Source organism: Ostrinia furnacalis, unplaced genomic scaffold, assembly GCF_004193835.3.
Source record: "Ostrinia furnacalis isolate ACB-3 unplaced genomic scaffold, ASM419383v2 OfSCF2054, whole genome shotgun sequence".
Classification (NCBI taxonomy): Eukaryota; Metazoa; Arthropoda; class Insecta; order Lepidoptera; family Crambidae; genus Ostrinia; species Ostrinia furnacalis.
The window spans coordinates 222,755-366,933 of NW_021132293.1; the positions used below are offsets into that span (position 1 = coordinate 222,755).

A 144,179-nucleotide genomic window follows, 5' to 3' on the forward strand; every position below is an offset into this window, starting at 1 on the left:
AAAAAATAATTGGTAAAATTGGTCCAGGCGTTGTTGAGTTATGTGCTTACCAACACATTTTGATAAAGATGTAATAAGATAATAAATACCTATTTAGATAAAAAAAGTAGGAAGCTAGAGTCTTACATAAATTATGTATATAGTTTCTTTTTCATGTATGAAGTCCAGCAAGAATAAATATTTATTTTATTTCTAATTCCTTGGACAAAAAAATTTTAATGCGTAAATGAATTAGGTAGGTACCTACGAGTACAATGATTCTGTGTTTTTGTATTTAGGTATCAGTTTTTGTAGTAATGGTAATCTTACAAAGTCTAGTCCTCACTGATGTCATGTCTATGATTACATTTTGGAAATTATAGACAAGTTTTTACACAGTAAAGTTTTTTAAACAGTTGCTATGGCACTTATAACCGTATGCAAATTTTAATCTAAGTCTTGCTTTAAAACTTGTTCATAATTTCTTAATTTTTGTGAGAGTCAACAGTGATTGTAAACAGGAGACTAGTTGTTTAGAAAGTTAACTGTTGAAAATCTATTAAATATTTGTTATTTTACTCGTATCATCCTTTTTTGGTGTACTTATAGGTGCTTCCGGGAGCATATCGCCAGAAACTAAACGCAAAATCGAATCTTGCATTTTCTGTTCGAATGCACTTGTAGGCTTGGGATGCGCGCCATGTAAACGTTTATCGAGGCATTTTATCGATTTTACGTGATAAACCGAGATAAATAATATGCATCTATTTCGTCTTACAAATATTTTAATTAGATAAAAATACTATACANTATTTATTTCTGTGCACACAAGTTTAGAAATTATTATTCTAATACATTTAATCCTTTTTCATCCTTTTCCTTTCTAGCTGAGTCGTAAAATTTTCTCACGGAAAATCGCTACATATTATTATAATCCATAACTTTTTTCTACTTGTTCCCAATTGTTCTGCGGTAACAATACCAAAACAACATTGTTCGGTATAATATTGTGCGTCAGAGCCGCCGGCTAAACACACCCTAACTGCGTAATCATAGGCTTTCAAATAATAGAGGGCTGCCCATATAGAATTGCCATAAAACGGTAGTTATTACTTAAATAATTTCTAATATATTCGTACTTAATTATGGTGTGCATTTTGTGAGCAGTGATTGGAATTGAAATCGATAAGCCAGCTGTAGAAGAAATTAAATAAGAGCAATAGGTTTCGTTACAATATTTGAGCTGATGATGACAATCGCAGTCTTTCAAGACCCAGTGCTTTTAAGACATTAAAATATACATTTTTCTACGATATTTTCTCCCTTTGGTATTATAATTATTCCTAAAATAATTAATGGACAGAAAATATATGCTTAATATAAAGGATTACTTATTTAAGCTTTCATTCAACGCCACATGTTATATTTAGAAGGCAGGTACCATCAACATTGACAACAATTTACTAAGTGCAACTTTATTGTTGTAGGTGGTGGCTGTTAGCTCTTGTCTCCGTTCCAATCGAAAAAAGCTCATCGACGCCCTGGCACTTGTAAAGAGCACTTAACTTGATTACTTGGGCCGATGTGTGTGTCCGTGAAAAAATTGAGGGTGGTATACTGAGCCACGCGCCGTCGAAACCCTAGCACGTGGTTCGTAGCGTGTAGCCAACGCGTCTACAACACTAAATGGCGATGGAACGCCTCTGCTTTTAAATCCGATAAATATGGATCAAGAACAAGCACACACTCTATTTTAATACGAGTCTGTAACGATTACACTGGTAACTGTCATTTGAAACATAAACTAACAAGTAGTCGGTTCGTAAAATTCACGAAATTACCTTACCTTCCTACATAATTGGATATTTAACCCAATAAAATATGACTACTACTACTACACTTATTATTATTCTTTGCGACTACTACTGTTGGGGAGTTCGAAACTTAGAATCTCGAGTAGTAGGTAACCACAAATTGGAAGAAACAGTTTGGATAGACAGATTGTATGAAGCTGCTGGATTCTATCTAGAGCCTCTAGATTAGAGAGAATGATGATGACATAATAAACATTGTAGAGCTTGGCATTCCAAAATTCATGAATCAGTTGCGGCAAATGTAAGCCGTTGAAAATATTTTTATTGAAGAATATAAAATTACGTCTTGCTTACTTTGATTTCAATGGCAGACTAATGCACAGATTACTCAGTAACCTTACATAAACTATGTAATGTGTTTCTTTTAAAATTATACTGATTGGAAAGGAAGGTTGCATATTAAACATATAAAAAACAGTACAGAGTTATTCATTATTAAATTATCATAAGATCTTATTATGACTCAGCCTGTAGAAGTATAATATGTGCCTCGTATGGCAAATGTAGAAGATAAGTTGTAAATAAATAGGTAAATTACCTTTACCTACTTATTACAGGTTTTAATTTTTTGTACTATTTATTATAATGTTTCGCTTGATATCCCTTCACTTTTGGATTACCGGCCTTAGTGAACTATCATTAAATTATAATTGTTAGGAATCCATCAAGTTAAGTACAAAAATGTCTATTTAAATCATGTCAATGTTAAAATAGTAAAGTAAATCGTTTTACCTGTTTGTTAAACGTATTATTCAAGTTACTGTAACTATGCGGGATTATGGTTTACCCTATTCAGTAGAATACTCAAGTTAAAATACTGTATAGCATGTAAATACTTATCTACGAGTAGAACAAAACAATAATTTAATGCAGATAGAACAAAAACAATTAATTCGTTTCTTTAATCTATTTCTAAACTTGAATTTCTTACGGATTTAATGCAATGAGTAACAAAAAGTGAACTGTGAAGGCATCCGCTCTGGTTTTCAGTTATGCCTAAGATTACTCGTATGGTAGGTAATCTTTCCGAAAGTCAGAGAAAGCCGATTTGTGCAAATATACCGTGTAAAATATTTATATTACCACAAAAGGCTTAATTTATGTAAGTATAAATGGGATTGTTAAATTACTTGTTATGATCCACTTGCTCTACATGTCACAGAAATTGAAGCTAAAGCTAAACGAACTTAAAACATCATTGTATACTATTACTAGCTTTCCGCTCGCGGCTTCGCTTGGGGGTTTCCCGGAAATTATTAGAATTTTTCTCGCTGTAAAAACCATCCTTGGACTTCAAAGAACATTAAAAAAAAGAATTAGTAAAATTGGTCCAGGCGTTGTTGAGTTATGCGCTTACCAACACATTTTGATTAATTTTTATATTAAAGAAGATGTAATAAGATAAAATAATACCTATTTAGATAAAAAAGTAGCAAGCGAGATTCTTACTTATCCTGGGTAGTTTCTTTTTCAGGTATGAAGTCCAACAAGAATAGAAATATTTATTTTATCTCTAATTCCTTTGACAAAAAAACTTTAATGCGTAAATAAATTAGGTACCTACGAGTACAATGATTCTGTGTTTTTGTATTTATCAGTTTTTGTAGTAATGGTAATCTTACAAAGTCTAGTCCTCACTAATGTCATGTCTATGATTACATTTTGGAAATTCTAGACAAGTTTTTGCACAGTAACGTTTTTTAAACAGTTGCTATGGCACTTATAACCGTATGCAAATTTTAATCTAAGTCTTGGTTTAGAACTTGTTCAAAATTTCTTAATTTTTGAGACAACAGTGATTGTAAACAGGAGACTAGTTGTTTAGAAAGTTAACTGTTGAAAATCTATTAAATATTTGTTATTTTAGTATATCATCCTTTTTTGGTGTACTTATAGGTGCTTCCAGGAGCATATCGCCAGAAACTAAACGCAAAATCGAATCTTGCATTTTCTGTCCGAATACACCTGTAGGCCTAGGATGCGCGCCATGTAAACGTTTATCGAGGCATTTTATCGATTTTACGTGATACACCGTGATAAACCCGTACATTTGACGTCTTAAATCATCGACAAAATTTATCACGGCAGGATTCCTAGACCGTCTGGTGAGGAGGACCTTCATAGTCCTCCGTCACACTTACCTTCCAGAGCCTTGTTCCTTGCTAGCAGCGCGAGCAGCACATCGGGCGGCGGCGGATCAAGCGCGTGCATGCCCTCCAGCGGCGAGCCCAGGCCCTCGCGGCGCTCGCACTCCTCCTCCCCGAACCCGCCTTCCATCAATCCACTAAACCCAAGCACTGTAAACATCCACCACCGCAGCCCGCGACCGCGCAGCGCATCCCGCAGCGCACACGTAAACACAGCACCTGGCCGCCGACTAGAACGCGGGCGGCACGTGGCGGCGCCGCCCTAGCCCGCCCTCGCCGCCGCTCCTCGCACCGCCCTCCTACCTCCCATTGAGAAGTCATTTTTCACCCCCCGAATCTGATAAACCCTCGGGCGACGCGCGGGGCTCCCCCGCCCCGAACTAATTTGCCCGAGTCGCACGACACACCCCCGGTGCTTACATCCATCTACAATATTACTCCAGCACGTTATCCCGTTCGCAGGGGCACTTCGTTTCTACTCATCTGGTATCGTTGCGAAGAAAGGGAATTCTGAAATTAAAGTCGCTTTCATGCTTTCTTTCGCGGAGGATTTTGTTAATGAATTCATCTCGTGCTCGTCATTTCGTTTTTATTTTAACCTTTTTCATCTCAATATAGGTATTTTAAGTTTACCTCGTGTTTTCCGTGCTTTCAATACACTTTCTTGAACACAGTTTCATTATTGTGTAGCTTTACATAAGAACTTGTTTGGTAAAATATAATTATTTATACTTTGATGTGTTCCCATTATAAAAAACTAAAGATGTCAATTTTAATCAACATGTAATCTGTCAATTTAGCACTATTTACTGGAAATCGTTATATTTTTTATTTTTAAATAACTAGTATTTACAATGTCTACGTTTCAAAATATGTTTCTACGTCCTAAACCCGAAGAATGCGACCGATACAACCCTGATAACGTTTTCAGACGATTCAAAATGATAGAGTTTCCGACATCGTTTGTAGGCCTGTCGACTACGAAGGCTCTTGATGTCGAAGTTAATTTAACTGTGTCTGCTTACTTGAAGACCATGTATGATAGCAAACTGCTGGTAAATATTCGAGTGTTTTATCGTATCTAGATTATGTCAGTATTTCACAAAATGTTGAGTAATGTTTTTTGTACTTTGTGTAGAAATTCGAAGATGCCCGCGAAATATCAGCTGCTCATCGAGCATTCGATATGTCTCCAGTGGATAACCACACAGTATCAATCACTTTTAACCCGAAGAGCGAATGCATTTCGAAAGTGAAACATAACAAACAATTTGACAACAGATTTGTGTTCGACTTGCGGTTAATACAAGTGGATGGAACTCGATGCTGTAATAATGAATTTCACTCGGAAATCGGACGATACTATATCTGCGGAGAGTTCGAATATTGCAATATAACACACACCCCGTCTGTAGTAAACTTCGGTAATGTTATTATGAACACCAAGGTCACAAAGTATGTGCGCATCAGAAATGAATCTAATTTAATAGCTGCCAAAATGCAGTATGTTAGAGTGACGGGCTTTGAAGTAACGCCACAAAAGTTTTCGATACCACCGAATTCTTCTAGACGGCTGGCTATTGCAATAAAACCAACGTGCTTGAAAATCGGAAACAAATTAACATTTCAAATAAGAAACCCTCACGATATAGCAGACGAGATTACAGCTATTGATGACAATTATTTAATTTATGCAATCACACTTGAATCTAACGTTATATACCACAAAAGTCCGAAAATAGTGACTGTGGAATCTTTACACACGTTATGTGAAAAACATCCAAGATATACCTATTTGAACGAAGAACTTACTACGCACATGAAGAGAAAGGAAATTGCATGGAAATATCTAGAAATTTCTAAGTCGTTACACGCCAAAAAACCAGTCATAGAACGATTTAGTACTGGAAAAGATAAATGCACTTATGACATGCCTGTAGACATCAAAAAGGGAGATCCTAACTTTTGTAAACAAATAGCGGAGAAAATAAGTACCTACAGTCTTTTCGACGTTTTATTTTTGCCTTTTTCTGTTGATTTCGGTAGAGTCGGTTTATCGACTTATGGAGAAAAAGACCTTACGATAAAAAACAATAGTAAATACGATGTTGTTATTAATTTACTGAGAGACACTTGTGTATTATACACTGCAGAAAAAGTGTATACTTACCGAGTAAAATTAAAAGCTTTTGCAGAAACAAAAGTTACTATATTTTGCTGGGGTTTTGTTGAAGGAAACTACGAAGGAACATTTGAATATACGATTGACAATAAATATCTCCGAAAGCATCCTTATTGCCTTCAAGTTGGTAACCCAACCCTAATGGTATTGGAAAAGAGTTTGAAATTCGGTATGGTGACCACTGAAAGTTTTGTCACTTCCGTTTCAGTTCGAATATACAATTATTTCAATGTTAGTGTTGGTTTTTACTGGGACGAATTGCACCCAGACACCCCATTTGAAATAATTCCTTCTTCAGGCTTGATACCAAAACATACGTGCAAGATTTGTGATGTTATGTATGTGTGTAAAGCAACCAAAACCAAAACACATGAGGTTGATCTGATAACTGAAAGTAAAGTCCAAAAGGTCGTTCCTCTAGAATTGAGTGTTATAACCCGGAAGCTTTCAATCAAGTTTTTACAACCAGCAGTTATATTCAAAGATATCGCCTTGAATATAGAAACTATAGAAAGAGTGAAATTAGAGAATTCTTCACGAGAAATCGCACTGTTTCATGTCGTGGAGCCACTTATTCCTGGTTTTCGGATTGAACCAATGTGTGGGACGATAAGACCGAAAATGGTGATAACATTCGAAATCATCGTAAAAATTTCATGCATATTGGAATTTTCCTTTGATATTTACGTAAAAATCAATAATAAAGAAAATGTGATTCTACCTGTAAGTGGGAATGTTGTGGAACCGAAGCTCATAATACACCCAAAGTATATTTATATGTCACGCGTCCCATGCAATATGATAACTTATATTCCAGTGACATTCCAGAATATCAGCACTCTGAAAACATTCGTGGAAGTATTAGATACAGGAGATGACAACATATTCAATGTTTACATAGCCGTAGGAAACGAGAAACAAAGAGTGTTTGAATTTGATGTTGAAGGCGGCCAATCAAAAACCGTTTTCATAAAAGTGTTTGATATTTTTCGTAGAGAATACGAAATGTACATTCCATTTAAAATCAATGGACTATTAGGACCTCCAGACTTGAACACTTGGTCAACTGAACTTCAGCACTATATTGGAGAATATGAACAGTTCGTAAACTGACACATTTTTTTTATATTTTACATAAGTTGTAGAGATTTATTGTATGTTTTGTTTCTATTTCAGATGCTACGAAAATAATCCCAAGGTAAAAATTAAAACTATCAATAAGGATATTACATTTTGTCGAATGGCTGGCGTGATAACCGTACCTTGGATTCAATTTTCTCTTGAAAAATTTGAAATTGATTATATTCCTCACTCTACCAACACAAAAGAATTCACTATGACAAACATATCCAAGTATTACTTGTACGTTACAATATTAACCTCAAAACTTGCGCCAAGTTTTACTCTAGATTTACGAACAGAAGAAAACCAATCTATCATAAATGAAACCAATATCAAATTCGAACTGGATCGCCAAAAGGAAGCTAGTTTTTCCTTAAAGTTTCATCCAAAAGGTCACGGAAAATTTGTGGCTACTGCTCTTTTATATTTGGACAAACATATGACAATACCTTACTACAACCTTACATTTGTTGGAAAACGACAAACGCCTGCTTTAACTCCCAGTACTTACAGAATAGTTTTTCCACCCTATCACGTAGGGGAGAAAATAACTCGAACAATCACATTGAAATTGGAAGATAAATCGGATAAGGACTCATTCTCCTGTATTTCAAGAGAAGAAACAAACTTGAATGTGCAGTTCCTGGACTATGAAGTACAACTAGAAGGAGAACAAGTTTACACCATGATAACAGTGGAAATAGAAGTTTGCTGTCAGATAACTTACGCCAGAAATTTAACTCTGACATTTAATCATGATTGTGGCTCTGGTTGCGATGTGGAAGTATCATTCTGCTTTACGTATTGTCCTCTAACTTTGCATACAACATATTTTGTGAAGCCAACAGATAACCCTTACCCATACTTCCCTCTTAGTACACAAACTGAATTGTATGAATATTTAGAAGAATGCGCAAAGTTTTTGGAAAAGTGGATGTTTCAGCAAGGGTTTCGTAGAGATCTCTATCCAGTTATACCAGACACTTTCCATGCAATATCTTCAGCATTATCTTCGCAACCGGGAGGTACTAAATCAAAAGGCATCAATGTTTCTTATCTGAATTTTGTGAGAAGAATCGCAGGTCCCTTGATGAAGCATATTCGAAAAATATCGTAAGTTTCAGTTATATTTACTCGTAACTTTTAACACAGACATACCTACCTCTTAGTTTTATATTCGTTTAACTTTCAGAGTGCATGGTATTGACGAGTCATTTAAATGTATTAAAGAAATTCATGACACCTACAGAGAAATCCTTAATTTGTTGAAATCACGTGGAGCAGATTTGTGGGTACTACAAGCAAAATTCTTGTTGAGCTATGATCAATTTGTCATTTATGCTGAGAATGTGACCCCTAAATGTAATGCTGACATCATATTGAATAAGGAACTCCTGGCTGATGTGAATTTATTTAACAGACTCAACAAACAAAGCTGGATTGATTTTATTCTCCAAAGTTATAAGGTGTTCATAATGGACAGCTGCTTCTTTGACTGCGTCTGTGTGAGTTCTCAACCCAGAGATATCATTAAAGTACTGATCGATTGGTACAATGAACAAATAGCAATACAGCATAATAAGTTACGGGGAAAAGATAAACCTGTTAAAGTAATCACTAACATCACAACGGACTTATCAGATGGCATTGCTATAGCATCATCAATATTAAACTATTGTTCTTTTATGAGTGATCATTTTTTTATATTTTGTGAGATTGATGAAGATGACCCAAAGGGTGGTATCATTAACAATGCCTGCCTTATTATTGAAGCTATGAATTTATTAAGACTCTATTTTCCCTTACACAGTAAAGACTTTCTGGAGCCAAACTTTATTCAGATGTTATTTCTGTCTATTCATCTGTACGTGGTGCTCCCAATGTTTAAGCCAAAAGATATTATTAAATTCAATCCACCATTGTTACGAAGTTCTACGCGACAAGTAGCAATAGCACCTTCAAGTCAAGAATCGCTGATATTTACTTACATGATTCTAAACAATACAAGAAACAATTTCATAGTTGAAAAGGCTCCTTCAGGTGATAATGGAAAGAAAATGTTTTTGAGCGTAAAGTTTATCGCAAACTTTACAGACGAAGAAACATGCATACTTCTCGTTCACGGATATAATAAAACGAGAATATTTGATACATATATGATTTTTTTACTTCATGGTCACATTGGATCACTAAACCCAGTCAGAAAGTGTAAAGTGACCGGTCCCTTGTACCGTCCAAATAAAGTGGATGTTTTGGTATCATCACCGTTCCAAATGACGGCCTCCTATCGTGTTTATTTAACTGACAACGAACCTGTAATACCTGTGAAATTCGAAGAGGAACATAAGCCTAAATTTTATTTGAGGCGACTCAACCAAATAGATAAAGAAATCAATTTGAGTGGCTTACCGAAAGAGAGTGGACAAGAGGTAATGGAGCATAAGCTTTATTTGCAGTTAATTTGTCTGAGTACTCAGATTGGGAACACCTGGATTTGGTTCAGGGGTGAGATTGGAGAGTTCTTCATCAAAGTGACGACTCAACCGCGATGGGATCTGGCTATAGACACGTTGCAAGCGCGGGTGCGCACTTGGCCTATGGACCCTTGCAGCTGCGGGGAAGCGTGTGAATGCTACAGAACGACTGTTCTTGTGATACCACATAAAAACGATCTCATGCTGAAATCATTACGTTACGCTTTACTGGAACACGCATCGGAAGTCATGATGCAAGTTTACGATCGACTCATAGGTAAAATAACTTCATATTTCATTTTATAGCATAGCAGTAGTCCTGTTATCACAAATGCGCATACTTATAGAGCAAATTAAACGCGTTTACGCTCCATTTTCGGCACAATACAAGGTCTTATTGGCCCCAAAAAGATTTTTAAAAATTACAAATCAAATTTTGATTCTAATATACTTAGTGCAACTACTTCCTGCTTCATACCTGTCGCTATATCTAAACTTATAAGCTTTACTCAAGTGTAACATATGTACTTTCCTTTCACTATATTTGGTACTTAATTGCAGAAACTGCAACTGGCAAGATAATCCTGGGCATGCTGCTAGCTGAAGGCGGCACCAACATGTCAGATGTCCAGCACATCCTACGTACTGAGACCACGTACCGCATCACGTCGCGTGCGCTGCTCCCGCGCCTCGATCGCGTCAGGCTTGCGCAGCACACGGGGGCAATGCTAGCTTTGCCCGTCACGGTACCAACCCAAGACAAGTCGGAGAAGTACTCGGTCACATTCACCTCGGAATGCGGCATGGATATCCGGACCTATAGGATCTTGTTCATAGAGACCAGCGATGGTTGAAGTGAAATTCGAGTAAAGTTTACAAACTTCCAGAATTCATAAATGTGTCGTGTTTAAAATCTACTTACTTAGTAGGTATTTCGTATTTACCTATTTTAAGTTTTATAAGTAATGTACATAATTGTTGTGATTGCCACTTTGTATCGCAAAGTTACTTTATTTATTTATGCTAATTGAATTATATCTCTGCTATTATTCTTTTTTTGAATATCAACAAAGTCCAACCTGTGCAATACAATGCGCATATTTATAATGCATTTTAAAAATAAGCAGCAGTACCTTCCTGCTNCTTCTAAGCCAACGCAATCAAAAGATACAGCCGTTTATGCCACAAATTTTCGACACTTGCAAGGGAATCAAAACCTACAGGGTACTTCCAGTCGACCTAGAATCTTGAAATTTGGCATGAAGCAACGTTTTATAGCACACATAAAGGAAAAATTCCGAAAACCTTAAATTTTTAGTTACATTACAAAATATATATTTTTTAATAAATATAAACTTATTACTTTTTTCCTCATGAACGCGTAGAGCTATCAAGTTGAAATTCATATCAAATACTTAGATCTAATTGCCTTTAACCCGTGAAAAAAAAAAAAGAGATCTTTGTCTTAAATTTATGCTCCTCCATCTTTCCCCATTGTAATGTTATGAATTTCATTTTGCAATAAAAATACCATAGTTATGACTCGATTGTCGTAATGAACGAACTTTGTAAACCTTGCAGGTTTGTACGGAACCCTCGGTGCGCGAGTCCGACTCGCACTTGGCCGGTTTTTTCTGATAATCTTCCCGCGAGATTCATTACCTATTGTGGAGATTAGATAAAATAATGAATATTAGATGAAGATCGTGCTGTATAAAATATTGTCATATTATAATAAAGGTTACTTTAATAAAAACATCTTGTGACATGTCTAAGCAAGGAGCAACTTAATTTGTTTTTTTTTTTTTACACGTTGCTATCCATCTTGATTTCAAGTTCAATAGCAATCATTATGTAACTAACCACAGTAACAAACTGATTATGTAAATTTTATTGTATTTTTTTTATTCTGTCTGTCAATATAAAATATTCCGTTGATATTTATATTAGGTTTTTCATTTGGTATATTACAGGGTGGCCCAGAAGAAAGTTCACTTTTGAAAATTCAAGAAAACGAAAACTCTACATTGTTGTAGAACTTTAACTATTGCAATTTAAAGGAAATTTTATGCATTTTTTTTTAAATTTAACTTTATTAAATTACATCGCCCAGGAGATTTTCTTGACGCTTACAACATTCGATCAACATGTATCAAAATCTTGGAATGCGTTCGTTAGAATTACCTCGAAACCTATTTTCAATTATTTGCCGAATGCTCGGCTTCAGTTGCTGCATGGTTGTTGGATTATAAAAGTATACTCTATTCTTAATGTAACACCACAAAAAAGAATTGTCTGGAGTGAGATCAGGGCTTCCTGGTGGCCAGGAGATGTCACCCCTGACTGAAAAATTTTTTTTGTGGGAACATGTCTCTTACCATCTAAATGCTCTCATTTGAAGTGTGACACGTAGCCTCATCTTGATGAAACCAAGTGCTCTGGTCATAGCCTTGCGAATCTTGCAGCTTTGAAATCAAAAAGCTTTTCAGCCTACGAGGATAGCGCTCTCAAAAATTAATCATCCTTTCAATGCAACAAACCAATTAAGCAGGGGTGAAATCTCACTGCCTCTAAGAAGCGCTAATCTCATTCCAGCAGACTTCTTTTTGTGGGGTTACCTTATGAGCAGAGTATACTCTAATAATCCAAAAACTCAGCAGCATTCATCCATCCTGAATCCATTTTGAGGTACCTCTAACGAAAGTTTTCCAAAATTTTTATGTATGTTGACCGAATGTTGTAAACGTCAAGGGAATCACATGTACGATAAAATTTATAAAAGAAAGTAAATTTTAAAATAAATTGCACTAAATTTCCTTTCAATTGCAATAGTTAAAGTTCTACAAAAATGTACAGTTTTCGTTTCCATGAATTTTCAAAAGTGAACTTTCTTCTGGGCCACCCTCTATTTGAATTTAATTTGTGCCATTAAATTGTTTAAACAATCGAAGATAATTGAGTTTTTTTCATTGCTCTAGTATTATTGCATTTTCTAGCCTTTAAGTAAAGTCATTATGAGGAAGGCCAGGACCTTAGGAAGACACTTAAAAGTATACATGAGAATAATTAATATCCCTCGAAGCTCAGTCTTGTTTTCCAAATATGGGGGTGTAGACCAGTAGACCGACCCACTCTACATTTTTGCCTAAAAATTATGGAAGAGTTTTACGTATTATATGTAAGGTGGTGGACTGGTGGTGGTCCGGTATCACTGGGGGATCCCCCCACATCTGATTTACATACCAAATAGGTATAATAAAAATATTCAGTTTTTCAATATGTACCTTAAAATGTAAATAATAACAAAACTCTTAAACGAGAGTCGGTAGCGGAAGCGATCAGGTGCCGGGTACTGGGGGGTACTACCAGCTTAGTACTACCACGTGGCGCGCGCGCTGCCTTCACCGACCCACTCGACCGTGTCAGAGGAAAAAGGGTTATACCACTAATTAAACATGGTAAGTATCCAAATTAGATTCCAAAACAAGATCTTCATTCGTAAAGTATAAACTCTACTAGCTTTCCGCCCGCGGCTTCGCCCGCGTGGAATTTTGTCTGTCACAGAAAAACTTTATCGCGCGCGTCCCTGTTTCAAAAACCGGGATAAAAACTATCCTATGTTCTTTCCCGGGACTCAAACTAAAAATCGGTTGCGAGGTTTAAGCGGGAAAGCGTAACAGACAGACAGACAGACAGAGTTACTTTCGCATTTATATAGTTGTGTTATTGAAAAAATAGTATTTTTCTTTAAAAATAGTATTTTAAAAATATATTTTTCAGTCTGAACTTTTAAAAGACTCCTTTTAGAAGACTGGTAGCATTGTGTTCTTAGATTTCAGAACTACCTATCTAACTGACGGGTTTACCTTACTATTAGGTACGTATGCAATATCCAAGCAATTGTTTGTTTTGTTACATAATACACACAGGCAATAATAATACAATATATCCAGGAGGCTATATTAAAGAAATATAACCTCCTTCTTTAAGGAAGGCATCTTTCCCTAAGCATTTCCTGATCTGGATTAAATATAGTCGTTCCGGTATTCCCATCGGAGGTATTGTAAATAACAAGGATTATTTTGCACTTAATTAATTACATAATATATGATTAGTTTCCTTGTTTTCAAACTAGCGGAAATATAGGAAAAGTGTGCCATGAGAATTTCGCGACGGGTACTGGGGCGTACGAAGTTCGCGCTCTACGACCGAGGCCGACCCATACAGTGAGTTGTGACAGCAAATGATGATGCTCTCGTTGCAGTACAGTGTCTTCTGTTACATTGACCCACAGCGACATCATCCTATTGGTCCCTCTATCTGTCCTGCCTGAAAATTTGTTGAATTTAGCTTTTTTTAATCTAGATAGATAATATCAATAGCAAAATGGTCGAAAGTCTATAACGACTTTTGTTTTTTATTTTGCTATTGATATTATTATCGATTTGATATCATAGACTTTCGAACATTTTGCTATGTCGGATTATTGCTAAGTATCCGATTGCACAACCACCCAGGATTAAAGAACTTCGATATCACCCGAGAATAATTATTATTAACTTAAAATAATTAATGAGAAAATGGATTAAAATCCATCACTACAAAAGCAAAGATCAAAATATTTGATATCATAGACTTTCGAACATTTTGCTATGTCGGATTATTGCTAAGTATCCGATTGCACCAACCACCCAGGATTAAAGAACTTCGATATCACCCGAGAATAATTATTATTAACTTAAAATAATTAATGAGAAAATGGATTAAAATCCATCACTACAAAAGCAAAGATCAAAATATAATTTTAATTACGTTAAAGACTCTTTGATGGATAACAGAGCATTTGACGATTTGCAAGAACTAATTTAATTAGTCTAAACAAATAAAGATAATTTTGATTTTGATTTTGAACAAAAATCCGTTCTTATTTAAGAATAAACAGCAGGGTAGGTATAACTTATTGCACATATTTAGGTGCAATGTTATACCCTGCTGTTTATTAACACTACTGTAGACACTTAGGCGTTCAGAAGATTTATTAAGAAGACAAATTGTTTTTATTAATCAGTAACAATCGGCAGGTGCCCTAAATGCCTAAATCAGAACATAAGTAACACTGTGCATCATAGGGAGAAAAGCTGTCTAGTGTCTATAGACTAGGTAACGAATTAATTAATTTATGTGAACAATATTAATTTATTTCATTATTTTTATCAATAANATTACTTCCGTGCGGTACCAGGTCTAAAAACCTGGTATTAAGGTAGGTACATCATTACATTCTATTTTAAGAATACATCATAGATATATATTCATCACTTTCCTACACCGGACCCAATTGAAGTTATGCCTTTCGCACGACAAGGAAGACTATAATTTTCTTAGCCGCACGGTAAGCGAGACGTACACAAGGTCTATAGACCTGGTTTCGCACTCAACGTGTTAACAACTAAATTACTAATAACCGTTTGAGGTATGATGTAGGTAACTCAGTTAATTTAGTTGGTCAGAAAATTATACAATAGTAATATTCAAATTGTAATGTTTTGTGCCGCTCTCGTAAAAGGTTAACTTGTGTAACGAGAGTCAGGCTCAGGCTCAGTCAAGAGAGTAAAGGATGTTATGCGGGTAGCAGTGCGTCACGGGGTTAATTGCAATTTACTTGACAAAAATCCCTGTTACATCTTTAAGCACAAAATATTCTTGTGGTTTGCAGGCGTTTCCTGGTCTATTTACCTATTAACTATCAATGCGGGAAAACGCACTATGACTTATGACATAATAGGAATTTAATATCCTACTTCCTACTAACATACCCAAATGTGGAAACTTATGAGAAGGATAGATGTATGATTTTTACTCTTTCACGCAAAAAGTAATGAATGGATTTTCATTAATTTGGCATAAAAAAATATGTATAATAATTTTATAATAATTAAAGTATGTCGACTATGTTGTCAAGCAAGTACCCATTCATGCCAATCGGTTCCAAAAGCGTTAAAAGTCCGTTTCGTTGCAGTCGCGTCGCGTCGTGTGCTCTGCGCCTTAGCTCCGCGCCGTCTCAGACTCGCAGTAGAAAGCCGACCTGCGCTTGCGCCTATAAATCTACCTCGGTGAAACGGTGCCACCATTGTCTCACAGAACGACATCCCAACACCTAGTGCCTGCAACCAGTTCAATAAAACCTATTGCTTTATTAGAATAATACAATTAGTTCAAAGACTAACAGTGGTACAGTGTAACAGTGTTGTATAATGGATTCCCAACAGTTTCGGGAGTTCGGGAAAGCCGCCATCGATTTGGTTGCAGACTACATTGACAATATTAGGGAACGGTAATTATTTTAGATTTATATTTATTTGTTCCTAATAATTTAATTAATTAATTATTTAGACTTAGATTCCAAACAAGTTCCAAGCATATCCCAAGAAACGTTATACTTAATGGTATTAAATGAATACCTATTGAAGAGGATCGTTACGAATACTAGAATCATAATCACGGTACCACAGTGGGTATCAGGTTCGATTCCTGATCGTTGCAGAGCAGAATATTTTTACATTAGTAAGTAATTAAAATTGAAGTGTATAGACATCAGACATCAGCACAAAAGGCGCTCTTGTTATTTTAAAACATTCTCACCCAGTCAACCTTTGTAGTTTATTTATTTGTAATATACCTAAATCATCATTTTAAATATGTAGTGTAATAATATCCTTTTGTAACAACCAACGCAAATGACCCAGTTTGAAGTTTACGTCTAACATTATTTTGTTAGGAACTTAATTTAATCACAAATGCGAAATGAGTTTTGTTGTACAAATTTATTTTATTTTAATTTACTTTAATTAACAAGAAAACTAAGCATTATTTAATCTGATATTAAAACTATATGAATGAACTTTATAGTGTGTTAGCAGTTCACGCAACGAAAGGTAACTTAATTAAGGTTCTAAGTTTTTATAAACTGATTTTCACTTTGTTATTGAACAACAGCAAAAAGTTTAGTGAATTGTTTTAAATACTTAGTTCGTTTTCTAGTAGTTCACATTAACAGTGACGATCTATTCTTATTTATTCTTAGTTAACTCGTGTCTGGGTGTGATGGGAAAAGCTCCTTTGGGCTAGGAGGATGCGCGCTGTGAAATACCTACTCTTATCGACGTCATAATGTATGGGCAAATTCGATAAAAAGGCGTGATAACCACTTATCGCGGCGCGCATCCTAAGCCTAGCCTTCATGTGTTCATATTTGTGATATTTTTATTTCCATCATCTGTGGTTGTACTTAAATTAATAGTTGTGTATGTTACGGTCAAGTAGACAAATTAAGTAGATAATGTAGCCGACCAAATGATAGGTAGGTACAAGGTAATAAATACCTACATTCAATTTAATAACAAGAAATACTGTACACTTTTATGCATTGATCAAGAGCAAACACAATGGGCTATCTGCATCATAGTATGCATAATGCTACGCATGTTATTGGCACTTTTAAAATAAGTAGATTTTTGTATTTTATTAGCTTTTACTAAGTAATGAATAGGTATGTAAAATCTAACAATTTTGTTGACAATTAACATAAAATTACCACTTGCAAATACTGACTTATGATTGTGTATATTTTACATAAAACAGTTTGTATCATTTGAGAATTATTTTGATTCATAACACAACGAGATAAAGTACAAAGTAAAAACAGCAATAATTTAACATCCACGTGTACCGCTTCACGAGAAGATTCTGTCGACATGAAAGATGTTAAACGCGACACGAAACACTCCACCGATTATACAATTACGCCCGATTACAACATACTTAGTTAATTATGAACAAAGCTAATTAATAAATGGTATTGTATTTCGATGTAATTTTCCTGTTATTGTACGTTTTACAAGCCCGTGAATGGAATACTAATGATGGAACTTGGCTGTTTCTAAATCTACAAACATTGTAAACAAATTGTAATCTGGCCAAGGGTTCAAAATCATCCATTGTCTCATCTCAAAAATATAAGGCATCCCGCAAATGTGAAGCCAAAATTTTCTGCTATGCCTGTTCTTTTTTCCGCTTCTGAATTCAGACTATATTATTAGTAGTAGGTACTAAGGCTGGAAGTAACTACCATTTATTTTTAATGATTGCTTTGCTCAAAAAAAGGAAAATTAAAATTTTTATGTGAAATTATTTCGAAACTTTAGATTTACAAGAATACTTACTTTGTATTAAATTGTATTCTTTTTAATTATTATTGATTTACTTTAAATACAAGTAAATAGATAAGTGAAATAGTAATATTTCGAACACAAACGAAAACTTTCCTTAGAGTTCAATTAGATTTATGAAAATCATTCCAGAAATAAAATAAACAATTTTATTTTTAATTATCGTTACATTATTTTATTTTACAGGGATGTCCTGCCTTCAATAGAGCCAGGATATTTGATAGATATCCTGCCTGAAAATGCGCCAGAGGAACCGGGAGACTGGAGAGACGTTATCAAAGATTTTAACCAAATTATTATGCCTGGGGTAAGTACATCAGCAATCTCTAACTACCTAGACATGAAAGTGAATTGACATAAGTACTTACATACTTTTAAGTTAGTTCGTACCTACCAACTTAGGTAATTGTTTAATTAAGTGTTTTATTTGAACATACTTATTATACTAGGTTTTCCATCACTCTGTTGAGCACAGTAGTAAGAACATCCTATTTCCTTTAAGCTGGTAACTACAGTTGTATCATGAACCTATTTTTTTTTTTTTCATTTTTTTAAAAAATATTGACAATAGTTGAACGCCTAACATCCTAAACATACGCTAACTTGGTAATATATGTAGGTAACTACTACGAGGTTTGCAACCAAATTCACTCAAAGAACTTGGCCTTACTTAGCCTAATAACAGAAGGATTACTGTTCCATACTAGATAGTTTCAACTACATTGCGCAGGAAAATAAAATAGCAATTTGCTCTTAAATTAACGTTGTTTTCTTCTTGCAGGTGACGCACTGGCACTCCCCCAGGTTCCACGCCTTCTACCCGACAGGCGCGTCGTATGCGAGCATGGTGGGGAACATTCTTTCAGATGGCCTCGGCGTCATTGGTTTCAGCTGGGTTAGTATTGATTGTTCACATAAAGATACGCTCGAATGCGGTTCCTCATTGGAAATGTGCCTAGTAAATAACAATAAAAATTGCGATATAAGCTGCTGATAAACGAAAACTAGAAGTAGGTAATTAAAAAACTTGTACTAAGGAAAATTCTTAAGAAAACTACTTTACCTACTTACATGCAAAAAGAGACTTCTTAGTTCTAGAGATGGCAGTTTTTACATTAAAATTATTCTAACCCACGGGAACTTACATTTTTGTTTTTCCGTAAAAATAATAACGGAATCAATGATTTCCATCACCTATCTTTTTCACTTTTTCTCGTTTTATTATGAGAAACTTCTCATATTTTCTTCCTAAGTAGGTAACTAGGCCTACCTATGTAACTATTATTTTTTTCCCTTTCTAGCTATCCAGTCCTGCTTGCACTGAGCTGGAGGTGGTTACAATGAACTGGCTTGGTAAAATGCTCGGTTTACCCGAAGAATTCTTGAACTGTTCGCCTGGACGAGGTGGTGGAATTATTCAGGTCAGTAATTTTATCACTGTAGTGTAAAATATAAACACTATTCTATAACACAGAATAATCAGTACTAGTGAAGCCTTAATTAGTTATTAATTTGAAGTCTATCTAGAGTACTCATTCGTATTAAAATGTTTTGCAGGGCTCTGCAAGTGAAGCGACCCTTGTTGGCTTACTGGTTGCTAAAGAAAAAACTGTGCGAAGGCTATTGAAGCAGAATCCTAGCCTCGATGAAGGTAGCATCAAAGCAAAGCTTATCGCCTACACATCAGATCAGTGCAATTCCTCGGTGGAGAAATCTGGTCTACTCGGATCCATGACAATGAGACTACTAAAATCGGATGCTGACGGAAGACTACGAGGAGACACATTGAAAAAAGCCTTTAAAGAGGACTTAGCTCAAGGTTTAATACCATGCTACGTTGTCGCAAATCTTGGTACTACAGGAACATGCGCTTTTGACCCCCTCTACGAGCTCGGACCAATTTGTAACGAATATGATGTCTGGCTGCATGTAGACGCCGCTTACGCCGGAGCAGCGTTTATTTGCCCTGAATACAGACACTTGATGAAAGGAGTCGAATTTGCAGATTCTTTTGATTTTAATCCCCACAAATGGTTACTCGTGAACTTCGACTGTTCGGCTATGTGGGTCAAAGACGGTCTTGAGTTGATAAAAACATTCGACGTACAGAGGATTTACCTGGATGATATTAAAACAGACACTAAAGTCCCCGATTACCGTCACTGGCAGATACCTCTGGGACGCAGGTTCAGAGCATTGAAGCTGTGGACAGTTATAAATATTTATGGAGCAGAGGGTCTAAGAAAACACATTCGTAATCAAATAGACTTAGCGCAGCATTTCGCAAAATTAGTCCGTAGTGATGACCGGTTTGTGATTGAACCTGAACCATCTATGGGCTTAGTATGCTTTAGGCTGAAAGATGGTGACAAAATAACAAAATCTTTATTAGAAAACTTGACTAAAAAGAAGAAAGTCTTTATGGTAGCAGGTGCTTTCAGAGGTAGATACATAATTCGATTTGTAGTATGTTCTCGGCTTACGAAAAGAGAAGATATCGACTTCAGTTGGAACAATGTCAAGTATGAGGCTGATCTGATCTGCAAGCCAGAAATTCATAATAAACCTAAAATTCCTGCATTAGAGCACATCGAGACGATTACCATCTCAGAGAAATCGAAATAGATGGTAGGTAGTTATTGTATGTAAGTCACATTTAAATTAAAATATGCATAGAAATAAATACGAACTTTAGTGATTCGTACTCGTATTTAATTTTAATGTCGACTTTTTACTAATTTCATTAATTACAGTAAGTTTTGAACGATTAATGAAACAAAATCTTACGAGTAAGTAGTTACCTAGACCCGTAACTTTGTTGCGAAAATGTAACAATTCTTTCACGCAAGGACTATTGTAATGAATTTTGATGCAACTATCCAGTAATATTATAGCTTAAACTTACATCGAAAGAACACGAGGCTACAAATCTAAATATATAAAAGGAGAAACTGACTGACTGACTGACAGATCAACGCACAGCCTAAACGGCTAAACGTAGGCACTTGAAATTTGGAAGGGACGTAGCTTAGGTACCGTAGAGGTGCACTAAGAAAGGAATTCCCGAAATTCCCACGGGAACGGGAATTAGCGGGAAAAACGGGATTCACGCGTACGAAGTCGCGGGCGGCCGCTAGTTCATGATAATTTTGATGAAATAGAGGCAAGATTTGTAAATTGTGATGCCTGCGGTAGTGCGGTAAATAGTTAAGTACTCGACTCGTAATTGTAAATTAATACTAGAACTACTTAATCCATGTTAAATCTACTACGTAAACTTATTATGTGTGAAGATTATGTTAATAATGTGGGTTAACTTCTAAATCGTGAACCAGTTGCCTAGATTTTAAATAGTTAAAGTTAATTATTTAGCTACAATGGTACCTACCTACCTATCTAATAATAAGATGATTGCTTTTAGAATAGGTTTAAATGATTGATAGGAAATTCTTGTGATAAAATACAAATGTGATTTAGCTACTTTTCCTTCCTTGTTATGACGTGTGCATTATAAAGTGAAGGATTTTGTAAATAAAATTATAAGGTTACAATTAAATAAATACAAATAGGAGAAAATAAATTGTTTTTTTTTTATTATTGTAAGTCATCATTCTTTATTTGAATTAAGTAATTATAAAATAAATAATTCTAGAAGTTTCTACGCGCAGCTACATACGTTGTTGAAACAAAGGCCGTACGTGTATCCCTTGGGAATACAATGGCGCTGGCAGTCTTCATCGTCCATCGGGTCTTCGCTTGCATTGTGACATCTTACTCTACCAGGAATATCGGAAATCGCCTTTTCTGTGAACAATTTAAAACAATAACGTTTAGAAAAACATTTGAAAGACAATACGCTAGTTCCTAGTATCACTTCGTCATTTCTGACTAAGTATGACGTAGGTATTATACTTTCATGTGATTTCAGAGTTCTTTGTTCACCAACTACGTAATTCATTTGAAATTTAATGCTGTAAATAATTAATTAATTTTGTATTTAATCAATACTTTGACCTGTTACCTATGGACACGTTCCTTAAAATTCAACCTTGGTGGGTAGTAGTAAGTAATCTACCTACCATATTAAGTTTATTTTAAGTAAATACAACATCTTAAATCTCTCATTCGCTTTGAAAGTGATAGTAAGTGTGATAATCTCAAAAATCTCACCATTAACCTTTGCAGTCTCCAATGCTAGCGTATCTTGTATTTTTTTAATAACAGTATCATTGATTTCAACAATTTCGTCATGTTTGGCCAAATTGCTTTCTTTTGGTTTTGGAAAACTACTGGCAATGTGTACAAGACAAATCAGGAGTACGGGGAAGATCAAGCTAACTTTGAACTCCATTTTCTTACGAACACTTTAATTTAGCTAAACACACTGATTGCACGTTGGCTTACTACCGTAACTGTAGTCTGACTAAGTTTGTAATGAGTAACCGTATGCAGGTTTCGTAAAAATAATGACTCATTATTTTACATGAGCTGGACTGGACATCACAATGAGTATGCATCTACCTACTTTTAATTCAGTAGAATTTAAAATGCTCCAAAGGTCAACAGCGGCATGAAAATAGGTACGAATATATTTTAAACGGCGGCGGTAATACAGGTGTTTAACGTGTGAATTAAAAAGGGGGTGTTTCAGAGCCGAGTACCTATCTACTTAAAATTATGTGAACTGGACATCAGAACAAAAATAGGTAATTAATTAAAAAGAAAAATAAAAACCAAGATAAATCCTAGTTAAGCAAGCTGAGAAAGAAGAGAAAAAACATTAAAGAATCACCGTGAAAGTGCATGAGTCATGAATCATGATCTGAGATCATAGAATCCCGGGAGGTCGTGATGCTTTAAAATCTATTTTTTTTATAATCGTTACTTCCTATAATATGCACGATGAACGTTTCAGTGTATCGTACATCTTATTACTTCGGGGCACTACTGTGGCACTACACCCTATTTCGCTTTGATTCTCATTTCATATATTTTTTCAAAATAAAGGTTTTGCCATTGCTTGGCTTGTCTCCAAAAAAAGTAATTTCGCGAAATACTTAGCTGTATAGCATAACGCCTTTGCCTTTTACTGCAAAAGAGAAAAATCTAACCAGAAACAAAAAACATCGGCCTCTTGGCGGGAAAATGAAGCGTCATGTTCAGAAGTTTAGTTTTATTTTTGTTTAGCCAACTTTTCAATTTTTGTGTATGTGGATTAACCCACTTGTTACTAGCGTTCTTTTAAAAGGTGAGTGTGGCAAATAAAAAAAATGGTTTAATTTCCTAAGAAAACAGTGCAACGTAAGCTTTCAAATCCTCTCAATAAATCCTTAGTTCATTTTTAGTCAGTAAAGCATCATAACATCGCTGTCAGTTCAAAAGGATGTTGTTATAACCAGTAGGCTTTCAGGAGAAACAAAAAACCAAAACCTTCGCAAAAAACTGTGGGTCTAGACAAAGTGCAACTTACTTATAATCCCAAACCAGTCGATAAGTGGTCGAAAAGCCCCTTTTTTGTATGGAGTTTTGACGGATTCGATTTTCGATTCGATCAAAAAGTGCGTTTTGTCTAGGGGGGCAGTTTTTAATTTGGATTTGACTTTACGTCCTTTTGAACTGACAGTTCTTTATAGTCATTTAACCGTTTTTGTTTCACTTTCGCATTCAGAGAAATTGTTTATTTGAAGAGCGTAGTGTTTTGTTCTGTTTTTAGAGTTAAGTGATTCTTAAATAATGTCAAGAAAGTGCAAAAATGATCCTTACAAGTTTTTTTAATTTGTGGTGACATTACTTTCAAAACTCAGCGAAGGAATTTGACACCATTAGTAACTAAGTTACATAAACAGTTTTTTGGCTTTTCCATCGGACAACAAGACAAAGTGAGGATTCCATACATCTGTTGTGTTACATGTGTGGGTCTTTTCACTGGGTGAGCGAAAAGATCTCGATCTATGCCTTTTGCAATCCCTATGGTTTGGGCGGAACCAACGAATCACTCATCTGATTGTCATTTTTGTCTTACTGATACAAAAAAGGTATTACAAAGTAAAATTAAGTATCCTGACCTGCCTTCAGCCTTCAGCTAAAAGACCGATCCCTCATAGTGAAGATCTATCGGTAGTCCGCTACCAGAACCACCTCAAACTAGCGATCTGGCCGTTACGCCAAAAATCGAAAAGACACATTGGATCCTGACTTTGAGGGCATATTTGTTGGCCCTCAAATCAGGGAAATTGATAAAAGATGATATATTAATTTTAAAAAAGCTTAGTAATTTAGAAAAATCAGCTTGGGAATCTTTCATGAAAGTAACTTCCAATTTTCTAGGAAATCACCGATCAAGTGACCATAAATGTATTATTGCGGAGCTTTTATCTACTTATAAGGCTTTGGCCTGTAATATGTCATTGAAAATACATTTTCTTCATTCATATTTAGACTTCTTCCCTGAAAATTTGGGCGCCATCAGCGATGAACACGGTGAAAGATTCTATCAAGACTTCTACCATAGAAAATGATATCAAATATTCGCTTATTAATGTTAAGTTACCCACGTTTTCACTTGTTTTTGAAGGAAGAGGTGAAAACTAAAAATTAAAAACTTAAATCCTCGTAATTTTGCGACAAATGGGTCAAGCCCCAAATTTGAAGTATTTTCATCGATAAAATTGTCTATAGATTACGCCATTAAAGTTTGATCACTACAAGCCCGGACACACTGTATATTTTTTCAAAATAAAGGTTTTGCCATTGCTTGGCTTGTCTCCAAAAAAAGTAATGTTCGCGAAATACTTAGCTGTATGGCATAACGCCTTTGCCTTTTCCTGAAAAGGGAAAATATCTAACCAGAAACAAAAAACATCGGACTTCTTGGCGGGAAAATGAAGCGTCATGACGTGGTCATGACGTTCAGAAGTTTGTGGTTTGGTTTTATTTTTGTTTAGCCGACTTTTCAATTTTTGTGTAGGTGAATTAAAGTAAGTGAGGCAAATGAAACAAATTGGTTTAATTTCCTAAGAAATCAGTGCAACATAAGCTTTCAAATCCTCTCAAGAAATCCTTAGTTCAGTTTCAGTAAAGCACCATAATATTATAATAAATTATTCTTTAAATATCATTTAATTAGGTTAGTGTAGGGTAATCTAATTATAAACTAACACAAATAAAAACTGAAGATTTGCCTGTATAATATAATGCTTTTGCGTGTACCTGAAAAGGAAAAAATCAAACAAAAAAAAATTTTTGGTCAACTGTCAATCAAACAACTGTCATTGTCAAATTGTTGTCAATGTCATTTGCCAAAAAAAAAAGATTATTTCTCAATTTTCTCATCTGTGATCTGTTGTTCTCTGATTTTGATTGAATTATTTCATTTCAATAACCTACTTGTGTTTAATAAACACAAATTATTGTTTATTACTAGTTAAAGTATCGTTCAAAACCGACCATGGTTTACTTACACTTTCCTTCAAATTTAACAGAGGAAGAATTGATGCTACAAGCAAAATACCAGAAGCTGAAAAAGAAGAAAAAAGCTTTGCAGGCATTAAAAGCACCTAAACAAGAGCCTGAGAAGCCTGTGTTGCCGAAACGGCCTACAGAAGCTCGTGACGCACGTGAAATTGCAAGGAAACTGATCAAAAGTGGAGCCATTCAGGCTATAAAGAGTCCACCTCCACAACCTCAAAATGCAACATTCAAGCGCCCACGAGCCGGTTAGTTGGATATAAATTTATACAATCTTATGTTTTACAGTTATCTGTGCTGATTTCATAAGCGTTCAATGCAAGAAGTTATTAAATGTAAACATAACTTGTTGATTTAGCTTGACAGATTTTATTGTTAGTGTTTTTGTATTTCAGGACGAGAGCGCAAACTCAGTGGATCTGCTAGCGCAGCTGGTGGTGTAGCCTCTTATCAACCATTTAGTGCTTCTCAAGAACCCCCTCCTCCTGAAGAGAAAGCAGCCCCTCGAGTGAAATATTTGTACGATTCATTTGTGACAGCCAGAGAAAAGTAAGTTGCCTAATACCAGTTTTTTGCTTAGGTTGGTCATGGTGTGTATTTATATTATATTCTATAACGAGTCCTATCTTATGTTTCTTATACTTCTATACTAAACTATATCCCATAACACAATTTTTTTTTTTTAAGCCATCAGACAGAATAATATATTAATAAAGTTTTTTTTAATAAATTTTGCAGGGAAGAGCAGGCAAGTAAAACTCCTCGCAGCCATGGCAATAATAGTGACAGTCCTGCTCCTGCAGGGCTCAAAAACTGCACATTGCAAGTCACAGGGGCCCGGATTACTGAAGAAGTCATGAGGCGTCGCTTGGCTACATTTGAGCCATTCACATACACACAGGAAGGAGATGAAGAGAAGTATGCTACAATTATTCATTATTTCCTGTACTCTGTTGCTCAAAATTATAATACCTCAATCAAGTTCAATCCTTATGATAAGGGCAACAGTAAAGTTCAAAAAACATAAGTGAAATTGTCGTAACTGTCTTAGCTTGGTAACTCATAACAACCTGCTAGATTTCCCAGCTGGTGACTGTACATACAACAATAAATATTCCCTTTGTTTTATTGTTTCAGAGTTTTCTTAACATTTGAAACTATAGAGATAGCAGGGCATGCTCAAACAGCTTTAGAAGGGACTGAGGAAGGTTGGAGAGTAGTTCCAGCTCGCAGGCCGCCCCCTCAAACTGGAGGCTGGACCCCCGCTGCATCTCCCCGCAACCCACCACCACCCAAGGACATGAAGCGCACATTACTGACTTATGATGACATTTTTGATTGAATAAAATACTTCGAGTTTCTATTTCATTCATTTATTTCAGTCATACAACTAACTCCCCCATAGCAAATAAATAAATTGGGCTAGTTAGTATTTATTCTGTGCTTTAAATCAAGTTCATAATTTGATTTGACGCAAGGGGTTTGTCTCAGAATGCTTTTCCAAAATGCGCACTTATTACAAGCTTTTTTTAAAATATGTATACTTCATTACATAGTATGGGAAAGTGCGCATTTCGCGAAGTGCACGTTTCATGTGAGACCCTCGATACATTTTTGAGTGGCCGGTGACAATATTCTTCGTTCAAACACTTTAAATAAATCAACTCTCAGCTTTAATGTCCCATGTCCCAACCGGAAATAAGTAATGAAACTTTTTTAGGAGGACTGTCTCGCGCTTAAGCGCGTATAAAAATCGACAATGTACGGTTAAAAAAAAAAGACATCTGTCAGTGTCAGCTGTTAAATGTCACTGTCAGTCAGTCAACAAAACAAGATAGAAATTTTTGCCGAAAAATCTATAAAAAAAGCGTAAAATGTTTCGTATTACGAGAAAAATTATTCCTACTTTGAATAAAACATTGTTATCAAGATCTTCAGTGAAGGATAATGGGAAATTGGTTTTATTTCAAGTACAAAGACCATTTTCTGCTAAAGGTATATTACATCAATACTGGATCAATTATGTATTTGTTGTGCAACTTTTAACATGTTTCAAGGAGACTGGAACATGGTAGTCTTTTTGTCTGTTTACATTTTAATAACTACGATGGTTGTGGTTGTGTATATCGTATTACTTTACACCTACACATTAGAGGTTATCTCGTTTAATCTTACATTTTGCATTTACCAAAATAAATTTTGATAAATTGGTACCCTACACTTACTTAAAAGACCAATAATGTTACATAGTTATTTTATTTTATTTATACTATAATAAATATCATGGTATTTCAGGGGACGAGAAATTTTCAATAAAAACAGAGGATGTCGGCCGCCCATTGTACTTTGATGCTCAAGCTACAACGCCTATGGTAAATTTATTTTGTGACCTAATATGGGATAGGTTCCATATTATGGTATAATATTATATTGAGAAAACCATGCCAAAAATTAACCAGAATTTATGATTTTAGGATCCTAGAGTACTTGATGCTATGCTACCGTATCTTGTGAGCTATCATGGCAATCCACACTCTAGAACTCATGCTTACGGCTGGGAAAGTGAAGCTGCCGTGGAGAAAGCCAGAGAACAAGTCGCAGACTTAATTGGCGCTGATCCAAAAGAAATCATCTTCACGTCTGGTGCCACCGAATCCAATAATATTTCCGTTAAAGGAGTTGCCAGATTTTATGCTCCTAGGAAGAAGCATGTTGTAACCACACAAATTGTAAGTTGTATTCGTAATATTTTTATTATCAACTATGATGGACTTTTACACCAAACATTCTAAAAGGCTGTTGCTTTTTGTAAGTTTATGAAAGTTATTATCTTTCCTCATAATAAGATTGACATACATTTTCACAGGAGCACAAATGTGTATTAGATTCTTGCCGTGCTTTGGAAGGGGAAGGGTTCAAGATAACATACCTACCAGTGGGCACAAATGGAATAATTGATTTGAAAGAACTGGAAAGTTCTCTAACACCTGAAACTAGCCTCGTTTCCATCATGATGGTCAATAATGAAATTGGTAAGTAGTCAAAATCTTATTGTTATAGACTGTGGTCAGATAACTATTGATAGAATCTTATGTAGCAAAGAAATATGAATGGATACTTACATGTTTATTGCAAGAAAACTTAAAAACTGTTCTTTTCAGGTGTAAAACAGCCAGTTGAAGAAATAGGTGCCATTTGCAGAAGTAAGAAAGTATTCTTCCACACTGATGCAGCTCAAGCAATGGGCAAAATACCCATAAATGTGAACAAAATGAATATAGATTTGATGTCAATTTCTGGACACAAGATTTATGGTCCCAAAGGTGTGGGTGCACTGTACATTAGACGCAGACCTAGAGTGCGAGTAGAGCCAATTCAAAGTGGTGGAGGACAAGAAAGAGGCCTGAGGAGTGGTACAGTTCCAACCCCATTGGTTGTTGGATTAGGTAAGTTTGAGCATGTGTACCTATTTAAAAATACAATGAATTATTTTTTACTTGAATTGGAGCTCCCCAACAGGACACTCCTCATTCACCATTAATTTGTCACCAAGTATATTGCAGATGAGCACAAAAAACTTGGAATATAATCAACCTTTGTGTTTAATGTAATCTTTATTATTAGGTGCTGCTTGTGAGCTTGCTGGAAAAGAAATGGCATATGACCATGCATGGATGGAGAAGTTGTCTCAAAGGTTCTTGGATAAAATATACTCAAAGCTGACACATGTGATCAGGAATGGAGATCCTAATCATACTTATCCAGGGTGTATCAACTTATCATTTGCATATGTTGAGGGTAATGTATACTTTGTAAATAATCAATATTAAATAAGATGATGAAGAATATGTAAATTATCCAAAGCAATCACATTTCCTCATTGCATGTGGAAGTCATTGGGGAAGGCCTATGTTCAGCAGTGGACGTCCTATGGCTGAGATGATGATGATGAATCACATTATTTTAATATTTTTTTAGTCAGACACCTACTATTGGTAATATACCTATGTACTTATTTGTTAAAAAATAATTCTTGGTTTTAGGTGAATCACTATTGATGGCGTTGAAGGATATCGCACTTTCTAGTGGATCAGCATGCACATCTGCTTCCTTGGAGCCATCGTATGTGTTGAGGGCAATTGGCGCTGACGAAGACTTAGCACACAGTTCAATAAGGTATGTTTTGAAAATATACATGGTGGTGCGTCTTATACCTGCATTATTGAAGTTTTTTAGAGCGGCGAAGTTTTTTTGCAATATCCTATTAGTATCAACATCCATAACTAATTCCCAAATTCAAAAAATATATAATTTCTTTTTTTCAGATTTGGTCTTGGTAGATTTACCACAGTTGCAGAAGTCGATTATACAGCAGAAAAAACTATTAAGCATGTAGAAAGATTACGGGAAATGAGTCCTCTGTGGGAAATGGTACAGGAAGGCGTTGACATAAAAAATATTCAATGGTCTCAACACTAATAAATTTTCTCATAGATTTTATTAATCTGACGTAATTCCAATTATAGTTATAGGCAAAAATAATTTTTCCTATCTATCTCAGTGAAAATTTTATTTAAAATCTATTTTTTGAAAATTACTTATTACATTTTCTTTCGGTATTTAATTACTTGTGAATCTTAAAAAATATTTGTGATGTTTGGTTTTAAATAAAAATGTATTTTTAGAGTAGGTAGAGAGATGTGTCTCATAAAAATTGCACATGTCTATTTTTATGTATATCATGTAATTGTTAAGCTCTGATTGAAAGTGATATTATTTTGTTAAATAAACACTGTTTTGCGACAAATATCAATGTGTTATTTATTATCAGAAAACACAAAGCTAGCAACTACCACATCTTATGTCTAGGTTAAATAACAAACATGTATTAGTGTTTAGTCTTAAATATATAAAAAAAAGCCATTTAGCACCATAAAAATAAAAATCTACACAAAACAGTCATCCTTGTTACATTTTCTTTTTTTATTATTAGTAATTATTAGAAAACAAACACATCTTGGTCCATATGATAAAATAAATAACAAAATACAGAAATTGTATATATCTGGCCTAACAAAATTAAAGCTTTATTATGTATTACAAACAAAGTCATACAGGTCCACATTAATATAGGTACAACTTGTAATAGTGAAGACTACTAACTACTGATTGACACAAATTAATACTGAATGAATATAAAAACAATAAGATAACTTAAAGCCAAATGGTAAAAAGTTTCAGCAGGTGTTTGTTCGTAATAAATAATCAATTTTCTTAAGCTTTGTATCAATAGATATTAGTGGTGATATCAACAGCTGCATGATGGTTCCTCGGGTGGATCAGGGTTGGATATTTTGAAGCTGTTGTGATCCAAAGTCTGCAGTTCCATCCTTGACCTATTGGTCTCCACCAGTTGTAAAGCAATGTCTGAAAACATCTCTTCAACCCCTTTGCCAGTTTTGCAAGATGTCTTGTATGTAGTATTGATGAGATTATGGCATTGCTCACTGCAAAAGAGTAATAATAAATATGATTAAGTTACAGATTATTTAAAGTGAGGGGGATGTACAAAATGTTTTAATACTATCTTAGTTAAGGTTGATAATAAATTGTATTAAGATACAAACCAGAAAGATTCAATATCAGCATCAGTCACTTGCGGTGCAGAACCTTCTAAATCAGACTTGTTTCCACATAAAAATATTTTGGCATTCTCTGCATATGTCACGATGTCCAGCAAATGCTGGCTTAACACATGGAAGGATGAAGAATTATCCAAAGAAAAAACTAGGATAGCTGCCTCAGCAAACTTGTAATAGCTTGATGTAACTGAAGCGATTCGTTCCATGCCTCCGGTATCCCATAACTGTAACTAAAATAGAAAACAACATAAGTATAACATTTAACTAACTACATACAAGCTGTTTTGCTGAATTTGTTCAACATAAAACTGACCTTGACATCTTTGTCTCCCACTTGATATACTTTTTCAAAATGATCTAATCCCAATGTTGATCGTCTATCTGAGTTGGGTATAAATGTGTTATTGATAAAACGTCGAAACAAGGAACTTTTACCAACACCGTATTCACCACATAATATCACTTTGAGCACAGGCGTTTTAACTACGGCCATTGTTGATATTAATTCAATTACGTCTTGGTTAAACTCCAGTCCACTTNTCATACTCATGAATGAAAAACTCATAAAACTTTACTTTAATCAATTGCCGTATATTTTGATACGGTGATGAAAGTGCTGCCGTATACCGTATTTATGGTGCCTAGGATGCCTGAACGCCGTATATTACGGCAACTGCCGTATCAAGAACATCACTGTGAGGGAGAAGCACAATCTCATTAAGAGACAGAGTAGTCAGTAGGTTACGGATACGCACGGATACGATTAGTAACATCCCTAATACCTCTTCCGGCTGGGTAGTATTGTTAACTTGCTCGCACCTACTGAGATTATCTATTTACTATCTCTTTCTCCCTCTCCAAAGATACTGTAAATACTGTGCATTGCTATGTATATGAACAAAATTATGTTCACCGTACTTTTCAATTTGTTTATTAAATTAGTTTGCCAATGATTGATAGAATATTGCAACTCCGAAAATACAAAAATAAAAATACGCTAGGGTGAAAGGATATCGAAATTACAACTATAGTTCCAAAATACTGAACTGTCCTATGCATGACATTGACAGTGGGGCGCCACCGTCAATACCGGATCGCTGGTTCCGATTTTTGCTATGTTGGAAACCATATAGTTGAATGATGGTAGCGCCCCCATGTCATTAATAATAAATAATAAATAAATAAATCTTTGGACAATTTCACACAGCTCCAGCTAGCCCCAAAGTAAGCAACTTAATGCTTGTGTTATGGGTGCTAGCTTAACGGATATACTACTTATATACTTATTTTTTTAAATACATAAATATTATACATAGTCACCCCAGACCCGTCACAGAAATTAAAATTCATCATTTCAATTTCTGCCCGGCCGGGAATCGNCTCCACTTCATGGACAAGATACCTAGCATATCGTACGATAATTTACCTAGGTACTACTATGGTATTAAATCGAAAAAGCCCTATAATTTTATAATTTTATAGAACACTCAACACAACACAACTACGACAAGTACATAATGACAGAAGAAAGGGAGGAGGGACTGAGGGAGCAGTGTTGTTCCTGACAAATTTAGGGTTGCCGTATTCTAATTCTAAAATTGCCGGATATTTAAGGAAACCTTAGGAAAATTGCCGTATTGTACAAAATGTTTATTTGGAAAGTTTAAATTAAAAAAATGTTGATGTCTTATGTACTATACGTAAACTACTTTTAAACTTGCTTATTTCATTCTTCACTTTTAAAGGTTTTGAAAAGTTTAGTCATAGAACCTACCCGAATAAAAGTGAAGAATCTACCAAAATGAGGAACAAACGATTTTAGACATTAAAATCTCGGAGATAAGGTTGCATTTGGTTGAATTCTGTTGACGTTTCTTTTCGTGGCGCTTCTACTTCATCTATGGTTCTGGAAGTGACATAAGATTCCACGCGTAAGTGTTTATTTCGTGATTTCCGACATTGGATCATTGTAAACATTTTTCACATTTTTTACAGTAATTTCTTCCTAAAACGTTTTACCAGTAATTACACTTATCATTTTTAATGATACCTATGTCAAGAAATAAAGATTTTACATTGGTTTCATTGAATTTGAGCAATTTTATATTTTTTGTTTATTTAGAAAGAGCGAGTCTGCCCACAGAGAGCGAGATAGTGATACTTAGTTTGTGCTTCAAGTAGGTATTCGGAGTGTGGCCTCCATTTTTATCTGTAGCTTCATGTGGAAACCATATAGTTGAACGATGGTAGCGCCCCCCTGTCATTGAGTTTGGTGGGACAGTTCAGCTTGGGTCATCTATATAGATATAGGCAAAAATCTGAACCAGCGATCCGGTATTGACGGTGGCGCCCCACTGTCAATGTCATCGACAGGACAGTCCAGTATTTTGGAACTATATCCACACAACTGTCAGCTCAGCTTTTGCCACTTGTCTGCGGGGCTTTGTTGCGGAGGAGGATCTGTGAGAGGAAGTCTCTGTCGAGTTGTCGACTTCTTGGCGGGAATCTGAAGCGTCATGTTAGCTGTTTTGTTTTATTTCCTCAAATTCGTGTTTGGGCGACTATTAATGTGTATTAATGGTGGATTATTAACCATTAAGTGTTCGTGAACGTGCATGAGTGTGGGCAAGTGAAGCAGAGCAGTGCATCGTGATTCTTCTGGTTCTCTCAAGTTGTCCATAGGTCTCAGTAAAGCACCACAACTTTACTGAGACTCAAAGGGTGGGAAGGGGTATCATCTATCATCCTTCATTATATCATTACTTGATCTCATTTTGTAACTCGTATCACATAAATACTTGAAAATGGCACAAATCAAGTCGACCTCGACGTGTATTGCCAACATCATCAAAAAAGAAGAAGAAGTCTCTGTCTCATCTGTGGAGGACATTGACATTAGGTTTTTGGCAATTTGGTTGGCTTGTGTTTTGTGTACTTGTTGCGAGATTGATGTAAAAATAATGCCAGATTATCGTATTTATATTTTGAATTACTAGTTAATATGGACATGCAAACTTCACACTTGGCTGCGGCTTTGATGTCGGGTACGATCCACAGTGGGTCGACACAAGAAGCTGGTACAGTACAAAACCTCGAAGTAAAGGAATCTAATACGAAACCTGCAAAATCAAGTGATACTCAAAGTCAGAAAGAAGCTCCTGAAGAGGAAAAAGAAGAAATGGCTAGTGGCGAAGACTTTAGCGATGAGGTTTGTAGTTACACATACATATTGCACGACGGTACTACTGTATCACATACTTTGACTTGGCATAGTTCTTCTGTTAAAATAAATGGAAACATTACCATTTTGTATTCTAAATAATGGTGTGAAAGGTTTTATAACCCGTCAAGTAATAAAAATAATAGTACTTCAAACAGACACCAAAATAAAAGTTTAATAAGTCTGTGTTTCCATAAAGTACCTAACTAAATATTGTATGATTAACTAGCTTTAGCTGAAATTTAGTTTTTCACAGATCGTCCGCCATAAATTATAGCCTATATGTTATTCTGGGTTATAAAGAATAACTAAAGTTTCATCAAAATCTGTTCAGTAGTTTTTGCGTGAAAGAGTAACAAACATGTTAACATCCAGACATCCATACAAAGTTTCGCATTTATAATATTAATAAGAAGTAAGATAAATAAATAGTGAATGTGAACTTCAGAAGATTCTCCATACTCTTTTGGTCACCTATTTAATAATATAGCTGTTCATTTATCAGTACATTTGACAAGCCAATTTTGGCTTAGGATGTTTATTTGTATTATATTCGTCACCTTTCCCTAATTTCAGGAGTGTGAGACGCAGCCAGGCAGTAAGTCTATCCCTGGGAGGGGTGTCACTCTTCAGATGTTGTTAGAAGAAAAGATGTTAGAACCCGGCATAGCAGCAATGACTATTGAATACTTGGTAAATAATAAGCTTAGTTTCTTTTCTTATTAAATTAAAGCAAACAGCTTTTACTGACAGGGGTACTCAATATCTCGAATATTTGCACACACCTTAAGCTCAAATCAATATTATTATGATCTAAACTGTCTGGTATTGTAAACTCAATTACTTTAATATTTCAGGGCCAAAAATTTGTAGGGGACTTGCAACCAGATGGAAAGATTAAGTCACATGAAACTGAAACTATATTCTGTTCTCCATCTGCCTGGGCCATTCACTGTAAGAGGATTATCAATCCCGACAAGAGATCTGGCTGTGGGTGGGCCTCGGTCAAATATAAAGGCAAAAAGCTAGATACTATCAAAGCAACTTATTTGCGTAAGAAGCAGCTTCAAAGAGAGAATATGCACTCTGATGGTAAAACACAATTTCCTGATTGTATTGCTTTGCAAAATTGCTTTAAAGCTAGAAAATTATTGATCCACTTGTAAAGACATTTAAAAAGTGTTTCTGCCTGTAGACTAGTCAACACACTGGTGTTTCTAAGCTTAGAGCTTGTCCAGATGACGCATTATGAGCTGTCGCGCGATCGAGGTTCTTAGGTAAAACGCGCGACTGCATGTGGACAGAACATATGAATGAACTTTTAGGACCTCACTATCGCGCGAGTAACTAAAAACGCGTCATCTGGACAGGCTCATAGTTTGATTTTACTTAATTATTTTGATTCTTATTAATTTGTTTGTCTTTTTTGTTTCAGAGGAAACTGAAATGGAAGTAGAAAGCCCTCCAGAACCTCCACCACAACGGATTGTTATGAAACACAACACTGTGCCAAATAGAATGATGCAACAGTAAGAACAATACTTGTAACTTTAATTCTTATGTATTTGCTTTTAAGCAGTAGCGGCGTAAGGGGGGGGGCGGTCCGCCCCGGGTGCCAAGCATCAGGGAGTGACATAAAGATTAAAGACTTATGACTGGTGATCGCCCCGGGTGCCAACCAGGGTGGAAAAAAATCACATTTTTTTTTTTAAATTGTGGTTTTTTTTATTTATATTGATTTATTTGATTTTTATTACATTTTGCAATCATTACCTTAGTTTTTCATGCGGAAAACATGTATATTTAGGTACAACTGAGGTATAGTACTGGGAACAAGCCAAAAAAAGTAAATTGTGTAAGATGGTATGTCATATTTTTACTGAAACAAGAAAAAACTTTCGTCAAAAACAGCTCGTCTTGTGGTGTCCGTTTCCATTACAAAAACATGAATATCTTAATACAATTATCAATTTTATTTTATTTTTTCGCAAAAAGAAAATCTATGGAAAAATATTTTTTTAACAATTTTTCATACAAAACGGCTATTTCACACTTGAACACAACAATAAATCAACATTGTTTTCGAACATTATAGGGTTGATTAATATGCACTCCCAGTGTTGCATTAATTCCATTTTCGGATATTGATTTAAATCAGTGATTTTTATAAAAAAAATCATGCAATAAAAATCGTGATTTAAAGCATGATTTAAATCAACTTGATTTAAATCATGCAACCCTGGTGCCAACCCATGCTACGCCGCCACTGCTTTTAAGACTTCTTATTCTATACCATTATATTTTCAGTGATGCAAATATGCTGATAGAAGCTGTATCATTTTCTTCTGTGGGAAAGGTACAACCATTTTTGGTATCAGTGACTTCTAATGCTTGTTTGGTACTGGATATTCATTGTCATTTGAAGAAAGAAGAAGTTTATGGATACTTAGCTGGAACTTGGGATCTCAATAGTCACAGTAAGTAGACTTTTTAAGCTATATTTAAAAAATATAACAAACACAAGTGGAATTAATTATGTGTTATTTATATTTCAGATCTCTTGATAACACATACATTCCCCTGTCTAATTAATAAAAACGATACAAGACCTAGGGTTTTGGTCGAATTAGAGATTCAAATGGAGATCGAAAAATTGGGACTTACTCTACTGGGGTGGTATCATTCCCATCCTACAAATCCAGCTATGCCAAGTCTCAGAGATTGTGACAATCAGTTGGAATATCAAATCAGGATGAGGGGCCCTTCAGAAATATCATACATTCCTTGTATTGGTGTTATTTGCTGTAAGTATTGAAAATTTATTATTAAGTTGATAATTGTTAACTTAGTGGATATTGATTCAATACTTATTATTTCTATTTTCAGCTCCCTATAATCCAGAGAGTCCAGTTTTGGAGTCATCGTTAACCTTCTTTTGGGTTATGCCGCCGCCTGAGCAACGCCCGACGGAGTACCCTCGACCACTCCTACTGCAGTATAATATGATACACGACAGTCATCTGTCCACCCATGCCATGGAACAGATAAAGAAAAGCATTAAATATTACTTCAATTTCGCGGATGACAACTTTGTAAATTTCAAAGATAGCTTCAAACCTGATATCTCATACTTGGACAAATTAAAATGCACTTTAACTGCTAAGTTTCCTAGGGAGCAAAGTGATGGTTTGCTATGGCATTTCATTCGTGATGAGTTAGGATGTTCATCAGAGCAAGACGACAAAATGGATTTGGATGCACTTCTGGCTGTTCCTCAACCAATACCGGTGTCGAAGCCCAATCAGACTACGACTGTGCCTAACTTCCCTTCTGTCAGCACTCTGCAGCAAATGGTCAGTAGACCAGCTGGAGTGCCTCCTATCAACGTGTCTTCAGGCATTGGTTCTAGCTCGCCTCATAAATTCGAAACTCCACAGTTGAATATTCCCGTGCTCCCATCTTCCACGAAGTCTTCGAAATCCTCGGCACCTGCTCTTCCCTCTGGCTATCCTACTGGTTTAGATATGCTTACAAGCATGGCGTTAGGTTTGGGTACAGGAAATATGCCGTTATCTCTCGGTGCGCCTAGTTTAGAAAGTTTGGCGGCAGCTAATAGCATGTTGACGGGTTTAACTCCGTCTATGTCGTCTAGTTTAGCAGCTACTTTGACGGGTAGTAAGCTTCCCGACCCACCTTCCTACGCAGCGTCACTGCAGAATTTAACGAGCAGCATTGGGAGCTACGATAAAACTTCCACTAGTACCTCAACAAGTACCTCCACAGGTGCTCCAATCCCTGCCAGTATAGCATCGAATCTCATGATGAGCTCAGCAGATATTGCTAATGCCTTATTCTCGGCAAGTAAATACTCCAGTGCCGGCATTTTAGGCATACCCGACCCAATGTCGAAGTCAACCTTAGCTGCTAATAACATGTTCTTATCTCCATCCCTGATGAAAATGCAGGAGTCTCTCATAAAACCGTTGTCAAGTAGCAGTCCTATTGCTTCGAAAGTGGGCTTGGATCAAAGTGTATTGATGAAATCACCTCACGATTTATTGAAGGGGAATAAAGATTATCTTCCTCCTGATTTTGGGAGTGTTGGCAAAGGGAAACCTGAGAGTTCTCCTTTAGATCCGATGAAGCTCATTGAAACAAGTACATCGGGCAAGGAGTCTTCCAAATCGGAAGTCTTAGATACTCAAGCCACCGATTTTAGTATGCCTTCACGTGTGGGAGGCGAGTCGTTTTTGAATCAGATGTTGGAACTCACCAAGAAAACGACAATGCCAGATTATATGCCAGATTACAATCAACCATTGAAGCTATCTAAGACCGAAGAACTGCCTTCGCAATCATTGCCTCCGTCTAGTCATTCTTATCTGAACACTTCAAGCATTGTTGATACCATTGCCCAAGTGGCTATGGGCAATTTTTCCAAACATGATGAGCCAATTGATTATGGCAAAGAACAAGACTATATGAGTCCCAATAAAGGTTCAAGTACTGAAAATGAAAACTAATGTGAGTATTTTCTCTCCCAATCTATTATAATAACATAGGACAAGTTTTTTGACTGATATTTTATGATCTTTTTTCGTGTTTTATCATATTGTGTGTAATACTAATTTGCACAAATTACATTACACTTTTAAAATAAGTTTTACTATACCTTGTGCTATTGACTGCTTGGATTTTTAAGATAAGATTTAGACTAGGCGCAAACCACCGATTTTTAGTTGGTCGATAGTTGTGCCCGATTTTAAATTGTATGAAGAATCGGCCAAATCGAATCGGTGTAATGTGCGCACATCTATACATGCCCATACTGATCAACTGCCCGACTAAACTATCGATGGTCTGCGCCTAGGCTTAGAGAAAATGTTTCAATCGACAGATAAGTTTTATCAGAGGAATTAAAATTTAAATGTACTTTTATAAAAAGGGAAACCTTTCATTGGATATACTATCAGTCTAAATCTTATAACTAACATTTTCAATGTATCGCTGTTGGTTTCTATAAAATAAACAAATAAATAAATAATTAAGTTATGTTCTACTGAACATTGCACTGCGTACAGCGCTATTCACTCTCCTGTGACAGTGAATGAATTAAACTTTTACATATTTTTTTAATAAAAAAAACACAAAGTATGTCAAAGACTCAAAGTAAGCCTGCCGATAAAAGTTATCTGGCGATCAAAAATCTGTCCTGAATTACGTGGTAGCAGGGATAATTTTCTACTATTTTGAATTGAAATGTACTTTAATCAGTATTTTACATGTATGACTATTTAAGATTATTTATATTAATTGGAATATAATTTTAAATACCTACATAACGTTCTATTATTTACTAATACTAAACCAATTTCAGTTAATTAGTAAACATACATTTTCCTTTTGCATTTCCTTGCAATTTAGCTTTAAAACGATTCCAATTTCGGGGATACCCGTATATCACAATAGGATTAATGGATAAAGATTAGCCTCAAATTACGTTGATAAGAAAAAATAAAGATATAAGGGATTTTTTTTAAATCCCCGAATACTTTAGTGGTTCGAGGTTCACGTCTCCTTTCGTTAGAAGTAGAATCGTGCTTAAACTGAGGAAATATCGTAGTATGGTTTGGCAGATGATGTTACTTTATTATATTTTTGATTGTAAGTAGAAGGCCATAAAGGTCAAAATAGTACATAATTTTATTGAATGTTGAAATAAAAAAGTAAATAATTATGTTGTCTTCATCAATTAGAAAATAAAGCAAATGCCGCCATTTAATGCAAAAATCACGGTCAAGATAATCCCTGATTGAAGATTACTTGGTAATCAAACTGATACGGCAATGACGAAAGACTGATATGATAATTATTTTCAAGTAAAGTACTTGAAAGTAATAATGCATTATTATACAAAAGGACGTCTTGCCGATAGTACCTGAATAATTAATAGATAGTGGCTAAGTTCGCAATTTGATGGAACAGTGATTTATGTGGCTATGGTGATTTGTGCACAAATAAGGAACTCATATTCTAAGGTAAGCATTTATTTGGTTCCTAGGTGAAGTAAAAAAAAAGGTTTTATGCGAAGAAGTTAGCGCAAGGATCGATCAACAGGACTAAATAATGTAACAGTCGTTCTACAGTTAAAATCTATAAAGTCGCATTATAATACACCTTACTTACGTCTAATTTTTGGTATAGGTCGCGCAACGAAAGTTGAGGCAAGTATCGATCAACAGGACTAAATAATATTGTAACAGTCGTTCTACAGTTAAAATCTATAAAGTCGCATTATAATACACCTTACTTACGTCTAATTTTTGGCATAGGTCGCGCAACGAAAGTTGAGGCAAGGTCGATCAACAGGACTCTAAATAATGTAACAGTCGTTCTTTAGTTAAAATCTATAAAGTCGCATTATACACCTTACCTACGTCTAATTTTTGGTATAGGTCGCGCAACGAAAGTAGAGCAAGTACTTACATACACACTGATGTAATATTTGACTACAGAACCAGAACGTACAAATCAATTTGAATGCGCAAGACGTCAGCGTGACCAGCGTAATACTAATACAAATCTTTGCTTGTGTTGATCGCCTCAACTCTTGCTGCGCGACCTATACGTAATTTAAGATCCTGAACTATAGCTAGAGACTTCCTGCCGTAAATGTTAGTACATTCGAATTGGATGCCATAGAAAATGTTTAACAGTATTATTTGAAATATAAAATGATGGAAAAATTATATGCTTTAACATTTCAGACACGGAAAAGATGAGTTCTTCAGGGAAAAAGCTATCTCGTGACAGCGATGAATCCGATACTGAAATTACTCCATTGTACGACGATTTCGACGACCCCGAGTATGTTAAATGTTGTTTATTTACTTTTTTTTACCGGATTTAAGGCTTGGTATTTCTGCTAAAGTAGGTATTTAGCGCTGTCAAAATCTGCGCGCGCAATACTTCGCCGAAGACAGCGCGCCAAAGAGCTCTCGCGGCTACACAGTATAGAAATACGCAGTTTAGAAATACGCAGTTGGTTAGGTTAGGTTGACTTCATTCCGTTCAAGCGTCACACTCACAGCACTTTCTAATACAAATCATATCCAAGTGATACAAATTAAAACAACTTTCAAAATTTTTGGGAATATATTTTAGAATCGAATAAATATAGAATATAACTGCTGTGGTGTACTACTACACAAATAAAGTGTGTGCGCTATGGCAACACTGACTAGTACGGCGCGGCGGGGGCTCAATCGTAGTCGAGCCGCCACACGGGACGGACGTCAGTGCTTGCACTAGCTTACACAGTGAACATATACCAGTGTTTTATTTAAGATACCACAACTGCCAAAGTAAACACGGTTCAAAGAGGCGTGGCGTCACCCGACCATCCGGAAGTTCCGCTCCGGCTAAAAGAATTTCAAGATTACGTCACCCGACCTATCGGTAGATCCTCGGGAGCTTGAGCGATTGGAAAAACATTTTATGATCAGTTACTCGTAGTAGCGATTATTTAGAGCTTGGATAATAAATTATAGTTGTTGCAATTCACAAAGCTTTGCATGTGGTTAATTACATTAATCAGTACACGCATCAATTTTGTTCAGTCTTTTTGTTTATTAATAAATAAAAATATCATACTAAAATTGCATACCATATTTGTTTGTATTGGTCTGGGTGTTTTCTTTCCATAATTTATGTATAACGTATGTACGGGGCTCTGTATCGAAAATCACTATGAGCAATGAGCATCACACACTGTTACCTGGAGTGCATTACCGCAGCAAAATTTTTATAAATGTTATGCTTTAGAGAGTCGAGAGTATAGCAGATAATTAGTCCATCGTGAGCAGAAATTTGTCCACTAATAGCAAAATTCGTTCAAATTATAGTTTTAAAGTTATTGGCTAGAATATTCTTTTATCTTGCAGCTTAGACCTTTAGCTAAAGACCTTAGACAGTATTTTTGAAACATTCTTACGCATGGTGGAGGAAGGGACGCTCTAGAGCAGTGGTTCTTAACCGGTGGTCCGCGGACCACTGGTGGTCCCTGGAGGCATTCCAAGTGGTCCACGATGTGCACTTGCACACCTTGGTCAAAACCACTTTTAACTGATTTTTGCAGTCAAACTGGTTTTGACCGATTATGAGGTGGTCCCTGACAAGACAGAAATTTGGTAAAATGGTCCCTCATGACTTAAAGGTTAAGAACCACTGCTCTAGAGACTCAAAACTACAAGGATACACATGAACTCCAGTTTTAAATCCGTTGATATCTGCTGCATCTGCCATGTTTTTGGCTATAAGATTCTTCTATCTTACGGCTTAGACCTTTAGCTACAGACCTTAGACAGTATTTTTGTGAAAATTCTTACGCATGGTGGAGGAAGGGACGCTCTAGACACTCAAGTCTACAAGGAGTCACATCAACTCCAGTTTTAAATCCGTTGACATCTGCTGCATCTGCCATCTTTTTGGCTAGAAGATTCTTCTATCTTACAGCTTAGACCTTTAGCTACAGACCTTAGACAGTATTTTTTATTATTTACTAGCTGACCCGGCGAACTTTGTTCCGCCTTAATGGCAATAAATAAGCATACTTTTTTTTATTTCGAACGGGATAAAAAGTATCCTATGTCCTTCTCCTGGCTCTAAACTACCTCCCTGACAATTTTCAGCTAAATCGGTTCAGCCGTTCTTGAGTTATAAGCGAAGTAACTAACACGACTTTCTTTTATATATATAGATTTGTGTCAGTNCCTTAATTTACCGAATTAAGCTCTACTTGAGTAAGATAACGATTTCGAAAACGAATGCTTGTAGGTATAATAAGAAGTATTTATCTATCTACCTTCGTATATTATAAGAGATTATGTCTAGCGTAGTGGGCGCTTGTTTATGAATACTAAGCGCGGGGAGGGGAGCTCTAAAATACTCGCCATTGGATACCTACTTATACACAGAAAAAAGAATTATTTAAGTTGGGCGAAAAAAATACTTTGTAGGTACTTACTTGTTAAATAAATGTACGTTTTCAAACATTAAGGTATATTTTTGATTACAATCAACATACCGTTATAGATAACATGGATTTAACAATGAGTCATTAATATTATAGCATGGAAAGAAAGAATGCGGCCATTATAACTTGTGCAATAATGCAATTTGATTGAAATTTACTTCGTCACAAGATAGTTTTACAATAAAAAATAAGAACTGGGAAACATTGAGTAAAATATTTATTTTGATGTTTTATATGTTTTTGTTATCACCAGAGTCTATTAGTCTAGTTAGCACACATTGCATCCATAATGAATGCTTTGTGTTGTTAAGAGGGCACTTTACCTAGTGTAAACATGTAAAATAAATGACGTGTTTACCTACTTGAGTGCTATCTATTTTGTTATAATTAAGTACCCTTTGGTATACATAGGTGTGAAAAAAGTTAGGATAGAGGCTTAGAGGTACTTAAAGTTGTGATTATTTAAAATAAACCCCCCAACAACTTAAAACTTCATAAAAATTCTAACTAGAGATGAAACGGATAGTTGTTTGGCCGGATACCGGACACCGGTTATCCGGCCAGCTGCTAGGCCGGATAGCCGGATATCCGGCGGCCGGATAGTTAGCCCATTGTCTCTTTGCATGTCGTGACGAGTTTAGCGCCGCACCGGTGCTTCGTACGCGATCAGTGGGTCTATTAGTAAACTAGACTAGTCACACTTTTCGAAAATCGAATCAGTCCGATTAGAATGTCAGATTTTGCCACTTGTCTAGGGGGCAGATCAATTCGGGCGATTTCGGTTGCCATCGTGAGTGTGTGATTGAATAGCGAAAATTAAATTAGTCCATCAGACCATCAGTGAAAAAAAGATCGCCTATTTTATTTCGCAATATTTCAACTTAATAACAGATATTTACTATTTATGTATTCGTCATTAGAGTGAATAAGCCCAGAAAAAGAAATTAGTTTTTTTAAAGGTCTTAATATGACTTTTTGTAGCTTTTTGGACTTAAAATAAAAGCCGTCATTATTATAAGCCATTTTATTGACGTTTACCTTAAATATTAATGTATTTTATTTTATTAATAGGAAATTGTCGTAGTTTTTTAATATCCGGTATCCGGCCGGATAGTGAGTTACTATCCGGTATCCGGCCGGATAGTAAATTTAGGCCGGATATCCGGCCTACCGGATAGTTACCGGATATCCGTTTCATCTCTAGTTCTAACGCTTCTAATTAATTACAAAATGTTCTTACAGTCAGCGAACAGCCCAAGAAACGAAAGGATGGAATCTCTTCCGCGAGATCCCGGTCAAAAAGGAGAGCGGTTCCATGATATCAACAGAATGGGTCGACACTAGCGTGAAGATCTTAAAACTGTTGGCGTATATCGTGGTCTTCCTCGCAGTGCTCGGGTCTGCGGTCATTTGTAAAGGCACCCTGCTCTTCATCACGTCACAGCTCAAAAAGGGCAGAGAGATTATACATTGTAACAGAGCGATAGGTACGTTTAGCCTCTTAACACATTCGCTATCTACAAACGGAGGCCTTGGTCTATTTTGTTTGTAGTATATGGACTGTAAGACTGTTAAATTGCTAGTTATTAGATTCTATGGTTTACAGCTCATCATAATTTATATTTTTTACAGCATTAGATCAACAATTCATAACAGTTCACTCCTTGGAAGAACGCATCTCATGGCTATGGGCAGCTGTGATAGTATTTGGCATACCAGAAGTTGGGGTTTTCCTCCGATCAGCCAGGATATGTTTCTTTAAGACAACTGTGACGCCCACAATCATGCAATTTTTAGCGGTAAGGCCGTATTTTTAAGACACCATTTAATTTTATTTCTTTGTATCGCCCCTGGGCTACAGACATTGCGGTAACCCTAAGATTCGCGCTATTTCTATTTGTAGTCAAGTATTCGCGTATACTTCGGTGCTTCTTTGCAAAGTCGCAAGACTTCGCTCCACTGTCGCCCGGATTTTATCGCGATGTGTGTGGCCCAGTGGTCAAAGAGGCAGGTATAAATAGGTTCTCTTATTCTCTTTTGTTTACTTCCAGGCTTTCGTAGTTGAAACATGTCAAACCATTGGAATTGCCATGCTAATGCTCTTCATCCTACCCGAACTGGATGTGGTAAAGGGAGCCATGTTGATGAACGCTCTATGCTTCATCCCTGGTCTTCTAAATATCTTTATGAGAGATCGCACGCACCCTCGATTCTTCCTGTGGCTGTGTTTGGATATTCTGGCAATATCGGCGCAAGCTACGGCCTTTGTTGTTTGGCCATTGCTAGAGGACAACAAACCGATACTGTGGTGTATTCCTATTGCAAGCGTGCTTATATCTCTTGGCTTTTGGGAGAACTTTGTGGGACCGGTGGACAAACATTCTTCAGGTAGGTAATAAATTATATTGAATAATATGATATTTTTATGGTCGAAGTGTGATAGAATAGAATAAGTATACTTTATTTGAAAGAAAAAGATGTAAAGATCTGTCTGATGATAAACTGAAGTATGTACTTATATCTAATTGCAGGGATTATGGTTACATTGGTAGAACTAAGAGATGCGATGAAAAAAGCACGGTACTACACGTTAAGAATTTTATCTCTATGGAAAGTAGTGGTTTTCATGGCTTGCGTGCTGATTTCGTTGCACATACAGGATGACGATCCGTTCACTTTCTTCACATACGCTGGAGAAACGTTTGGCGAACGCAATTACACAGTTTACGAAGTAAGTTCGCTTTATTATTTTTTAAATATCGCACGTTCATAATCAAACCGTCACTATACGAAATTTGGAGAAATTGAGTTAACAACGCCATCTATCAGCGCTCCGCGAAAAGTGCATGCTGTAAAAATCCCACGCTTAAAGCTCAAATAGTTCGGCAGATATCACTAGTGTCGTTATGGAGTTTAATGGGAAAACCGGCATTTGTTGTGAGTAACACTGACACGTTTTTAGTAGTGACGGGATCTGGACGGGCACGCCGTGATAGTTATGTAAACTCTGTGTTGAAAAACGTCATTTTTAGCATAAAGACGCTTTTACTCCAAAACCATAAGATAAGTCACAATAAAGTAATACGAAAAACGCCTTAAAACAAAAAGTGACAATATTTCTCTTACATTTTTAAAAAGATTGTTCATCACTTCGTAGAATATTGTGTTTATCCAAATAGTGAAATATTAAAACAACAAGAAAGATTTTTAAATGATTAAGTAGTTATAATTTTATCTAACAAAAATGCCACCAGGCAATCTGTATTACTAGAATTTAAGTTTAATGTTTTGTTTTGTTTATTTAAAGCCTATTTTGTCATTTTAAAATTGATTATTTTGTTTTAAGATACTGGGCAATTACTGTGCTTTGATGTGGGCAATTAGTGTAAGTAATGGGCAATGACTGTACTTTTTGGAGGATTTTAAATTTATATCAATATTTTCTAAGTTACGTAAGTTTTAACTAAAAACTGTTAATATTCTGTTTAACAGTTTATTGAGTTATAAGAAAAAAGTCATAAATGGTCGATAATTAAAATACTTTCTTTAATTTTTCATCTCAATGTGTTTGAAATCTTTAAGTGGGCAATAGCTATACGGTTTACCCTACTTATATTTAATTGCAGGGATTATGGTTACATTGGTAGAACTAAGAGATGCGATGAAAAAAGCACGGTACTACACGTTAAGAATTTTATCTCTATGGAAAGTAGTAGTTTTCATGGCTTGCGTGCTGATTTCGTTGCACATACAGGATGACGATCCGTTCACTTTTTTCACATACGCTGGAGAAACGTTTGGCGAACGCAATTACACAGTTTACGAAGTAAGTTCGCTTTAGTATTTTTTAAATATGTATGTGTTACGGTCAAAGTGATAAATGTGAAAATTATGAATAATCGGCGGTTATTATGAATAATTACCGAATGATTTGGTAAATGTGATTAATATGAGGTCATTTATGTGTGTATAAAACTAAATAGGCGGCTTAGGGGTGGCCCAAGGGCCAACCCCGCCGCACCTTAACCAATTTTTCACTTTAAATCAAAACATTATGTTATAGGCATCATGGAAAAGTAATATTATGCAAGAAACATTCCAAACTCATTATGCCAAATTATATTAATATATGATATCAAAACGTTCAAAAGTTTGGCTGTACACGAGCACGTACACAAGATGTTGTTCTCTTTTATGAAATTTTTTAGTACTAAGGTTGAATTATTAAATAATTACTGTTAAATGTGATTAATTTATCACTTTTACCGCGACTGTCGGTAATTATTCATAATAACCGGTTATTATTAATAATTTTCAATTTATCACATTAACCGTAACATATGCAACAACTCAGGAACGCGAAACAAATGACGCACCTTATTATTCTGCGCTCTTGTGCTGCTGTCGCGTTTTATTAGTATGCATGCATGTTATTTTTTATTTATTTAACTACTTATAAGCAGATATTTGAACACAATCTTGACTGATTTTATTACTTCAATGCGTAGTCTAGTAAATACGTTTTCAGTCTTGAAATTTTGTCACTCATTAGCCATTATAACACAAACATTCTTTTCAGATTCAAGTTATCATAAACGACATATACAATGGTCTGTTTGACTATTCCATAATGGGTGACACCTACATCTTGCCTTCATTTTGGGCTACCTCTCTTTGGGTCGCATTAATACAAGTCGGCTCAGCCTATTTCTGTTTCGGCAGCGCAAAGCTGGCCTGCAAGATATTAATTCAGAATTTCAGCTTTACATTTGCCCTCAGTTTAGTTGGTCCATTGACAGTAAATCTTTTGATTGTATTCTGTGGGATGAGGAACGCAAATCCTTGTGAGTTCAGCAACACCATACCAGACTACCTGTTCTTCGAAATACCACCAGGTTTGTACCCCCTATTGTTTGTTCACAATGATACAACTCGATGAATCTGGCCCTAAACCTCGCTATAAAACTTGGGAAGTTAACTTCTCACCCCTATGTAAATCTTGCAGATGTTGGCTTGCCACAGCTATTTACACAGTGGTAAATAGCTCGCGGAAGTCAACTTCTGCAAGTTTTATTGCTAGTCTAAACCTCGCATTAGATTTTTTCCATAGTAAGACACACATGATATATGATACGCTATTTTTGGTATCTATTTTTTTTTAGATTATTAGCAATTTGTATTGCACAAATTACTAATAGTCCCGTTAGCCCCTCGTGTTAAGCTAAATAAGTTTGTGTTATTTATATCTACGCTACAAAAATTAACCTATTCTAACATCATATTTTCAGTGTATTTCCTAAAAGACTACGTGGGCCGCGAGATGGCCTGGGTATGGGTGCTATGGTTACTATCCCAGGCGTGGGTATGCGTACACGCATGGCAGCCGCGCTGCGAGCGTCTGGCCGCCACTGAAAAGCTGTTTTCGAAGCCCTGGTACTCCGGACCGCTTATTGACCAGTCGCTGCTGATGAACAGGACCAAGGATGATTACATGGATATGCAGCTAGAGGTAAAGTAGATCTGACAGATAAGTTCCTAATATCTGGGTTATTAGAGCTTTCATTAGTCAAATGGTGAAACGCGAAAGTTTGTGAGGATGGATAGATAAGAATAAGACACAAAGAAGTTGTGGAAATCCTTGGGGGAGGCCTTTGTCCAGCAGTGGACGTCTTTCGGCTGAAACGAACAAACGAACNGAACGAACGAATAAAAACTTAGGCTAGAGACATTTGGATTCAGTTCAATTAAGGTTAGTGTGCGAAGGTAAAATTTAAATACCTAAACTAAGCGAAATTGTTTGCCTGTGTCTTAGTTCTCCATATATATACGTATATCACATAGATTTATCAAATTGATTATTGCAATATAATGAAATACAAATTATCTGGATAAGTGGACTTATTTACGTATGATTAACCTTGTGAAAATGTTCTTGCATCTTATTACTGAATAGTTGCGTATCTTAACCCTACCGCTAACCTACGCATTAATATTGGTACTAATAAACAACTTGGGCATGGTTCCGTGATTTAAACTTATAGAAAGATAAATTAGATAAGATAAGCGAGTAATATTCATTGCTTCCGTTTTAAAATATTTTATATTCCATACAATAATAGAAATATAGAAATTCTGAGGAACTGTGTTTTATCTGATTTACTATGTTATCTTTTAAATACATTTGGTAGCTATATCTTTCAAAATATCGAAGTGATGTGCTGATGATTAACTTAAAATAACAACGTATAGTATTTTAACTCATTTTTCATGAAACTTATATTAACTATCATGAACATGCATAAATCTTATTTGTTTTTGGCTCATAAACATAAAAGGTATTAAGTATAGTATGAAATCAATTTTAATCCTAAATCATCTAATTAGAAGATACTTCTCTATCTAGATTTCTACGCAGTACACATTGACCATTCAACTTCTAATAAGTCAATGCACAGTAGGTACGTAGTATCCGTATCTATGTAAGGTGATTATTCGCGGGTATTTTATTTATAGATAAGACAAGTATGCTTATCAAAACCCTAACAATAATCATGCATGTTTACGACCCGTGATAATAAATGCATATTAAATATATTCACTCGTATCTTATTTTAATCACGTTTATAAATATGAATACGTAATACAGGGTAGCTGGAGAAATGACTTCCAAAGCTAAAACGATAAAGCTATCATATCTAGTAGTGCAGCTAGCAACAACTAAAGAATTTCAAGCTCATATCATCCGTTTTCCTATGTATTACCCACTAAACAATGTTTTTAATGACAGTAAAAATGTTTACAGGATAAATCTGAAGGGGACAATGTTTCATTAAATAGTATGGACCAGGTCAAGGACACAAAACCTTCTGATCACACAACAAGGTATATTGTTTTAAACTTTCATGGTCACTATCATAATTATTATAACTGACGGGATTGCTAACATAATATTATGTACCTTAATTTTGAGTAGTTTCCGATATTTCGGCACTGTTGCAAGAGCCATGGTCACGGAGTAACTGAAAATTAAGGTACATGGTAGCAATCCCGTCAGTAATAATAAACACAACAAGGTAACTTCAATAAGATAGGTACAGGATATCGACTTAAGAATAAATCTTGCTATACATGAAATGTTCCATGCCTAGTTACCACACATTATATGCATTTGCCTTGATTTTTAAGCTGTCTTTTAAACATCCTGTATTAATAGTTCGACTACTTCGTAGGATTTACATCTGCGCGACCATGTGGCACGAGACGAAGGATGAGATGATTGAGTTCTTGAAGTCTATCTTCCGACTGGACGAAGATCAAAGTGCGCGGCGCGTCGCCCAAAAGTACTGGGGCATCGTCGATCCTGATTATTATGAGTTGGAATGTAAGTTTTTTTATGAGGTTTCTCGTTCACCAGTTTGCCAACTGACTTTCAGGATAACCTGTCGATAAAGGTCTTGTCACTTGGCTATTGGCGCCAATAACGAGTAAAGACCTGTCACTTGACAGTGGCGCCATCTGGTAGCCCTCATAGTCCAGAACTGGATGTTACTTATCGATATAATTTTTTCGACAGTATTATACAATACAGTTTATACAGATAGATGAATTTGAAGAAACTAAAGTTTTGTATGAAACTACTTAAAAAAAAAATTCAAACAACAGCTTCATATGAAAATGCTGTTGACAGCACATCAGGCTACTTTTTTGTCGCAAAATCATCTCAAATGTAACAGCAGCTCAAGACCGAACGCGATGGAGGACTGTTGTGGACGCCCTTTGCCCCATCTAGGGGACATAGGACCATAAGTCAAGTCAAAACTGTCTAAAACGAAGTCACTGAGTTCAACACAGGCGTGGTCTGTAAATTCAAAACTTGACTATTGTTTTAGCTCACATATTCATGGACGACGCTTTCGAAGTGTCAGACCATAGCGCAGAAGACTCTCAAGTGAACCGGTTCGTCAAATGTTTAGTAGACACAATAGACGAGGCTGCGTCCGAGGTTCACCTTGCAAACGTCCGACTGAGGCCACCAAAGAAATACCCCACACCGTATGGTGGTAGGCTGGTGTGGACCTTACCAGGGAAGAATAAGTTGATCTGCCATTTGAAGGATAAATCCAAGATTAGACACCGAAAACGATGGTCTCAGGTATGCCCTTTTAACAGCTGTAAATCTGAATCTTCAAGTTGCTGAATCTATGAACAAAAGTTACAACATTTTATTCTGCTTTGTATTATATTAAAAATAGGACATTATCCGATTTCAATTCCAGTTTTAGATCCACTGTCATTTTTGGTTAAATTAATATTATAATATAATCACACATTAATCTTAGTCACCTATATTGATAATTTTCTAGGCCACAATAGTACTTCGTTAATCTTGACGCTTAAAGGCGGATAATCCCTAAATAAAGATAAATCGTATTTGTGATGTATAATTGGCACATGTTATGGTAACAAGAATTATTGTATTTTTTACTAAAATCACTATCTTCAATGAATTATTTCACATGTTGTAAATAAAAATATGTTTATTTGTTATCTTTCTAGTCGCCAATAGTTTACGATTACTTATGTGATTTAATTATAATTATTAATGGGTTGTTTTTGCCTAATTTGACAGATAATCTTTTAATCCACATTAGATTTGTTTTGATTCGGTTTTTTATTGATCATCACTTATCGGTCTATTCCACTTGGATCACCTGAATTTGATCACCCAGGTGATCAAAGTGGAGTCCAGGCGACACTGGTGTCCTTTGATCACACATGGATAAGATCACCTAGGTGATCAAAGGACACCAAGGTGTCTCTTAGAGTGCACTTTGATCACCTTGGTGATAGACCAGTCTCACCACCTTAGTTCAATATCGTCATAATAATTATTCAATTATCATTATTGATCATCTTGAGTCCACTGCAGGACGACCGTCTCTAATTACGAGAGCGAGGCAAATTGAGTATTTAGCTTACACTTATCACGCTGGCCGGGATGTTTGCATATTTGTCCCTTTGAGATATCCACCGTAAGGATAGGGATGTTGTAACGTATACAATCCACATAAACTTAACTTATTTATTATTTACATATACTACACAATTATTATAATGAATCTTAACCTACTATTATTAAATACAAATGCTTTATAAATAAAAACTTAAAACTATAAATAAAAATGAATAAAAACTTAACACTAACTAAATAAACAAACTGACAACGCTTATTCGTAACTAACGTTATTCTATTGTCCTGGAACTACACGGCATAGTCGATATCGTTTGGTTAATATTTGAAGTTTTTAAGGATTTCTTAATATTTTGTGCAGGTAATGTACATGTACTACTTCCTTGGTCACCGGCTCATGGACCTGCCTCTAAACGTAGACCGCAAAGAAGTGATCGCGGAGAACACTTACCTTCTTGCCCTCGACGGCGACATCGATTTCAAGCCTTCGGCCGTGACGCTGCTGATCGATCTGATGAAGAAGAACAAGAACTTAGGAGCTGCTTGTGGGCGTATTCACCCGGTGGGATCTGGTAAGTGTTAGCAGAGCCTAGCTGCGCTCTAATGAGGGCTGTAGCTTTTATAATTAACAGTTGGCACTACTGGCGAGTGACAGGACTCTACAGAGGCGCCATCATGGTGAGTGCAAATGCGATAGTCCTCTAGCCACTAGATAGCCACTAGAAAGGGAAAATACTGAAGTAACGTCAATAATTATTTTAGCGCACACTAGGTGCGCTTAAATGATAACCCTTATTGTAAGGCTCAATTCACACTGAAATAGCAGCGACGCGGTGAGCAAGTGGAGGCCGGCAGTGGTTTGCAGCGAGATTACACTCTTCGACTATTTGTATTTCTTGATATTGCACATAAAGTTTATAATTGAAACTACTCGTCGCATCGCTCACGTCGAGTCACTGCCAATTCAGTATGCAAGTCACTGGCTGAGTTGCATTACCTTAACTTTAACCGTAACTATAACTTTAACCGGTGTATTTGTATGGAGTTTGACAGACATTTGAAGTTTGTTATACTTAAAGTATGATATTCACTATCATACTTTAAGTAAGTTAAAGTATGATAGTAAGATAAATCTCACAAAATAATATCTGCTGCTCGAAACTAATGCTTTTAAACACTTCTAGGTTTCATGGCGTGGTACCAGATGTTTGAATACGCCATCGGTCATTGGCTGCAAAAGGCGACAGAACACATGATCGGCTGCGTACTGTGTAGCCCCGGCTGCTTCTCTCTATTTAGAGGCAAAGCGCTGATGGATGACAACGTCATGAAACGCTACACGCTGACGTCACACGAGGCGAGGCATTACGTGCAGTACGATCAAGGTGTGTATAAAAAGTAGTAAGCTAGTTTCTCTTGAAGTAAAATAAAATAATTCCGTTACAAAAACTTAGCTTACTTTAAAATTATCAAAAATTAACCAACAATCAGTAAACAAAAATAGTGCATGTTCACACTATCGTAAGCCGTAATCTAAATTAAAACATACGTTACTGAGTCGGTATGTATTTGACAACTGTTAGTGTTCTCAAAAAGAATTTGTTCTACAATATGTATATTTTCTTTCCGAAAAAATATAGGTAGGTAATCTGGTAAAACTAGGTGCAATTTTTCTACAAAAATAAAATGTAGTCATGTTCTGTCGATAGTACGTACGAGAGCACATCAAACTGTACATTTTTTTTCGAAAATAGCACTTATCACAACGAATTAGGATGCCTTAGCTTATCTTTTAATTCTATCATCAGGGGAAGACCGTTGGTTATGCACGCTGCTACTCCAAAGAGGGTACAGAGTAGAATACTCGGCCGCGTCGGACGCGTACACTCACTGTCCTGAAAGATTCGATGAGTTCTTCAACCAGCGCCGCCGATGGGTGCCGTCTACCATGGCCAACATCTTAGATCTGTTGGCCGACTCCAAACGAACCGTCAAAGTGAATGACAACATTTCCACGCTGTATATTATGTATCAGGTGAGATTCGATTTCTTGTCTTTGATTTTGATGTCTGTTGTTGTGACAGTAACACAAATATGGAGAAAATTAGTAGTGCATGTCTACAAAAAGATTAATTCGATATTAGGTCTTGGACTCCTATAATGTGCAATATGAGTATAGGCTCGAAAAATAGTATGAACAGTATAGTTCTCGCAACTCACGAAGGCGAGTGAGCTTTACTTGTGTGTGTACTACATGCACATAACGATAGTGTAATGTCTGTCAAAACTTTTCAAAAACGAACAGTAGCGAGCCACCACACATGTACAGCTTTCGCTTTCGTGAATTGCAATAACTATACGTGTGAGAAACCCGTCTCACGCATCCGCGCCACTCTGCGCTGATCTTACTATTACCAGGCCTGTTCATCTCCGCGAGTTTACATCGAAAACAAAACACGCACGATTGCCCCCTACAAGAGTACTATTCGACAAGGCCTCACATACGAGCGAACATTGACTCACGCACGCGTATTCTTGTGTATGATGGAAAAAAATAAAGAAAATGGTGTACTAAATACTGTGCAGTATTTAACTGCCTAAATAATAATAAAAACACAGAATGTACTTTTTTAAGTTGCCTGAAGACACTGAGAGGTAAATAAGTAGTTAATATTATTCATGATAATTCATGCTAAATCATGTATTTCCTCCGCCATTTTCTGCAGATTGGCACCTCACGTCACATCATTTTACCGAAGTCAGCCCTATAGCTTCGGCGCAGTACCGATCACTGACGTTTGTCAACAAAACTTCTGACAAACTTGCTTGACTCTTGAGACAAGCTAAATTACACCATATTGTTAATGACATTGAGCATACATTTATTTAAATACTTTCGCGAAGTAAAACTTCTGTACGTAGTACTTATTATTATTCTGTGCTATTACTTACAGACACCCCTGTGCACCCGCGCAAATTTTTGCGTCTAACCTAAAACGAATGTCATTGTTTTCATTCTATGTTGATGGATTGAGTAAAAAGATACGATCCAGCTACTAATAATTTGAAAGAAAAAAAGAAAGAAAAGTATTAATTCGATGCAATTTGAATTTGTTTCCAGTCTATGTTGATGATAGGAACAGTCCTCGGGCCGGGCACCATCTTCCTGATGATGGTGGGCGCCATCAACGCCATCACCGGGCTCAGTAACATCCACGCGCTGTTTCTTAACTTGGTGCCGATCGCCATTTTCATCATCGTCTGCATGACTTGCAAATCTGAGACTCAGGTAATTCTAATAATCATGATAATTAACGGTATTGTTTCATGATAAGGAAAAACATCGAGATATCTCCAACCTATGTCTTAATAATATTTCATTACTAGCTTTTGACTATGAAAAGTTTTGTAAAACGTTTGTATGGGAAAAAGAAAAGGACTGTTTTTAGGGTTTTCCCGGAAATTATTCGAATATTGCCGTAAAAACCATCCTTGGACTTCAACGAAAGTTTAAAAAAAATAGTAAAATTGGTCCAGGTGTTGTTGACTTATGCGCTTACCAACACATTTTGTATTCGGAGATTGAACTTACTTATGCCGCACTGACTTAATTTACATTATTCACCTTGTTAATGCCTGATCTTTAAACACCAATAAAATTTATTTTCTAATTTAAAGTAAACTTTTCATAGTCAAACTTATAGAAGAGATTTAAAATTATTTGAAATGAACACCATATAAACCACTCAACTTGGCCGACGAATTCAATGTACATTTTACTTTCCAGCTTTTCCTGGCTAACATCATAACGTGCGCATACGCCATGATAATGATGTTGGTGATAGTCGGCATCAGTCTCCAAATCATCGAGGACGGTTGGCTAGCGCCGTCTAGTGTCTTCACAGTGGTGACTTTCGGCTCGTTCTTCATAACAGCAGCGCTTCATCCCCAGGAGATTATATGCTTGCTGTACATAGCTGTGTACTACATAACCATTCCCAGCATGTACATGTTGTTGATCATTTATTCTCTGTGCAATCTGAACAACGTATCGTGGGGCACTCGGGAGGTGGCACAGAAAAAGACGGCTAAGGTTGGTTAACATTAGTAGTGGGCGATATAAATCGATACTAAAAAAATATCGATACATTACGCGATAATATCGCTTCCATCCGATATTATCGAAACGCCTAGTATCGAATTGAATATCGATATATTTCATCCGATATACCAAAAATCGAATTGCTTATTCCTTTAAATAAACTGGTTCAACGAATTGGAAAACAAATAATACCAATGAAAGTCTTTCAGATGAGTTATCGCTTTATTTGAGGACTCCAGTGAGTAGATTGACGAAAACCCATTAGAAGTGTGGGCAGACTATAAAATACAGTTCCCAACGTTATACAATGTGGCTTTTAAATATTTAACCATGGTGGCTAGCTCATTTCCATCTGAACGACTTTTCTCAAAAGCCGCACAGGTTCTTACACAGCAGAGAAGCAGATTGCAAGCCAAAAGGGTCAATAAAATTTTGTTTTTGCAAAGCTTAGAGAAGAAATACTGGGATTTATAAATCTTTCACTTTTGGGTCATATGGCCATTGATTTCATTTGCATGATATATAAATAAAGTTGATTTGTTCTAGATGTTGTGACTCATATTAATAATATCAACCTTCCCTATTTAATATTAGAAACTAGTTTAATATGAGTAAGTAGGAAATTACTTACGATATTTCAAAAATATCGATATATATGTTCGATATATCGCAAAGTATCGATAGAACATTACGATATATTAGATCGAAAATAATATCGATATTTTTTTAACATGAACATCACTAGTTAACATTTCATTTATAATAATTATTATTATCTATAACACAGTCAATTAACGCTAATCATTTGGGTAGTCGCACTACAATAAAATAAAAGAACTGGGAAAACCATGGCGATTATCTAATATAACTTGTATAGCAATAGCAACCATAGAAGTATGTTACTTCTTTTACTTATTTCGAGGCAACTAATAGCTTTATAACAGCATCCTATATACAGGTAAATTAACAACGTCAATATTTTTTAGGAAATGGCGATGGAAAAGAAGGCAGCAGAAGAAGCTAAAGAGAAAATGGACGCCCAAAGCGTCATGCGATTCTTCGGCAAAGGAGGCGAGGAGACCACTGGCTCTATGGAATTCAACGTCGCGGGCCTGTTCCGTTGTCTATGCTGCACCAACCCCAAGGACCATAAAGAAGATTTGCATATGCTACAGATCGCACATAGTATGGAGAAGATTGAGAAGAAGCTGGAAGCACTGTATGTTGTTTCTTTTGGTCGTTATTAGAGTTTAATTTACACGGTTGAACGTAGTTCTTATTAACATTTTGGTCTTTAGTATATCTTTAGGCAGAAGATATACCTACACTTTATCTTGAACCTAGTTTAATAGACATGTTGACACCACAGTCAATTGACGTACTTTTTAAAACTGTCAAAACGAAACTCTCCCATAGATTTTGTATGGCACTACAAGCAAGTGACGTCACTATTTTGTCAACTCAATTAAACTACTTTTTTCAAATACAATGCGACCAAAAATCGTAATTTACAGGTAATTTAAAATAAATTAAGTTTTTAAGACCAGAATGAAGGGTCTTTTTAAAACAGTTGTGGTTTCGAATTATTGGGGTTTGGTGTCAAACTGTCTATTGTGTCTCAGACAACAGTCTCCAGTTATTACAGTTATTTGATTTGATTATTTTATCGGAACATTATTCGCTGCTTTATTTTTAACGTAAGGGTAGACAACTTCTAGACAATTTAGGGGATCTTTATCATTTATTGTACCTGATTATTTTGATAAGAGCCTTCGCTAAATTGCTCGTATTTTTTATAAATGTACTATCCTTTTTTCATAGACATTGTCCTATTTTCAGTGGCGCGCCACCAGACGTGAATGAGTCTATGACCCGCCGCCGCTCCTCTATGGGTCTGCGCGGAGACACGCTCTCAGTGCTCCCTGACTATGACGAGGAGGAGAGTGAAATGTCTGCTGATATACCGAGGGTAGCCAAAAACATGTATTTTTTGTTAATGAGAGTTATCGTTATCACTATTAAAAATAATAATTGAGCTTTGACATATTTTCCAGAAACAAAAAACCTTTATAAAAATTGCAATATGCTTTATTTACGCTACTTACTATGCTTTATTTTCAGTAAATAATTACTTTCAACAACCTATTAAATAATGGGATATACATTACCACGTGACGTGCAATGCGTGACTTATACGTGTGCAGGCCTCTGCGAAGAACAATTTAAATTCTCACACGTTATTAGAAACGCTTATTTTTTGTCGTCCAGGAAGAGCGAGACGACCTCATCAATCCGTTCTGGATAGAGGACCCCAACCTTCAAAAGGGAGAAGTGGACTTCCTGACCACAGCTGAAACGGAGTTCTGGAAAGACTTGATTGACACCTACTTGAGGCCCATTGACGAGAACAAAGAGGAACTGGTAATTAGCTAAGCATTTTTGAGATGATGATGTGTATTTTATCGTATTTTTTGAGATAGTGTAAATGTGTTTTACCATTTAAATAGTACTTCCTAATTGAAATCAATCAAAGTGAAAATATGAACGCTCTGTGGTCGTTATCTTAATTTCTGGGAACGAGCGTGTTGATTCCACTTTCAGAGATAGTTTTGACAACTACCTAACTAATAGTAATTAAGCAAATCAAAACGTCAGTAAGACTTAAAACGGGATTATTCCCCCTTACTCACCGCTGCAACTCCTGTGTAACCAGGATCTACAGCTTGACCGCCAATAAAAAACCAACCAGTGAAGGTCAAGTTTGTCCCGGGGGAAACTTAGATTCGGTCAGTGAGACTTCAGATTTATATGCTCTGTTACGTCATAATAATCTATACTAATATTATAAATGCGAAAGTAACTCTGTCTGTCTCGCTTTCACGCCTAAACCACTGAACCGATTTTGATGAAAGGACATCATCCATTTTGGTCCAAAATCAAAAGTGCCGGCCAAAAAATAAAAGTGCTGTATTCTGATAGAATACGTCCGCCTTAGCATTTATTACTATGGCACCAAAGCTGTAGCACCACTGTGCATCGTAGTATTTGAGTTCTAAAAATATATGAAACGACTGACTTTGATCTCAAATACTACGACGCACAGTGGTGCTACAGCTTTGGTGTCATAGTAACAAATGCTAAGGCGGACGTATTCTGTCAGAATACAGCACTTTTTTTTGTTGGCCGGCACTTTTGATTTTGGACCAAAAATATATGAAACGTGGATGATGTCCTTTGACATGGAGATAATTTGAGTCCCGGGAAAGGACATAGGATAGTTTTTATCCCGGTTTTTGAAACAGGGACGCGCGTGATAAAGTTTTTCTGTGACAGACAAAATTCCACGCGGGCGAAGCCGCCGGCGGAAGGCTAGCTCGTAATATATGTCAAAATCACTCCTCCCGTGCCGCTCCCATACCTTGCCACTAACTGAGTTGAACCCTTGACCTATAACACCTATTTTTCCTCTCAGGCCCGCATCAAAACCGACCTAAAGAACCTGCGCGACATGATGGTGTTCGCGTTCGTGATGATCAACGCGCTGTTCGTGCTGGTCATCTTCCTGCTGCAGCTTAACCAGGACTTGCTGCACTTCAAGTGGCCCTTCGGACAGCAGGTGGTGATCAGTTACGACGAGGATGCGAATCTTGTGAGTATATGAGTACCTATTAGCGGCCGCCCGACTTCTTACGCGTGGATCCCGTTTAGGGGTTGAATTTAACAAAAAAGGAACTCGCATGCAAAATTTGAGACTCCAGCAGTAGTAGTTTCTGAGATTTCGTGATGAGTGAGTGAGCATTCAGTCAATCAGTCAGTGACCTTTCACTTTTATAGATATAAAAGATAGATTATGATCGTTTGGTGATCTTTAGTTGCTTTGATAGATCTCACCAGAACATCACACAGTTATAAGAAAAAGAAACATTTCAATTTGCAAAAGACTCCTATTTGCGCGAAAATCACTTGTTTCGGACAACCCGAGGAGGTTTTTTGTAATGTAAAGAGTAAAAGCGGTAAATAAATAGGATTGAAAAGAAAATGAAAATGATACCACATAAATTACCTACCCTCTTGAATTTATGATCTGTATTTTTTTTATTTATCTCTGTTCATCTGTACCAACGATTTTGCCATTACATTTTACTGTTACAAATGTTGACCGATTTCAATTTGACAATATGCTGATTACTGATTTCCACTTTACAAAGTGCTCAACCTATCGATTTCAATTTAACAAAGTGTCATTTGCCCATTTCAAGGTGACCCTGAACCGCGACTACCTAATGCTGGAGCCTATTGGGTCTCTGTTCTTAATCTTCTTCGGGTCGGTGATGCTGATTCAGTTTACCGCCATGTTGATGCACCGCCTTGGGACCCTCAAGCATTTGCTGTCCACTGTGCAACTCAACTGGTACTTCACTAAGAGGGTAAGTGGACAATGATTTTGCATGCTTTGTTGTTTCTAGTGACAGTAATAGCTACTATGGGTCAGTTATTGGAACGGTTCTTTAGGCCCTGACGCTGGAAATAGAAAACTTTAGTCAAGGCCTCGCCGAGTCAGACTGGAATCATTTCATGTCACAACTTTTTTGCAAACAGTTATTAAATTGAACCCTGAGAATGACCCTAATCAGATTTTTAGTAGTCCGTAATTGACTCAAAGAACAAATGTTTTCATAGGTATCTATCATGATATTAACAAATCTATGAGAGGATATCCGTTTTGATAGCTAATACATTGTAGGTATATTATCAATTTATTGCTCAAACAATTATATTATTTTTTATTTATCGTCAATTCTAACATTACTTTCACAGCCGGACGAGCTCACACAACACGCTCACATCGAGAAGAACGCCATAGAAATAGCCAAAGACCTGCAGAAGTTAAATATGGACGACTTGGACAAGGCGGGCGTGGACGAAAACCACGTGACCCGCCGCAAGACGCTACACAATTTAGAGCGCGCGCGAGAAACCAAGACTAACATCATGAATTTGGATACCAACTTCAAGCGGCGAATGATGAACCCCGAGCCAGGTAACATACTGTAACATGTTTTTCTTTTATAAGAACGTGTGGGCAACGTGACCTAGCAGTCATGGATATTCATGACATTACCTAGGAGAACATTCTGGAATCAGACGATAAACAAATGAGAATCGTGAAGACGTATGGATGCACCAAAAATTGACGAATCGAAAATTCATCTGTGAGACTGTGACGACGACGATGCCCAAATGTTCCTTTAACTACTGTCAACTATGAAAAACACTACGTTTGCCGTGACGTTGTCTGTACTTGGGAATCTGTTTACTAGTCATAGATTCTTGGACGAATATAGCTGGAATAGTGACAGGCTTACTATATTTTTGACCATGTTTGTTACTTTGAGGTCATGTCATGCCATGATCTCGTTCCAGTTTTTATAACAAAGACAACCTAATAAGCAGTCCATTTATTTTATTTTCAGAAATAATATCACGTCTATCTTCGCTGGGCGGTAACGCGAACACGCGGCGAGCGACGCTACGCGCGCTGCAGACGCGGCGCGAGTCAGTCATAGCTGAGCGACGCCGATCGCAGATGGAGAAGGCGAGGGAATCCACCTCGGCTTACCTTTATGATGCACCGAGTAACAACGTAAGGGTTTATTGCATTTACCCGCTTATTATTTTGTTTCCACAGAGTAACCACATCTTGTTGCTACGCCACTACTGGTCAAACGTTGCGTTCTGTGTGCTGAGTGTGAGTTTTAGTGAGCGCGTTTAAAAAAAATATGAAAATTTTAGTTTTTGAACCTTTCCCGCTAGGGGCGCTGTACAATCCGTCATACATTTAATGTCATTTTTTGACGCGCTCACTAGTGAGTGCGTTTGATGTAAACTCACACTAGGCCCTCTGGACAGCTTTTAGTATCTAAAAGTTTGCACCGACTCTGTGGTCTAGTAGTATGACCACCTGACTCAGACCCAGAGGTCTCGGGTTCGATTCTCAGTGGGGGCATAATTTTCTGATCGGTTTGGTTGGCGATAAGGCTTGGTTTAATTCTCCCTGGCTAGCGATAACGATCTTACCTGTCTGCCGCCATAACAACAATGTTAACAGTAGGTATTGTTGTGTTTCGGCAGTTGGAGGTCGGTTTCGGAAGATTCCGGACGAAGCCATGAATGCTAGGATATTTACAGGAGCCCTATTCCAGTTGTGATAGCCAATTATCACTACTAAGATCTGGAGTAGCCTAAGATGAATTATTAACAAACTTGGACATAGCTTTTTTTCTATCTACCTACCCTGCATCACGTTTGTTTCATTGTGAATGTTTTTAAATGGGTATTTATTATTATTGGTTTTTGGGCCTTTATTTGCGCCAACTCGACCAGGTTTGATCTATTGTGGCAGCCCTTGTCTTTAGAGTTCACTGCTTAGTCCCGTTGAGTCTATAAATTTCCAGATTCTTTGGAGCGTGATATCTGCTATCTCATCCGGGTGCATGATGTGTCGCCCGAGATGGATACTTCTTTTGCTCATAAGCGGGAAGCATGAGCAAAGAACATGCATGGCCGTTTCTTCTTCTGTATGGCAGAATCTGCACAGAGTTTCCTCGGTCATGTTCATGTTCGATTTATGTTTGTTTAGTTTGCAGTGGCCGGTCAGTATTCTAGTCACTGCACAGGCTTTGTATCTTTTGAACTTTAGCAGTTCCTTAGTTACTTTGTTGCTATATCCCTGAATGAGTGCTTTTGAGTGTTTTTGTCCCGATGTAGACTTCCACCACTCAATAGCCTCTTAATTGCAGAGGGCGGTTAGTAGCGTGGTGGTTTTAAATGGGTAAACAAAGATCTAAAAATTGAAACTTTATTTTCAGCTAAATGAGATGGGCGGGCGGCGGTCGACGCTGGGCTTCCTGAACAAGGGCTACGAGCCGGCGCTCGACAGCGACGAGGACGAGGGACCGCGCGCGCGGCCCAGCGTGCGGTTCAAGCAGGACTTGTGATCACATACTACTTATTATTCTTATGTTATTGTTGTAAATAAATCAAACCTATTTAATTTAAACTTTCTTTCATTTTTTTATATGTAGGTATTTATAATATCTAAAATGTAATAACTCAAACGTGAGTGATCTATCAACGCACAGCCCAAACCACTGGACGGATCGGGCTGAAATTTGGCATGCAGGTAGATGTTATGACGTAGGCATCCGCTAAGAAAGGATTTTAAGAAACTGGGTGGAGTTAGAGAAGAAAGAGAATATACAAATAAGCGAAGAAAAACAGCATAAGGTATTTTCGTGCTAAAAAGACGCCCGATCAGATGTATGTAGTCTTCGAGCATGCAAGTTGCACACTTACACTTATATTTTTGGTATAATTTGTTTATTTATGTAGATATGCGGTGAATCTAAATGAAATAAAGTAAGTATAAACAGATCTAAGTTATACCACGTTATACCAGTTATACGAAATACCTGTCACTACCGTGCTGTCACTAATCTTAGAGATAGTAACTAACTATGTAGGTAAAATATTTTTTTGTAATGAAATTAAGATAACAGTCTCAATTCGATAAAATTTTTGAAACTTATCTCTCGGTGATGGAGTATCTGATTGTTTTCCTCATCTTGCCTGTCCTTGCTGTCGTTAAAGGTATCCTAGCCCGATCTAACAGCTCGATCTGACAGCATTAAACATTAGGCTCTGCGTTATGTTTTCCAGTATTGATTGTATGATAAATCCATGTGTAATTTTGACTATCATGAAATAGGAAAGTGCCCATAGGTTTACGTCCCGGGACTTGATCGTAGGCTAAAATTTTAGGCCGAATTTTGTTTTCTACCTTTTTAAACATGCATGAATGTTTGTTTAACAATGACACTTTTTATAGTTCACGTAATGTAATCAAAACTTTTTTGTTGGTGAGATATGAGACTGGTCTAATCACCAACTGATAAAATCACCTGCGAACGGCTACCTATTAATTATTACGTGTCGTGTAGATAATAATCACTGATATACAAATATTTGTGCATATCAATAGGAAACAACAAGTGAATTGGTTGCGTTAACCCTTATTCAAATAAAGGTAGATATATTACCACTTTGTTTACTTTTAAAAAAGGATCCTAATTTTCGAAATGGTAATAATTAAAGATATCTTGGTCACTTATTTATATTTTTAAATATATTTTTTTACTTATCTATGCCATTTTACAACTTTTCAACGTCATTTGTCACTGTCAGGTAATGTCAAAGTCAACCAAACGGTTTTGGTGTGAAAAATTTCAAGTTTTTAGCGCGCGTTTTTGGTATTTTTGAAACTTTGTTCAATGAAAATTCTGATAAGTGTTTTTTCGATTCAAATTCCTAAACTATAACATTTATTGTATAATCTCACTTATAGGCAACGTCTGCAATTGATTTATTCATATAATTTAGACATTTTAAAGAAGTGGTAAATAGTTTACCATTGTCCGACCCCGTCTTGACAAAAGTTTGATGATATATAAAAAAACTGTTGTATTTTGTATGTGCACAAATAAAACTAAATAAATATTTGGATAAATTTTAAGTTATTTTGATAACTATTTACGTAACCTTTTGACGTTACGTAATTAGTGAATTGTTAGTTTCAGACTCAAGGTAAGCATCCTAATTGTAAGCATAATAACTAATATTAATAAATATATTTTTTTATAAAAACAATAAATTTATTTCATTCCCGAAATATTTAATAAAATATAGGTAGAACCAAGAGGAAGTCACTAGTCAAGAACCAAAAATAAACCAAAACGGACAATGGTAACTATTTTACCACCAACATTTAATAATTTGTAGTCATGAATGGATAATGGTAAATTATTTACCACCCAAAAAACTACCCCTTCCCCTATTTTTTTATAAATTTTGATCAAAAATATGAAATAAGTGACCCACAATTACCCAAAATCCACTTCAACTTTGTAAAAAAAATGCATACCAGCTCGCGTTTGAATAAGGGTTAAAGGTAAATTAGGTATTAATTTATAGACACATTATAGCAATAATTCATTCTGAATCAGAAAGTTAAACAAACGTCCTGACTGCTCTACATTAATCGTGATAAAGTATAAATAATATGATGCTTTATTTTTATAATTGTAATTCGTTTTGATGCTAGTTGGCTATTAAATAGGTTTTTTTTATTATAATTTATTTTATTTACTAATTAAGTAACTGTGAAAGAGAGGCACGTTAATTTACTTTAAGACTATGTACCTACTTCATTAATACGCAAGCATTTTTATGTTACAGGATCATTTCACAAAATGGTATCATCATTGATACTGCTAAGTTGCATGTTCATGCTTGGGATTTTATTGCTGCAATTTGACTATTCCATTATCTTGTCTTGGATTGATGACCAGCTTTTCGGACAGGCGGCGACTGGCATTCTTTACGATGTGGATGCAAACGTGGTAAGATTTAGTTGTTTGTAATAGATAGGGTTTAACGCCCGTATTCACAAACGATACTTGCAAAGTGAAGCAGCAAATCAAACGCACAGCGTAAAATAGAGCTCTAATTGGTTCGTGTTTCACCCTGTACGTACACGCGCACTGTGAGACCTCATAGTAATCTTTGTGAATACGAGCGTTAGTATTGGCAGGCTAAAGAGATGGGAAGGATTTAGGCAAGTTTTTTGCCAACTTATCTTTGTAGTTCGCTAGCAACAGCTAAACCGCTTACTTAGCTTATGGTACAGTAAATAAATAGGTACTCTTATCTATGCTTCTTTATTGCTTCTGAGCCGTATCAACAAAACATGCTAGCTGGGTTTGCGCAGTATTTCTTTGCTTATCTACCTACTAAGTATAGCCTTTTTAAGCTTCTTAGAATTACAGTTTATTTCCCATTTAATATTTTCAGGTGCGCATTGATCGCACGACCGCAAGCTGGTCGATGATGTGGCTGGTCCTGATGTTTTTCGGAGCAGTCTTGGTCTTCCAGTTTGGTATGATGGTGTTCTATCAAATACGCGGCCTCCAGATGTTGCTTCATACCGTCGGAGTAAGTACTAACAAGCGGCTGATGGGGCAGCTAGGTTCTGGAGTGGAGGTCACGTAGCGTAGCGTAGAACGTCCACCCACAAGACCCCGACGACCTCATAAAGGTAGCGGGAAGGCGCTAGATGCAGGCCGCCACCAACAGGCCATTGTGGAAATCATTGGAGGAGGCCATGTTCAGCAGTGGACGTCCTGTGGCTGAAATGTTGATGATGATGATGATGAAGTACTAACATGTATTTATATTCTGAAAAAATATTTTAAGCGAATAAGTGTTTTTATAACTAGCTAGTGAGTAACTAGTTGATATAGCGAAGTGCCTTTAAAGGTTGCAGCATCTAGAAATTAAAAATTAACTGCAGTGCTCAATGAGCACTGCTCATGTTAACTCTTCATATTTGTTATACATTAAGTTTGTTAAGGAATCAACTGTTTTGAAACTTGAGTTGCTACTTTTCAAACTAACGATTTCATACTTTTGTAACTAAAGTTCATTTGTATATTCACAGCGAGACGAAAATGACCATCTAACTAGGGAAGCCATAAAGAGCGTCAAAGCACTTCGGACCTCTAACGACGGGCCCTGCAGGAAGACTCTCCGAAACCTGACGCGAACTCGGAACCCTCGAAAACGGCTGCAACAAAATAAATGATTTCTATAAAAGCATGTTTTATTCGTTTCGACTGCCAAAACGAAAGTTTTACATATTTTTCAATATGTAAAACTTTTGTTTAGCAAGTATAAGATTCTCATCGCGTCCATTCTTGAATGATTAATGATAAATACATCCCATCAAAAACAATACTTGTCAAAAAAACCAAGTCTCGCAACTCAGTTATTCTACGGTAAAAAGTTGTGAGATCCATGTAATGCCAAGTCCAGGCCAGGAAATCTTTAATGTTTTACATAAATATATTGACTTGGCCATCGCACTAAATAATTTAATTTACACGTGTTTTCATGCGATGGCCAAGTCAATATATTTATGTAAAACATTAAAGATTTCCTGGCCTGGACTTGGCATTACATGGATCTCACAACTTTTTACCGTAGAATAACTGAGTTGCGAGACTTGGNGAGCTCGCACAACGTAATTTTATAACTAGGCTAAAGAAACGATTCAGAAATACGAGTATCATATTAATAACTTAATAATTACTTGCTACAAATATGTGATATAAAGAAAGAAAGAAAGAAAGAAAGAAAGAAAGAAAGAAAGAAAGAAAAAATGTTTATTCAGTAAAGGTATGTAAACTTAGTTTTTTCATTACTCGGCTATTTTATACTCGTAGATAGGTACCTGTAAAGATCACAATTGAGTACTGGGCCTTTTGTAGAGTAAAACTTTAGTGCTTGTGTACGTACATATCTGAATAATAGGTAGGTAGGTGATATTTCACTTAGGATACGATACACTTATGAACTCGTATGTAGAGATTTTACGAGTATTATTTTAAAGTAAATTGGTAAACATAAGGAATACGTAAGTTTTCTGTTTGACTATTGACCCTAATTGCAAATTATATAAATACGATCATTTAATGTGTTCAAAAATCTTGTGCAAATATGACCCGAAATTTGTGTGTATTTGGGTCCTTTCCGGAAGATGTCGAGAAGTTGTTGCTCGCTACATTAAGGGAACTGGTTTTTACAACTTGCAAAGTGCAAGGCTTATCATAATCATCAGCATCGTTTACCCATAATGTAAATGATTGCCATTTTCTCATAAAGTTAAATGCTTACTTTTTAAAATAATAATAATAATAAATCTTTGGACAATTTAATAAAAAAATATTTAAAATTAAGAAAGAAATATAAATAAAGAAATAATAATAATAAATCTTTGGACGATTTCACACAGCGCCACACACAAACACATAGCAAAATATACACTTAAATTAAAGTAATGTATTACTAAATATTCACATTTTTTATACTCAAGCTATACATAAAGTAGGTGGGTAGCTCATTATTTGCTCTACAAAAGAATATCCCCAATGAAAGCGAAACTGACAATTTTTACGTCAATTATGGGCAAAGTAAATAAAGAGCAGAAGAAAAGCCTCAAAGGGATTTGGACAACTTCGATCGTATTCAAATAATTTTATATGACGTAGGGAGACGTAGAATATCAATGTAAAGATTCAGTAATACAATACAAGTCATAAGTAGAATGAATAACGGCATAGCTACAATTTGAATTCGTCCAAAGGTGGTGGTATATGCAAGGTCGCATCTGCTAGGGCACGCTCCAGCAGTTTTCTGGCGCGCCGTTACGTCCAGCTGATACGCAGGTTACACAGACTTGATTTACTCGATTGATTAGAGACAAATTGCAACTACAAGTGCAAAATTATGAAGGGTGAAGACATGGTGAAGACTGTAGGTAATGTTTTATAGTTGAAAACGAGAGTCTTTTTTATAGGGTCCGAAGTTAAAATATTATATTGGACTTTATAATTTGCAAAGCAAAATTTGTTTTTAATCCCACATAAAGATATTATGTTTCAAGATAGAGTTTTAGAATTATCTAGCTAGAGGGATTGTATAGAACTCTCGATGCAGAATATTGCCTTGCGTTTGACCGTTCTATTACGTAAATTAAATGTTTCCAAGTCGGAATCCAACTGTAAATAGTATAAAGTAGTGTCTAGTTAGTAGTTGTTTTTTTTTTCAATTACCTATACAATTTAATTTCCAAATCGACTATTTATTATTGTTTCTGTAAAATATGTTTATGAAAAGTCTTCGTGACCAGTGTGTACATTTTGCAATCAGTTGCAATCAGTTCTTATAGAGTTACAAATAAAGTGCAAATTACTCTTATGTAAGTGTAACGGAAAATCTTTTACACGCACGAACGGCAGTATTTTTTCAATAAGCAAACTTGCATACATAATAACTGTTTAAATTGTTAATAGAATGACATGATGCATGCATTATGTGACAAAATGCAACGGTGTTGAGTAATGGCAGTGGCGTTGGTAGGTATAGGAACTGCAGAACGCCCGTATTCACAAACGATGCTTGAATAATTGAAGCAGAAAATTGAACGCACAGCGTTGAATAGAGCTCTGTGATTGGTTTGTGTGTCACTCTATGCGTCCACGCGCACTGTGAGACCTTATAGTAATATTTGTGTATTTTCTTGGATTGAAATTTATCGCCAATTTATTAGCTTCGATAACTATAAAATCGATAATTAATGCTAAATTAACACACTATTTTCTAGGAACTTTCCTAGAAAATAGGTCTCTCGCAAGCATTTCAGTGATTCAGCTNGGTAATCAATAATTCTTAGGATAGTATAGGAACCTAACCTACTATGAAGGTTTTCCATAATGAATGCATACTTACCTACATACGTACCTCATTACAAATAAGTAGTTTAATTATTTTTTCATTAGACAGCAACCCTAACAGCGTAAGAAGAGTTCAGAGGCACGCGATAGAAAGAGACAAAACTTGTAGGTGAATAAAATTGTAGGTACGTAGTGCTGTGCGAGCTGAATTCCACTGTATCGCGTCGTAGCAAGACTCGCATTTATTTAAATCGTCTTGCGGAGTAATCCTTCTGTACCTGTACTATTACTTATTCTGTGGTAAGGGGTCGTAAGTGCGAGCGTGTCGGTCGAGAGTCGGCGCGGCCGCAGTGAGCGCGCGGCGACCCGACCGAGCACAGGCGCCTGCGCACAATGCGCACGCACGAACTCCCGCGAGTGACCACGAAACACAACAACACAGTGAAGTGACAACACCTGTATTCCCTTGGATTTATTCACCACTCTTCCTTCTCCAACCCTCACGGTAAGCTCTATTTTACTTCAAATTGCTCCTGCTAAACCTGCTACCTTCACCAACAGCTGACCTTTCCGGCCCGAGGCTGTACACGATCAGCTACGAAAGTATGCGAGGGTGACTGCAATTGGTGATCAATTGCATAACTCAGTCTTGTAAGTATCAGGATCCGTACTTGCTAGACATCGAAAGTAGATTCTAATGAATGACAGTAAAGCTTCTATTAACGGCCGATTGCATGATTTCTTTTTCGAAAGTTTCGAAATCGCCTTGTTTTGTGAAACTTACGCGTACTTGAGTACTGCGGAAAAATAACTTGCGACAGCTCGTAAATGCGTATAAATTGATAATAAATGGTCTATTGAAAACTAGCTTTTGCTTGGTTTCGCGTGTTACTGGGCACATATTCGCAATCGTAAACAAAAGTGAATGTAGGCGGCGTTGGCATGGGAGAAGTAAGAATGGAAAACAAAGAGCTGTAGTTTTACTCGTACAGCTCGGCCTCTAAATTCATTAATATTAGGTATATTAACATTTAGATGTAGATAAAACATGATAAAGAAGTTGGGCTACGTATCTTGTTCCACTGGTAATGGTTGAAACAATTAAAAAGACAATCCAATGTTGCATACATAGAGAAGTGACCTTCGTGACATTCACATTTTATTTAAATGCCAGTAAGATCTAGCCTATGAATCGATCCTTACATTTTTTTTAGAATCGTGATGATATCATTGGCTTTGGCGAAGCTTTACAACCACAACAAATGTGTATCTATGTTCAACTAATACATTAATTAATTATATTGAACGTCTGTTGTAAAGGCCTGTAATTGCCTTCACAAAACACACTGAAGTAGAAAACCAACGCGTCGTTACCCTAAGGCCGCGAACGCATCCGGTTCCGCCAGAGGGTCGTTCTCAGTATACGCAAAAGAACAATTTGTGATGCAGACGTAATTAAAACAAAATTAGCTAATTAATAACATTATGTTGCGCAGTCCGACCTGTTCTATGTGCAATACTGACGAGGTTTAATTACATTCAAGGAATTTCGAGAATACTTATGACACTATTAAGCTAGACCTAGAAACGTGGCCGACCGTGATACCAAAAAAGTCTGATCTCGTTTACAATTCTGTTTATTTTAAAACGAAAATACCTTGTTTCGATGAACTAATAAAGCAATATTTATAAACTCAAATGGTACTTATTCTCGTTTCCTAACAGATTCCACAAACCATATCGTGAAACGAGAAATTCGTTATCATTGAAAATCATTAGACTATAATGACATGGCTCTTCTCAGAGGCAACTTTGTGACGTATTCTTTACATGCGTTTTTATTAACCATGACCTAATTTTTTGCGATGCGTTGTTATCTAGAAAAAAAGTTTCATTGTTGAAGTAACTACATTTGTTTAAATATTTATTAGGGAGTGACTAATATGTGTTTTAGTAATTTTTGCATAACATTTGTGTGCAAATGTAGTTTCACTTTTTTTCTTTTCGTTCTCCTGAACACACTGAACAGTAGCTCTACATATTTCATTCAAGATTTTTACGACTGTACAAATAATCGTTGACTAAGTTGAGAAATAAAGCGAAATAACTGAAACACTTCACTTCCAAAACCTTCAACCTAATCATATTAAAATTCGTGAATTTTTTATTACTCCATTGAAACTTTTTATAGCCAACCTTCCTTGCATCGTTTGCCGAAACACGATGTGGTCCTATTCGCATATTTCCCAAAATCTTGGTGTGAAATCACAAGTGATTAATACGGCTTGCTTTTTCAGAATGCAATGGCATGTAGAGTTAAGTTATCTAACTTTAGGTTGCTAATAGTAAGGTACACTTTACACTGTGCCATGTAGTGTTAGCATTTTGATCATGCCGCATGCCCTCATGCATCATATTCTTATATTACGGACGATAATCAGTAGTACAGACCAGCAATTATGCACCATAGCCTTGACTAGCTTTGACCGGAAGAAAGTGGATTATGATTAGCATTATTAATGTATTAGAGCGAACAATGAACATGTTTGTGTAAAAAGTGTTATCTGCAATCAGTCTTTAATTAGAATGTATTATGTGTCGAAACGCTTAAAGTAAAAAAGTCGATTAATTTCTTTGCGTTGTAAGATACTGATAAGTACCTAGGTATAAAAAACTGTTGAAAGATTCCGAAATCCAAATATTGCTTTTATTTTAATAGATATAAACTTGCAGAATTAGGATAAACCTGTTTTCAACAATGTGCTATTATAATGCGATATAATAACGAATGTAGTAATGCCTTAGGCTACGTCATAAGAGCGGGCGTGTTGTAAGCGCGGGCGCAACAATTTAATAACGATCGAACCGCTCTACAAAAGACTTCAACGCACTAGCGTTTTGACGTTTTATGTTGTTTAGTTAAAATCGTTTTGAAATATAAGGTGACGTTGCAATTTAAAAACATAATATGAATAGGACAGAAGTGAAACCAATATTTTAAATAAATATCTATTGTAACTTTAAAATACCACCTACAATTTTATTCATCAGTATTAAAAATAGGTAGTAATTATTTAGATATAGGTATAGGTTCATAAAAATCAATATTTTTTTATTGTCTCACGCACAGATTTAATCTTTTTATAGTTTTGCGTTATTATTGTATTCGAAACGCATTATGTATTTGTGCCCACGAAATATTCAAAGCAAAAACCATTGGCTTCAAACGTTCGTAGGCCATGTCCGCGGTGTCGGCCGGCGAAGGCCTACTTTCTCTTTTTTGTATGGATTTTCTTGCTCATGGCCCATCGGTAACTCGAACACAACAAAAAGTAAAACTAAGGTTTACTTGTTTCATGATTTTTTTGTTTTATTTCAAGGTTTGAACTTATAACTGAGGTTTAATGTTTTTACCGCCACAGATTTTCAATTAAATTTAAGTTCGTAGAAAATTTCAGAAAACAAAAATTCTCAATAATTACAACTACGTAAACTGAAAAGGCACCTATTAGTTTATCTATTGTTATTGAGAAGAAGATTCAAAAGTTTTGCAATTTTTTGATGGCCAATGACGCTCTCATCAATGTAATTAATGATTGTACCATAATTATTTTGTCAGTTTTCAATTGTAATGTAATATTATTTTTATGTAAATTCACTGTTACATAAAATGTTACTTAAGCATTCGAATATAACTTATAAATAAAAAATATTAATTGTAAATGAGTTCGCACAACGTAATTTTATAACTACCTAACAAAATGATTCAGAAATATCATATTAATATAAAAGTTACTTGCGACGAATATGAGATACCTAATAGCTAAACTTAGATTTTTCATTACCCGGCCATTTTTATAGATAGGTACAATCACAGATATACAATACATATAAACATCACAACTACTGGGCCTTCTGTAGAGTAAAACTTTATTTAGCACTTTTTTATTTATTTATTTATCTGAACAATAGGTAGGTGATATTTCACTTAGGATACGATACACTTATGAACTCGTATGTAGAGATTTTACGAGTATTATTTTAAAGTAAATTGGTAAACATAAGGAATACGTAAGTTTCCTGTTTGACTATTGACCCTAACTGCAAATTATATAAATACGATCATTTAATGTGTTCAAGAAATGTGCAAATATGACCCGAAATTTGTGTGTATTTGGGTCCTTTCCGGAAGATGTCGAGAGGTTGTTGCTCGCTACATTAAGGGAACTGGTTTTTACAACTTGCAAAGTGCAAGGCTTATCATAATCATCAGCACGTTTACCCATAATGTAAATGATTGCCATTTTCTCGTAAAGTTAAATGCTTACTTTTTAAAATATACAGTTTAATGAAAGTAATGTAGGTATTGATAAATATTCACATTTATACTCAGGCTATACCTACTAAATATAGTAGGTAAGTAACTCATTAATTGCTCTACAAAAGAATACTTATCCCCATGAAAGCGAAAACTGTAAATTTTCACGTCAATTAAGTATGGGCAAAGCAAATAATAAATAAAGAGCAGAAGTAAAACCTCAAGGGATTTGGACAACTTTGATCCACGGAAATAATTTTATACGACGTAGGGTCTAATAAAAAGATTCAAGAATACAAGTCATATATGTAGAATGAATAACGGCATAGCTACATTTTGAATTCGTCCAAAGGTGGTGGTATATGCAAGGTCGCATCTGCTAGGACACGCTCCAGCAGTTTTCTGGCGCGCCTTTACGTCCAGCTGATACGCAGGTTACACAGACTTGATTTACTTGATTGATTAGAGACAAATTGCAACCACAAGTGCAAAATTATGAAGGGTGAAGACATGGTGTAGATTGTGTAGGTAATGTTTTAAAGTTGAAAACGAGAGTCTTTTATAAAGGTTCCAAAGTTAAAATTTTATATTGGACTTCATAATTTGCAAAGTAAAATGTTTTTAATCCCACATAAAGATCTTATGTTTCAAGGTGGAGTTTTAGAATTATCTAGAGGGATTGTCATTGTACAGAACTCTCGATGCGGGATATTGTTTTGCGTTTGACCGTTCTTTTACGTAAATTAAATGTTTTCACGTCGGTATCCAACTGTAAATAGTATAAAGTAATGTCTAGTTAAGAGTAGTTGTTTTTTTTTCAATTACCTATACAATTTAATTTCCAAATTCCATTAGCGGGTACGAGTACATTAATCTTGGACTATTTATTGTTTCTGTAAAATATGTTTATGAAAAGTCTTCGTGACCAGTGTGTGCATTTTGCAATCAGTTGCAATCAGTTCTTATAGAGTTACAAATAAAGTGCAAATTACTCTTATGTAAGTGTAACGGAAAATCTTTTACACGCACGAACGGCAGGTTTTTTCAATAAGCTAAGCTTGCATTACTTAGTAACTGTTTAAATTGTTAATAGAATGAATGATGTATTATGTGACAAAATGCAACGGTGTTGAGTAATGGCAGTTGTGTTGGTATAGGAACTGCAGAACGCCCGTATTCACAAACGATGCTTGCATAATTGAAGCAGAAAATCGAACGCACAGCGTTGAATAGAGCTCTGTTTGGTTTGAGTGTCACCCTGTGCGTCCACGCGCATTAGTAATATTTTTGTGAATACAGGTATACATGTAGTTTTGTTGTATTTTCTTGGATTGAAATGTATCGCAAATTTATTAGCTTTGCTAACTATACTAGCGATCGTATATACTAAATAAATAACATACTACTTCCCAGGAATAACTACTTGTCTAGAAAATAGGTCTCTCGCAAGCATTTCAGTGATTCAGCTAGATAAAGGTATTTCTCTCAATCACTTGTTAGACAACTATTAAGTTATGAATGTAAGGCAGTGTTGCGCAGTCGCAGGCAGAACATGGCGGACGTGGTAGGGGGGAGGGGGGGTCTACCAGCTGGCGGCCGCCAACAGTGAAAGTGAGCCTGCGCGGGCGCTGCTGGTACAAATATAGGGATTATAATTCTTGTTTAAACCATTTATTGACGACAATATGGCCTTAAGATACAGAGCAGTGGATTACTTGTTTGTGCTTTTGTGCAAGCTGACACAGACAAAAGATAGCAAGTAGATTATATTCGCTATTCTCGTAGCATTGTAGTTTCGTAGTAGAGTCTACGGGACGCTGTTTAAAGCGGATATCACACCTTTTGTATCTCATAAAAATAATCTTATTATGTAGTTGATTTTCAAAGTCTTATGCCCGTTTTCACCATCAACCCCTAATATTTAAGTGACCCCTATGGTAACACATAATAGGAATTTTGTTTTCAAAGGCGTCACTTAAAAATTAGGGATTGATGGTGGAAACGAGCATAAGGCTTTTTACGACGTTTTATTTTGACAATAGGTAGTAGTAATATTTTGCCGCCGCATTAGAAAACTGGAATATGACGTAACCTATTTAGACACGTTGTAAATATTTAAATCGATTGTAACCAATATGTTATTGTTAACCCGTAGTTTTCTGATATATTAGTCACAAAAATATTTAAAGTGATTCAGTACCGAAGTACTTTTAGAAAGTGGATTACGCTATCTTATTACTGCTGCTAATCAACTCATTATCTACAACTTCATTAGGATCTAGCAAAAACTTGATTGGCAGGGTTTTAATAAATGGGCTTTATATAATTTCTATTATAAAGCAATTAAGGTATACTTATTATTGTAGGTACACATTTTACGAGGTTATTGTTACTTACATCTGTGTTTATGGATAGATTTGTTGTTCTAAGCAATTTTACGTTGACCACAAACAATTTTAACTGCCAAACCTGCTCTACCATCTTAGTACAAAATAATGTTCTAAACATGTAGTTTGTATTTAGCATAGCGATTAGAGAGGGGCTTTTCAAATCTAACGTGCAATTCGCATCTTACAATGTAACGATCGAGCATTAACCTATACAAGTATTTGTCCGTGGTATCANATCTTTTGACGTTTTATTTTGAACATAGGTAGTAATATTTGGCCGCGTAGCATTAGCAAACTGGATTATGACGTAACCTATTTTGATACGTTGTAAATATTGGAATCGATTGTAACCAATAGGTTAACCCGTAGTTTTCTGATTTATTTGTTACAGCAGTGTTTAATGTGACTAAAGTACTTACTTTTAGAAAGTGGATTACGCTATTACTGCTGCTAATCAACTCATTATCTACAACTTCATTAGGATCTGGCAAAAACTTGATTGGCAGGGTTTTAACAAATGGGCTTTATATAATTTCTATTATAAAGCAATTAAGTATACTTATTATTGTAGGTACACATTTTACGTGGTTATTCTTACTTACATCTGTGTTTATGGATAGTTAAGTTGTTGTTCTAGGCATGACCACAAACTATTTTAACTGTCAAACCTGCTCTACCATCTTAGTACAAAATAATGTTCTAAACATGTGGTTTGTATTTAGCATAGTCATTAGGAGAGGGGCTTTTCAAATCTAACGTGCAACTCGCATCTTACAATGTAACGAACGATCGAGCCTTAACATTTACTATACAAGTATTTGTCCATGGTATCAAGTAATTCATGTGACAAATTAAATATAATACCTATGTGCATTTGAAATAACAGGCATGTAAGTGTTTGTACCTAAATATCAGGGTATACCAGTCGTAGGTTGCAAAAATATAAACTTGGGGTCATTGTCCAAAACACTTAATTTTCGTCTTTTTTCCGGAAACGAGAGACGTTTTGTTCATTATGTCTTTTCCTCGTACAAAGGACTTACAGTGCTAAGTTTAATTAGTTCATCGACCTATATTATCATTGCGGTTCTTAATTTGTGGGTTACTAAACTTTATTCTGATACATTGAACCTATTTTTTGAGAAATTTAATTAACATGAGTAACGTACATTATATCTTACCTACCTAGTTAGGATGAAGGTAATACGAACGTGTCTTTTCTTGTTACAAAATTGATAATTTTTATGACGATTTACTGAAAATATTACCGAATGATAAGATTAGAGTTTAGACGTGTAGTCTCTTAGACTCTATGTATAGAGACTATGTAATTAATATTCGTGCCTAAAAATAGAATACTTTAAGAACAGATATGGTGTTGTGAGCTGTACAACTCTTTATGAGATTGAATTCAAGTATTGTCTATTATAAGATAGCACAATGGAGGCTTGTAGGCGAGCCATTGTCCAGCGGGTCAGAGCCTCCGAAGTCGCTGACCTTGGGCCTCGCGCCCTGCGCCTGCGCTGGTCTTATCGCTGAACCTATTCAGTCTGAACGGTTATAGCCTTAATTCGCTCTTTATAGAGGCCATAATCGCAAGCATAAGACATGAATGTTACAATGTTTCAGTTTCAATAGATACAACGGCGCCAGTACGGATCTAAAATGGAATGTGTTTTATTGCAGCCTCTAAAGGGCTCTACATGAAAATATATATGTTACAGTCAAAACTCATTATCGGTCAAAACCACTTTTGACTGTTAAAATCAGTCAAAAGTGACTAATTTTTGCAGTCACGAGTGGTTTTGATCTACGCCTACGCCCTTGGTCAAAACCACTTTTGACTGGAACAATCAGTCAAAACTGATATTGACCAAGGGCATCAGTTAAAACAACTTTTGGCTGATTTTTGCAGTCAAAAGTGGTTTTGACCGATGATGGTTTTGACTGTAACATAGAGCTGTATCAATAAAACTGAAACGTATACAATACTGTTCATGTAACTTGTTTCTATTGAATTCTAGTCGTACAAAACCAGGTGATGATGTGTATTGCATAAAGGTTATCATCATCGCGTGTTTAGTAATGTTTGCGTTGCAAAAGTAGCTGATGTTAGTTACAGCAGCGAAGCTTACTAAAAATTTTATTTAACTTGTTTCTGCCGGCGACTTTCCTTGCGTGGTTTTTATCAATCATAAAGTCTAATAACTCATGACCAAAAACATAGTTATTGTTACTCATCTTAATATTAATTTTAAGACCCTTAAAAAGATAAATTGCATCTTCCACATAAATGGTTCCCTTTCAAAGTTTTTTGGCGATAAAAGGTAGCCTTTATGTCATTTTTTTAGATGTAACCTATGTTTTTCTGAATTTTCTTCTAAATTGGCTACTACCTACATGAAAACGTAAATAACAGCGTTGCAGCGTTTGGTTTGGATGTTATTATTAATAATAAAGCTTGGTCTTTATATCAGTAAATAACTTATCAACGTAACCTGCGTTGAAAAATAACAAAGCGTTCGGAAGGGCGAGATTTAAACTTTGTGATATTGACCTTGGTGTTCTGCATCAAGGCCCCTTTCGTGGACTGAGGTTACGAATTTAACAATGGAACTTCAACGTCTATCCGTTTATATTTTTAATTTTAACAAGAAAAATGAATCAGTCGTTTTATTTACTCAAATGGCTTTGCTCTATTATCCACAAACCACAAAGCATATCTGAGTAAATAAGATTTATTAAGAAAATCTGCCTTGTTTGTAATGTTTTAATTCCGACTTCTATAGTGCGTAACTATGGATGATTATAGTAGTTAAAAAGTTAGTGAAACCCACTGAAACCAAGGATTGATGGATTTCAAATTCATGTAGCTTTTACTAGATTCAATTAACAATGTGTTCAGAAAGTAATGTAACAAAGCAGGAAATTAAGTAAAGGAAAAAATCTGAGAATAGTGTACGAAAATATTTGATGTCCTAAAATTTATAAGGTACTTCTGCATAAAAGAAATTACATACGCATTTGAAGCTATAAAAAGCAAAGCGATGCCCTGAATTTAAATGGTGCCTTTTCGAAGCACCCACTGGTGCAAGGGATGAACGACCGGCAAGGTCGGAGGCTTGCATGCGAGGAATGTGCTTTGTGCGGTCGACAGCACATCAGACTATACATTTTTGATGTAAAATAGCACCTATTACAATTGAATAAAACACTGCATTGTATAGCTTGACGTGCTGATTATACGAGTGATTCACGCAGGTACCTTGGATCAACCAGTAAAGCTGAAGAGAATGCTATTGAACGCTGGATGTACTGTGGAGCTATACGCGGAGTCAATCATATGAAAGTTAATACAAGAAATAGAACCAGGATTAAATTGTTTTACCTACTTATAATATTTGAAACGACGCTTAATAATTAATAACTAGATTCAAACTCAAACTTCGTAGTAAAATTTCAATGTTAAAACTCAAACTTGAATTTTCTTCAAGTGTCGAAAATTTTATGCTTTTCCTTCATATCATTGTTTTACCTCGCGTCATACCAACATTAGTAATAGGTACTTACCATACTAATTCTGGAAATCCTTGGGGGAGGCCTTTGTCCAGCAGTGGACGTCTTTCGGCTGAAACGACGACGACCATACTAATACTGCTAAACCTTCAAGTAGGTACTACGTTAACGTTTTCAAATGTTGATACTTAACGTTCCGAATATTTCTCTAACTAGCTGCTTTATGATGTTGATATGAACAATGAAATTGTTAACTGAATGGGAACTGATTTTGACACGATTAACTTGGGTCACGTTTGCAAGTTTAATCGTGAGAACTGGAGCAGTACCTGAAAGGCTACTGTAATGATTTATTGAAAAAAATCTATGTAATTCAATTTGCCAATCTTCGAATAGAAAAATCGTAGTTGTTACCTATTACTTTACTTATGATTCCCTGAAGCCTAAAATTTTACAAATGATATACAACAGGTAGGGGCTATTTTTTAACTGTAGGAAATTCAGGCATTGCAATATCACAGAAATATAGCTCGAGTAAGCACGCGTACATTTGGTACTTACATCAACTGTTACTGATAGACCTTACTCTACCATAATATGATACAATCTACTTCTTCTTCTGCGTCGGGACAAACCGTTACTCGGGGTCGTCTTTTTCTATCATGATATTAAATGTCATATTTTCTCATTTTCAGGGTTGTAAACAAAGATGGCGGCGTCAGGAGGGAAGCGCCGCGAAGAGGCAAGCGACAACTCCGACGACGAGCTTACTCCGCTCGCCAATGAGATCTATGGGGGCAGGTCAGTTACTTACAGTATTTTGAAACATAAGAGTATTATTTTTATTTTAACTATAGACCGTCACCGTACCTACTTGTAAATAAAGTTGCAGTACACTTATAGTAGACGTGGAAATCCTTGGAAATCCGTCGAAGTCATTCTGAAACGAACGAACACTACAATGAGACAGTTTGTAAGAATTCATTTAAGGCTCTACCTCAGATGCAAATTACTTTCAAGACATTACGATTGACGATTTTCAGTAGGTACCTACCAAATAATGAAATTGAGGTATTACGAGTATAAGTAGGTATAATCAAACTCTATTTCACTAAACTTATTACATTTTACGTTAACGTCTTGCAAAAGATCACAGGATTTAATTTACTTACTTCCAAATTGTTTTTGGTGAATTACTACGAAAGAATGAATGTTTTTGTAGGTAGGTACTCGTACCTACATAACTGTTTGGGAGGTCGATGAGACTAAACTTTGTAACGGTGTGGGTGAGCTATACAGTTGGTCGCTTACGTAGATGTGCGGAGCGGATTCTGTGCGCAGTGACATCATCATGGAGGCTGAAAATTACGCTGACACGTCATCGTAACGCCGCGTCAATTTCGGTTTATCTCAAATTATAGGCGATTAGGTCATTCCTACTTGACTTGAGGTCACAGGCAATCGGATATTGACGCATTTACAATTTCACTTTCGTCACTTTATTTCAGACGACTTAAAGATAAGCTTGGTAGAGTGCATGGCGATATATTCAGTAGAAGGAATGAGTTCAAGAATCGAGTGATTTTTAATAATCTAAAACACAATTTCGTGTCTAAAAGCAGATATTTGACCGCAATCTGATGTTAATTAAGTCTTTCCCATAGAAGGGAATAAGTTAGGTATTCCATGGACGAATGGATTTGTGCATTACATTCAATGTACGTACATAATGTAAAACCCTTGACTGTAGAGTAAATGTAGTTTTATTTGGCGAGAGCTTTCGCTATTTACTCTAAGGTATATTTGCGGGAGCTTAGTTGAAGACTCGCAGTAATCGTCAGAGACACCTCAGATTGTTACTACAAATTCATTTCAATGTGCAAATGCGACTAACGATGTCGATATAGATTGGCTCACCACATTAACTAGTAATGTGCACATAACAAAGCCCTGAGTAAGGTGCATCGAGAGGCATGTAGTGACGCATTATATAGCCATCAGTCTTGGCTCTTGAGCAATAAGTCTCGAGACGAGATGACACGCGTTAGTTCCGCTTCTCCGACTACTCTCACTCACGCGTTTCGTTGTGATTTTATCGACATGAATCGACAAAACCTTTGTCGGAAAATCTCGACATCATCCGCTATTACTTTTTAACGACGAACCGTGGTTTTGAATGTTACGTCAAACGTAGACTGGTCAATGCAGCACAGTACTAGTTACAGCTTTTACTAAGACTTTAAGCGCGCGTGACTGATTCGTTGTTCAAGGTTTAAGATTTAGAAGGTAGCTATTTATTCTTTATATTGTTGAACTAAGAACTCTAGAACTCTTTTTGCACTAATATATTTTAGATTCATTACATGATTGAATTTTTACAGAAAGAAATCGGGCGTATTTAGTTTTTGATAAACGAAATAATACGATATGCACTAATTTGTTATTTACTTAAATCAAGCAAGATTGATTAATTTGCGCTTCATTTCCAGTATAGATAGAGCCTACATTATAAAGTTTTCAGTCAGAACAAAGACTTACAACAACATTAAAGTCAGCGTTATACGTATAGGAATAAATTCAATAAACTTTTATGGGCGAGACGAATACTGGTGCTTTGGTACATTATCTAGCAGAGGTCGTCTCACGCTCGCCGGGCCCGGAACCCGCACAAATGCCAAGGTTGACAACTCTGACGACACAACTTTCGATCAATCGACTGCGCCACATTTTTGCGCCCCACTTCGCTCGCGGCCTCAGACAACTCAAGACTCTACTGCTCAGACCAGTCTAGGCGCTGACCAGTGACAAAACACGATGCGAGATGCAGAAAACGACGTTCACTGAAAGCAAATCATAGATTTATTCCACATTCAGTGAGGAATATGTTAGAAACTCTACAATATCGAAAAATTGAATAATATTAGTTTATTTAAAACTATTATTTACCTACTAGACCAACCATATTAACATACAGATAGCCAATATTCAAGTTTCCATGAATTGATTTGGCAGAACCGTGATACCAGTAAACCAGAATATTAAGTTTTATTTTTTAAACCTTATTAGTCACGTCCAGACTGAGAACTCCGGTACCAGTTCAAAACGAGCGTTTCTTTCGAATACTAATCTTACTAGTTAAGTTATAAAGGTTAAATTAAAATGGGGAATGGCCATCGTTTGTGGGGTCAGCCGTGATCTGAATATTGGATGACAACGGTCCGATGAAGTATGGCATGAGACTATCTAGTGTTACACTTAATGCCTGGTTACTGTATATTTCTGACCATTCTAAAGATTGGTTTCAAGTTAGTGACGTAATATCTAAATTATTAGTGCAGCAGACATGGAAATCCGTAAGAAGCTATCAAGTGGTAAGCTCGCCCAAACAACGGCGGTCGTTGACCTCGGTCACGCTGGGCATGGGGCAAATGAGCATGGAGGTGATGTTTTGCATGACAACTAAGTACCTTAATGCTAAAAACGTTTGGACTTTTACATTGTAGGGCCTGCGTCTGTTTAGTGTTTTCGTATTGGTATGAGTATGCTAGTTACTACATAAGTACTATTTCTTTATACCTTCCTACATAAAGACACTCATAATTTTTTAGCTAAACTACTTTTTCATTGAAATAAACTGACAACTAATTCAGTTCCTAGCTATGAAAACTGTGTTTTATAAAATAACTAGCTGACCCGGCGAACTTCGTACCGCCTTAGCGTAGAGATTTTCTTTATATTTTTTTCCGTAAGAACCATCCTTGGACTTCCACAAACATTTAAAAAAAAGAATTATCGAAATCGGTTCAGCCGTTCACACGTGATGCCGTGACAACGCGAAACGGGTTTCATTTTTATATATATAGATAATCCAAAACTTCCGTTGTGTATGGAGAATTTAACAAAGCTCATTCTTTAACATTTTATAGGCAATACTAAAAATATGTAGTTTGCATAGTTAGCTACATAAAATCTAGTCCTACTCCTTAACTCATTAAATATGTATATCCGGTAGGTAATGATTAGAGATATCACTACCTACAACATACTGGGTAAGTTTCATAATACAGTAGGTAAAAAACGAGGTTAAACATGTCATGCTGTTAACTACTGTATTATGTACCTATTCATAGATCAGATTAAACGTTACAAAAGTGATTTTGTAATGTTTTCGCAGGTGAACAGAGAAAGCAAAAATATGCGTTTGCGTGTAATTTTTGCATTTACATTGTGGTAGAGTTGAGTGTCTTCAGAGATCTCTTCAGATTACGCTACCTTCCTTTAATCGAATTTGCCCAAAAACCTTATAATTTAGAACCAATAGCAGTAGGCGTTCTCTCTATTAACACCAAGTGTCTATAAAGTCAAAGCTTTTTCAGATCAACATCATCCCACACAATGTTATTCGTTTTCTTTTTAATCTTCCGAGAAGAAATTCTACTGCTTTTGAACTGGTATAATTCGAACTCAGTGTTTGAAAGAGTCACCAGACTGTCCCTTACTCCTGTGTTACACGCCTAGGCCGTGCGACACTGGCCACTAAGAAAACCGCCTTCTTTTTCTCGACGACCTATTTCGATACTCTTTTGTTTTTTTTCGACTATCGATTTCTCACGTTGCAATTTTATTTCACTTTGTAAATAATTTAAAGGTAAGTGTTCAAGTTTTACCCCGTATCCGTATATTATCGAGTATGTTACTTATACCTACGATACCCCGAAACACTCATGAAACCCAAGATTTAGGCTCATCGAGCCACTACTACACCCTGTAGAGTTTGATCTTATCGCTTAGCCCGTGAACTGTCAAGAATTGACAGCCTTTATCATAGCATTTCAACATTGTCTCTAGCGGCGTGTGCTGCGTTTGTCAGGCTTTCGCAAGTTTTCGTGAGCTCGAGCGACATTGAGCGATGTATTGTTGAAGTGCGCTAGCGCAGGCTCCGCGGCGCCGCTGCTCAGACGCCTATTAATAACCCGTCTCAATGTTAAGCACATTCTTTAGACATTTTTAGAATAAATAAACACTCAATTCGATCTTATATGTGATACATATTAAAATACCTAATGAAGCAGGCTAGATAGATTGCAATTTAATGTGGGTTTTAACCAAAAAAACATCAACAGTTTGGAGACGTGCATCTATATAAGAATACAGGTATAGACAGCATAGCACTCGCTAGTCTGGATCGTGTGATAGGAAGGTCACTGCAATTTATTATGCCACGATTTTCGATTGGGTGGCAACGTTGTTTTACAAAATCCTGTTAAACTAGTCAAAACGAGTTCAGTAAATCACTTAGGTATATTAGGTTTTTAAAGTAGATTTAGTTAAAATTGGCCTTGTTGCATCGTACACTGTAAAGATTGTTATAAACAAATGTGAGTAGGTAGGTGATATCATATTCAACTAGCACTTTCAGGATTCTTTGTCAACTTTTATTTACGAAAAAAGTTTAATTAAATTACTTGCAGTGATCAGTTATTGGTAGAGATGAAGATAAAATAAATAAAGACTAACTGAAAAACGATGATGGGCCTTTTTTAAATGGTAGTAATTATTACGTATGCAGTAAAGACAAGTAACACCTATGTTGTTAACGTACAAACAACTTATAAAAAGTTACTTTCATTTGAGTCCGCGTACGGGACCACTATCGTAATTACCGATCCAACAATATAATTTCACATGGCCACTGCGGCAGAACGAAGAACTCGCCACACAATGGAAAACATTCGCTTAACTTTAGACAACAAAACGGTCATTTTTTTATTAAACTTCTTAATTTATAAGATAAGCTAATTAGGTAATTGACGCTGCAGCTACGCCTACGTAATGTTAATTGGCAATGTAGACAGAAAAACATGAGAAAACGTTAATTAACCTTCCTTACATATTTTTTATAGCCTTATGAAATCTTATTTCCCATTTTCAACTAAGTTTTTCATGGCGGTTTATCTACTCGATAAATTAACGATCTATGGCCTAATAAAGAGAAATTAGTAAGTATATCGTGTGGTATTTATTTGTCTTTTTCGCATAGATCTCCCAAGTGGAGTAAGTTTATTAATATTCACATTTTGTCCGTGCGGCACTTGGTATACAATAGCGTATCACTGTCCGCTGCGGCCGGCGCGTGCGGCCCAGTCGTTAGTGCGATCGCTCCGTTTGCTGTCCTAACTGACGAACGATGAGTTATTGAATAATAACCGTTCAAACAGGACACATTCCAAATCATCTTCTTCAGTTTAAACAAAAAAGAAATGTCTAAAAATCTCAAAAACTTGTGAAGTGATGTGTCGCTATTTTCTCTATCGCAAAGTGAAATTTCTTCAAATGGCTGAGTGAAAATCGGTGAAAATGAGTGAGCGCGGTCGAGGGACATATTGTGAAAAGGAGCCAGAGGAGCCTGTTTATGTGGCGAATAACAACAATTCTATTTATAGCAATGGTACTTTACACTACGCCAGTATTTACAGGTAATTCGGTTACTAGATTACGAATCGAATCAATTTGCGCCAATCAGTTCAGCTTTGTAAGATATTCTGTAATTTCCGCATGCCAATCAAAGATTATAAGTGTATTTAAGCAATTTTTCATTGAGTTATAGAAATTCTGTAATAAAAATGGCACTTAACGCACTTAAAATCCACACTTCAACGGATGATTTAATCAGCTCTACGCACTTTTAGCACTATTACCAATTTTCACTAGAGAGTTAACGGTCAGTATTTTACTTAATTACTTATAATGAATTGTATAAAAATATACAATTATCTGAAAAATTATGTACATCACGAATCGTTACAAATAACAGTTATCATCACCTTCAACTTTCTATTACAATTAAGGCATGCGATGATGCGACATACCAATAAAGCAACTGCTGATGGCGCCACAAGTTTGTTTATTCTTCGGTATTTTATATTTTATGATTTGAAAACTGCAAAACTTTATTTTGTCTAGGCACATAATTGCGAGTCAATGAAGCATTTACTTTGAATTCAGTATAAACACGTATGTAGAGCAAATTCTTTCCAATTACTTAAATACCGATTTGTGATTTACCGTTCACCGCGTTATTTTATTTGGAATTAGCTTGAAAAAATAATGAAATTTTGACTCGATGTGCATAATAATTGCAAGTCTTGAATGTCGTATGTTAGGGTATGGGCGAACGCGCAAGGTAGCTGCAACGTCTAATTGGGTTACAGCGTGCCCGCTCCGTTACCTACCTTACGTAAACACCACTGTCACAACGACAACGGCCGTGTCGAAACCATGAGCCGCCCCTAACAATATACCTTGTTATCATCTAAGCAATGTTAATGTTACTGTATTTATTTACCCATAGCCTTGTCAACGGCCGCCTCGAGTCAAGAGCTAAGATGTCCTACGAATGGTTAGGCAAAACACTTGATAGACAGATCACGCCGCGTTACCACAATATAAATAGTAGGTTACATTACTTTGTGGGTGAAATGAGCACAATGTTAATAACATTGGCATTTACAAGTGACACAAAAAGTATATAGTAATTTAATATGCTACGAAAACTCAAGTACACTTTTTAAGTTTCAATACGTTCAATGTAAAGGTTCCCAAAGTAAGCCTGTAAAAAGCCTTAACAATGAAATGAATGTTTATACCCTATAATTAATTATTTTGTAAAAATGTATAACGTCAATTCGTAACGGTTTTGCTACGGATAAAAGAAATGCTTAAATCATGGGAATTTGTTAAGACAACAAGTAACGTAGTTACGTAGTGTGATAAATCGAATGTAATTTGTTATTGATTGTAGTCATTTCATGTTAGAACGATTGTACCCAAAATAGTTATTGATTTAAAGTAAATTAAAATAAAACATTTATTGCCTTTAACCATTAACAAACAAGGTTTTATTTTTAGCGGCCGCTGCACTAAGCCACGAATGTGTATGCGTTGCGGCATCTATTTCAAAATTTCACAAATTTTGGACTAACACTATGCTTCTAGCATTAATTTAAGAAAAGAATATAATATTTCCCAAAGGTTTTCGGTAAAGTTCATTAAGAAACATTAAAAATAATGACGCATTATTTTTTACTTGATGTGAGAGAGTTACACCTTCATTTATCGCAACGTCTATTTTGCATGCCATGTGAATGGACGTGTTTTCTTAATTTACAATGGAATGATGTTAAGACTCTGTCAAGTGAAGAGAATAACTAAATAATTACACACATTGTAGCTGTCGGCAGTGATAATAGTAGAAAAAGTTAGGCACTAATATAAGAAAAGCTAAGAAAATGTTAAATATTCTTTTACGTTTTTTTACATGCATTCTTCCTCAAACGTAACAAACACGTAACCAAAACATTATGAGGTGTTACGGTAAAAAGCTCAAGGTTACTCGGAAGTGTATCGGAAGGAAGTGTACCACGTTACCGAGCTACACTACATACCGTTGCCTCGGATTTCTCTCTCGCTGATTGCCGTGTGAAAGTTGTTTTTCTTGCTTCAATACCGTCTGCGCTCATATGTAGCGTGCAGGTGTAAAAACTAAGAACAATAGTAAAACGATATAAATGCTTACTGAGAACAGTACTTACCAATTGAATACTTGATACAAAATAATGCAAAATAATGAAACTCTTACGTGGTTGTATTTACTTCACTAATTTGATAAATAGGCTCGATCAAATAATATGATTTAAAAGTAGCTTTACGCAATCGTTAACGAGCCAATTTGCAGCTCTATTGAATACGCGGTATTGTTGTGCTTTTCTTACCATCCAATTAGTCCAAAGAACACACGCATACGTTGGCAAATGTATTTGCCCTTTCCCCTTTATCATAACAATCCCAGTATACTCACTCGCATTTATTTTCAATTTCCAGCCAAAGAACAGTACAAGAGACGAAAGGATGGGACGTGTTCCGAGAGTTCCCGCCGAAGCAGGACAGTGTTTCCATGGAAACGCAGAAATGGTTGGAGTGCACGGTCCGCTTACTCAAAGTCCTGGCGTACTTGGTCACCTTCATCGTGGTGCTTGCATCTGGCGTCATAGCCAAGGGCACTGTGCTCTTCATGACGTCACAGCTCAGGAAAGACCGCCGGTTAGCGTATTGTAATAGGAATTTAGGTAAGCGATGTTTTTTGTTTCAATTTTAAGTACCTCGGCGCCTTTATTAACTAGTGGACAGTCCAACCTATCAAATACAATTCAATGAGTCATCTAATAAGATGGTAGTTCTAACTTCTTAGGTAGCGCAAACTTATCGACTAACATTATCGTGTTTGTGATTTTTTTTCGTAATAAATTATGCTCATGTGTTTTTATTACGAAATCGAAACTTATACCTACTGTATTTCAAATTTCAGGTAGAGATAAGCAATTTGTAGTGAGTTTACCAGACGAAGAGCGAGTAGCGTGGATGTGGGCCATATTGGCGGCCTTTGCGATCCCTGAAATAGGAACGCTCATCCGATCAGTCAGAATTTGTTTCTTCAAGTCTTCGAAGAGGCCTTCGTTCNACCTTCGTTCACGCAGTTTGTTGTGGTAAGAAAAACCAATGAAATATTCCTCGTACTTATTTATCGTTTTCTTATATAATTGTTATTAAACTGTTGGTGTTTTTTTCAGGTATTTATAGCGGAATCTTTACATACTATAGGAATGGCCCTCTTATTCTTCGTGATACTGCCCGAGCTTGACGTCGTAAAGGGTGCTATGTTAACCAACTGCCTCTGTGTTGTACCAGCCATTCTGGGACTTCTGTCTAGGAATTCGCGTGACAGTAAGAGATTCGTGAAAGTAATCGTGGACATGGCAGCAATTGTAGCGCAAGTCACTGGTTTTATTGCGTGGCCGCTGTCTGAAGATAAACCGGTGTTATGGCTCATTCCAGTGGCTTCCTTATGCATATCGTTGGGTTGGTGGGAGAATTATGTCACACGGCAAAGTCCAATTGGTAAGGTTTTCATCATTATTTACACAAGTAGGAAAAAAGTTAAGCATGGTTCAGATCATGCTTCTGGGACGATAATTTATTTAAATTAACCAACAGCGATACATAGAAAATAGTCATTTTCATTTTCCATTTCCTGAAGTCTGAAAATAGAGTTTGATCTGAATTCACTGTTTAACTTTTAGCCTACTTAACCAACAGCGATACATAGAAAATAGTCATTTTCATTTTCCATTTCCTGAAGTCTGAAAATAGAGTTTGATCTGAATTCACTGTTTAACTTTTAGCCTACTGTAACCTTGTATAGGTATACCCAACAAAATTAAAGGATAACATAATTTTTATGACTTTTTTTTTTATTTCAGGTGTAATAAAAAGCTTAGGCAGACTAAAAGATGAGTTGAACGTTTCAAGATACTACATTTACCGATTCATGTCTGTTTGGAAGGTCCTGTTGTTCTTGATGTGCATTCTCTTCAGTATATGGATGGAGGGCGACGAGCCATCAATGTTCTTCCAAATGTATAACATAGGATTCGGGCCACACAACATAGTAGTTGAAGAGGTTTGTTTAGTTTAATTAGTTTATCTTACTTCCCCTTTCTGTACATAACTTCAAGTAATTTAGGTTTCTGCTTCATCAGAAATTACTGGAATTTACAATTGATCTAAGTATTGATATATTTTTTAAATGCTGTAATTTTGTTCCAGGTACAAGCTCAGCTTGGTGGTACCATTATCCCAGACTTAGCGAATGTGACGCTTACTGGAGATTCCGTCGAAGTCCCAGCTGTATACAAATCTGCATTCTACGTGATGCTTATTCAGATATTCGCAGCTTATTTCTGTTACATCTTCGGAAAGTTCGCCTGCAAAATCCTCATTCAGGGCTTCAGTTACGCTTTCCCTATAAATCTGGTCATTCCTTTAGTAGTTAATTTCTTGATAGCAGCTTGTGGATTGAGAACTGGTGATACATGTTTCTTCCATGGAACGGTTCCGGATTATCTGTTCTATGAAAGTCCACCAGGTAATTATTTGATAAAGTGTAACCATTTGTGCTTGTCACAACTAGCTTACGTATTCTAATATATCTTATTTTTATTGTAGTTTTCACTCTAAGTGATTTCATTACACGACAAATGGCTTGGGTGTGGTTACTTTGGCTGCTGTCACAAACGTGGATTACTATACATATTTGGACGCCCAAAGCTGAACGTTTGGCATCAACGGAAAAGTTGTTTATAATCCCAATGTACAACGGGTTACTGATAGACCAGAGCATGGCACTCAATCGAAAGAGAGACGACCAAAAGGACGTTAAGACTGAGGTAATACTTTAAATTATATTTAAAGCGTTTAACTTATTTAATTTTCATAACTTTAAGCATCCAAAATTTAACAATGTCATAAAATAATGATTTCAGGACCTTGCCGAAATAGAAAAAGAGAAAGGTGACGAATACTATGAAACAATATCAGTGCATACGGATAACACGGGTACAACTCCGAAAACAGTGAAGTCGTCAGATCAGATCACGAGAATATACGCTTGCTGCACTATGTGGCACGAAACGAAAGATGAGATGATGGAGTTCTTGAAGTCTATTCTTCGTTTGGATGAAGATCAGTGCGCTCGCCGGGTCGCTCAAAAGTATTTACGAGTAGTAGATCCTGATTATTATGAATTTGAAAGTAAATATACTTTAAATTGTAACTTATTAGTAATATAATCAAAGCTAAAAAAATGCTAATCGATTAAATTCCTTTTCAGCTCATATCTTTTTAGATGACGCATTTGAAATTTCTGACCACAGTGACGACGATTCCCAAGTGAATCGATTCGTAAAACTTCTAGTGGACACTATCGACGAAGCTGCTTCCGAAGTTCACCAAACGAACATTCGAGTTAGACCACCGAAGAAATATCCAGCACCGTATGGAGGAAGGTTGACGTGGGTACTTCCGGGTAAAACAAAAATGATCTGTCACTTGAAAGACAAAGGAAAGATCCGACACAGGAAACGTTGGTCTCAGGTATCTGACCACGAACCCAATATAATCTAAAATCTGAATATTAATTCTGTTCCAAGCTTTATTTCTTATTCATGCGTCTTTTATCTCCAGGTCATGTACATGTACTATTTACTTGGACACCGTTTGATGGAACTACCCATATCTGTCGATCGAAAAGAAGTGATGGCCGAAAATACATTCTTGCTAACTCTTGACGGGGACATTGATTTCCAACCGCATGCTGTGAGACTGCTTATCGACTTGATGAAGAAGAACAAAAATCTTGGTGCTGCTTGTGGACGAATTCATCCTGTTGGCTCTGGTAAAATGACATCTAAAACTCTACCAATAACAGTAATTATTGAATTTAGTTCATGTGATCTGACATCTAAATCATCTTCTAGGCCCTATGGTGTGGTATCAGATGTTCGAATACGCTATTGGTCATTGGCTGCAAAAGGCGACTGAACATATGATTGGCTGTGTACTCTGTAGCCCTGGATGTTTCTCACTCTTCAGAGGAAAGGCTCTTATGGACGACAACGTTATGAAAAAGTATACTCTACGATCCGACGAGGCTAGGCATTACGTACAGTACGATCAAGGTATGTATTGGTCGAGTCTATTTTGAATTTACTTACTTAATTCTGTATTCATTCGAAATCAATGTTAATCGATTGTTTACTTTCACTTTTCAGGGGAAGATCGATGGTTGTGTACGCTTCTACTGCAACGTGGTTATCGAGTAGAGTATTCAGCTGCATCGGATGCCTACACGCATTGTCCAGAAGGTTTCAGTGAATTCTACAACCAACGTCGTCGATGGGTGCCTTCCACTATTGCCAACATTATGGATCTACTGGTCGATTACAAGCACACGATTAAAATCAACGATAACATTTCTACGCCTTACATCGCTTACCAAGTAATTACCTGTTTCGCAAATACCATTTATAATTAGCAACAAATTAATTATTAATGTAATTAATGATTACGATTTAGTAATGGTAATTTAATCGGCAATTAATTTATTTTTAGATGATGTTGATGGGTGGAACAATTTTGGGTCCCGGAACCATATTTCTTATGTTGGTGGGAGCTTTCGTGGCTGCCTTCAGAATCGACAATTGGACTTCCTTTGAATACAACCTGTACCCTATTATGACCTTTATGTTTGTTTGCTTCACGATGAAATCCGAAATTCAGGTAAACATTTTTTTTCTTCTCTTTTTAGTTTTTCTTTCTTATCCTTATGATATTCATTCTTGTGTTTATTTCAGTTACTGGTGGCTCAGATATTATCGACAGCCTACGCTATGATAATGATGGCTGTAATCGTGGGTACTGCTCTACAGTTAGGCGAGGACGGTATCGGTTCTCCCTCAGCTATTTTCTTGATAGCTCTCTCAAGTTCATTCTTTATAGCAGCTTGCTTGCATCCGCAAGAGTTTTGGTGTATTGTACCTGGTATCATTTATCTGCTATCTATACCTTCTATGTACTTGCTTTTGATTTTGTACTCTGTTATAAATCTGAACGTAGTATCATGGGGTACGCGTGAAGTACAGACTAAGAAAACGAAAAAGGTAAGAAAAGTCTCAATTAGAGATTAGGATAAACAATATAACGACGTTCACGTATTTAAATAAATGTTTTTGTAGGAAATCGAACAAGAAAAGAAAGATGCTGAGGAGGCTAAGAAAAAGGCCAAACAAAAGTCATTGTTAGGTTTCTTGCAAGGAGTCAATAACAACGAAGATGAAGGATCAATCGAATTTTCTTTTGCTGGCCTTTTCAAATGTATGTTCTGCACACATCCCAAAGGAAATGAAGAGAAAGTGCAACTTTTACACATTGCCTCTACATTAGAAAAGTTGGAAAAGAAATTGGATGTAGTAGAAAGGTTTGAAGATAATATTATTTTTTAAACACGTAGGTATTCGTTTAGTTTTCACAGACGTTATTGTAACCAAATTTTGTTTATAGGACTGTAGACCCACATGGTTTGAACAGAGGCAGAAAGTTGTCAGTGGGTCACCGTGGCAGCACTAATGGCGACCATCAGTTAGATGCCTTAGCAGAAGGACCTGAGGATGAGCATGATTCGGATTCTGAGACAGATACTCTCTCGACGTCACCAAGGGTAATAATAACAGATCAATTAATCAACAGGATGATTAATTTTACAGGACAACAATAATAACAATCATGTGTTTTAGGAACGGAGAGACGATCTGATAAATCCCTATTGGATTGAAGATCCCGAATTGAAAAAGGGAGAAGTAGACTTCTTGAGTCCTTCTGAACTACAGTTTTGGAAAGATCTTATTGATAAGTACTTGTATCCCATTGATGCTAACAAGGAGGAAGAGGTAATTTGACACCATTTTAATAATACTCGTATGAAGCATTTACTTTGCTTCATACTATTACGAGTTCATGAAATCATCTGTAAACTATTTTAGTAAAAAAATTAAATAAAATACCTATCTCAAAAATACTTCAAGCAATTAAATACTACTATGAAAATACTTTCAGCTGAGAAATACTTATATGTATCTGAAACCTGAAATGATTGGTGTCATAATATTTTTTGATTTTTAAATGTTTATTAATGTGTTTTATTACAGGATTTGGACTTATAATGTAATAACGTAAATGTATAATTGAGATTGATTGGGAACATTTAAGTCAGGCTAAAATCGTATCTAATCATTCAACAGTATGCCAAACTTTTATGTTTCCATTCAACCTCCACTGCTAACACCCAATTTCCCATAATTTTAGGCCCGTATATCCAGAGATCTGAAAGAATTAAGAAACTCTTCCGTTTTTTCATTCTTTATGTGCAATGCCCTCTTTGTGCTCATTGTATTCTTGCTCCAACTGAACAAGGATAACCTTCACTTTAAATGGCCCTTCGGAGTTAAAACTAACATTACGTATGACGAGGTTACGCAAGAGGTAACGTGAGAGTCAACTTTACAGCGATCGGCCTTCAACGATGACTCGGGACTTCAACCAACAGATCTACAATGTAAAACTCCTTGCTCCACGGATGATTCCATCCCAGTCACCCTTGAATGCCGACGCAATTTAATTAAACATATGCTTTTTTATTACATTTTACAGGCTCGCATAGCAGCAGATTTGATAGAGCTTCGCAATAAATCAGTATTCGCATTTGTCATGTTCAATGCTTTGTTCATATTGATAGTGTTTTTATTACAACTCAACAAAGATCAACTCCACGTGGATTGGCCTTTGGGGATAAAGACAAATATTACGTTCATCGAGGAAACAGGCGAGGTACAGCCGAATGTTACCACTGGTTGTGTGTCACTTCACAAGTCTAACGACCTTCCTCTAACCGGTCTGTCTTGGGATGGCACACCAGCATGGAGTCCTGGCGATAGGAGACTACAACCTGGGCGTCACTTTAATGTTTCCACACAAACTCTAATTAATATCCAAGCCCTTCTAAATTCCCGACCTTTTACCCGAGTATCGGAAATGCTGACTAGCAGCGTAACACACCTCTATCTGTGAAGTAAATGTATATTGCGCAAATACTATTGCGTTATTTATGTCATTTACTGAAATATTAATATTCTTGGCAACCTGTACTCGTAAACACACCCAACTACCACTTATTGCACTCCACACTACTCGTACTACACACAGAAAAAGATGTTTTTCTGTTCTGTCTATTACGGTGGCGGAATTTCTTCTATTAAACACGGTATCGGGGTAAATGGTTTCCCTTGTAATATATGTATAACACAGAAGACCCGGTGATTTGAATAACATTGGAATTACTTTGTCTTCAATGTGTTCATTACAAACGCAGCAAATAGTATGTTCTTATTTAACAAGATTAGTACATAGTTATTATGTACTTACTTGAAAAGTACAATATTATTAGCTGTTGCAGTGAATATGTATTAATGTTATTGTGTCATTTGTATATCATTTGTTATTTACAAAATCATTATTGTTTGTATGTGTGTATGTTTAACATATTCTAATTGCATTATATCAAAATTATTTAACAGTACTTTTACTAATATATTGTATTCATCTTACAGGTATTAATCTCAAAGGAATATTTGCAATTGGAACCAATCGGTTTAGTGTTTGTGTTCTTCTTTGCATTGATTCTGGTGATCCAATTCACTGCTATGTTGTTCCATCGATTTGGAACTCTATCGCATATCCTAGCATCTACAGAATTGAATTGGTTCTGTACAAAGAAGGTAATATTATCTGACTTATGTGCAGGTACAATAACATTAATTTTAAATTATCGATAATCTTACTAATTGCACCGTTGCACGTCTTTTCACAGTCGGAAGATCTATCTCAAGATGCTCTATTAGATAAGAATGCAATAGCAATAGTGAAGGATCTACAGAAATTGAACGGATTGGATGATGATTACGACAACGACTCGGGCTCAGGACCGCACAATGTCGGAAGGAGAAAGACAATCCATAACTTAGAGAAAGCGAGACAGAAGAAGAGGAACATTGGCACTTTGGACGTTGCGTTCAAGAAGCGGTTCTTCAATATGAATGCGAATGATGGGCCAGGTAAAATTATGAAACTTTTAAGGTCGATTTTTCAATGGCATTAATGAAGAAATCGACAATAGACAATAATACAAAGACAAAATAATAATGCCGGTTTTCATGTTTCAGGAACACCAGTGCTGAATAGAAAAATGACGTTACGACGCGAGACACTGAAGGCTTTAGAAACTAGGCGGAATTCCGTGATGGCTGAGCGAAGAAAGTCACAAATGCAGACGCTCGGTGCTAATAACGAATATGGAGTCACAGGGATGGTAAATAATTTAAAAAATCTGATAAAATTTCAGTGACAGTTGGTTGCAGAACCATTACATTTACTATGTTCAATACGAGACAGCACAGGGAACTATCAACTAATTACTACCTAACTATAGACCCGCGAAGGATAGCGATATCACGGTAATAATACAGTGTGAGTCACGTTAAAGTGTACATATGAAAATAGATGTAACTATAGAAATAGACCTATTTTTATCGACAAAAAAGAGGTCAAAATTTTTTTGAGATTTTTTTTTAATTTTTTATAGAATTTTTTTTCTTCCAATTACTTATTGTAAAGAAAACTTAATAACTTTTAAACTAAGCGGTATATCCTGATAAAATAAAAACAGTAATAATGCTAAATAACAGGCGATACTAAAAAAATACATAAAATACACAAAAAAGGCCAACAAATAATAAAAAAAGATAGTTTTTGAAAAAAACTGCTTTTAAATTCGTGTTTTTTTGGTTATTTGATAAATTTCTCAAAAAAATGCCCCTATAACCGGTCGTTTTTATTACTTTGTATTATTCTCTATCGTATTACCTTCGTAAAACCAAAAATCACACGTCTCTATCCCTATCACAACGTTTGCAATGATCGTTTGAACTAAGCCTCTCCGGGCGCGCCATTCAAAGCTTCGTTAACAACGAAACTGAAAATGGCTCTAAATTTGTAATTTTGATAAAGACAAGTTAGATTTCAAATAAAAACAAAAGATTTCGAAGTAAAATAAGCATTTTAGTTAAAATTAAAATTGTCTCTACCTGTAGCGGAGAATAATGTTGTGGCAGGCCTTTGTTCAAACGATCATAGCAAATGTTGTGATAGGGATAGAGACATGCGATTTTTGGTTTTACGAAGGTAATACGATAGAGAATAATACAAAGTAATAAAAATGACAGGTTATAGGGGCATTTTTTGGAGAAATTTATCAAATAACCAAAAAAACACGAATTTAAAAGCAGATTTTTTTCAAAAAGTATCATTTTTTATTATTTGTTGATCTTTTTTGTGTACTTTATGTATTTTTTTAGTATCGCCTGTTATTTAGCATTATTACTGTTTTTATTTTATCAGGATATACCGCTTAGTTTAAAAGTTATTAAGTTTTCTTAACAATAAGTAATTGGAAGAAAAAAAATTCTATAAAAAATAAAAAAAAAATCTCAAAAAATTTTTGACCTCTTTTTTGTCGATAAGAATAGGTCTAATTTCATCTATTTTCATATGTACACTTTAACGTGACTCACACTGTATAGTAGGTATCATCTTACCCCCTCCCCTCTAAACCCCCCAAAAATAGCCCTGGGGAGGTAATGTGTGTTTAGGTCAAACGCATTCGATATCGACTGCATTAAAAATATATGAAGATGTTAGTGCTTGTTACAATCCGTCATCTTACGTTTACCGAGTTTACGTTCTAGTAGCGTAGCGCTCGCTAGTGACAACGTTTGATGTAAACTCTCACTAAGCCCTCTGATCAGTGAGTGAGTGATTGAGTCAGTGGTAATCGAGCTTTACATGTTATAGAGAGATTACTCATAGTATGACGTCCTACGACCGTCCGACCTTTTATTCGTATTGATTAATATTGGTATTTACTTCCAGCTCAACAATAATTTAGGTGTGCCAAGACATCGAACGTCTACCGCCAACATTTCAGTGAAGGATGTGTTCGCCGAGCCCAATGGTGGGCAAGTGAACCGCGCCTACGAGACGTCACTGGGCGACGACGAAGACAACAACTCCATGAGACTGCAGCCAAGACAGAACCAAGTCTCATTTCAGAGATATTCATGAGCTCGCGAACATTCGCATCTTCAACAAAATTGATAGGAGCAGAAGACAATCTACATATAAAGTGACGCTCACGGACACGACGCGTACGACTGTCGTAAACCAGTCTAAACCAGTGCGAGTGCGAATGTCGCCCGCTGAGACACGCGTCTGTGTGCGTAAGCAAAATGAAGTACATGGAGGTGATTGTCTTCTGTTACTATCTACTATGTGCACCTTCCTAGAGCTGCCAAACGTACTTATAAACAAAGTACCTAGCTTAAACAAATGTAGATACTCATTTTATATAATAGTAATTCTAATGGACTTTCGAATTTTTTATTAATTATACAAAACGTCATTATTGCTTGTGATATCTTTGTACTCTACTATTTTGAGCGATGACGCAGGTTGATTGCAAAACCATTTTAGATAATTTACAGCTTTATTGATAGAGAGTAAGAACTTATTGTACACTGCCACTAAACATTAGTTAAGAATGTACTTTTTACGACAACCCTTATGATAATTACAAAAGGAAACTGTAAAGATTGTTTACTTTTTTACCAACTATACTTTTGTTAAATTAATTAAACATCACAATTACAGTTTATTTTTTTAAATTACGAAATGATATACAGCATGACTTAATAAAAGTTTAAAACTAAATGACTTACTTAATTTTCTAAGAATGACACAAAGTCGGTGAGCTTGAACAGCTGGTCTTCGCTAGAGGTGTGGAGAGGGGCAGGTTGTGTGGGAGGGACAGGGTTCACGGTGACTCCATCTTCCTTTATCGTCCACTTGCGGTCGTGGCAGGCGTGCATCACTGCTTCCTTGTTGAGCCCAGTCATGGACACAATAGTGTCAATTGATATGGAGCTGTATGAACGACCAATCAGGTTGAAGGCCCTCTCGCGGATTTTATCTGGGAACATAGAAATGGAACATATTTATTTTCTTGATTAACAATAAAATTCTTCCCAGTAATAATTAAGGCCATAGGAAAGAGACAACTTATATAAATTAAGAACCATAATATTGGACTTGGTATGTCATTTGTCAACAAAACATTATTTAATATAAAATAATTTCTATTACATTTAAATAGAAAATCAAATTTTATAAAATATTATTACTAAATCTAAAGTATTATTACTGAACCTATGATGATTTTGGTCAACAGACAAGGAGTAAGGATAGCATTTTATATATAAAAAAACTTTATAACACACAATATGGTCCTAAAAGTAAAATAGTAGTAAAGTAAAATAATAGAAAGTACAGTCCTTGATAGTTCCAATATGCTTGACGATATTTCTTCCTAAAACAGTGAAAATTAAAAATTGTTTCTCATTGCTCAGTCTACCTTATTTATAAAACCCCAAAGCATACAAACCATTATTTATACTTATTTTGATCTGTGATAAATTAAATGTCGCGCTGGTGAAGCCGCGTGCAAAAGCTAGTTATTTATAATAAAAAAAGGGATTGTATGAAGCATACATACTCCAGGACACCAGGACCTGTCACATTAATATGACTAAAATAGGTAGTTGCCTATTTTGCAGTATAAGCTAGTTTCATCATCATCATCATCATCATCATTTCAGCCACAGGACGTCCACTGCTGAACATAGGCCTCCCCCAATGCTTTCCATGTTGATCGATTGGTAGCGGCCTGCGTCCAGCGCTTCCCTGCTACCTTTACGATGTCGTCGGTCCACCTTGTAGGTGGACTAAGGTGGATAAGCTAGTTTAGAATTGATCAAAAAACACTAATATGACAAAATAGGTAATTGCCTATTTTGCAGTATATGCTAGTTTAGAATTAATCTAGAAATCTGAGCAACATTATCAAAATATGAAAACATAATTAAATCTTCTAATCCTACATACCTTCAAGAGCGTTAATGATATTTGCCACCTCAGGTTCTGACCAGTTATAAGCTACTATAGCATGGTAAGTCCCCGCTAGATCTTTCTTCCAAAGCTTCTGTCCGATGGCCCATATGGCTGCTAGTTCTGGGTTGCTACTCGTAATGTTTTGTGGTATCCTCTTCCAGAGAAACTTGGCATTGCACCTGGAATGTTAAATTATGTAGGTGATTTATCAAGTTTATAATAAGCTTTAGCATCTGTATTTTAAAAGAACAATGGTTTTATAAATAAAATAACACCACCACTGTGCACTGAGTTGTCTGATCTTATAGTTTGATTATTACGCCTAGAGAAATGTATGTGGGGTTAGATTTCAGTGTTTCAAGTATACCCTAATACCTTTATTAGACTTAATAAGCATACATGCAGAAGAAGTTACGTTTGAGTCACCATACAATTAAAGAATAGACATAGAAACAAAAAGATTAAGTGCATGAACTACATGCCATCACTCCTTAGTAGGTAAGTGTGTTACTGTAACTGCTTCATTTTAAAAATGTTTACTTACAAATCATTTTGGTACAAGTATATGGCCAGCAATTGTGCATATGTTGAGGGCGATGCTACACCTGTAGGAGCCTGTAAAAAAATATAAACTGGCATGTATTTAATTGTTCTAAATCGAAAATTAAAGTAAGAAGATAACCTCCAAAAGTGGAATTTCTTGAAGTGCTGCTGCAATTAACGTCTGTCTAAACTAACCTCTAATTCTTGTTTTTCCAAGTCTGCACAAAGTTTATCAAAGTTTGTAATCATTTTGCTGAATATTATCTACTTTCTAAATACAAACAAACAAAAACAACACGGGAAAAATCGGCGTACGTAAATGTCACTGTACAGTTGTCATTAGTGTCAAAACTCTGTACCCCCAGTGAAAACAGAGTTAAGTCGAAAATGGTGATTTTTGGGAAATCGCATTTGAAGTTAAAAAAAATCCTGCTTCGTCGCTATTAGAGATAACTTGGTGAAATATTTTTTAGGTGAAAGGTAATGTTAGATATAATTAGGCAGTGTGCCAGTTTGGGAAATATAGCATGTGGTTTTTTCGTAATTAAATAAAAACCTAGTTATATCGCCATGCACGGCAACTTTACATTCGTGTAAAGTGATGTAATGGGACATAAATCATATTACACCACACTGAATTGACCACCCGCTAACAAGTGTAAAGTGATAAATTTTACGGCATTTCTGTTGATAATTTTTTGTTTCTTCAATTTTAGAAAAAGTTGTAAAACAAACATTAGTAATTACACTATGAGGAATCATTATTTCAGGTTATTTAGGGTAAATCGTCAAAAAATTGCTACTTATATCAATATACACCAATTTTGTGATGAGAAAAAAAATGTGTAAACTGATCTAACTAACATAATAGCGATCTAAGTATCCTAATAATTATGTGTAAAGTGATATAAGTGGCGATTGTAAAGGAATAAGGCTAGAATTTTAGAGTGAATTCTAATTATTCACTCCTTAAATATTTATTCTGATCTAAAACTACTATTTTATTAATTATTACACCATATACAATGAATGATATCGGCCTAAATCACATACATTATCTCCTATTTTAAAGTAAGTATTAGTTAACACTAGAAAGGCCGCCGTCCCATTTTTGTCCCACTCGCGAGTTTGATCGTCTCTAACTTTTTTATTTTTCAACGAAAGTCCATGAAACTTTTTGACTTTTTNAAAATAAAGTTCATGAAATCAACTGTAAACTATGTTAGTAAAGAAATTTAATAAAATAACTATCTCAAAAATACTTCAAGCAATTACATACTACCATGAAAATACATTCAGCTGAGAAATACTTATATCTGAAACCTGAAATGATTGGTGTCATAATATTTCTTTGATTTCTAAATGTTTATTAATGTGTTTTATTACAGGATTTGGACTTATAATGTAATAACGTAAATGTAATTGAGATTGATTGGGAACATTTAAGTCAAGCTAAAATTGTATCAAATCATACAACAGTATGGCCAAACTTTTATGTTTCCATTCAACCTCCACTGCTAACACCCAATTTCCCATAATTTTAGGCCCGTATATCCAGAGATCTGAAAGAATTAAGAAACTCNATTTACTTTGCTTCATACTATTACGAGTTCATGAAATCATCTGTAAACTATTTTAGTAAAAAAATTAAATAAAATACCTATCTCAAAAATACTTCAAGCAATTAAATACTACTATGAAAATACTTTCAGCTGAGAAATACTTATATGTATCTGAAACCTGAAATGATTGGTGTCATAATATTTTTTGATTTTTAAATGTTTATTAATGTGTTTTATTACAGGATTTGGACTTATAATGTAATAACGTAAATGTATAATTGAGATTGATTGGGAACATTTAAGTCAGGCTAAAATCGTATCTAATCATTCAACAGTATGCCAAACTTTTATGTTTCCATTCAACCTCCACTGCTAACACCCAATTTCCCATAATTTTAGGCCCGTATATCCAGAGATCTGAAAGAATTAAGAAACTCNTTTTCTTTTTTTATTCTAAAGACGAATTTAACGATAGAGTAAATCTGATTTAAAATATTATTTATAGTTAAAATACATTTTTTATGGCTACTTTTGCTATCTATTGTCACGTAAACGTAATTTTAAGTCAAATAAAAAGATAAATATTTGAAAACCTTTGATTATACAGGGTGTTAGGTAAATAGGTATATGAGCCGACACTAACCCATGATAACATGGTCATATAAAATGGTATGGTGAAATCAGAAACTTGATATCATCATTTGATTTTTTTTAATTTTCATACAAAATTAATTTCATAAAATCCGATTTGTATTAAAAATAAAATAATTAAAACGAAGATATCAATTTTCTGACTTCACCATACCATTTATATGACCATGTTAACATGGGCTAGTGTCGGCTCATATACCCATTTACCTAACACCCTGTATACGTTTTTTTACTATGTCCCGCTTCTGACGGAAGAGTCCCGCTATTTTCAACCGACTTCAAAAAAAGGAGAAGGTTCTCAATTCGACCCGTATGTTTTTTTTTTTTTTTCATGTTTGTTACGCGATAACTCCGCCAATTATGAACCGATTTGAACAAATCTTTTTTCAGCGTATAGGTAATACCTCAAGGGTGGTCCCATTTAAATTTNTTTTTATGTTCCTGGTCAGGCTATACCTACATTTAGTTTATTACCTAACTGCGTCAGAAGAAGGGTTATGTTTATTTTTATATTATTCTTACCTAATAGCTGCTTTATCGGGGGTTTCAGGTGTATTTTATTCATTGGTGCAGAGGAAAGGTGAAAATGTTATGACCATGTAAAGAAAATTGAAAAAGATTTCATCAAGCAAGTTTGATTAATTGAAATGCTGAAAAAGCGATTTATATTATATTAATACCTCTTTAACTTGATCATCTATTTGAAGAACAAGAAATGCNAAACATACCGATTAGATACAAAAATAGCTAATTTTTCAGAGATTCACATTATGTTATAAAGTCAATTTTGATCTAAGTCGAGTTAGATCCCTTTTCACTGGGGGTACAGAACTGTCACTGTCACTATGTTTTTTTAATACTGAATTTAGACAAAGAAAACTAAATTATACAGCCATTTGGATCTATTTTTTTTTCATAACAAAGAGGAAGCTTATTCCTGGCATGCATCTCACTCATCATCACTTTCCATCACCTGATTGAAAGTGATAAGCAGGCCGAAGATGGAAGCGACCTTCACCCGGAATCTTCAACCACTGACGACAGACTTTGGTAAGATAGTGGTAGCTTGCCAGGCAGACATAAACCAACCGAACAGAAAAGCCTTACTTATTGCGAATGGAACCCAGGACCTCTATGTCTGAAGCTCAGAAGCCACGCTTCGTTATAACAGGAAGTAGTATTGGAAATTGAACAGTGAACGAATATTTTTTTCACATTTTAGGGCTTTTTTCATTGTTTTATTTTTTATTGTTAGGGCTAGTAGAATTTGGCTTTAAATGAGATCTTTTAACAATGGAAAGTATTAAGGGCTCATCACTGTCAATAACTGATGAACGTATGATTGGTAACTAACTTTGAAACTATTGAAGATATTTATCTTATACCTTCTAACCACGAATATTGGGCTGTTGTACTTATTTGTACACAATCGTGATTGTGTCATAAAAAAGCTAGGCTGGGTGACCCCATTTTTTATAATTGAATTTAACAGCTCTTGACGGAGGGTTTGGGCGGGCTCGCCCGTCTACTTGTCGACTCGCATAGAGCGGCGTGACGCAAGCTCACAATACCCACACAACCGGAGCTGATGGACCGCTGAGTCACCCTTCAATATTGTCGTCCATAATGCTAATTTCTCGTTATGCTTGTACCAATTTGCATTCTAATACATTTGATAAGTGAATTGTTTTGCTTTTTGGTACATACCTTACTTAGCAGTGACGAATGTGAAAGAGAGTTTCAAAAAGTGCGATGTAAAACGAAAATAGAGATTTTCATAGATGTAGAGCTTTTTGCCCGTAACTTTACCTCGTAGTGTCAATCATGAGAGTAATTATATTGTCTTAGATAGATCACAGAAGAATCTCTTGCCTCATCGCTAAAATGATGGAGATACTATTTCACTAAGAGCCGCAGTTCTCGTTACTCGTCAAAATATCCCTATCCTGCCGCTCTCCCTAATGCGAGATTAGGCATGCTTGATAAGTTTGTGTAATTTTCCTGGTGAAAAAAATTAAGTACTTAGTTATCAAGTGTGGTGTCTGAAATGGTATTCATTGTAAGCAGGAGGTAATAACAATCAATTTACTTAGAAACAATTTCTATCAGTGAAAACTATCAACTGAAAAGGTAAACAAAGAGCAAGGTTAGTTAAGTTTGACCTATTTGATGATAAATTTGCGCAAGGTGCTTAAAGAAGAAACATTGCGTCACTTTCACTTGTTGCTGGTTTGTCCAATGGTACAGTTGTCACGCTCCGTCGGTAACCAATGGGCTTGCCCACCGCCCCGCCTCGGTGGATAGGCGTGTTGTGGCAGCCGAGATAACCGCAACTGTCCCACGACAATAATAACAATAGCTCAGCGAAATACCTAGGGCCTCCCTATTGCTCGGAATTCAACGAACGTCGCACACCTTGCGCTGTGCCCAAGTTATTAATGGCTGTTTAGGTTTCGCTCCATCGCTCGGCTTGAGAATAAAGGGACCTCGAGCTTTTAACTTCGTCCTTCGAGCTTTAAAGCACTGTAGTTTTGGAGACGTAGATTTTGATTTAGAATCGTTTTAGACCGTTAAGGCAGGAATATTATTGTATTAGGTATATTTTGGGAAGTGATGGAAAAAAACATTCTAAATAATTATACTTAATAACCATTTTTAGCTTTTTGTTTATTAATGTAAGTGTAGAGTTACGAGATGTAGCTTGACACCTCCATCACCCCTTTAAGTTGTATTAAGATTGCAACGTCTGATTGCAAAATGCTGATAAAATACGAATATTTGATGTCACTATTGCTTATCACATTCCATCTTAATTCACCAAATAAACATATAATCTTACATCAAAGTAAATATCTGCGTTTTCTCGTGTAGCAAGTGGTACTTTGTATGTATGTAGGTAGATTACTCCAGAAAGTTTACTCTAGTGAGATTGCATGTATAATGCGGTCAGCCGGTTAGGGCAGCCCCGAGTGACCCGCGGAGCGAGGTCGCAGGCCGCTGCACCGACAACTCTGTGCAAAATCGTTAATTGCATCCAATGCGGTCGCGCTTCACGCTGAATACAGCGGGTCTACTTCGCCAAACTTTTCGATATACCATCTTAATCTGCCTCTCTCACTCATCTTAAAATCCCAGTGCATATGAACGTGACAGCTAAGTAGAGCAGAATAAAAAGAAATCGCCTCGCAGTCGCAGAGTAGACCCCCAAAGCACACACGTGCCGGGACCACTGATTTGTCATTTTCATCACGAGGACTTCTGATTAAGCTTGCATCATGATGATTTACAGCTTACAACAATGGTTTTTTCACATAAATAACACCGCGGCGGTACTTTGAGAATCAGTTTATGGGGTCGAGCGATGAGTGATGAGAGCAATTTATTTATAGCCACATCCGATTTTGTATCATTAATAAGTTTTTATTCTGAAAAATTTTCAAAGGAAAGGCAACGAGATTATGTCTCTACCACGCAAGTTCTCAATATATGACCAAGTTAGCGTTTAAAAATGACGCTTTTGAAATGTTTTAATCATAACAACCCTAAATACTTGTTTTTATAGTTTCACTTTCTGCCTCAGTTTTGTAAAGCTTGCCAAAATCTTTGATAAAATAAGGTTAATTAAAAAACAACAGCAGTTAGGTATTTTTCATTTATTGGGTTTTGTAGTGTCAAATAACAGTTACATAGTGTTTACCACCACTTTAGAGCAATACCATATTAAAATGAATAGCACAAAATTATGATTTCATACAAGTCCAGCGGTTATGAAAAGGGCCGAAACTACATGTGTACGACGCATCCAAACTTAATGGGCATTAATTAATACAATTAGCCCACGGCAAATTATACGTAAAGACTGTAGTAATGAGCGTAAATTGAGGCAACTTTACACTTCTGATTTATTGTCTTGCACTTGCATGATTTCGTCGAAAGAGAAAACAGACCAGTCGAGACGGATATTACGGACAGTAAGTATAAAATTGATAATGAATAAATAGTCCCAGCGCGTTTTCCAGCGGGTCAACGGGAGAAACCATTAATCAGAACATTTCCACTTAATCATGCAAATGTGGCCGCTTTTTTGTCCTGTAATTATATTTCACTTTAAATCCTAAAGACCTACCTATTTACTGAGTAATTGTTACTCGGAAATTGGTCGTGGAAAGTCGATCCAGTGCAGAAAAACATAAACTAATAGAGCTTAAATAAGCTCACCAACACGTGGAAAATTATTAAGGATTAGAAAAACGGTTAGATAATTTTCTTAGAAAATGTGTAATAGGTAGGTTTATATTATCTGTCATCTAATAAGGCGGGTATACGATACGCCCAGTTGTATCCCGTTATTTAAAATAATAAGAGGCTTTGCCATCATACACCATGCAGTCAGTCGTCTTGTGTAGTACCTATTCATTTTGAATAGCTATAACTATTTTACAATCGCTGTAAACTAAAAATCTGAATTCTCTAGGTCATCTGCTTTTTAGACATGCCACTTTACATTTTATACTTGTCGATAGGTACGGCTACGGCACATAAAGCTAAACGCTGTGGAACCTATGTTACTTGTTACAAGAGTCATTTTGCAATAAAATATAGTGTGATGTGTCGACTGTGCACCAAGGAGACTTTTAGTCACAACAGTAAGGTATTTGAATACAAACGACTCAATTATTTTGATTTGCATCGTTTATGTCCTATCTATAATTTATATCCTTTAATATACGTAAACTTTTAAAAAGTACCTATTATCAAGTTTAACAAAGAGCCTTATGAATTTATTAGGTACCCATGTGTCGATACTTCCGCTTAGCAGAGATAAATTATTTAGATTTTTTTAGATAGATAAATAGATAGATAAATTAGTTAGATTTTAGTTTTTTTTACCTACTCGTATTAAATGCGAAAGAATTCTGCCTGTTACATTTTCCCTATACCCTCCTGAATTTCAGTACGTGGAGTAGATGGAAATGCTAAGTATACATAGGTATTTTGTTGCAAATGATATTTGTATGCTTTTAGTAGTAAATAAAGCGGTTTTGATCGGAGAACGAGCGCAATTTCTTTCAGTGTCAGTCTGAAAGCCTGAAGCCGCTGTCAAAAGCTTTTGTTAACAACATTTTGAAGATAGGTACTTAAATAAAACTAGTAGTAGATAGGCTATGTATTTATAATTTTAAGATATTTTGCAAATGTTTACTTATGAATCTTCAATGTTTCGTTACAATACGTAGGTATACAGCCTGCAATAACATTAATTAGCAATGGCTTTGTGGTGACTTAACTTCGGTATTATTCATCAATGACGTAACGTCTGCATCGAGCTTTGCGGGCCATACAAACTGCTTTTCTGTAGTTCATACGTAAGTACTGGTTACAGAAAAGGTTACAATAAAAGCTCGTATTTGTTGACAGTTACAAAGTGTCGCAATGGTGGGCCTAGCGTGTTTCCATGTGTTATCAGTGAACATTTAATAAAACGGCTGTCTGATGATGGAGTGGCGCACTAAACACCGATGGAATGGCCATTAGCACCTGACAGTCGGTGAGCGATCGCCGGGCAGCTTCCGACGCCGACGCCGCATTGTCAAGAACAATGGCCAGCGAGCTATCTTTAATCACCACAAAATGGATTCTAATTGGATCCGCGAACTATTTTTTGTCCGACCGTGTGGACGCAGCCAGCTAATCAGTCAATCCAAGGTTGCGATAGCGTGCGATCGTGAAAGCTCGCTTTAATTGAAGCTTATTTGTTTACACCTTAATCGTTGGAGATCAGATATTTATTTATTTTTAAAGTACCACAGGTGTTTTGAATCATAAAATTATGCTTGACATTTCCAAGGAACTTGGTAGATTATTTACTAATTGTAAGACCAACATAAATATGTCAGATACAGAGGTGTGATTTTTAACACATCGCCTTTTAATTAAGCCGAACGATATCTTTGATGTATTTCTTTTAATTAAAAAATGTATTGTCGCATGTTACAAATATTTGGGTCGATGTGTTGAACATTGCGCCATGATTCTCGCCTCATTAACTTTATTTATGTGCATTCAGGTCAATCCATCGATAAATGTCTCCAGGACAGAAAAAATGTGAAGTTAAGAATTTCACATTGATTAAACTGACTGCGCCTATAATTTTGAATGAGCTTAATGTTCAGCAATTATTGAGGCTGCAACAACACCTCGGAAATGACAAAGCTTGATCTGTGACCTTTCCTTTTACCAATCAATGCAACAAAATACGCAACCTTTCTCTATGTCTTATTTAATCATCTAGGTAAATCTCGGATTACTTCATTCTGATTTTGGAAGAAGGTTTTAGGCATGACATAAGTTAATAAGTACTTAAGAGCGTTTACGCGAAGCGCGGCGTTTCAAGGGGCATCATTGGAAATGATTCGCGCGCGGCGTTTTTTAATAGTTTTCAAATGTTTATAGCAAAACAATAACAATGAATTAAATATCGTTTCAAAGTAAATATTTTAAAGAAGATGTTTATGTTGAATAAAGGAAGAATATTGGTGAAAAAATTACTTTGATTTTTGGGTATTTCACGTTCTTTTAATTTGTGATTTCTTATTGTAAAATGCTTAAATCTAAAAATTTTCTCAGATAGCTATTTGCCCAAGGATCTATGCTATAGGATTTAAATGTTTGTTAAATCGTTTTCACAGTATTTTTATAAAAATTTCAGCTTGTAAACTGACGCTAAAGTGGAAATTTACAAAACCTGTGTGGACTTATCTTGATAGAATTCTTAAATACTAAACTAATCGCAATATTTTCTCAATTAACTATTTAGACGACGAAATTGCCTAACTATTTATGCCTATAACATATTTGTAGTATTACTTGTTAATGATTGTAACGAGTTGAAAAAGTACTGTTTTCGCGCCAAACGGCGTAAACGCTCTTAAAGGCACAGTAGATAAACTGTGTTAATAGTTTGGTAATGTAAGTACGTGCTCAAAGATTTTTGGAATTTTCCGGATGCGAGTAGTCTATGCTAGGTATTCCTATTGTAAAAAAATAGTGTAACGTCCTGTTAAAATGGCTTGTCTACCTAACTACATATTTTAATTTGATAAACTCGTTTTCATGAGCGGAAAAACTGACATTGTTGTGTTGTTATTAACATCATACTTATAAACAACTGAAATAGGTAGGTAGCTATAGTAGCTAAGTATAGGAAAAGAGACGTGATAGTCACCTAGCAAACTGACTAAGTGGTAATGAGTTCAAAAGCATCTCACATTAATCATCGGCATTGGCAGTCCCCGCGTGAAATGGTCAGTTACAGCACCGCGTTATTTGACGACGAAACGGAGGGCGCTCGTGACCGTGCACTCAGCTGCACTGATGGAGTCCTTGTGGTCCTTGTTCTTTAAGTTTGACCTTTACGCCCCCGACATAAGGACACAGGGATAAGCCAATCATTGCGACTGCATAATATACTTAATATACTTCATTGCATGGCTCTCAGTCACGAGTCGCTCTGCTGACCCCTAAGAGCTCGATTCTTAAAGAGCTAACGGCTAACTAACAAAATTTTGAAAGCTCTTGTGCACTAATTGTTCAAAATTAGATTTAAGTCCGGATACCTTAATCACTTTAGTTAATTGGTGTCCATAATAAGAAAAGGACGTGCCTGCACCTACTACCTACTTTCTACTCTTAAATACGAGGACTCTACTATGCACTTAGTTCAGACTTATTTCAAAACAAAGACAAGAAATACATTGCTTTTATATAAAAAATATATATTCAAACCGATGTTATAAATGTACTTACAGGAATAATTTCCCTGTAATTTAATAACGCCTCTGCTTATTTCGTTTCATATTCATCACCGTGCATCCTAAAATTGCCTCATTAAACTTGTGCCAGCCCTGGTCATAACGTAGAATATTTATAAACAGGTGTCGCGAACGATAATGAGCCTTTGGATGTCTTAATATTAACTATTAATAGCCGTTGTAAATTAAACGAAGCTCGAGTGCATTAGACGAAACAGCTAGCTGCCTAACTGGGTGCATTAAGTAAAATGTCGGCATACGAGTGCAATTTTATTAACATTTTAGTGAGGGCAGCCACGGCTCGCCCGCGCCTCGAGACTGCACAATCAGCAATCAGTAAGCAAGTAAATTGTATGCAGGTACATAATACGCTTAAATTATCAAAGCTGCAGTTCCGACATGCACTGAGGTTTTAATGCTTATTTAGACGTCCGTATTATAAAGCTATACGTTTTTGCGTAACTCACTAGTAAGTTAAGTGGTTAAGGCAAAATTATCGTTAGGGCTTTGTATTTCAACAAACAACTAATAAATATATTAAATAATATAATATAAATAATACTGTCAATTATTTTGGTAATTCTCTACATTTCTTTTTCAAGTTTTTAATTAGATAAACTTTTTAAATCATAACAAGTTACGATGATAGCAATAACAAATATTAATGGGTTTGTTTCAAAACTAAATAAATGTACGCAGAAATTGTTTGTAACATCTGAAAATATTGCGTTACCTATAGAGAGCGTCGGCAGAATACGGAATAAGCACGTCAAATATTTTATTGTAGAACCGTATTGTGCAGCCAATTTATCTTAAGGGAGTAGGCGTTTGCCTATTACCTACCGTTAATCTGAACCAGAGCAGTCCGCGCGTCTGCGGCGTTGGGTGCATGCATCATTTAACAGGGCCTGGGCTCGCGCACGCTCTCTTCGCTCTTACCTATAAATTATCACGAAGATCATGTTCCGATGTAGCAGTCTTGTGCCGGCCTCTAAGTAGCATGGGAAACTGCACACGACACGTTTGATGCAAACCATACGTTGTGTAACGTGCAACAGTTTGCCAAAGCGTTTTTATTGCCCGTCTGATTTGAAATGGCTATTATTGCGGCAAATATCTGCATAATATTTTTGTTCAGTGACATTATAGACTTTAAAATATTATGTTACCTATTATGAACAAAACTGTAAACCATTCATTCGATTTTAGTATTAGTGTGTGCCCGAATCGTGTGCTGTGGAACAGGTACAAATATGTATGTTTTTTGCCAACATTAATTAACTTTTAGTAGGATTTGTGTTCGATGTCATGGCGTACTTAATTTAACTCGTGTAGTCACATCCTTGTAACTTTCGATTCCGTCGTGACAATGCATTGAACGTGTGCTTATGCCAGAAAAACAACTATCGATTAGTTCCGTGCTTCAGTAAAAGATGGAGCTATCTTCATTTTAAAAGGCAGTATTATTTATTATGCATCGATTTAATTAAACTCAAAGGGTAGATATAGTTAAAATTTAACGGTTTCATTGTTGTACTTCAAACCGTAAAGCGTTCGTCTAAATACGTCGAGCGTAAGTGAGCCGAAGAACTGACTATTTCTTAAAGAAATTAGTATGTACAAAAGTACTTTGACAGGTGAAGTAGCTTCTTGTTACAAAATAAAATAAAATATTTGGTAAGATAAAAGACAAAGGCTTTGGTGATTACTAAATAAAATTAATCATTATAATTTTTAATTAATTACTGCGATATCATATCTTAAGTATTCGTAGTCGTCACAACAACATGTAATTCTATAAAATGTACGTTGTGGTCATAAATCACTCTTTTGAAATCATAAAATTGTGACATAACGATTAATTAATGGCATGAATAAAAGATTTTAGTATTAAGAAACAAAAAATTGTTAGTAATAATACCATCACAGTGCAGGAACGTCCTTTCCAATTTCGAGGTCGTCTTCTTTCCTAAATAAACATGTAGATATGCAGATTTATAAGAAGCTTCATAAATAAACCGCTGCTATGTAATTTCCGAGACAAAATTGCATGTCGTTCTAGGGCGTGGCGGAGTTATTACGTAATTATGATTCGGTGATTTATAATAACACCTCCGTATTAAACAACGCCGCGTTTCCCCGCTGGAAATCGGTGCAAGTTGTGCAACTTTAAATCCGTTGCGGTTCGTGGTAGTCACGTTACGGGTAATCTTTTATTCGCGAATCTCAAAAAGCTTTTAAGGGGCGTCCGTCAATCGGGAGGTCGGTAATGCATTTTTGCAAGCAGATCGGGCGCGTTCTTACGCAAGGATGCCCAGAACTGGTCCGACCGGCCGCGGGATCTGGGGCAGCTCTCCGCTAAGATACGCCGCTAATAGATAGCGCGCGTCCAGCCGCTAGCCGCCGCGCCGCCCGACGCATTCAATTTACTTTTTATATGGATTGTCGGCTTCTGCAATACACGTTTACGATGTCTCTTATTATGATACGACGCTACCTCACCTAACTTTGTATTGAATAACTAGATTTAACCATGAGAACGAAAGTGCATTTGCAATTTAGGTCTTGCGATTTTGAATATAAATAAGTAAGCAATATCAGAATGGTAATGTTTTAGCGTGATGCAATCGTTCTTATTGTTTTCATTACGAAAACAGATTGTTAATATCAGAGGGAAGGACGAGAATGCGGTTCACCTTACACAATGTTATTTCAGTTACTGACATTTCATTAAAATACGAGTATATTGAAATCGTGAAATGGGGCTTGCATCCCATTGATTGGGGCCGTCCGCGCCGAGCCGCTGCGCGTGCGTCGGTCAATACCCGATATTGATTTGCTTGGGTCGTGTCGTGTTACGGAATGGATTATTATTATGACTAATGGTTAACTGTAAGATACTGCCTTCCTTACGCGTCAGTTTCCCTTTAGAGCCATTAAAGCACGTGAAGTAGAGAATAGGAGAAAGTGACATAGAGTCAATTAAAACGTTTCATTCGTTGAATGTAAGTAGGCACGTTTGCTGAAATAATACAATTGCAGCCAACAGGTTCTGAAACTTTGTAATATAAATCTCACTCACGTACGAAGGCACCTACCCACTTGATAAATCTAATTTATTGGTAGCTCGTGCAATCATGCGCATGTACCCAGTAAACACAGAGTTTATCTCTGTAAATAACTAGACAGCGGGGAGATTCATTAGGCGTCGATCCGTGTCTGCCCGCGCTGTAATCGAGGCAATTGTTCTCCGGGGAAATTCAATTATTAGCCCGTTGCGGCGCGCGCGCGAAATATCGTCTATGGTGCTATTGGGCAACCCGCCGCGCGGCGTCGTTAGGAGTTAGAAATAATTGTTCGCGATTTATCTTTCGTTGGTTGACTATAATTAAATGCTTAATAATTGGAGGAGCGCGTTAGTTTGTCCGAGCAATAAATCGCGGGGCGCGAGCGCGGGCGCGGGCCCGTGCGATATTGCCGCGGTCGCCGGTCGTGCTTCGTGCCCGTTGTAATTTCGATCGCAGTCGAACCGAGGGTAGTTCGCTCTCACGCTTCCAATGACTAGTGTAATCGTTTCATGCGACCTGTTGTTAAATTAGCTGTTTCGATTGTTCCTTTCCAATATTATTAATGGCACAGATAAATAAATGGCTAGGTGTTTTATGTAGATGTGACGCGCCCAATTTAAGTATACGATTGTTCTCTTCGAATTGTCTAGCTCTAAGTTTTATTTTTATGCCTGTTGTCAGGTATTAAATCAATAAGCGGTATTAAAATCTACAATATATAGGAACTTTAATCACCACTGCACTTTAAAAAAATAAATAAAATTTGGAATTCATAGGCAGTGGCTCATTTAGCTGAAACGAATGAAGTAGTTATGCAAGTTTAGATTGAGTGGCCGCATCATATTTAATTTTGTGTGTGACTATTTATCTGTGTATGAAAATTGTTTGTTTCCCGATTATTGATATAAAATTAAAATAAAATAAAATCATATCGATTGTAAAAAAAAACTAATAATATTATACATAATAATAGGGACTATGTTTCAAAATCTCATGAGACATAATCAAATTGTTTGTACTATTTTACTTTAATGTACTCTACCTAGTTTAACCCTCCGTGTACGAGGTGACTAAAAGTTACGTCCCGTACCAGGTGGGGTATGACACACCCCAATATTCAAAGCGATAAAAATTTCATTCAACATTTTTTTAGGTGGAATTTAATATTTAATATTGATTATTTACGTATGCTAATTAGGTTTAGGAAATGCTCTGAGCTGAAAACATGTATTATAACATTTTTATCATAAAAAAACAAAAAGACACAATTTCCGTTGTTCTTGTAATTTAGGAATCAGTTTCCTATGTATAATTTTTAATTAGTGCCTTTAATTATGACAACCGTTTTTATTTAACAAAGTACAAGTATTTACTTATAATTTAAAAGTAAATTAAAAACTGGAAGGGTATAAATTTGTTTTGATCATCTGTTTTCAATTTACCACAATTCTGATGAAAGAAAATGAGTATGCTCAATGCATAAAATGGGAGCGTAACAATTTTATTTATTTATAAAATATGTTATTCCATTTCAGTAGCCCATAAATTGTATCACCAAGTATAAATTGTAGCCCATAAGTGTATGTTCACATACATCTTCGGATCTCAGTACTAAACTTCCAGATTCGCACTAAAAGTCATCTCATTTGACTAAAAGTGCTTGAAAATTTCAGATACCGTAAAAATCACGAAAAATAATATTTGTATTGAATTTTATTCAATTGACAAAGCTAAAAATATATAAATTACACCAAAACTGTTAGTTTTTTTTTAAAACTTTTTAACAACGTCCCGTACCAGGTGGGGTGTGTGACACCCACACGCACTTTAAAGGCATGTAACTCAGTTGGTAGTCACCGCTGGACTGATTTTGCATGGCTGATCGAAGCAGCAGTGTCATAATTCCAGCTACTGAGAATTTCAAATTCAGCACTTGCAAATTTTTAAAATTGTGGCTATTTTTAAAGGACTGGGGTGTGTCACACCCCACCTCGTACAGCGAGGGTTAAAAAAGCAATAAAATTAAGTTAAAGCGTGTGTTAACTCTACATAGGTAGGTGCTATACTTATTAATAATGCCCATATGACAGATAATATGAATTTTCTCCTACATGTAACAGCTTACACGACTTCCCCAATAGCTCCTTTGCATGGAATACAAAAGAGGCTAGAACCAGTCCATTGTAAAAGCTGTATGGAAAACGTGGTCCCGACAAATTTATGTGTAACAGACACGGTGCATTTTGCTGTGGCTTATAAATAAATACCAATTGTGTTGTGTGATTAAATATTCTATGTGATAAATCAACGTTTATCTATTCGCGACGTTGTACTGTTACATCGCTGGGGAAATAATTTAGAGTCGCTGATAGGTGTCCGGGGCGAGCGCAGCAAAACATTAGCCATGTCTTCTAATTGTAATTCAATTGTAATCGAAAGCTTCGTGTAGTCATATTACATTACATGACATGAATATCAAATGTTTAAAAATTTTGCCCTTTAAAAATATTTCACAATAAATTTTCTACATTCCAAAAATACTGCAATATTTTATTCAAATGCCAATTTTACCTCTTTTTAGTTTTTTTTAAATAAGCAGGGTTTCTTCTCTAAGAAATAGATACTCTAAAGATCATTTCATAAAAGTTGTACGTCGATGAGCAGAAATCAGGTAGGATATACGTAAATGTATCGGTAGATTGAGCTTTCGCAAAGTGCGCAAGATTAGAGTTGATCGTAAATATCAATTTATAATTGAAAACTAAACCTTAACGGGAATATTGTAAGGTGTCAGCATGAAGCCGACCTGGGTTATTAATAAACTGATATAAAGATGAGATAGTAAATATTAGCCGACCGTATTGTTTACCGAAGAACTGAAGGCGTGAGATGCCGCTAAAGATTTGGGTGCCATTTTACCAGCGATAATAATTACGATGTGCGAATATTGCGGTTCCTTAGATTATGCTTTGACAAATCACGACTTTGCAATTCCAATGCAGCAGATTTAATGTATGGGCGGCAGTTTGCATTCTAACCGCGACCCGGCGGGCCACCTCTTTCCTAATGCACGCTTATTTGAGCTTTTTAACCTTTCATCCGTTGTAGGGCTCGAGCATTGAGGAACAATAAACATAATGCGGATACTTAATGTAGTTATTGTTCTCAGGGCTTGCTCCATTAGATGCGGTCGCTGTGCAACTACGAACAGTTTTGGTGAGTTCATTATATTACGATAGGTACTGTTGTTTTACTGATAAGTGTTGTTTATGGGGCAGTAGTGGCAGGTCTTGTGTTGTATCCCATAGAGCGCTTAGGAGTTGTAACATTTCTATCTATGTGTAGGGGATCTCAACCATACGTTATGTATGTTTTGCTGTTCTTCTTTCGTAAGGTTGTGAAGTTGTTATCTTATAAAGGCGACGGGTTCATAGTTCATTCGAACCGACACGGCTTGACGTGCTTTCCAAAATTAAACATATTTTACGGACAATCAGGTTTATTAAAGTTTACTCGTACAATGTTAAAGACTTAAATAAAAACTTATATTATAAGTTACTTTAGTTCAGTTTTTATTTTTTAATTAATTGTCCAACCATATTTTCCTGTACATGCTGTGGCAGCCTTTAATTAAGGAAACACCTTGGTATTTCATGAATCACGAAACTATGTAAATAACCAAAGTGGCAAAAATATAAAAATATACAAAATATAGTTCTCCAGATCCAGTCCAGATTTATGTCTCCATTATCTAGGCTACGGAGACCAGAATAGTACCTACTTATATCACCACATGTTTTACATTTACTTAGTCCGCGTACGATAGAGTTTGATCTAATGAGTTCTCGACATACTTAGATACAAGAAAAATTTCTTTGTGAAACAATAGACTAGTTATTTTATTGTTATACTACAATACTTATTTTATTTTAATATAACCCGTAAACTAAATCGATTAAGATTATGATAAGTAGCTTTTGTCCGAACTTCAGCATACTGGACAAACGGCTTTACGATTGTGATTGGGCATGTGCCGGCTGAAAATGCATGTATAATTAAAAGATCTCCCACGGCAAATTCAATCTGAGCTTAGCAATTTATAGGGCAATCGTGCTAGCATCCTACCTGTGTGCTAATGCATGGTATTAGCCGCTCTTAGCGAGAGGGTTGAAAGGCTCATGTTCGAATACGATTGTACACTTGGACAAGCATTATGGCATTTCGACTTGAGCTATATTTTCCGCTCTAATTAGCTTGGACGTTATCTGTGTATGTAGCGTGGGACTACTATCAAACATTATGAAACATTATGTATTTTGATGTGTAATAGGGTCTGTTAGATGTCTGAGTTTAAAAATTCACCATAATGTTAATTTAGCCAAGAAAAAATCTCAAGGGCAAACTACATTAAAATAATTATAAAACAAGCAGACCTAACAACCATTATTTTGACAGACCATTAAAACATAGATATTCCAGGAACCTATTGTAATGTTTAATTATGAATCTTAACCTATCTAAAGATCTGTTCGAACACTTATAAAATGACCAACAATTTTTTTCCAAAATGACTCTAGGATACAGTAAAACAAATACCTATTTGTTATCTACAATTCTGATGAAAACTAAGGATCTAGGAATTCTTGAAGTACCGATTCCGTGATCCGCTTTAAAAATAAAATAAAATAAAATAAAAAATGTATTTATTGCCTACTAACCATTAGACATAGGTACAGGTAGTTAGACTTACAACTAATAAGTACACTGAAGGCAATTGGACCTGGCTCAGTATACGTTGTAAGGACAGATCCTTGCAACACTGGTTTTCAGCCATGCCCAATTCTCTAGGATGTTGAGCGAGAATAAAGTTATGAGGGCTTAAGAAATAATTATAAACTTTGAAACAATTATAAACTTTAAAGGAAAAAAAAATGTTTGCAATCTAAATTACCTATTTATACATAAGCATACCTATAAAAAAACGAAAATGTACGCCTTCTGTGCCATTACCCAATACACTATAACCGTGTGTGTGTGTGTTTGTGTGGGTGGGTGTCTGTGTGTTTGTGTGTGTGTAGTGTGTAGACTATTTGAAAAAATCCTTAAGGGGCAATAATTTGGAATATCCACTAATTAAGCTCTCTGCTGCCAATTGTCTTTCTTTTAGAGCCACTTTGTATTTTGTAACTGTATAATAATTACTTAGCCGCTGTGTACCGTACTTGAGTGTAGAGCAGAGTGTGGTTGACCGTACTTGCCTGTTTCGCAAGTCGTTTTCATTACGAGCTCAATGGGGCAAGCCCTGAGGCTCGTGTTTCTATTCTTGGGAATAGCATGCTTCGGTTACGTAATGTATTAAGGAAGGTGCTTTTTGAGGGGTAGGAGGGCGGTGGGGCGGGGCGCCGCGGGCGGGCGGTGAAAGGGCTGGGCGGGGCGGCGTGCGCAGCGCCGCCCACCCAACATTTCACCACCGCACGTCGCTCGCCCTACTTCGTCGCTCTTGGTGTTCCATTGTCTGCCAACAACCTCCATTGTGAAACGCCGATAACATCCCCGCGGTGGAATCGCTCCGTTATTCAATTTTTTTTCGTTTCGACTCGAGCAACGGGAATTACTATTTGTGTTTAATTTCGCGCACGCTACTTATTGTTAACGATACAATGATCGACACTATTACTCACCACTGATATCAATATCTTATTAAAATTTATAATGGCAGAATCGCTATCTCAAATTATAAATGATACTTAATTTATTTGATCAATAATTTTAGACATGTTTAATTTGTGATTGTCAATTTAATACTAGGCGTGCATTATGAAAAATTATACAATGATAATACCTAATGTCTTACGCAATAATTTAGAATCTGACAGGCTGTCTATGTGGTCTCATATTATACTATATAATTAAGTAACCTGACACGAAAACTTAAGTAGCAATCAAGCTAATAAATGGAGATGCAATAGCAGGAAGAAATAAACGCTACATAAAGCATGAGCCTGATAATGCCTCTATGATCAGTGTAAACGGCTTATTTGTACGGTTACGAATCGTTGTTCTATGTTAATGCGAGTAACTTACGGGTTTGAGAGTGAAGGAGTCCATACTTGATTTGATGGTTGCTGCTAAACGCACGCCGTTGCTGCAGAGGTAATTGCGCTGAAAGGCCTCAATTTGAGCGGCGTTTGCGCCGCGTTTGGGCCTAAATAAGACGTCGCTGCATGCAGCGGTAAAGAGGCCACATTATTCTTATTGAAGCCCGCGGCCTGCATTATCTGCTCGCCCTGAGCGATCGCTCGCGCCCGCGCCAGCGCCGGCTAATGTTGCCGTTGGTTCCTGCATGCACTCGAGGTGCTTGTGCAAGCTAAAACGTTCACCATACCATGACGCAGAGTAGAATTATCCTCATGTCAAATACCTGTTTGAGGACACTATAATAAATATTGGTCTTATTTTATGAGGACTACTTGTCAAAATTAACTTAGCCAAAAAACAAAGCTCGTTACCATGACATCCTTCTCAAACAGGCCGTAAACATCCGCTACATAAATTCATTATAAATAATCCTTGGCTTAGCCTTGAATTTCATTGCAAACTAATTAAACTAAAGCAATACCCACAATGTTTATGACAATCATAGGTACACGTCATATCAATTACACAAGCTCTAATTTCATATTCAAAATAGTCATTCGGAGGGGCGTTACATGGCACGAGCGTACGACGCGTCATCGGGTCGAACTAGAAATATTAGTAGCGAAGCGACAAGTACCATTTACTCGAGTACTGACTCGATTATCGTAAGTACCTGCTCATACGATTCAAGTATCGTGAATCTAAGCACAATTCAGTAAGCAGTGATAAATCGATGCGTAGTTTACCAAACGATTACTTGTCTAGTTTGAAATGGTAACCATTTGTTAACTGAACCATACACATTTCCTGTCGTAGTAGGATTAAAATTTTGCTTATAATCCTATGCTTTAACAGCTTAGAAATGTTGTCTAATGTTTTACAATCAAGAAATGTATGATCAAAAACTTTGCATCTCGAATCGGGGGCTTAAACGATTAATCGATTTATGGCTATAAGTAGGAGCTCGGTCACATCACTAACTTCAAGTGCTAGGTATGCGAATACGCAACGTAGCAACTATGCCGAACTATGTCGACTTGTGCCCATATTTTCGCGGCGATGTCACAGATCCCGAAAGGTCGCTGAACCGAAACCCCATTGTTTTGTGTTGCGTCAACGAATCCTCTGCCGCGAGGAGCGATGAATTGAATTTGTACCGCACTATTGTTACGGCAATTTATTGCGTGACTGATATAGTACTTATTGCCAATTAGTTTACTACATAGTATGATTCAAATTGTGCAACGAGTAGCGACAAGTGGACGGCCTACCTTGTAAGTATGTTCGTAAATAAAAACTACTATGTAAATCATGTACACTATGAATATGAAGTACCTACTCGTAGTCGTAGCGTAACACAAAAATGAATTCATTTTGATAAGAGACCAAATTAGTATCACTGTCCTACTCTTCTATCGTGTATTTTTACTGTTAATCCTTTAAGTTATAAAAATTAACATAACGAAATTTCACTCGAGTGTCATTTTCAGCAGTGTGTGCATGTAATCCGCTGCAAACTAAACAGAGCTTTCATGAAACGAACGAAACCTGGGAAATTGTAGGTAATAGAGTCCCACGACGGTTGTAGCTTTAATTATTTATTATTATTAGTTTCTCCTAAATGAAGGCTTCGGCGACAATCACCCCTGAACAAAGCCTTTATCTGTGGGTCTTCTTAAATGGTATAATGTTTAGGAGCGACGCACCGGTGAGCACGAATTGACAATAAGAGCAAAGTTCAGCGCGGTTCAGGGGATCTACTACCAACGCGGATAGCGACTAACTTAAATCCACTGTGAAAAGTACCGTTAGCTTTAAAAAGTTAGGTTAGAACTTTTTTTAACTAATATCAATTACCTATTCGATGGTTTAGTTATTGTTTTTGCTCTTAGTTTAAGAGAACTGAAAACATTTCAAAACGTGATTTTTAAAGTTTTAAATAATATACTTAGAGCTATGTAGAGACCACAATTTTCACCAAATACTCATTACATGAAATACAATACTTATGTAGTAATTTAAAAGCTTTGTGAAACATAAATCAAAATTTTCAGTGAAGACTTGATTGAATCGCTGCAGGGTTTGGTAATTCGGGCCCAGGACCCTGGAGGAATGCAAGAGGAGGCGCGGGGCGCGAAGGTGCCGGCGCAGACTTTGCGCAAAATCACGATTAGCCGCTATTTATATCGACATGTCTTACACTCCCTTTTATCGACCGATAGTATTAAATGAGTACAGCAAATTGCACGAACTTTCAGCGGTGTTTTAGGAGCAACGTGACAGAGCTCTTGTTAACCGTTGTTGTACTGCTCGCTTAGTGTTGTGCCGCATCGGAACGTGAAGTAACATTTCTATCAATCAAGTTTTTTCTACTATGTTATCATGATCAGATAATCTGAGCTAGGATAAGTGAGAAATGATAGCTACGTGTTGGAGTTAGCCGTTTTGCTTCGGGTCAGTCCCTGACAGCGTCAAGAAAAATTACCGATCCATTCTCTCTAGATAATTGACAATAAAATAGGCAGGAATAGGTGCACGGGTCACTGGGTCGACCGACACCACAATACGCTAAAACAAGTTCGTCTTCGAGTGGCGGCGTATTGGCGAAAGTTACCGCGGAATGCTACAAACTATGTTCACTCATGACCCTCGGGTCAGCGTACACATTCTGACACATGTCAATTAAGGGGCTCAGCGCCGCCGGGCGACGATTGAGTGCACGGACATGTTTGTGGAAAACCAATCTTAAGATTGATTCATTACTTCATTTAATGGAAACTCCTGGGACAATTTACGGCTATCCGTTTACGGATATATGCTGTTTCGATATGGAGTCCAGTGATATCTGATGAGAAAAGCCATTTTGCTTCATACTGGTTCTATCTGTAAGGTTCGTACCTATACAGTATCAAAATAAAAAACCTGTTTGAAAACAATCAAAATTCTAAAGAGAATAAGGATTGCCAATAGAGCCTGCGGCTTGTTATTCTTTGTGTTTCAACAAGATACGTGTGTTCGCAGAAACGTTGTTTGTTTGACCGGCGTGGCACTTCGCAATGATATACCGCCGCTTTGTTGTTTCCTAAGCAGGCTCGGCTATTTACCACTTCGCTGCGATCAGCTCCTATTATCGGCGGGGGTCGGACGTGTACAAACATCGGATTTGTGTCGTTAATCCAACGCGTCCCGAGGAGGTGAGAACCGACATCGAGGCTCACCTCACGTAGACCATAAAGATAACGACGCGTATCACCGCGTAATGATACACTGTAGAATCAGCTGAGTCAAACCGTTATTACTATATCCAACCCAACTGTAATACTCTAATTGCAATCGATATTAATGCTTCGATTGGCAAGTTTGCAAGATGTAAAGACATTATGATAATGTTAATTTGTGTTATCTGCGCGTAAACCATTACTTGCCTGTAAATCTGGCGGAATATCTATTAAATGGTCTTTTACTTAAGCAACTTTACGTGGACATAATTTTAATACTTGCCACTGAAAACTTTACAAGTTAGGAACTTTGTAAGTTTAAGCACTTATCAGTTAAGCGATTTATCATCGTCGATTTCCGCCTTAGGCAGTTCGATTTTTTCAAGTTATTTTTGATTTATCATCAGCATTCAAACGTTCATTAGGTAAACCTCATGCAAAAATAGCTTTCAGTTTCAATACCTGCTATAATGTTAAGGGAGTTCGTTTAAGAGAGACGAGATGTGGGTGGCATTATGTCTCGAAGCTTTATGGAACTTGTTAATAAATTACGACTAAAACAAATTATTGGTTGATCATTTTGAGATTGATTTCTATTTCTCAACATGTTTCTAAAAGAGCAAGTTAGTACCTAAATACAGGTTTTTTAAAATCCTGGACATTGAAAGTAGTTAGGCAAGGAAGTTTCAAAAAGCTAATTACTATTTTGAAAGTAGAGTCGATTAAAAACTAAATCAGACTGTATCAATCTCAATTTGCGTTTTTATGATAAACTCTTTCAATAATGATTGTCATATAAACGTGTTATGAAATTGGGTGTCATGTAAAATGCAGGTACTAATGACGAAATGTTTCGCTCAATTTGCATGCTACATAATTTTATGTTTTAATCAGTGATTATGCGTTATTACACTGGTTTTAATTTATAACTATTTTCTAATCAAAACGAGTTAATAATAAATAACTTTTGTACCGGTCGTATTTAGTCCCGCAAAATAATGTTAATCACTGGTGGGTTGAATATTGCTTACAAAAATGTATGTTGGTATGTAGCACACGACATAAATTACATAGAGTGCTACGGGTAGAGTGTTAAGTATATTAATTGCTGCCTACAAAATTATATCAATGACAATTTACTTCGTTCATTATTAGAACCTACGTATTTGATTTATTTACATTTAATTAAATTACACGTTTGACAAGTTAAAATCGATTAACATTATGTAGGCCCATAAATTTATAGTTTTGGTAATTGGCGATCATACAAAAATATTATATTAAGCAGCGTTATGCATATTTTATTCATTAAATTTTGCTTTGATAAAATCTCAATAGTGATTAGGTAATGTTACAACAATGTATTNTGTATTTTTATGATTTTTTTTGTGTAGGATTGTTGGATTTAAAAGTTACTGAATTCATATAGAGTGCCACGTGTAAAAGCAGGTGAAGGCCTGAAAAAAAAAATCGTTTTAAATTGTATCTTTCAAAATGTACAAGTAGCAGATACTAAACTAAAACTTTTATTTTAAAGCTTACGGCCTTAAAATTGGTGTGATATTTTTATAATCAAAAGTCAGAACGGTCTGGTGACCGTTTACCTCGATGGGTAGGTATACCTTCATCTTCTTTTTTGTTTTATTTTTTACATTGCTGTACCAATTTGATCTATAAATTGAGTAATTATATCTATAAATTTAATAATTTATCTGTATTTAAAATGTCGTTTCCAGTTTACAGGATGACCTAATGGCTCATGACCTAATGGCTCGCGACTTAAACGACACGACATACACGATAAAAGTAGTTGACTAATTAACTTTACAATGTTATACTATATTAATGTAAAGTTTCACCAATAAGTATCTGTACGTTTTTTTAGTTTACACAATTGGTATGTTTTTTTTTAGTTATCCAAGTGTACTATTTTTGTACTAAATTATTTAATAAACAATGGAGTTATTATTGTTATGATAACAATAATAACTCCATTGTTTATTAAATAATTTAGTACAAAAATAAGATAACAATGTTATCTTTGACCTGTATCTAAACAAAGTTCCAACTAACTACTGATTTATACAAAAATCGCTGATACCCAGGGAGGCACCGCTTAATTGCTTTATTGGGCTTGTTTATAAACGTAAGTACAAATCTATCGTATGAAGACCAATGCCGTTGGAAGATTTGTTTTTCCGTATCTGCATCCAATTAGTCTGTCGGCGCTGGATGTTTATTACCTAACAAGTGCAAAGGTTGGAAGTAGAGCTGGGAATTCGATTAAACTTTGCAACGGTGCAAGATTAAATTGAATTTATATATTACTTACATTTGCATTCGCTCCTCAATAAAGTTTAATAAGCTAGCGTGTACGATAACATTGAAATGTCAGAAAAAGATATGACGTTTTGTACGCTATGTTTTTAAATATCACGTTCATAAAATACTGTCTCAATATTGAACCGTCATTTACTAAGGTCAAATAAATGATTGGGTTTTTTCTTTCAGGCAACAGGATATAAATATTTTGATTGAAACATCGATTGGTTTAAAGCATCTATGTTAATATGCATTTAAAACAGCTACGTATTAAGATGCATCATTAGAATTATTCTAAATGTCGATATCATAATACCTACTGCATAAAACATTAAACTTAACACACTGAAATTTGAAAATTTAATCGTAAAGCTGCGCACATTCAGACAACTATGTTGGTAATTACTACCTTAGGGAATAAAGGTACTTTGCACAAAACATTTAAGTGCATCTCTATGATTTAGTAATGCAAGCAGTAATCATAGTCCCTATAATTTTACGAATTATGTCTCGATTCGTGTCGAATGCATTAGTCTGTTGCATTAGGGAAATCACAACTGAAACTGCATCGTGGAGTGGTCGTGGGTGCGCCTGAGCTTCCGCTAAACGATATCTTTGGGTGTGCGCCCGCGCGGCCGCCCCGGCACGTTCGCTCATAGCGCGTGATTGTGGCCAATTATTTTCTGTTTATCTCTAATTACGCATGCGCTGCCAGCGTCGGCGGCTTATCGACGATCTACCCTTCGGCCCCAGATTCAATCGCGCCGAGTAATCAGCTCACAATCCGCTTTACATGGACCATCACTGCAGTCAATATATTGCGGCAGGCGTTAATTGACTTTCTCTAATTTAGGCAACTGTACGTGTTGCACGCCATATCATCGATGTAACTACTCATTCCTGAAGTACATGTTACATGTTAACTGCTGCCTCCAGCTTCTCTACATTGCACGTTAATTGATAGCGTCAATGAGCACCGTCTGAGAATAAACAGCTCTAACAACTCACTAGAGCCTGATACAGCAGACTATAAAGTAAATTAATACACTTTATAGCCCACTGAATCAGCTTCGACTTTCACTCTGCTGCCCATAACTTAGAGCAACAACTGAAGCTTTATAAGTGTGACAGACATACATTATAATTTTCCATTTAGGGCTGGTGTTTCAATACAGATTCAGACCACAGTAGATATATCGTCCATTTGCGACGACAACGTGACATCTTCTGTGTTAATCTAATTGAAGATGTCACACTGTCGTCGCAAATGGACGATATGATTTATCTACTGTGTTCAGACGATCTAAACTAAAGCTCTACAATAATCCTTATCTCCTTTTTAATCTGGCGAGAATAAATAAACTAACTAATAAGACGTTCACAGATACCCTGTAGATGTCTCCAGTTTAATCAAAAGATCGAAGTTTATTACACGTCAACATGAGAGATTTCGGCGCTTTGTGTTGTCGGCGGGCGACATGTCGACAGGCGGGCGGGATGACTTGCGCGTTGCGTGCGCGCGGGAGCAAGCCGGTATTAATTTATCCGCCACACTTGCAAACAGAATGACGTGCCAGTTTTTTGGAGCTCGGTGAAATTAGGGTGCATTAAAGCAACAAGGTCAGTGCGGTCGCCGTGTCCTGCCGTGTGGTCGCCGCGCTTTCGGCCGCCGATGAGCTTTGCGGTCGAATGTTTCCGCATGTAATTCAACAACAATGCACAAACTCATTAACTGCCGATTCATATAATATTATAAAATACATATGGACTAACATCCTGTTTAACAAAGCACGCTGGCACCGATACCCACTGACTTCATTAAGTCACAATTTTTTTTGGCAATTAATTTTCTTCCTCGCGTAATTTTGTGCTTAGGCTACTAATAGACTAGTCCCATGCATAATTTGCAGCTTATCATAAATCGCATTAAAGATTTGAATTTTAAATTTCTTATATCAAAATTCTTTTTATATTATTTTTAATGTGTTTTTAGAATTCAGATACATTTTGTTCCCCATATTATATCTTTTTTTTTTGTTTATTCCTCACTTCAAATCTCCATAAGAATTGGGCAGTTATTTAAAAAAAGCTGCCTATGCTAAACAATGTACTATTGTGAATGATTTTTAAAATTCTCGGTTTTGGATTGTTTTTCGTTCGTATTATTTTACCTGTGCAATTGTATAAAAATAAATTAAAGAACTCTTATTTGACAATAAGGTTCCTGCAACTAATTTTAAAATCTGAAAGTTTTATTATGCACAATGCAGAATGAGCATTATGATATGTAATGACAACAGCAAAATTAATAAAGCTTACGAAAACCACATTGCCTGGTTCCAGTGGGTGCTTTGTATAATGTAAATCTGAAAAATTGTATGCTTAAGTAGCGACCTACCTAATAACACATTGACTAATTCTTTGAAGATCCGACATGTTGTTATTGAATAGCTTTCGAAAGCTCGGCCATTATCTTTGAGCTAGCTTCGAGAGCAATTTCGTGAACCTACAAACTGCTCTATGTGGTAGAGATCAGATTAAATTATTTATTGATGCATTACAACACCTAGGTACGCCAAATTAATAAAAAACAGAGCTTTTGTTTTAGTTCAGAAACAAATTAGGTATGTGGGAAAATCCGTAGCATAATTGTTTTAATTCAGAAACAAATTATGTGGGTATTATTTATTTGTTTGGAAGGATTTATTATTGTTTCAGATTAAATGTCTATAACAAAACATGTAAATAGTTCACATTAACAAAATCACTAAAATAATCTAAATTGCAACTAAGTTTGCTTATTTATTGGGAAATCTAATAAAACTTAAGCACAAGAAAAATGCAAAGGTGAATAGCAAAGTAGATATCATAAACACACACTTTGATTGTGAAACAAATAATAAATTATGTGATTGAAGGATTAGTATACACCTATTTGATTACAATAATGCCTATTCCGGTGCCGAAACATAATTTTCTGAATGCGTAATCAAAACCCATTAAGTTAGGGTTGCCATCCGTCCGGGTTTCCCCGGATTTGTCCTAGTTTAGAGGGCGTCCGGGTGAGGTTTTATTTGTTGTCCGGGTATAAATAATTAAGTCCTGGGCGATGCGACAAAGTTTTATGAAAACCTGTCGACATATTTTGGTTCGGGTCTACAAGATCCGGGTTTTTCACGCGTCTTGTCGTGGTTGCCAAATTTGAAATTTGACAACCCTATTAAGCTATAATACTGCATCCAATCGAATTAATTTTAAAATTTAATAGCAGATTGTAAAATGATTTTATCGTTAAAATAATTAACAAATCTAATGTGATGTTAAATCCTTTAAGTGCAGCATTGATAGATCGTTTCTGTAATGAATTTGCTGTTTATTATCAGCAGTTAGAGCCAGACTATTTAGGTGTTCGGTGATCGCTCGGAGATGAGATTAGCGCGATCAATTATTTAGTTCTCACGGACTACCGGCGCGGGCGCACAGTAACGTTTCACGACTGCTTATGAACATTAGCCATCATTCGTTTCTTGGCAGTTATTGGGTGTTCGGACGATTAATGTGGCGTATACATGGCAATGTTATCTTCATTATTTAAATATTATTTTATAAATAGGTACATACTAAGTTATCATAAAAAAAAAATGAAAATAGCAAAAACGTTAAACTAATTGCATTTTAAAATAGCAAAAAGCTGCTATGTTTTATTAAGCTCAAAGCTTTTAAGTAACGCGATTTGGCTATCACTTTTTATCAGCAAAAAAGTGGACAAAAAGTCGCATACTCATACCAACCGCATTTATGACGTGTAGAGTATTCATTTAGTGCACAGATGCCCGAAGCCCAGCTCCCACGATGGTCCGATAAGATTGCGAATGACTGATGCGTACGACAATGTGTAATAGATCTGGTGCTACCAAAATCGGGGCCACTCGCCCAGAATAATGGCTCATTTGTTGAGATAACTGTCGATGTTGAGTTAATTCGCTTCGGAGAAATGAATCTCGTTAGTCCTCCTGGGAAAATTGAAACGCAACTACGACAAGGTTATTCGATTGGTAGGTGGACTTTGTTAGTGTTTTTTACCTTTACGTAACGTTTAGGGTGCTAGACAGTACCAACAGGTATATTTTGTTTGAAAATATTTGAGTTAGGCACAATCTTACTTTAACTTTAAATACTTAACGTCAAAAATCTGTCAAACTCCATACAAAAAAACACCGGTTACCGTTAAAGTCACGGGCAAAATTAGGTGGTGAAACTCAGCCTTAGCTTTCCTGAGATTTTCCAAAGTACTCGTAGTTCATAACATTAATGCTTTAAGGCTCGAAAAAACCGTTCTCATTTACTACTTCATGAATAGAGTGACTTTTTACCTATGAATTGCGTTATGTAATGAATGTAATGAGTAGTCATTTTACAAAGCTATTGTAACTTAACATGTTTGTAAAAGATTGCAAAGTCATACGCAATCATCATTAAGCACAAATACTTACATTCTTGAATAATACACCATTCCGTACATTTTATGGTATAAAGCTCACCTAATGACGATGTAGTAAAAATGTTTAGCCAATTCTCTACGGTGGCTCTAATTCTACATAGCCCATATAGTAAACATTTATTGATTTTAAAGCTACAGACTTATTTTAACAACTTAGATTTAACTTTTCTCATCAACATTTTACCTACTTATAGCCGGTCGACTTGATAGATTAAATTCACTTAGAGTATGTAATAACTGAAGTAATATTAACACAGCATCTGCTCTAGGTAGAGCGCACCTATCCCACTTAACCTCATTGCAATGATGATGCAAATTCGGTCGAGAAATCGCTCGTATCGCACACTTTCATAACAATCCGGTGATTGATTACATAAATTTGAATACTGACGCTGTTAAAACCAAATTAAAATCATCCGCGGCATCGGATAAAACACGTCGCAAGACTCTGATAAATTACCCAAATGATTATTATACGACTGTTGCATATTCGATTGCTTTCTGATGTGCAGGTATCATTCTGACAGTGTGCATAAAACTTGTATAATTGATATGGCATTAATTAGCGAATATTGGCAACTTTCAAATTTTATTGTTCGTTATTCCGACGGCAGCATTTAGTAACCGTTACAGAGTGTGGCCTCAACTCTTATGGATTAATAATTTTGAAATAATAGGTACATGGATTTTTTACGCTTCGAATTTTCTCTCTATTAACTTTTATTTCTCTGTAATTAGCAAATTATTTTATTTATTTGCAGGATATCGTGTACGTAATTGGGCCAATGTAAATAAATTTATGCATTGTAAATTCTCATGACAGAGGTGTATAATTCGACAAACGTTTCACAGAACAGGACATCACAAATTGGTGGCCGGCAGTGAAGCGTGACATGTGGTTGGAAGGGTCCCATTTTTTCGGTTTATTACCGTAATTAATTCCATATAAAACCGCCCTGCAATTATTTTAATGCTCATTAAACACGTGTGCTGAGCGGACCGTGAGTTTCGGTTTACCAAGTGGTCGATTTCGTGTCAATTATCACCATTGATATTGCGGTTAGAAGCTATTCGGTTACACTCCTATAAGTCAGTGAAAAACACAAGTGAAATTAATCCGTATTTATTATTTCGTTGTAGATGTGTGCTCCTACTTGTAGAAACGGTAAAAAAGTGAGCAGGTGCAACTGCCAGCATAAATTCATTCTTAATATCTGCATTGTAGGATAAGTCCGCCTCTAGTGTCAAGATGCTTAATAAAAGTGATAAATTAATTTGATTAAAAGTATAAAACCCGCCATCTTGGTAATTAAAACCATACATAATTCGAGAGTTTCGTTTCTAGGAATTATAGCCGCCAAAGTATTTAGTCAGTTATCGCTAAAATCAGCAATTTCAACATGACACTAAATAAGTGATAGTAATAAAATTTGCATTCGAATAGTGCATACGGTACTTGCTAAGCTACGATCATGGCGTGCGCCCATGAATGAGTGCCGCTCGGAAAGGATAGCTCAGCGGGGAGCAGGCACTTACACGCATTTGAAATAAGTTTTGAAACGCAAAATCCAAACTGGACGATTTATGTTACAAAGGCTGCAGACGTCCTTTGCGATTTATTATTTATGAAATTATGAATAAATTAGTTATTAAATAACGTGTCGCACGCCATTACTCATTTAGCAACACCGATGTCAAAATTTACGGCGGCGAATGAAGATTACAGAAAATGTGCGCGTACCTGCCTACCCGGTGCACGGGTCAGCGCCGTATGTACAGGCCACGTCAATTAATAGCCGTGTCTACTAAATAATTCATTTTACATGACTAACTATTTAATAATTCTTTACACGAAGCTTTCGTCTAAAATATTTCAGGGCTAATTATAATATCGTGGAAAAATGTAAACGTAAGACCCAGAACAGACGGTGAAACGCAACTGCAACGAAACTGCAACTGCTAGTTACTTTTGAGTTGCATCCAAGTTTCTGCCATAGCATCCGTTAGGAGACCACACATGACGCGACCAGTTTGAAACTTTCAGTTTCAGTTTCATTCATCAGAATCATCAGAAAGTTGCAGTTTCGTTGCAGTTGCGTTTCACCGTCTGTTCTGGGCCTTAGTAAGAATGCGGATGACATTGATCTTTAAATTTTAGCTTATAATTTTAGATTAAAAATATCCAATTACGATATGATTTTTTTATGAAATCCGTCAATAAACTTATTCAAAAACTATATTTTTTAATCTCTATGAATATCTTTTGAAACTGATATTATTATTTATTTCTTTTGTTTAATTTATCAATTAAGAATCTTTTGTAGCAATATTTATGTCTATGCCACGCCTTGTGCATGTTTCGGAATGACGCGTCATGACGACGCGACGCAACCGTCTTGAAAAACGGTGGTCAAGGAAAGATATACCTGATATAAAATATATGTATCAAAACGCAATAATCATCATCAACAGCCCTTTACAGTCCACTGCTGGACTATGAGCCTCCTCCACTATAGTGGAGGGTTTTGCCATAATCTCCACGCTAGGCAGGCGGGTTGGAGATCGCAGTTTAAAAGATTGATGTTTTTCAGAGAGCGCTGCTGCCCATTCTCTGTTTGATGTGTAGTCCCTAAGTCGCCTCTTACGACACCCGCGGGAAGAGTAGGGGTTGGTGACAAATGTATTTAACGCAAAACGCAATAATTAACTTAGAAATTAGCACGGCACTAAAGAAATATATTCAGAACTGCCACGCGGTCTCGTGCTAGATGGGCGTCTTAAAGGCCACCTTCTATCAACGGGAGCGCGTGGTAAGTAACTTGCTTCTGAATGTATGTAACTTCCTACTTTTTATATTTTTTTATATTTTTAAACCGACAGACAGTGGTGACTGAGTTTGTTGCGGCGCTTCTTCTCAGCACTTGCCAAATATTTGTCTCGAAGCGCTGGTAGGGCAAAAAAAGAATGAGACATGTATAGGCTCCTTTGACGATTTGCAAGAACTAATTTAATTAGTCTAAACAAATAAAGATAATTTTGATTTTTTGATTTTGGTGATTAGTCACTAAATCGCTGATGGTCACGTTTACGTCGTGTTTTATTTAACATTCAGTTGTTTATTCGTCTCGCTGTAAATTTGTGACTGTTCTCTAGGATCAGATTTTCTAGGTATATCATTAGCCAGTAGGTAAGTAGGATATTTTTCTCAGTTTGTCGGGACTAGAAAAACACTAGTTCTTGGTTCGTGACTGACGCGGACAAGCACCTAACTTTGTAGTACAATGTCGTACAATCGGACATCGTAAAAGTTTATTGTAACTACACTCTGTGCTATCTACGGGTTTAACTAACTGCTGACTGTGAATTAACCGGTCAGCTACTTCCGCGATGTGAAATTTTAAGCACACGTTTTGATACTCAACCTAAGATACTGTGAAAATCACGAGCTGGCGTAATAATCACTATGTATGATACCTCTCGCACTCGTAGTAACGTTCAATAAAAGTTGATTTTTAGCCTCTAGTTTTAGACCGAGTTGCACCACCTAACTTTAACCGTAACTATAACGTCAACCGGTATTTTTTGTATGGAGTTTGACAGATTTTAACGTTTGTTAAAGTTAAAGTAAGATGGTGCAACCCAGCTTTAAAAATGAATTGGAAGTTGGGTAAACAGCCAAAATTTTGGTACGACTACACTGCACATAGGATAGTATATTTTTACGCAATGACTTATTCTTCTTTGTTTCGCGTCACTAGTGACTTTTTCTATCCGTGATTTTAAATTACAATGACATACCTATATTTCTTTGTTTTGCGTCACCAGTGACTTTTTCTATCTCTGATTTTAAATTACAATGACTTATATTTCTTTGTTTTGCGTCACCAGTGACGTTTTCTATCTATGATGGTTATAGAGGTACTAAATATAATTCTTTGTTGAAAGCTTTTTATAACCTTGAATAAATTTAACATCTTATTAGTTCTCTATTACCTACTTGAAAAGTTTCATTAATGTCACACCTAAGAATGGCGTCATTAATGTATTAAGCCATTATAATATTTAGTCTAGAATTTCGTAATTAACACTTAGATGAAACTCACACCTATCATTTATAAAATCTGGCTACCATATATTATTATGTGTTTCAAATAAAATAAATCAAATCAATGTCACCATTACATCATAATAAAAACCGAAGTGACTCGTTTACGTGGGCCGTTGCATAGTATTCCATTCATAATAATAAATAATGGTTGGTGATAGGCATAATGTGTATCAGAGCGAGGGCGGGCCAGCCTCGGGCCGCTAGTGTGAACTAATATTTATAAACTGTGTGCACCATTTGTCATTTTACCACATTGCTTTTGAAATTACAAGTTTGATTTCACTTATGATAAGTTTGGGTATTAAGTTATTGGAGATAGGATCTATTAATATTATAAATTATTGTTGTAGGTTTTCATTGTTTTTCTCTACGGTATATTTGGTATAGTCGCTGCAGCCGTTACGTGTTGAAAATCTTTAGCTTTAGCTGTAGCTAAAGACATCATTATTTTTCATGAGTGCATTATTCAGGTGTTATAGCTATTTCCTTAATATTTTATTATCTGAAAGACTAGATAGACTTGTCAACATTCCTGAAAGAAAAAAAAGAGATGTTTTTAATTTTAATTAATTTTCTTTATATCTTCCAAAAGTTTCAAACAAAATACCTATTTCAGAAAACATGACGAAAACAATATTATTACTACTGCACAAAAAGCTCATGAAATGCCTGAACACCATAAAGCTTTGCGTGTCGAAAAGAAAACTCGCCCAAACGGTGAGTACTAGCTACGATGAGACTAAAATTCTTTGTACCGAAATCAAAATTAAATAGTAGGTACTTACCTACCTTGAGACTCTAGTCACAATTAGTCGCAAGACAATAAATGATAACACAACGGTCACTTAAGATAATAATTTTAGGAATCGACGATCATCTGTTCCAATGCCAGGACAAGACAGAGCACAAAACGTCTTCTGACGGAATTACGGAAGTAAGGTACGAGTAAGTTACCTACTTACGAAAGATTTATTTATTAGAGGTATTTGAAAACACCTTACGGGGAGCTTTTGCAATATGAAAACCGTTAAGTAGTTAATACAACATAACAACAAAGGTATTTAAGTACGTATACTAACATCAGTCATAGGCATTGCTCGCACACATAAAATAGCGTACACGATAATTTGACACGTTTATTGGCAAGGCGTCTGCTATAAGTACCGGCGTAGTTATAAGTCACCGTTAAAGTACATTATTTCCAATTTATTCTCAAACGGGCAAAGACGTAAACTTGAGCAACGCCTCAGTAATGATGCTCGTTCATAAAGCATTGTGAAACGCATCGCCCTCGGGCGGCGCGCTCCTCGTAAATAAATAATTGGAAGCGCACTATTTGCACTAATGCGTGATCTGAACACATTACTCTTTGATTGAGTTATAAATCCGGGGCTGGGAAACGTTCTAGTCTATAGTGCGTGTGGGTTGGGGAATACCTATCTCTGCAGACATCTACACTATTCGATGTCGCAACCCATCCGAGTGTTTCGGAACACTATGATTTGACACGGCCTGTAATTGAGCGGTGATGCAAATAATGAACAGAAGCGTGCCATCGTCACGTCTTCCTACGCAACATGAAAAACATATTTGATTTTAGGCAATTGAAACATTATTATGGGGACGGGCCTGATTTTATCTATAAGACATTAATCACACTCAAGTAATACGTAATAGTGACATAACCAAAACCGGTGCGTATGATACTGCAAGGCACATCAAAATCTGTCACTGTTTGAAAATGCGGATAGAAATCTCTTACAATCATCTAATCAACGTTACAGTCCCTCACTAAAGAATGGTTTAGCCTTTATTAAGTGAATTTAACGATTGCAACTTTGTGTGACTAACTATGCACTTAATATTTCATAGAATTTTATAGTCTCATATCATAAATAAACTATTAACAAACGTGTATCATACTCAGCATGCGTAGCTTAGTGTATGTGAAATACGAAATTAAGATGTATGAGATTGTCTGCAAGGCCTTATTAAGTTTGTTCCATAAATGGATTTCTCTCAGTGTTTATTACTCATTATTGTAAATCAAACATGCTAGCATCGTGTAACTAACGCATGTAAGTGTGTATGAATGATTCATGTAGTAAGACTGAGAAAGGTTTTGTCACACACATGCAATTTAAAATTATGAAATTATGGTTTATTTCAATGTACATATCTAATCTATTACAATTACAGTCTCCAGTTTTACACTATGTAGGTAAGTAGGTCAGTGCCTTTTCAGTTAGTATTACACGCTGTTAAAAACCCAAAGTTGACTTTCGACGAGACGATACAAAGCGTCGTGTAGCAGCTGCAACCGAACTAAGCTATTGTGGCAGCGATAATAAAACAAACCAATAAAAATCTCGAAACAAATTTATGTGTACGGCTTAAAAGTAGGTAAAGTAAAATTGATGTTTGCGATGCAACGTCTAGAGCAGACACGTCCAGCTAAAACAAGTTCCACCGATTCGTTCTTGTAATATCGGTGTAATTTATTTAATGTTAGAAATAGACCTCGCTCAGCGCCACAAAGAATATTGGCTTTCACAACGGAACCTGGCAAATTTATGTGGCCGGAGATTTTGCCAACAGTGTACTCACGAGAACAAAGCAGTACCACATTAGGTACCCGCTTTGGGCGGTACGTATCACAAATAACAGCGTTTGTTATCAATTTTATTTATTGACATGCACTATGCACCTTTTATGTTAAAGGTCAAATTTGATTTTAATTATGTTTTGATTGTCCTGATGACCTATTATTATGTTGTAAAATAAAAAAGAAACTGTTTTAAAGCTTAATTAATAGCATAATGTTTTTTCATATCTAAGGAATTTCACTCCTCCTTCTTCTACGAGTATAGAGCCATAATTGAAAATGCACAAACATGGTGTTTAACACATTCTATTGATTATATTATCATCAACATTGATGTAGTCGTGTTTGGAATCGTTTTTAGATAAAAGTTATGCGTAAAGTGATTATGTTTTTACACCCATATACGAAAAACACTTAATACCTAGCATGTGGCTCATCGCAACCAACAGATGACTATGTAGGTACACTAAATATAATAGAATAGAATAGAATAGAAAACTTTTTATTTGCAAGAAAGGTATACAAGCAGGTAAGACATAGATTAAAACAGAGAGAAATAAACAAGTGGACAATTAACTGCTTGTGCCCCTCTGACAAAAAGGCACCCGCTCAGCGTACATCAAGACCGCCAGGGCTTGTCTTGAAACTGATTTTCAGCGGGGGCCCTCTGTTGTCACGGCGTACCCCTGCTGACGGAGATGCAAGAGGAGAAAGGAGTCCACAAGTCCGGCAGCAGGGAGAACGCAGCAGGGGGGCGCAAAAGAAAAAGAGAAAACAAACAAAAAGAAAGAAACAAGAAAGCACCATAAAAATTAATTAATAAAAATAAATTCATTTCACATTCATTATAAATTACAATAATAATAAATTAAAATTATAATAAATTACAATAAATTTAGATTTTAATTATTAACTACATAATTAAAACACATTTAAAAAAATAAATAAAAAAAAAATAAAATAAATTAGATTAAAAATACAGATAAATTATCAAAAAACACCATTCTTTACTTATCTATTGCCATTGATATGTGGCCATAACCATAAGGCCTCAAGTTATTTAAAATCAATGGTAGAAAAGTGATTGAGGAAAGAAAAAAAAAAAGAGATTAAAAAAAAGAAAGAACTGTCACTTACTGTCAACGACCGACATGTGCACGAGATGTGAGAATNTATAAAGAATAAAATAATTAGATTTATTTATAGTATGTATTTCGGTTTAAGAAAGCCATAACCAATGTAATTATGTTATTTTATTCTATAAGATAATAGTACCTATACTCGTATAACTATTTTACAGTTGTTATGGTGCTTTTAGAATAACTTGTGCAGTAAATTAAATTGGTTTTCTCTTACTTAACATTTTGTTTTAATTTAGTAAACAATTGTTTTTGTTGAATTTAACGGTCTTAATAAAATAAACTGAAATTAAAATTTTCATACGGATTTTCATGATAATCATAATAATATCAATTGAACACAGTATCTAAGTTACCTACCTAATTATTAATATTTCTGTGACTTGTTTCAGAATACAAGCTTAAATCTTTCTTCAGTCACTGGTATATTTACTGAATATTAATTTACTTTGAAATTTATTACCGATAAATTATGTCACCTCACAGGGGCCATTAATAACAGTGCAGCTGCAGAATGCCTTACTTAACCCAACTTTTAAATCTTGATCGGGGATGTCGTACTGATCGTACTGAAATTATTTAATACATAGATAGTGAATTTCAATACTTTGCCAGTTCAGACTAATCCACTGTAAAGCATTCATCAATTCATTTATACAGGGTGACATTTAAATCGTTGGCATCCTTTTAAAGTAAGACTCTACTCATAATACATTAGTACATTCCCTGAATATAAGACAAATCCAATTTGAGTTAACTCATTACATAGACGTTCAGTTTTTGTTTCCTTTTATCTTATCACGGCATCATAAACACCTAATGTTGCTGGCAGTTTGGCCAGCAATCCTTTTTGATAATTTTATTGTTTGTGGTTTTTTACTTTTTTTAAATATTGTTTTTTGGGTTTTTTGAAGTTGCTTTTTGTACGCTCTCGTGTTAATGTTTTGAGCTGCAATATACCTACTGTTTTGGCCCTTTTTTGGAGTTTCCTTGCTTCTAGCATACCTATTATCACCACCGGCAGGCCTATCCATATAATACAGTCCACTCCATCGTTTTTAACACCTAACATAAACTATTTTTTGGCAACTTAATGGGTACATCACTATGTGTAGGTTGAATTTTACGAAGATCATGATGAAACAGCTAGCGTCAGCCCTTTCCCATCGTAAATCCAGTGGTCGAAGTGAGATCATTTACGGCTGGTAATTACGACGTTATGATAAATCTCCGCGCTCTCGATTTATTGACGTTTGGAATCTGTCAAAGGACAGCTTGCAAAACTACACCGTGAATTTATCATTCTTGAAAGATATGTTTGAATTATGTCGCCCCTTCACTAAAATAAACAGCTAAGTACGACACGGTAATTATAATGGTGGATTAGGTATTAAATCTATTATCAGAGTTGAGATTATGAACCTAAGATTAAATAAGAAGATGAATTAAATAACTAAGTTTTCAAATAAGCTGATATTCTGAAACTTTCTCAACATCAACGACTTTGTAGAGCTACTTCGAAAAAGTAAAGATTTGTTCCTTATTTTGTGGAAAATGAGAAAAACTATGGCAGCTGAGTATGATCAGCCTAGCAGCGCTAATTGCTGAAGTGGAAACAAGTGAGATTCAGACCAAGAGCTTCGACGGTGTGATTAAATAGAGGTTAAATAAAGAAACTGCGGCCAACTGAGAAAAATGGTTGGGCGCGAACTGCTCTAAAAAGTGTAGCGTAAGGCGGCTATTTGCCCTATAGTTGGCTGCCTTTTAAGGTAAAAAATTAGAGCCAGTGAAAGCATATTATGTAAAAGCCCTTATTCACCGGTAGATAGAAACTGGTGAATATTTTACTATTAATTATGTTTTATATCATTAGCGGGAAGGTCTCTGCTCAGCAGACATCTGGATGCTAAATGATGGTGTTGATTAGGATATTAAAAATGATTATCGCATCTTTAAAAAACGGTATTTAAATTTCATTATACACGTGTCAATTTAGCTGTTCTGTTTATCATTTTCTCGCTGAATATGTTTCGTAATTATTATTTTTGCTGAAAAAAGGGAAGTTTTGTTATTTTAATTGCTCGTCAGTGGCACCTGCGGCCTTGCTGCAGAAGGTATCTGCTCATCTAACATGCGACGTGTAATTTTTGCTGGTAAAATCGCCTGGCCAAGGTGCTTAGAATTATACAGGAATCGATTATAGTGAACCAGTAATTTTGCAGCCTACTAGCACGTTTCCCTAGTATCGCCTTAAGCCAATTCCGTTACTAGGAATTATGAGAGCTTCACGTTTTGCACCTGCTCTTGAAAACCGTTCTTGTAATTACGCTAATTGTTCTTCGTACATACCTAGTAGTATTATTATCTAGTTTTTGTATTAACCGCAATTAATATAACCCACGAAGCTAAATAAAAAGCGGCATGTATGATTAACAAACGCCACTGTTCTCAAGTTTATTTTTTCTATTATGAATCCTTTGCAAGATAACGTAAGGTAAATAGGTCTTATTACACTGCAGTTTCATAATGGTTACACTTTAATAAATTGGAATATTTGGCAGTGTAAAATGTGGCAATGTCTCGGTCTTATATGACTCTATCTTTGCCAAATAAAATTATAATGTACTCATTAAGAAATATTATTAAAAACTGAAATGAAATAAAATAATGTGTTTTTATAAAACTTGAACAATTAATGTGTGTTGCGCAGACACATGAATGCATTCATTTAAACGAGATCCTCTCGAGTTACAAAATATTTTACAATCTTGATAATAAAACTTTTACGATAGGTTCTTTATTTTATCAAATGTAATTTATTACAACTTAAACGAGCGGATGTGTTTTTTTTTAGTTACCTATTATAAGAGTATTCAAGGTGTTAATCTAGATTTGACAAATTGGATTGTGTATTTGGAAAAATAGTGCCAGTAAAAATGGCATAGTAAGCCATTTTTACTGGCACTATTTTTATTATTAAGCTATGAATAAAAGAAAATAAAATACCTATTTCTTATTATGTGAACTCTCCAATAATAATAGCGGTCCTATAGTGTTTGTTTTCTATAACAGCAATCGTAAATGTCTGGTTTAAACCTGATGTAAAACCGTAAAATAAATATTAAAATTGGACTGAGAAACAATAATCCTTAATAGTATTTAACGTTTCTCTATCATACTGAGTCAAACACTTTGCTGGTAGGTACTATTTTTACTTATTTTCCCAAGACAACGCAATTATGACAGCCTAAAAAGTTTGACGGGCTAATTCATGTCACTTGTTCTAACGTGTTATAAATAAAGTTATTACATAATTACGCTGATAGTAATTATGATATTCATCTTTAAATAGCGTCGTTATCGCGTGCCCAGCGGTCTAACTGGTTCTTAATACCGACAAGATGCTGTCGGCTGGTTGTAAATAATTGAGGGCGTGTGAGGCATCACAATTATCGTGTGTCAAGTTTGTAATTGGCATCATCTTCTAGTGATCCTGACCTACGCTTGTTTCCACCGTTGTAGCTGAAATGGCCCGCAGAATCACCGGTTCACAAATTCACAGTCACACAGGAGCAAATCGATTATCTACATATTTCGGTTTGCAAGTTTTTAAACGAGTTTAACCTTTATCAAATTATTTTCGAAGTAGTTAGCAAAGTGATAAAAATCCAATAAATATTATATTGCTACTTTAACGATGATTGAATTTAGATACGTACAAATGTAGTCGTGTAGATATTTCGCGATCTTTATAAAAACTTGATTAGGTACAAGATACTCTCGTATGTCGTCAACTATAAAGGATATTGAAATGAGAGTATTTAAACTATTTTTGCAAGTTGGTATAGAGTAAAATGGACACAGTCTACGACCGGACTAGGCGGGCGGGTGTACTCCCGCTGCAAGGAGGCTCGCTCGCGTGCCGACTTAACGGCACAGCAGCTGATCTGACCCATTGTCCTTAATTAAACTCAATAACGCCGTTCTGCAAACTATTCCACATGTCTATAAGCAGGGGAATAATTAGGAAACGTTTTATCTGGAATTGAATTAGTTACAATTAAAATAGACCTCGTTGGGGTAAATTGCGGAGCGCAGTTGGTGGCGATGCGACTAACGGCGATCGAGTTAACATTGTTCATTCATTATATTCTTGTTTTTGTTCGCCTTGTAGGGCACTTATTACTTTTTAATTTTTGTAATACATTAAGTAGACAATGTAAAACTTTATTAAAGCAATTTAGTTAAATTTTTACAAGGACTGGTCTAGCTTTCAGGTAGCACTTACGCGAACACCGTTGGTTATGTAAGAAAAGTATGCTTAATAAGTAATATGTTTTTTAAGAGGACAAGGTAATTTATATTTATCAGTAAATTTATCTATTTGTTACATGTTTATCCAAATAAAACTGTGTATTATTTATTGAATAAATTACATAGGTCTGAAGCAGGTCGGGGCTTATAAAGTCATTAACTTTTAATGTAACTAGCTAATCTATTACGAAAGTGCACGTTAGAAAGAAATCTGCAATGGCTAAAGTGTGCATGCTAAGTTTGAAATAATTATGTGCAACGTTGCGCAACATCGGGCGTCGGGTCAGCGCCTCGCCGACATACACGCCGCGGTGCCCGCGCAGTCTGCGTTTTGCAAAATGCCTGGAGGAGGGTACGAGTATTAACTACCAAAGTAAATAAATAGGCAAGCTGAAGTGAGGTAATACAAACGTTTGTTTTCAATTTTTCTTGGTGAAAATTATTTACGCCCAAATTACTTTTTTTTATCTTGATGAGTTTATGAAATAGATCAGCGGTAGTATAGTTTGAAGGCTTTCATTGACTTAAATACTTGAAACTACTGAATTGCTAAATGTCGTCATAAATTACAGCTGGAATTGCAACAAACGATTTAAAATATTCTCGAGAGTTGTTTAAATGTTGTTGGTGTCGTCTGTTTACAAACCTATTCACCGTGCCTTAGCACAACGCGACCTGTGTCTAATTAACCGAGGCTCCTGCTAATTTGACGCGTGAGCGGCCGCCGCCTAATGAATGGTATCGCACACGTTCATCGCGCCACGTTCGCCCGCCTCGAGCGCAGCATTAGGCAAATCTAAAGACATGCCCGACGATAAACGAAATCGCCGATTAATGGCAAGCGCCGCTTACTTTACATCTGCTGACTTTTGAATCCACAACCCCGCGTTGACAACCCACAGGCTAATTATTTTGACAACTCGATAACGACCGCTCTGCTGTTCTATTGATCTTTGTCCATAGTCTCGTACCATTGCGCTGTAATGATGAAATATTCGAACATCCTTAATTGCTACCATTGGCTGAGGCTACAGCACATTCATTTGAGTCGCTTTAGTACCAATTAGTTAGTAAACCTAGACATCTAAATTCGCTTACCTCACCGAGGTAATAGACCATCAATAGTGTTGAAACGTTAAAAGATTCTATTTCCATTCTAGAATGTTGAGGCACAGGGAAGTTGTATAATAAAGCAGATACGTGCTAGATTGACTGAGCTATTCAGTGAGCTCAGAAAAGCGAGGTTAATGCTCATTCGGTGTGTTTACATCGGAACAGTAATGTTGATTACAGTCATCGGTCGGTCGAGAGTGCAGTCGGTGCTGATGCATTATGCTGTACAATGCAACCTGTAAATTGGTGTGTAAGTAAGTATGCAACCACGTAACAAATATAATATTTCCTTAATACACACTAAAGTGGCGACAGTCTGAGAAAATGCTTGCATCAGTCTTTTAGTTGCACAGCTAACATATACTGATTTCAGTGCAACTACTGTGTATGCCATCATCAAGATCTAGAAAAAAATGATCAGCCCACAGAATATTGTCTACGTGTTTCGTGAAACAAATGTAGGCATCATGATAAGACATTTTTTCCTATGTTTAACTTCAAAAGTCTATGTAATATAGTAACTGCTAGATAGCCGTAGTTGATGGGATCATAAATCACTCTTTTCT

General features: G+C 36.0%; 11 protein-coding genes across 13 annotated transcripts; 8 read left to right on the top strand and 3 right to left on the bottom strand.

The window, feature by feature from the left end:
* The first annotated feature begins 4,854 nt into the window (after window positions 1-4,854).
* Window positions 4,855-10,750, top strand: LOC114354534 (uncharacterized). Its single transcript, XM_028306957.1, has 5 exons — window positions 4,855-5,055; window positions 5,139-7,282; window positions 7,359-8,417; window positions 8,497-10,055; window positions 10,340-10,750. The coding sequence occupies exons 1-5, from the start codon at window positions 4,855-4,857 to the stop codon at window positions 10,630-10,632; spliced, it is 5,256 nt and encodes a 1,751-aa protein (XP_028162758.1). The 3' UTR covers window positions 10,633-10,750.
* A 5,146-nt stretch (window positions 10,751-15,896) lies between these two features.
* On the top strand, window positions 15,897-20,935 carry LOC114354577 (3,4-dihydroxyphenylacetaldehyde synthase). Its single transcript, XM_028307025.1, has 5 exons — window positions 15,897-16,112; window positions 18,193-18,313; window positions 18,788-18,901; window positions 19,308-19,427; window positions 19,564-20,935. The coding sequence occupies exons 1-5, from the start codon at window positions 16,033-16,035 to the stop codon at window positions 20,629-20,631; spliced, it is 1,503 nt and encodes a 500-aa protein (XP_028162826.1). The 5' UTR covers window positions 15,897-16,032; the 3' UTR covers window positions 20,632-20,935.
* Window positions 20,936-21,575: 640 nt separating this feature from the next.
* Defensin (defensin-like protein) lies at window positions 21,576-22,498 on the bottom strand. The gene is made up of 2 exons (XM_028307026.1): window positions 22,177-22,498; window positions 21,576-21,810 (listed from the first exon to the last, which is right to left on the bottom strand). The coding sequence occupies exons 1-2, from the start codon at window positions 22,355-22,357 to the stop codon at window positions 21,665-21,667; spliced, it is 327 nt and encodes a 108-aa protein (XP_028162827.1). The 5' UTR covers window positions 22,358-22,498; the 3' UTR covers window positions 21,576-21,664.
* A 2,838-nt stretch (window positions 22,499-25,336) lies between these two features.
* Window positions 25,337-26,841, top strand: Nelf-E (negative elongation factor E). The gene is made up of 4 exons (XM_028306937.1): window positions 25,337-25,721; window positions 25,869-26,022; window positions 26,212-26,391; window positions 26,611-26,841. The coding sequence occupies exons 1-4, from the start codon at window positions 25,454-25,456 to the stop codon at window positions 26,813-26,815; spliced, it is 807 nt and encodes a 268-aa protein (XP_028162738.1). The 5' UTR covers window positions 25,337-25,453; the 3' UTR covers window positions 26,816-26,841.
* Window positions 26,842-27,259: 418 nt separating this feature from the next.
* Window positions 27,260-30,679, top strand: Nfs1 (Nfs1 cysteine desulfurase). The gene is made up of 8 exons (XM_028306949.1): window positions 27,260-27,468; window positions 27,769-27,845; window positions 27,948-28,202; window positions 28,340-28,505; window positions 28,635-28,919; window positions 29,098-29,271; window positions 29,517-29,649; window positions 29,799-30,679. The coding sequence occupies exons 1-8, from the start codon at window positions 27,348-27,350 to the stop codon at window positions 29,950-29,952; spliced, it is 1,365 nt and encodes a 454-aa protein (XP_028162750.1). The 5' UTR covers window positions 27,260-27,347; the 3' UTR covers window positions 29,953-30,679.
* On the bottom strand, window positions 30,162-32,635 carry RabX6 (RAS oncogene family member RabX6). 2 transcript variants are annotated; one of them, XM_028306951.1, is made up of 4 exons: window positions 32,502-32,635; window positions 31,429-31,652; window positions 31,101-31,345; window positions 30,162-30,980 (listed from the first exon to the last, which is right to left on the bottom strand). In XM_028306951.1, the coding sequence occupies exons 2-4, from the start codon at window positions 31,606-31,608 to the stop codon at window positions 30,782-30,784; spliced, it is 624 nt and encodes a 207-aa protein (XP_028162752.1). In that variant the 5' UTR covers window positions 31,609-31,652; window positions 32,502-32,635; the 3' UTR covers window positions 30,162-30,781. The 2 variants fall into 2 exon arrangements, with proteins under 2 accessions (XP_028162752.1, XP_028162751.1); XM_028306950.1 differs by having other exon boundaries at window positions 31,429-31,646; window positions 32,496-32,634.
* Window positions 32,636-33,958: 1,323 nt separating this feature from the next.
* LOC114354563 (MPN domain-containing protein CG4751) lies at window positions 33,959-39,148 on the top strand. The gene is made up of 7 exons (XM_028306992.1): window positions 33,959-34,323; window positions 34,912-35,028; window positions 35,193-35,427; window positions 35,771-35,864; window positions 36,643-36,812; window positions 36,891-37,139; window positions 37,222-39,148. Exons 1-7 carry the CDS (start codon window positions 34,117-34,119, stop codon window positions 38,856-38,858), a joined length of 2,709 nt encoding a protein of 902 aa, XP_028162793.1. The 5' UTR covers window positions 33,959-34,116; the 3' UTR covers window positions 38,859-39,148.
* A 1,087-nt stretch (window positions 39,149-40,235) lies between these two features.
* Window positions 40,236-63,502, top strand: LOC114354562 (chitin synthase chs-2). 2 transcript variants are annotated; one of them, XM_028306990.1, is made up of 24 exons: window positions 40,236-40,373; window positions 41,103-41,202; window positions 44,612-44,856; window positions 45,002-45,168; window positions 45,421-45,757; window positions 45,901-46,100; window positions 47,949-48,264; window positions 48,658-48,878; window positions 50,172-50,251; window positions 50,599-50,750; window positions 51,259-51,521; window positions 52,702-52,912; window positions 53,525-53,725; window positions 54,149-54,375; window positions 55,462-55,629; window positions 56,128-56,433; window positions 57,429-57,661; window positions 58,282-58,411; window positions 58,711-58,863; window positions 59,915-60,091; window positions 60,702-60,869; window positions 61,261-61,483; window positions 61,917-62,086; window positions 63,312-63,502. In XM_028306990.1, exons 2-24 carry the CDS (start codon window positions 41,114-41,116, stop codon window positions 63,438-63,440), a joined length of 4,566 nt encoding a protein of 1,521 aa, XP_028162791.1. In that variant the 5' UTR covers window positions 40,236-40,373; window positions 41,103-41,113; the 3' UTR covers window positions 63,441-63,502. The 2 variants fall into 2 exon arrangements, with proteins under 2 accessions (XP_028162791.1, XP_028162792.1); XM_028306991.1 differs by lacking the exons at window positions 40,236-40,373; window positions 41,103-41,202; window positions 44,612-44,856; ... (1 more) ...; window positions 45,421-45,757; window positions 45,901-46,100 and adding an exon at window positions 46,963-47,195.
* Window positions 63,503-65,533: 2,031 nt separating this feature from the next.
* LOC114354535 (uncharacterized) lies at window positions 65,534-67,141 on the top strand. Its single transcript, XM_028306958.1, has 4 exons — window positions 65,534-65,617; window positions 65,737-65,900; window positions 66,352-66,492; window positions 66,998-67,141. Exons 2-4 carry the CDS (start codon window positions 65,751-65,753, stop codon window positions 67,139-67,141), a joined length of 435 nt encoding a protein of 144 aa, XP_028162759.1. The 5' UTR covers window positions 65,534-65,617; window positions 65,737-65,750.
* A 13,583-nt stretch (window positions 67,142-80,724) lies between these two features.
* On the top strand, window positions 80,725-99,164 carry kkv (hyaluronan synthase-like protein kkv). Its single transcript, XM_028306879.1, is given in 23 exon segments — window positions 80,725-80,816; window positions 88,896-89,140; window positions 89,380-89,522; window positions 89,525-89,557; window positions 89,642-89,969; window positions 90,332-90,531; window positions 90,678-90,996; window positions 91,077-91,297; window positions 91,394-91,661; window positions 91,741-92,003; window positions 92,094-92,304; window positions 92,387-92,587; window positions 92,681-92,907; window positions 93,021-93,188; window positions 93,263-93,568; window positions 93,644-93,885; window positions 93,969-94,125; window positions 94,202-94,354; window positions 95,115-95,291; window positions 96,071-96,238; window positions 96,331-96,574; window positions 96,683-96,828; window positions 98,448-99,164. Coding segments are annotated over 23 exon segments (4,704 nt in total). The 3' UTR covers window positions 98,640-99,164.
* On the bottom strand, window positions 99,008-101,404 carry CSN8 (COP9 signalosome subunit 8). The gene is made up of 4 exons (XM_028306880.1): window positions 101,259-101,404; window positions 101,065-101,135; window positions 100,515-100,699; window positions 99,008-99,543 (listed from the first exon to the last, which is right to left on the bottom strand). The coding sequence occupies exons 1-4, from the start codon at window positions 101,310-101,312 to the stop codon at window positions 99,293-99,295; spliced, it is 561 nt and encodes a 186-aa protein (XP_028162681.1). The 5' UTR covers window positions 101,313-101,404; the 3' UTR covers window positions 99,008-99,292.
* Between the last annotated feature and the right edge of the window lie 42,775 nt (window positions 101,405-144,179).

Excerpts from the sequence above, each read along its gene's own strand:
- Nfs1 (XM_028306949.1), top strand. The coding sequence starts at position 27,348 with ATGTTTCGTATTACGAGAAAAATTATTCCTACTTTGAATAAAACATTG. Across the intron at positions 28,920-29,097 it reads CCCATTGGTTGTTGGATTAG|GTGCTGCTTGTGAGCTTGCT; the intron begins GTAAGTTTGAGC and ends CTTTATTATTAG. Across the intron at positions 29,272-29,516 it reads ATCATTTGCATATGTTGAGG|GTGAATCACTATTGATGGCG; the intron begins GTAATGTATACT and ends TCTTGGTTTTAG.
- LOC114354534 (XM_028306957.1), top strand. The coding sequence starts at position 4,855 with ATGTCTACGTTTCAAAATATGTTTCTACGTCCTAAACCCGAAGAATGC. Across the intron at positions 5,056-5,138 it reads TGTATGATAGCAAACTGCTG|AAATTCGAAGATGCCCGCGA; the intron begins GTAAATATTCGA and ends TACTTTGTGTAG. Across the intron at positions 8,418-8,496 it reads AAGCATATTCGAAAAATATC|AGTGCATGGTATTGACGAGT; the intron begins GTAAGTTTCAGT and ends TTTAACTTTCAG.
- LOC114354535 (XM_028306958.1), top strand. The coding sequence starts at position 65,751 with ATGGTATCATCATTGATACTGCTAAGTTGCATGTTCATGCTTGGGATT. Across the intron at positions 65,901-66,351 it reads ACGATGTGGATGCAAACGTG|GTGCGCATTGATCGCACGAC; the intron begins GTAAGATTTAGT and ends TAATATTTTCAG. Across the intron at positions 66,493-66,997 it reads TGTTGCTTCATACCGTCGGA|CGAGACGAAAATGACCATCT; the intron begins GTAAGTACTAAC and ends GTATATTCACAG.
- LOC114354562 (XM_028306990.1), top strand. The coding sequence starts at position 41,114 with ATGAGTTCTTCAGGGAAAAAGCTATCTCGTGACAGCGATGAATCCGAT. Across the intron at positions 41,203-44,611 it reads GACGATTTCGACGACCCCGA|TCAGCGAACAGCCCAAGAAA; the intron begins GTATGTTAAATG and ends ATGTTCTTACAG. Across the intron at positions 45,169-45,420 it reads CAATCATGCAATTTTTAGCG|GCTTTCGTAGTTGAAACATG; the intron begins GTAAGGCCGTAT and ends GTTTACTTCCAG.
- LOC114354577 (XM_028307025.1), top strand. The coding sequence starts at position 16,033 with ATGGATTCCCAACAGTTTCGGGAGTTCGGGAAAGCCGCCATCGATTTG. Across the intron at positions 18,902-19,307 it reads GCGTCATTGGTTTCAGCTGG|CTATCCAGTCCTGCTTGCAC; the intron begins GTTAGTATTGAT and ends TTCCCTTTCTAG. Across the intron at positions 19,428-19,563 it reads GAGGTGGTGGAATTATTCAG|GGCTCTGCAAGTGAAGCGAC; the intron begins GTCAGTAATTTT and ends AATGTTTTGCAG.
- CSN8 (XM_028306880.1), bottom strand. The coding sequence starts at position 101,312 with ATGATTACAAACTTTGATAAACTTTGTGCAGACTTGGAAAAACAAGAA. Across the intron at positions 101,136-101,258 it reads TGGAAAAACAAGAATTAGAG|GCTCCTACAGGTGTAGCATC; the intron begins GTTAGTTTAGAC and ends ATTTTTTTACAG. Across the intron at positions 99,544-100,514 it reads TATCATTAACGCTCTTGAAG|ATAAAATCCGCGAGAGGGCC; the intron begins GTATGTAGGATT and ends CTATGTTCCCAG.
- RabX6 (XM_028306951.1), bottom strand. The coding sequence starts at position 31,608 with ATGGCCGTAGTTAAAACGCCTGTGCTCAAAGTGATATTATGTGGTGAA. Across the intron at positions 31,346-31,428 it reads TGGGAGACAAAGATGTCAAG|TTACAGTTATGGGATACCGG; the intron begins GTCAGTTTTATG and ends TTTCTATTTTAG. Across the intron at positions 30,981-31,100 it reads GCTGATATTGAATCTTTCTG|TGAGCAATGCCATAATCTCA; the intron begins GTTTGTATCTTA and ends ACTCTTTTGCAG.
- Defensin (XM_028307026.1), bottom strand. The coding sequence starts at position 22,357 with ATGGAGTTCAAAGTTAGCTTGATCTTCCCCGTACTCCTGATTTGTCTT. Across the intron at positions 21,811-22,176 it reads GGAGACTGCAAAGGTTAATG|AAAAGGCGATTTCCGATATT; the intron begins GTGAGATTTTTG and ends AATTGTTCACAG.
- LOC114354563 (XM_028306992.1), top strand. The coding sequence starts at position 34,117 with ATGGACATGCAAACTTCACACTTGGCTGCGGCTTTGATGTCGGGTACG. Across the intron at positions 35,029-35,192 it reads CAATGACTATTGAATACTTG|GGCCAAAAATTTGTAGGGGA; the intron begins GTAAATAATAAG and ends TTAATATTTCAG. Across the intron at positions 37,140-37,221 it reads TTGTATTGGTGTTATTTGCT|CTCCCTATAATCCAGAGAGT; the intron begins GTAAGTATTGAA and ends TTCTATTTTCAG.
- Nelf-E (XM_028306937.1), top strand. The coding sequence starts at position 25,454 with ATGGTTTACTTACACTTTCCTTCAAATTTAACAGAGGAAGAATTGATG. Across the intron at positions 25,722-25,868 it reads ATTCAAGCGCCCACGAGCCG|GACGAGAGCGCAAACTCAGT; the intron begins GTTAGTTGGATA and ends TTTGTATTTCAG. Across the intron at positions 26,392-26,610 it reads CAGGAAGGAGATGAAGAGAA|AGTTTTCTTAACATTTGAAA; the intron begins GTATGCTACAAT and ends TTATTGTTTCAG.